The sequence below is a fragment of the Spermophilus citellus genome (genome assembly GCF_964194105.1).
Source record: "Spermophilus citellus genome assembly, chromosome: 3".
In the NCBI taxonomy this organism is placed as follows: domain Eukaryota; kingdom Metazoa; phylum Chordata; class Mammalia; order Rodentia; family Sciuridae; genus Spermophilus; species Spermophilus citellus.
The window spans coordinates 185,086,684-185,230,862 of record NC_138184.1 but is presented as its reverse complement, the minus strand read 5'-3'; positions in this window follow the sequence as shown (position 1 = coordinate 185,230,862).

Sequence of the window (144,179 nt, the reverse complement as noted above, 5' to 3'; positions counted from 1 at the left end):
TATTTTGTTGGACTTTTTTGCCTGTATGTATTCATGTGTGTGACATAAACTGTATATTTAGTCCCCTAATATCTCTAGCTATCTTCTATAATAATATATCCTTCACTATTTACCATAATCCATACTCACCCAGAATAAAAGTTACAGTTACAGGTCTTCCTTTTAGACACATGAGAACATTGACTAATTTGTGGGCAATATAATGTGTGAGAATGTGACCTCAAAGTTCTAGGAAAGACAGTGAAGGAGAAGTGTCCCTTATCTCTGTCCTGTTCCATCCATCTTCTTAGCATGTGGAAGTAGGGCTGAGATCTAGCCATTGTGGATAATAAGGACAAGCCCTTTAATCTAGGAATCATAAAGGGAAAGACAAGAATGACTTGATTCTGGACAATGAAAAGCAACACACCATCCGTTCAATGCCTAGAATTGGACTTTTACAGAAGGAAAATGATTTTACCCCCTACTAATTTGTGCTTAGTTTTATACATACTCAAATCTAATTCTTATAACATTGTATAAATTAGTTGTGTATTTCCCATGGAAGTATCATTGATTCATGAAACACTGTTGAACTAAATGATCATTATATTAATATAGCATAATGATTTAAAGTTTTGACACCTTGATTCAGTCAGTATGAGTTTAAGTCCTGATTCCAGCACCTACTAATTTTATGACCTTACACAAGTTAACTAAGACCCTCAATTCCTCATTTTTTTCACTTATAAATTTCTGTTAACACAGTAGCTGCCCCACAATTTAGTTAAGTCCATTGAATATATCAAATACTGAACACTAAGCATAACACAAGTTAAAAACTAATAATGTTATCTATTCTTAAACTCTTCTTATATAACTTATGTAACAGTAAACCATACAAAAACAAATTATGGCACACTTTTGTGACAGACAAAATATTAGAAAAGTAAATCTATATATGGAAATGTATAATCATAAGGTTATTTGATGCCAGAACTTTTACATCACATGGGAATAGATCATTCATATGCCTAAAATGATACAGCATACCATCCATGATAGTTTTCTGATTCTGTTCTCTATAGCATATCTTATATATATATATATATGTATCCATATATATGATCATATATATGAGATGCATATATATGATACATATATATCATTATATAAATATTATATAGTTTATTTTTCTTTATTCACAGAGTTACTGTATTTTCTACAGTACTCATAGAAATGGAGCCCTTACTATGAGCAAGAAAAAGATCAGATGACTCCTCAGGAGAAAAATCCTCTAAAATTTCCTGGTACATCTTCTTATTTATTTTAACATCCATGAATATATCTAATCAGGATTCAGCTCTTTGTGTTGCTTAAGTGTGACTAAACCTTAAGTAATCAGTTTTGTTCTTTGAATGCTTACTTCTTTCTGTCATTCTCAATGGAAAAAAATCTTCAGATTCTGGGTTGTTAAAATAGAGATGTCCCCTTTTCTATTAGGTATATTAATCTTTCCTGCTCTGTATCATTCTGCTCCAAAGTGGGTAATTTTTTACTTAATATACAATTATTAGATAAAATTTATAGAAATGTTTAATTATTTTAAGATTTCAGATCATCATAGACATACCTTTCTCTTAGTATATAATCAAAAGTGATTTCAGATCGTTCCCTATAATTTGTTGTAGCATAATTAGCAATGCTTGTTGAATTAAGATCCTAACTATTACACTCTCTGTGAGTCTGACAGTTACTCCAGATTTCCAAATGTCAGGTTTCTAATCAGTAAAATGACAGAAAGATCTTTAATAAAGGAGATTCAGATTTATTATTCAATTTGTTATAAGATCTAGAAAACATAGATGACCTACATTCTTTTTTAAGTAACTAGAAATATAAATTATAACATGTTAGCTAATAAAAAATGAATTTTTATAAGTATTAAAATACATGTTCAATAGTTAACAGCAGGATGCAATAGTAAGATTTTATCAATTTGAAAGAAGAAATTTAAATGCAGTAATTCTACACACTCTTTAATTTTTGTGCATGTGTGCATGCAACAAGAAGGGTGATTAAATTGTTCAGGCAACATTATTAGCCTGTGATGCATGTTTGATTTCAGTTTTGCTTAAGTTTAATTCCAGCACTTTCATTAACAGAAATCATGTACATAGAATCATGCAGCATATTTCAAAGTTTGACCACACTATAGGAAATATCTGCAATTCATAGATCCATCACCAAAATAATATGGATATTTTTAGTAAATATAATACATTTCTAGATTAATCAATTCCTCCTGAAAATGAATCATCACAGGGAAACTGTAATATATGCAAAAATATCCACTTCATGGGCAACCATAGGAATTTCAAAGATGATTCATGCATATAAAAGATATAAATTTTTTCTTAAAATAAGATTATATTTTCTTTGAATAGTTCAGCAGTTTTTCAAAACCTTTGATTACCGTACACCAAAGTAGTTTAGCTTAGAATAAATGAGTTCATTCTCTCATTACCTCATACTGTGATTGTGTCTTGTTTGAGGATTAAGATTTGCTTGTTATCGAATATCTAAGCTATTTTCCTGCTTTTCTGCTAAAGCACCAATTTTCTAATAGTCTGACATCAGTCCCTATTTTTTCTATATAATTTTTATGTTGGTGTAGGCCCATGGAATTGGATCTCTAAATTCCTACATTCCAAAGATATTCTTAGATGGGATTGCGATGAATATCTATAGAATTTTGCAAAACCAAAGCTACATGACATTATATGAAATCTGGTTCAATATTATACCTGTATTACTCTAATGTGAGTCCCATAATAACAGAAGGAAAGAAGATGTCCATAATTATTAATTACTTGGTCTACAAATCATGTCATTGATTTGATTTGCAAAATTAATAGGAAAACGCATTACAAATATAAGACAATATCAGTTAGGCAAATCAATTTTCTTACTTCATTAGATTAAACTATTGAGACTTTCTTCATCTGTTTCTTATGTTATAGATAAAATACAGAAAATAAGTAGGAGTCATGCTGTTTGTTTACTTGATTTTCCTTGCCTAGTCTAAATTTATGTGTTTCTAACTGACATGTTATTGGAACTTCTTAGATCATTCATGCTAACAAGAAAACTAAAATTCGTGCTCACTCATGTATTGGTATTGAGACTCAAAGTCATCTTATTATTAGAAATGCCTCAATGTAATTTAAATATATAATGCTTTCCAAAACATTTTAAGAGTAAATATTTTAAATTTCCACAAAAACACATAATTTTGCTTTGTTTTATAATGAATATGTAAGTTAAAAATGGACAAATAGCGTATTATCACTGCAGAAAGTTTTAATCCATAAGTAAATACCTGTTTATTTAGGGGCTTTATTTTAATCAATATTTAGAAATTTTCTAGTGTTTCAGAATTTCAAGATTTCAATTTTCAGAATTTCCATGGCTTTGTTATGTTTATTTCTAAAATTTTGATAGTTATAACTGAGCTATTCACTTATTTTCTTAATTGTTTCCCAGTATATAAATATAGCACACTTATTGGTATACTGGCTATGAATACAGCAACCTAAATATACTTACTTATTCATTATACAGATACTATATAATGTATAAGGAAATAATAAAATCATTATCATATAAAGATAATTCTACTTGTTGCTTCCCAATTAATCTTTTAATTTAATTTTGATATTAAATAGAAGTGTTAAATGAGGAAAGATATTACTGTCTTACTTTTTATCTTATGGTACATCATTTCAATATTTCAAGAGAAATGTTGAATAAAATATTAGCAAGAAGAATGTTTGGTCTTGCCTTGGAACCAATCTATGGAGGAATGGGTTCCATATTTCATTGTATTACATACACTATACAGAACATCATATAAGAATCTAAGATTTTTGGAAATACCCTTTATTAGATGGATTACATTACTATTAGTAGATAGTTGGGAGATTTTAAAAAATGCATGTGTCAGAATTTTTCAAATATTGTTTTTGATTTATTAAAATAAACTTATGATTTTATTATTTAATTATTATAGCATTATTCTGTTAATGTAGTGAAATATGGGAGGAGGTAAAGAAAAGAGAAAATACTGGGGAATGAGATTGACCAAACCATGTTATATGCATGTATGAATATGACACAACTAATTCCACTATTATGTGTGATTATAATGTACCAGGAAAAAAAAAAACAAAGAAATTAAAAAAAAAAAAAGAACAAGGAATCTTATATTCCTGAAATAACCCACTTGATCATGACATATTATCCTTTCTATATACTCCTGTGTTAAATTTGCTAATACTGGTTAAGAAATTTGAGTTATGTTTTAAATATTAAAACAGCCTGATATTTTATAATATATGCAAAACATAAGCTTATTTCAACAATGTATTAAATCCCTGAATCTATCCTGTTATTATATGACATATTTTATTTCCATGTACTTTATGAATCTAGGTGCAAAGTCAGATTTTTAAAGAACTTTTGGAAAAAGAAAGGTAGCCTTCTATGTGATATTCATAAATGTACTCTTTCTTTTCCCAATATCTGAGTGTTCCCATGGTATCATTTACCTTCAACAGAAATCGTCTCTAGGATTTCTTTTAGTAAGTTTACGGCAGATAAATTTTGAAGCTTTTGATTATCTGAAACTGTCTTCATTTTACTCAAATTTCTTGAAAGATTTTTTTTCAACTGGATATAGGTATGCAATTGGAAGATTATTTTTTTCCTTTCAGCAAAATAAGATGTTCATTTGCCCTCTGTGTCCTTTTGTTGCTGATAAAAAGAGAGCCATTATTTGTATTGCTTTTCGCCACCTCAACCTCCTCTCTATACTATTGCTTCTTTTCTTTCACTGCTGGAGACGTTTTCATTATGTTTCTTTGTATTTAGATGACTCATTCATTTATCCTGCTTAAATTTCACAGAAATTCCCTAAACTGTATGTTGGAAATTTATCATTCTCTGAAATCTAGACTGTGGGATAATATCCCACAAGTTGCTGACCCTCTTTTCATTTGTATATTTTATCCCTTGATGTCTATTTTTTTTTTTAGACTAGATAATTCTATTGACCTGATTCTATCTCTCACTGTTGCTTACTTCTGCTGGTTTCAACCTGTTGCAAACTTTATTCCACATTCACTGATCTATTTCAGATATTGTTTTAGAATTTCCATTTGGCTATGTTATAAAATATCCATTCATTGCTCTGATTTCCCATTTGATTACACATTATGTTCATCTTTTAAAAAAAAAACATGAATGCATTTAATGAGTGCCTTAAAGTCCTTTTATGTTATATGAAATATAAGGTTTTCTCAGGATATGTTTCCATTTATTGTTCATAGGTCAACTTTACTTGTTTTTTCACATATACTTTAGGCTGTGTAAAGAGAATCACACAACAGAATAGGGAAATGGGTGTGTAAACAAAAAATAAGTTAAAGATGAGAACCATGATATTGTCACAGAGATCTTCATGGAAGTCAATAGATTAGAAGCCTACTACAGTTTTACTATCTTTATTGGGTTACTATAAATTTGAAATTTGAATACATTTCCGAACAAAACACTTCTAAATAGATAAATAGACTTATGCCTGTTTGAATTTAAAATCAATTTTGGGCACAAATCTGAGCAAGCAATAAATGTGATATAGAAACTAATCAGGAGCTGGGTACATTGGCAATACAACTGTAATCTCAGCTACTTTGAAGCCAAAATAATTTTCTAACAAAATCTACTTTTGTTCGAAATGCCAATCCCTCCCATTATTATATTCAGTTCCTGTTATGGGGTTCATATCTATTTTATGTTATATAACTTCATAGGCAAAGTCATTGTTATTTCTAAGTCCTTCAACAAAAATGTTTCTAAAAATATTTTTATAAGTGCATTATACTCATACATAATAATGAGGTTCATTTTGACATAATCATACATGAATGAAACATAATTTACTGATTTTGAGACTAGTTTCTGCTAATGCCTTATTTTTATGTGACTCCTCCAGACTGGTCCCTCCAAGGATTATTTCAACTGTTGTATTTGCAAACACAAACATTTGAAACTTTATGTTTCACCTGACAGGAACTCTGTTGTCTGTTGCCATAGGTAACTTCATAGCTCACTTTCTAAATGCATGCATATGTGTATTGAAATGTTTCCATCCTACGAGAGAGAGAGAGAGAGAGAGAGAGAGAGAGAGAAAGAGAGAGCCAGAATAAAAGAGAAAAATAATAATTGCTTGACTATTTGCTTATGCTTTTATGGGAAATTTCAATTTCATTAACAACACACACACACATACACACACACAATTTATCATGTAAGGCTCCTGGCTTAATGTGATGATTAATTTTATGAATCAACTTGATACAGATATTTGGTCAAACTTTTGGGTGTTTCTATAGACAGTGATTTGGGAAATTAATGTTTGAATTGGTAGAAAACATGAAGCAGATTTCCCTTCCTAATGCGAATGAGTTTCATGCAACCAGTTGAAAGCCTGAACAGATCAAGAAGGTGACCCTCCTCATAGCTCTGAGTAAAGAATTCATTCTTCCTGAATGCCTTTATATGGAACATTGGCCTTGGCCTCCAAACTGAAGCACTGTATTTTCCTGGTAGAGCTTGCCAGTCTTTGGACAGGAACTTTCCTGTCCACATCAGCTCTCTGTCATCTCCATGTTGCCAGCTCATTTTGCAGATCTGAGGATTTGTCAGCATCCATAATTGTGTGAGTCAATATACATATACATATATTGATTCATATAACATCTGTTTCTCTGGAAATGTTAATTAATATAGTATTTACAATAGGTACTCAATACATATTTATAAAAGTACTTCATTTTCCTAACACATTAGGATATAAATGTAGTTTCTAGATCCTACCTTAATAGTAAATATATTTATAAATAACTTGATAATTATATAATAATTTCAAAATTGAGTCAGAGGAGTTTAAGAGAAAAACAAGAGTTTTAACATTCAATGTACTGCTATTCTCTAAGGCAAGAAAAGATGTTATTTGTTATTTCATGGTGTTAATATAATCCAAACATGGTGGTATATGCCTATAATTCAACTGACTCTGGAGACTATGGCAGGAAGATCACGAGTTCAAGTCCAACCTCAGCAACTTAATAAGACCCTGTTCTCAAGGGGGAAAAAAATCTGAGGATATAACTCATTGTTAGAAAACACCTGTTTTTCATACCCAGTACCAGAGCAGAAAGGAAAAAGAAAGTATTTTTTAAAGACTTCAATAAATGTAGGAAAATAATGAGAGAGATTTGGAGAGAGGCCTTTCTAAGTTTTTAGCAAAGGAAGAAAAGTCAACTGAATTAATTGATGTATTTCACTATATAAAATTTAACTTATACATGGCAAAGGATAAGAAAAAAATTTAACAAATATTGCAATCAAATTAGTATTGATGATAAATAAGGTATTATTACGATTAAATAAAAACATAGATATTAGAAACAGAAATGGCATATTGTAAAAAATTAAAAGTAAATGAAATAGGCAAAATATGGAAATATTTCAAAGTTAACTAATAATCAAGTCAAGTCCAAGCAACAGTAAAATATAAATTCTAAGCCTAAGAATCATAAAACAATCATTATTTCATAATATATATGTAAAGTTGCTGGAATCCCTCTAGAAGGCAAAGTGAAAGAAAAAGTTATAATATCTGTGCAAAGATTTTCACATGTATAAGTAACTGTTAAAATAGTACAGAATATTTGTAATAACACACGTGATAACATAGCTAGTGGCTAAATGAACTAAAATAGATACATTTTAGGGAATGCTGTGCAACTCTTAAAATTATTAAAATAAATAATCTCTTTAAGAGAAACAGCTGTTCATGGCATATGACACATATCCTATTTATGGATAAAATATCGGCATATGACCACATGGCTTCTCTGGGGAGAAAAGTTAGATTGAGTCAGGAAAGGAGTCAGGGATTTACATTTTTAAAATTAATTTATATATATTAACTAATGCTGAGGGCCATTGCCAAGTAGGAATGACGCATCGAAATTTCCTTGCCTACCCCATGTTAAATGGACTTGCCTTGGAATTTCGCTGTTGACATTGCATGTGTGTTTGAGAAAGGTGACCCTGCTCAAGAACGAGGGTGGATCCAGGATTAGGGTGTATCCTGCAGTTTGAGGAAGTATCCCTGCTCCTTGGGTTTAGGGTGTTCCCGGTTTAAGACAAGTTTAAGGCGTTCCCAGTTTAAGTCAATATGAGTTTTAGGGAAGTTCGAGGTTGAGGATTATTGCTGCTGGCATTAGGGTGTTCCTGCTGCCTGAGCTCCCGTTGAGTTCTCGTGAGATTCAAAAAGGAGACTGGAAAAAAGCCTCGTGGAGTAGGTGAATTGGGCGGAGGAGAACTGGGATTGCCCCAGAGCGTGTGTGGAGGCCGGTGTGAGTTCGGGAATAAAGATTGCTGTTTGAATCTACAAAACTGGTGGCTCGTGATTCTGTGCCAAGCCGAGACATTGGCAAACTAATACATAAAACATAATAATTGTACATAGTAATGGGATACAATATGGCTATTTGATATGTGCATACATTGTATAATTTTAAATCAGATTTAACATATGTATGTGTGTGTGTGTATATATATATATATATATATATATATATATATATATATATATATGAAAACACACTGTCATGTTATTCTAAGAATTAAAATTTTAAAGATGATCACTAAGTTAAAACTTACATAAATGAAATGTTAGGTTTGCGCCAGGCTCAGTGGTACATACATATAATCCTAGCTACTTACGAGGCTGAGAAAGGAGGATCATAAGTTCAAGACCAGCCTCAGTAACTTAGAACTTCAGCAACTTAATATGACCCTGTGTCAAAGTTTAAAAAAAAATGGGCAGAGTTGTGGGGGTTATAACTCAGTAGTAAATTACCTCTGGATATTTTACTATCAGTTTTGCTATTAGCAAAAATGAATAATAAAAAAATCAGGCTTATAAATATCTTTCTTATAAATTTTGGTTCTATGTAAATGTATACAAAAATTGGTTATAACCTTATAGTTACAAATATTTCATAAAGTAAACAAACAAAAACAAGTACTAAGTAATAAATGAATAAATTATATTTCCCTGAATAGTTTTAAAATCTTAGTGTACAGTGATGGTCTAGAGGATCATAGTATTTTTGAAATTAATCTTTACAGGAAATAAAATCAATTAATGATTGTCTACACACCAATAATTATCACATGTAGAATGAAAATGAAAATTATTTAGTTGACATGGTTGATAGTTATATGAAAATGTATTCATATGATGAAATATAGCTTCATTAAAAATGGCACTTCAAGAATTTTATTCAAAATGTCCTCAAAAATATAATAATTATAATATATAATAATAATATAATATATAATTATATGATTGTATATAATATATTAAATATACATAAACTATATCTTATATATTTTATACATATTTTATATTTAGTATATATAAATTATATATAAATGTAATAAATATAATAATAATATATAATTTTATTCAAACAGCCTCAAAAATAATATTAAAACATTTGATATTTTCAATTACTATGTTTAAGACTACCATCAAATGTTACCAGATAAAAGAAGTGACATGAAGAGGATAAAAACAGCAATCATTCTCTCTGAACTCTTCTTAAAATAATCTTTTATGTATTAAAAAATTTAAGCTCCTAAAGTAAAGGAAAACTGAGTTCACATTATTCTCCACCTAGAGTACCTTATAAAAAATACATCAATATTGTTCTACGTAGGTCATTGTGACCATAGATTTCATCTGCAACTTGTTTTCTGTATATCGGCTAATTCCAACCTGCTTCAGAACATGAGACAAGACCTAAATGCATGTGATATTTATAAAAGACCTGACTGGAGCCACTGCACTTGAATTTTGACATCAACCTCATCCTTTGTTAATTTTAAGCCAACAGAAAGTTTTTGTTTTTCTTTGTGTAAAAGTAACTGCTACATCCATCAAATAAATTTCCCATGAGTAGTAACTGTTTTCAAAACTCAAAGAAGGTAACACAAAGAATGTGACAATAGTCTGAGTGTAAGTTATGTGTATGCATTATAATTCCCAGAGCACAGTTAGCATGGTAGAAAGCTACTTATAGGTAGAAGAAAAAGAGAATGCTGTGTAGCGACATATTCAATATATTATAGCACCTTTCTTTCAGAGTTAAAAATATTTTTCTTTTCATATTAATGTTGTGAATTCCCTGGTGAATCAAAGAGAAGAGTTGGATACTAAGTCAGCAATTATTATCTGAATCTTTAAATTCTTCATGGTTGAAAAGACACAGGTGTTTTTCAACTTTTATTGAATAGTTAAGGAAATTGAAACAGAAAACATAATATTGTTTCTTGTTTCTTAAAGGATGAAAAACTAGTCAGCAATAGCAAACATTATAATGTCTGCTGCTACTGCCTATTATATCAGAGGCATTTTGCATAGATTATATACTTCAATACACATTCTAAATCCTTGAATACTAATCTGATATTTTTTAATGCAAATCATGAAACTGAGGCTAAGAGATAAAATAACTTGCTTCAATTCACATTACTAGTATGTGGTAAAGCTGAGATTTTAACAAAAATATGCATGTCCCCCAAACTTTCTACTTCCTTTTTCTCAAAAAAAATGGTCATATTAATATTGAGTACTAACTGTGCTGTGAACTATAATGGAGGCAGTAGAAAGATTTACTAATGGGAAGAATCTAACTAGTGAATTGGCTATTTAATATTTTTAAGGGAAATGCAATTTTATCAGTTCTAAGTTATATAGTAATCAAAATAAGAAAGTGCTTTTAATTATGACCCTGGTAATTTAATTTAGTTAATAAAAGATTTCATCTTTTGTCTTCTAAATGTTCCAAAGTATACTCAGGTCAGGAAATATTTTTAAATGGGCTAAGGCATGAATGTCATTCTATTTAAAAGCCTTAGTTGTTTTTTTTTTTTTTTTAACTTTAATGCAATGACAAAACTAAACACTTAATACCTACCCTAGAATCATATCATCATAGAGTTCCCACTATTGAAAACAAATTAGTGCAATCCCCGTTTTTTATGTGTGCCCTAAACTACAATTTTATTTTCTAACATGCCACAGTTATTTGAATGGGCAGGACTTGTTCTGCAATATCAAACCAGGCCCAGAACCTGCTATTTCAGTATCTTATAGAATATGGATAACAGCATCCTCTTGAGGGAGAAAGAATGACGTTTAAAATGTTTATTAACCATTGAATATTTGCATAATAATAATAATAATAATAAGTTTGCATTTATATTAAACTTTTTATCCAGAGCACTCTTTAGAGATTGTGTCCAATAAATGCAAGAGTTGACATTTTTTTCTGTAATACTCCAATGTCAGCTCTAAGTATATATTTAAGTACCTACCTGAATATACAAAAAGATCCAGAAGCTCACACTTGTTCAAATAAACCTGAGCAGCTGAGGGATTCGTTTTTGTACCTATCTAAGGGAATATAATGGTAGTATTGCAGAAAGGAAATACTATGGCATTGGAATTCATAAGCTTAAAGCATGAATTCTACCAGCTGTGAGCCTGATACAAAGCACTTAACCTCTTTTCTCAGTTCTAATAGGATAATAATTATTGTCCAATTTGCCCTTATGGTCAATATAAAATCAAATATATTACATGTTACAACACATTTGAAATGACGTGGAGTCATACAAATACAAGATACTCTAAGTACTTTGTTAAATTTTTGGTAAACTTGTTCTCTTAGTCAAGCAAATATAATAGTGACATATGACACTATGAAAGTATTCTCCATTCTTTGTGCCATTTCATCAGAATTGCAGGAGTTGGACATATTCCTAATTAACCTTTATACAAGCCAATCAGTAAATAACAGCTTGAGCTCATGTCACAAAGATTCATTCAAAAGAAGCAAAAAAGGATTGTGGTAATGCACTCAGGCTTTGTTGGGTATGACAAACCTTTGTTGAGGACCAAAAATCCCTGGAATCAGTTTTTATGTAGTTGATTGATTAAAATACCTTTTACGCTTAAGAATTGTTGTCACAATCTTTTAAGGTTGATTGTGTGAAATTGTGGACTGAATGATGCATTCTATAATTGGATTGCAATACAGAGTAGAAAACTGAAGTGCATTTTTCTATTAAAATTATGTCTAAAAATTCTTCACACAATGGAGAATTTTGATTACATAATTTATGTGTATGAGCAAAGCAAGAATTATGATAATGTACTGTGTTCCAGCACCTTCCTTTGGACCCACATTGCAGTGAGTAGTGAATTCTTCCAATATGTTTCTTCAGTGATATCCTCCATGTCAGGTATTACCAGTTGGCTCCATTTAATTTCATTTTCTCTTTCTGCTCCTAGGTTTGGGATAGTTTTAAGAAGGAATCAAAGGAGCAGATTTGTGGTGCTTAGAGTAAACATGAAATTTCCCAGGATCCTGAAAAATATTTCCTATTTTACTGTGACTCCCCATGTGCTGTGACTGCCCATGTGCTGTGGTATAGAATTATTAACAGTAGTAATTATAAATGTGATTATTATTGTCTAATATTACATATTTATTTTCATCAACATTGACATAAATAAGTCATAGTCTTGAAAATAATAATTTACTAAGTTAGCAAATATGTATAAAAGACAAATTAAAATTTTATATTAGCCAAAATGTAAAAACTGTTGTATCCACCATAGATAATCATAATGGCATGAAAAGTATGAAATGAGAATTTCAAAAATTGGTAACAGGAATTATGAGACCATTGTCCTGAAGGAAGAGAAAATTAATGAGGTGACCCCACAATCAATTTCATGACTGGAGACAATTTCCGGATTGTGACACAGAGAAACGAATTCCAAGCAGATTACAAATGTCCCGCTGAGCTTAGTGGAGAAAAATCATACATCCCCAATCTTGTCTAAACAAAGCCTAAAACTAAGCTCTACCAAATTCACAAGGGAGTTGAGTTTAGCAAAAGTAGAGGAGCTTAGGAAACAGAACATAAGAAAAAAAAACTACACAAACTCAAATGGACAATCTGATATTTGAACTGCCTACTATACCCATTTAGGAGAAAACACTAAAACTCAGATCTCTACAATATATTATCCAAAATGTTCGTTGTTATATCAAAAATTATTAGACTTAAGAACTTTGAAATCATGATTCATAATCAAGAAAATTAAGAAATGGCAATAGACACTGAACTTGAATTGAACCAGAAGATGATGGACTTAGCAGAAAAGACATGAAGGTATATATTATAAGCATGTTCTAATAATTACATAAAATATGTTAAGATAAGGAGAAATATATTCTTAATGAGTAAAGAAAGAAAAATCTTTGCATATTAATAAAAAATATTGATTTATATTATGATTGGTACACTAGAGTTACACATAAAAAATTGAATTGTTGTATGATCAATTTGAAATTTTTAAAAAAGAATAAATAAGACATCTTGAGAGATACAATACTAATAATAAAAATTTCAATAAATGAGCTTACCAATATATTAAAAACAGCATAAAAAACAAATAATTAGTAGACATATTATCAAAAAGAAGAAAGAAAAAAATGAAAAAAATTAATAGTGCATCAGTGACTTGTGGGACAACATTAAATTGTCTGTCCTACATGTAACTGGAGAGCTAGAATGAGAGAAGAAAATAGAAAATTGTTTCAATACGTAGTGGTCCATTATTTCCAAAATTTGGTGAATATCATTGATTTACATATCCGGGCAGTAGAAACATATAAAATAAATAAAGCTAATGCACGTTGTAATCATATAGCTTGTCACCAAACTGGAAGAAAAAATTAAAGAAGTTAGAGAAAAAAGAAATGTTGTGTACCAAGAAACAACGGTATAAGTGACCACTGACTTCCTATAGAAACGCAATGAAGTAAATGTTTATTAGGTGAAATATACAAGAAAACCACGACCTCAACTTTATAGATCAAGGTAAAACATTTTCCAAAAGTAAGAATATAAACAAATATTCAAATAAAACAAGCTGTAATTACTCACTGCAAGCTCAAATAATGCATTAAAATAAATCCTGAAGGGTATTCTTCAGGATGAAGGTAAATAACACCAGATGGAAACATCTCATTATGGAAATAAATGAAAAACACCAGAAATTAATAATAGGGTGGGGGCTGGGGATGTGGCTCAAGCGATAGCGGGCTCGCCTGGCATGTGTGGGGCCCGGGTTCAATCCTCAGCACCACATGCAAACAAAGATGTTGTGTCTGCCGAAAACTAAAAAATAAATATTTTTTAAAAAATTCTCTCTCTCTCTCTCTCTCTCTCTCTCTCTCTCTCTCTCTCTCACACACACACACACACACTCTCTCTCTCTCTCTCTCTCTCTCTCTCTCTCTCTCTCTCTCTTTAAAAACAATAATAGGGTAGAAGTTACAAGACTTTATGTCTTTAGACATAACTTTTAAAAATTAAAACCAACTTTTTTAGCAAAAATGATAGTCCAATAAAAACGGTACTGTATTTAAAATACATGTGGAAGTTAAAAAAAAATATATAACAATCACACAAAGTATATGGGTCATGAAAATGGAATTATAAAATTGAAAAGGTTACTATGCTTGTGGAGTAGGAGATGAGAAGCAGAAAATGGAAACTGAACTTGGAAAATAGTGTAATTTGAAAAGGGTGAAATGTCAGATGTGAAATGTAACATTTGAAGAACTGATCAAAAAGAAACTTTGAAAAGATAAGGAGGAATATTGTTAGTTTTTCAGCAACTAAAAATAATGTAAAAACCAGATGTAGCTAAGGAGACTATAGAAGAAATAAAATGAAACTTAAAAACGTTCAATTAACTGTAGAAAGGGGCAGGAAAAGAACAGATTTAAAAAAAAAAAAAAACAGAATGGAATATTGAAAAAGTATGAGTTAGCTTTTTGTCTATGTGACCCAAAGATGTTATAAGCACAACTTAGAGGAGAAAAAGTTAATTCTGGCTTACAGGTTTAGTCCATGATCAGCCTACTCCTTGGCTCTGATGAGTCAGAACTTTATGGCAGAAGAGCATCTTGGAAGAAAGCAGCTCAAAACATGGCAACCAGAAACAGAGAGCTCCACTCAGTAGAGACAATATAAAACCCAAAGGCATACCCACATTGACTTATTTCCTGCAGCCATACCCTACCATACAATAGAGTTGTAATTTTAGTTTATTAATCCATCAAATTAATCAATCTACTGATAAGGCTATAGCTCACATAATTTAATCATCTCACCTCTGAACATTCTTGCATTGTCTTGCACATGAGATTTTGGAGGACACCTCATATTCAAACCATAACAAACTATTATTGTGATGATAGAGTTAAATCTAACAAAATAAAAAATTAGCCAGAAATGGACTTAACATCTATATTTTATAATCTTTCAACTGAGTTCTTTAAATAACTAAATTTTAATTACAAAATATTAATCTTAGATAAAGCATACACAGACATGTTGAAAATAATCGAATGACAAAAGAAACTTCTCAGAACCAAAAATCATAAAAGAACTGGCATGACTCTTTAAATATCATACATAGCTGACTTCAAAGCAAATTATAATGTAGAGATTAAAAAGAGTATTTTATGATAATAGAAGGATCAGTTAACTGGGAAAATGTAACATCTATTAAAACAACATCAGCATTTATAAGGCAGAACTTCACATAACTAAAGAAAGAGGTAAATTTACAATAATTTTGGAGATATTAACAGTTCTTTCTCAATAACTAATGACCAAGAAAAAAATCAATACTACACAGAAAATGTTTTAAAAATGTTATCACTTCCTTGAGGTAATTGACATTTACAGAGTACTACACTTAATGTACTGTTGAATACATGTTATTATTTTCACAGTGCACTTGGAATGTTCACTAAAAGTGACTATCTCCTGGGATAGAAACGAAAATCAGAATAGTTTTGATTTCAAAAATACTTTTATTTTTAAAATACTTTTAATTTTTAAATGATACATAACAATTGTACATATTTATATAGTACAGTATGATACTTCTATATATGTGTGTATATCTATATCTATCTATATAGAGATCATAGCAATTATATTTTTACCTCCAACGTTTATCATCTCTTTGTCGAGAAGATTCAAAATCCTGTCTATTAGTTATTTTCAAAAATACAGTATATTGCTGCAACATTTGTTACTTCACTGTGCTGTAGAACATTAAAAGTTTTTCCTCTTATTCAATTTCATCCCTGTACAATGAGCCAGTCTCTCTCTAGCCACCATTCCAATGATCTGGTAATTGATATGAGAATGTGGTTTTTCTTTCTGTGACTAACTTATTTCATTCTTCATAATAGCATTCAGTACCATAATGTTGCTGCAAATGACACAATTTCATTCCTTATTATGGTTGAATAATATCTCAATGTGTGTATGTGTGTACATGTGCATATAACTCTTTTAATTTATCCATCAGTATGTCACCTCCATATATGCCTATTGTGAATGGAACTGCAATAAATATGTTGGTACTGATGTCCCTGGCACACTGATTTTTTTTTCGTTTGCATATATACCCAGTGGTGGCTTTGCTGTTTATATGGTAGCTCAATTTCTAGTGTTTTGAAGAATCTGCATACTGTTTTCATAATATGTCCACTAATTTACATTCCTACCAACAATGTACAAGAATTCCCCTTTGTCTATCTCCTCACAAATATTAGGGTTTTTTTTTTTTCCAGTCATTTTGAATATAGCCATCTGTCTGGAATAAAATGCTGTTTTCTTGTGGTTTTGATTTGCATTCCCCTAGTGATTAGTAATGTTGAGAGTTTTTTCAAATACTTGTTGGGTATTTGTATATCTTTTTTTTGAGAAATATCCCTTGGGCCATTTGCCCATTTGTTAATGGAATTGTTTGCTTTCTGCTTTCTAATTGTTGTTTACATAATCTGGATTTTAATCACTTGTTGGGTAAATAGTTTGCAAGTATTTTCTCCCCCCATCCTCTATGTTTTCTCTTAACTCTGTTATTTTCTTTACTGTGCAGATGTGTTTTAGTTTGAATTAATCCTTTTTGTTTGTTTTTAAATTTCTGGTTGCCTCTGATTTGGGGATTATACCCATAAAACCTTTGTCGAGACCAATGTTTCCCTTTTCTTCTCCTCTAGGAGTTTCATAGTTTTCTGTTTTACATTTAAGTCTTTGTTCTATTTGTGAGTTGATTTTTTTATTTTTATAACTATGGTGATTTTTATCTAGGTTGCCTATTTAGTTCCAAGTCTATGAATCTGTTTTTATGCCAGCAACATGCACTTATTTTACTATAGGTTTATAGAAGTCACACATCGGGAGGCCTCCAATTTTATTCTTTTTGCTCAATGCTTTGGCTGTTAGAGGACTTTTGTGGTTCCATACAAAATTTTGAGAATTTTTTTTTCTCTTTGGGAAATTATTTTTCTCAGTTTTTAGGCTTTTCTATTCAGAAAAATCAAGTTGTCTGCACACACACACACACACACACACACACACAAATTATTTAACAAGTATATTCACTGACACCATTAAAATTAAATGAGGAATTGCTAACAATAAGTCAAGTGAAAATTTCCTACACATGTGGGAATACTCATACATGTAGGTTATAACAGCTATCTAAATAAACTTGAATCAGTAGAATGTCATTGCTATTTTGATAGGAATTGCATTTAATCTACAGAACACTTTGGGAAGTACGGACTGTTTAACAAAACTAATTCCTCCAATTCATAAACATGAAATCACTCTATTTCTCTGTGTCCTTTTCATTTTTTTCACCATTGTTTTATAATTTTCATTGTAGAGATCATTTATTTCCCAAGTTAAGTTCATTGTAGGTGCTTATTTTTTGGTAGCTACTGTTAATGGGATTTCTTTTTTTTATTTCCCTCTCAGTAATTTTGTTAATATCATAAAATGATGATTTCTGGATGTTAATTGTGTATCCAAAAATTTTACTAAATTCATTTATCATATCTAACAGTTTTTAGGCTTTTCTATTCAGAAAATCAGGTAGGTCATCTGCACAAACACACACACACAATATTTATTTCACAAGTATATTCACTGACACCATTAGAATTAAATGAGGAATTGATGACAATAAGTGAAGTGAAATTTTCCTACACATGTGGGAATACTCATACATGTAGGTAATAACAGCTGTCTAAAGAAAATTGCATCAAAAGAGGATTCACAAGAGAAATAATAAAAACGTTTAAACAAATATTTGTAAAACCCTCAAATTTGTGAGTATGACTAAAGCAATGAATAGGAAAGCTTATATAGTATTAAAAGTCAATATTGCAAAGGATGAAGACTTAAAATTGTTATTTCAAGTGTCTAAGAAGAGAAAAGAAAGAGAAAATAACTTGAAACAAGGCGAAGGAAAGAAAAAAAAAAACTAAGTGTGAGAACAGAATACAAAATGATAGAAAAGTAACAAGAGAGAAAAGGCCAAGTTAAAATTTGTTATCCAAAACAGATTAATAAAGTTGATAAAACTCCAGCAGTAGTACTCAAATAAAAGAAAGAAAGAAACAAACAAACAAACAAGCAAAAAAGAAGAAACTATTATTTTGTTCAGACTGCCATGACAAAATACCATAGAATGGACAGCTTAAATAACAGACACTTACTTCTCACATGTCTGGAGCTTGGAGAGCTGAGATCTGGGTTCCAATATGGTGGTTTCTGGTGAGGTTCCTCATCCTTGTTTGCAAAGATCTTCCTTATCACTATATCCTCTCAAAAAGGTGAGAAAGACATCTCTTCTTCTTATAAGGGCACTGATCTAATCATCAGAACTCTGCCCTCACAACCATATCTAAACCTATCTTCTACACACCCCACCTCCTAATGCTATCACATTGAGAGCTATGGTTTCAACATATGAAATTAAGGAGCAGGGCATAAACATGTAGCTCACAGCAGGAACAAGATATAAATCAGCAAAGTCAGTAAATAAAACAAGACTTATCATTACAAATATAAGAATGGTCAATAGGAAATTTTATGTCAATAAATTCACCAAATAGATGAAATGGGAAATGTGCTTAAAATATTCAGCTTTCTACCCTCACTAGACTCTAAATCTGCTGGTGCTTTAGACTATATAGACACCAGAACTGTGACAAATAAATTTTTCTTGTTTATTAGATATCCAGTATCAGAGATTTTGTAACAACAGTACAAATGGTTTAGGAAAGGTAATTTTAAATGACTTTGCCACAAAAGGGAAGAAGAGATTGTTTTATGGTGGGGGATCCTAGAAGTTATTACTTTCATCAGGTGAAAGTCAGTTACTGAAGCCATGCATGACCTGGGAGGAGGCGTTAGGAAGAACACAGCATAATTACTACAGTGTTATAACCTGAGTCTAATCATAAGGAAAATCAGGCAACCTTAAACTGAGGAAAAGTCTATGAAATAACTAGACTCATTCTCAAAGGCATCAAAATTATAAAAGTTGAGGACAAAGTGAAGAATATTCCAGACTGAAGGAGACTAAAGAGGCATAACAAGGGGAGGTAGAGAGGGAAGATGGGAGGGGAGGGGAGGGGAGGGGGGATAGTAGGGGATAGGAAAGGTAGAAGAATACAACAGTCACTAATATGGCATTATGTAAAAATGTGAATATGTAACAGATGTGATTCTGCAATCTGTATTTGGGGTGAAAATGGGAGTTCAAAACACAATTTGAGTCAAATGTATGAAAGATGATATATCATGAGCTATGTAATGCTTTAAATAATCAATAAAAAAAATAAAGAGGCATAAAAAAAAATAAATAAAAATAAAAAAAAAATTCAGCTTTCTGAAATGAACAAAGAAAGAAAAAGAAAAAAATCTATATGAAATTTTATATGTTAAAAATTAGATTTTTAAAAAGTCTTCTACAAAAAATTCTAGAGTTGTTGCAGTTTAGTAGCTAATTCTAATAATAATTAGAAGCGAAATTAATACCAATCCTATGCAATTTTTTTAAAAAACAAGGTAAATATATGCCAACTTAAATTTTAATTCTGTAAGACTTGCGTAATGTGATATTAAAACTTGATGAATATATTACAAAAAATAATTTTCAGAACTGTAGATGCTAAAAGTTTCAAAAAAATTAATCAAAATCCAAAATATATAAAAATTTTAAAAATCTTGTACAGATGAGGTTTCTCTTTGTATGAAAACCTTGTTCAACATCAATTAATTATCAGTGTTGTTCAACACATACATAATAATAAGAAAAAATATGATAGGTACAGTAAATGGATACTTTAACAGTCTTTGATGAAATTCAACACATCCATTCAAGTGAAGAACCCTCAGGAAATCGAATTTATTTTTATTTATTTATTTATTTTTTTAAAGAGAGAGTGATAGAGGGAGAGAGAGAGAGAGAGAATTTTTAATATTTATTTATTTATTTTTTTAGTTCTCGGCGGACACAACATCTTTGTTGGTACGTGGTGCTGAGGATGGAACCCGGGCTGCACGCACGCTTGAGCCACATCCCCAGCCCAGGAAATCGAATTTAAAATGTAGGATAGTCCTGTCATATGTGATCCTCAATGACTCCTGTGTTCTGCCTTTGTGAAAAAACTTCCTTTTGAGTATGTCAGGATGGATGACCTTCTTCTAGGTAAAGGAAATGAAAGACCACTCCCATGATTACTTAATGTCTGTATTTTGTTAGCTGACTCATTGAAGACTCTCAATGTTCATTTGTTAAATGTTGTTTGTTAACAAACGAACATTGAGAGTCTTCAATGAGTCAGCTAACAAAAAGAAATAAGAAACCATACTGGAAAAGTTTACAAGACAAAGAAATGAGCATGGCCTGGTAGATAAATCCAGCAAGAAGCCATAGCCCTAGATCTTTAGACCACAGTGAAATGAATTCTGCCAATGAATTGAGTGGACTTGGAAGCATAGTCTTACTCAGTTAACTTCCAGATGAGTACACAATTCAAATGACATTTGGACTGTGGCCCTGTGAGACAACAAGCAGAGCATTCAGCTAGGCTGGATGTGGACCTCTGACACTCAGAATCAATGAAATATTGTGTCTTGTTTCAAACTACTATACTTGTGATAATTTGTTAAGTAGCAAAAGAATATAAATGCAAATTTTTATACCAAGAAGTTGGGGTACTATTTTAAATAAATACTTAAAGTATGTGAGAGTGTTTGGAACCATACAGAGCACACAGCATCCCTTCTGGCAGAATGTTGGAAAACGTGAGAAGCCTTAATTGCCTTGACCAGATCTTTAGTAGAAATCAGAACTTGGAGGATACTGCTGGTCAGAGTTCAAAAGGAAGTAATAAAATTGTTATTGAAAGGAAAAAGAGAGGAAACAATTCTGATAGATTTTGTTGGTATAAAGCAATCTCATATGGTTATTCACTTACAGCGTCATGATATATTAAATATAGTATGATTTTGCAGAGCTACAAAATCAGTATTTCATGAGAAAAATATTCATTTGTCATTATTCTTTGTTAAGACATTTTGGTTGAATTTTATTTTCCAATTTAGGCCTCTAATAGTAATATTAATTATATTAATAGTTATTTGTAAAAGTTTGAGTAGAAATATGATTACTTGTTCCTTTAAAGCTAATTTTTGAAGGCAGTGATTATGTCTTTTTCATCTTTGATTCTCAGTTTTGGGCACAGGACTTAACAGAACTAGGTAGTTAATAAATAGCTAGTAAATGACTTGACTTAAAACACTCAATTATTAAAGAAACTTCTTAGCATGGAGATGTACTGATCTTCATCTGGACTTATAGTTAAATGATGCATAAGACTAGGAATACAAATAGCTATATGACATATATGTAGTTTTAGAAAAGAGAGTAGTATTCAAATATAAACATTTATATGAAATAAAATAAGAAATTCTGGGCCTGGTGATACATGTCCTTAACCCCAGAAACTCAGGGAAGGTAGGAGGCTTGCAAATTCAAGCCATTCTATGAAATTTAGCAAAATCCTACCTCAAAATAATAAATAAAAGGACTGGGGATGCAGCTCAGTGGTAGAGTGCCCCTGGGTTCAATCTTCAGTACTGCCCCCAAAAAGAAAAGAAAGACTAAAAATAAGTGTGTGTGTGTGTGTGTGTGTGTGTGTGTCAGAATTTTTGTAAAATATGGTACACATAAAAATGTTTTATGAAAAAAATAGAAATTAACAATAGGTGAACAGAGAAGCAAAATATCTGTGGTAACTATGGGTTAATATAAAGATAAAGAACTTGGCTTAATAAAAAATGGGTTTAAGCCTTAACTATATTTATTAAAAGCCATGTGATTTTCAGTAAGGGTTATTCTCTGAATCTCTAATATTCTTTACCTGAAAATGGCACAATTATTTACATCACAAGGATTGAATTAGGTTGTATATTTTAAGCACCTGTGAACTATAAAGCAATATATAAATATAGAGTGTTTTTAGAGGTGATTAGGTGTAAACTGAAATGTGGTAGGTGAAAAAAAGACTTTGATGAGAATAGTATATGACATCTTAAAATCACTGAAAACTACATTTTTTTGTATATAAAGAAGGAGTTAGCTGGATAATCATTGAAGCTAAATTTTCAAATACACCACTTACAAATGAAAAAGAGGAAAATAATTAAATGAATTGCTAAAACTATGGAAAATATTTTTCTATTGAACTTTTCATATGCACTTATTTAATTCTAGAGTGCAGACAATATATGGTTTGATGGACAAGTAGCATCTAATCCCAAGAAGACTATTAAAGGAGTTCAACAATGGAAATCAGGAAGAGGTTTATCTAAATGGCAGGCTTAAGCTAAATTAAATATAGAGAAAATAGAATGAGCCCCCAAATATGTTTCCTGGAACCTATCAATGTTAGGTTGAATGGCAAAAGAATATTTGCAGATATAATTAAGTTGCAGAACGTATTATAGGGAGACTATCCTGAGTAACCCAAGTATTCAATAGAATAATATAAGCCCTTAATAGCACAGCATTTTCTCCAGGTGGAAGCTGGAGATGTATTAACAGAAGTCAGATAGTTCGAAACCCAAGAAAGAGTTGATACATCACTGCTTCTCTGAGATTTGAGATCCCAGATTCAATGACCAAAGACAGGTCTCAAAGATTTCCAAGTGTAGCATATGAAAACCATCCAGGGAATGTAAATATGGTACTACAACTCAAAAGAATTAGATACTACCAACAATCTGAATGAGTTGGAAAACTATTTCCAGAGACCAAACTGTACAACACTATGATTTTTACTTTTGTGAAACCAAGACTAGAGAAATCAAGTCATTCAAACTACCAAATTGTGAGACTACTAAATTTATGAAATGCATTGTGACAGCAAAAGAAGCAAATACAAACAAGAAAAGAATATGAACAAAATTAACTGCAATGGATTGGTTGATTAAAATGGGTCTTAGTGTCTTATCCTTGGTTTAAGAATTTAAAGAATACACAACATTAATTTTTATCATGAAAAGATTTGTGTCACTAATGTTTTCAAACATTAAGAAATCATGTCATTCTGTTGTTTATGTTTCAGGACCTTCACATAAAATTAAGAAATAATACATTTATTTTGACTTTTATAAACATTTTGGAAAGATCATAGACTGTTATCAAATTAAAATTTAAAAGGCTGTACTTCTCAATTTTTGCATTATCATACTAAATGTCTGAATATGAAACTTTTAAAATTCTGTATACATATGTAAACTCTTATTTAAAAAAAAAGAAGCAAAGAACATCATATATAACCTACAAGAATACCATGAAATCAAATTTAAAATTATGCTGTACTGTAAGATAAATGTCCAAACCATAAGATGAGCTACAACTCAGTAACTAAACTGGAGGGGAGTATGTGTAACACAAGAGTGGGTAATTGGGGTCAAGTGATGACAGATAAAAATTACTTTTGTGGAAGAAAGTTCAATTCTGAATGGGAAATTACTTAGCAAAATTTTGAATACCTGTGAATGAATGAAACTATTGGTTTATGGGAATGCATATTTTTTAAAGTGGAGTCTAAAGAAGAAAATGCCTCCCTGGGAGACAGAGACTTCTACTAAGAAGGAGACAACGTTCAGTATCTTGGCAATGATGAGAAAAACAAAGCAAAAAGAAGGTCTATTTAAGTTCATAGAAGCAAAGGAGTATCTCAAAATTAGAAAATGCAATATTCTCCATGATAAAAATGTTACCTCTGATGGTTAATCAGATGGTTAACTCAATTGGATTAAGAGACACCTAAACCTGGCATGGTGACACATACCTGTAATCCCAGTGGCTTGGGAGACTGAGGCAGGAGGGTGTCAAGTTCAAAGCAAGACTCAGCAAATTAGTGATTTAAAATAAAAAAGAAAAAATGTTCTGAGAGATGTTATAATTTGGACATAAGATGTACCCCAAAGCTCATGTGTGAGATACTACAAGAAAGTTTAAAGGTGAAATGATTTTGTTTTGAGAGTCTTAATCCATGCATTAAAAACCTAATAGGGATTAACTGGGTGGTAACAGTAGACAGGTTGGGTGTGACTGGAGTAGGTAGGTAACTGGGGACCAACTTTTGGGGTATATATATTTGTCCCTGGTTGAGAGAACGTTTTCTCTCTGCTTCCGGTTCCATTTCCTGAGCTGCTTTCCTCTTCTACACTTTTCCACCAGGATGTTCTACCTCATTTTGGGCCCAAAGAAACAGAGCCACTGTCTACAGACCAACACCTCTGAAACCATGAGCCCCCAAATAAACAACTTCTCATCAGAAATTCTTTTTGTCAGGTCTTTTGGTCACAGCAGTGAAAAAGATGACTAAAACAAGACAGGTAACAGTACAAACAGAATAAGTATCTGCATGGTAGACGTAAACTCTATTGACAATTTCACCACATTTAAATGGCTGATACACTTCAAATAAGGGGGGAGGGAGGAACTGTTAAGTTGAATAAAAAAGGAACACTGAATTTTATGTAATTTAAAAGAATCACACTTCAACATAAAGATTCAGTAGGTAAAAAGTGAAAGAATGGAAAAAAGAATATATGAACCAAAGAAGCTTGAACAGGCTACATGTGTGTCACATATATCAGATTTCAGAAGAAAGCATATCAGCAGAGGGTTAAAGAAATATTTCACAATGAAAACAAAGAAACCTGTTGGAAATTAGCACAATTATCCAGCCATAAATTTCAGAAAGTTGTGGTGGTGCTGAAAAGTGATTAGATACCGGATATATTTTTAAGATGGGATGAGTATTTCCTAATATGTTGGACCTAAGATCTGAGAGAACAAAAAGACTTAAAGATGGTTTTAAGATTTTTGACTGAAAAAAAATACAGGGATATTTTTGTTATTAAGTGAGTTCAAGAAAACTACAGGGGATGGGGGGAAAGAGGACAAGGAAGTCTAGTTTTAGACTGATTAGTTAGACACCCAACCAGAGATATCCATTGGTCCACCAAATACTAGGCATAGACTCTAATACTTGGAAGAATTTCAAGAAAGAAAAAGTTCAATGGGAAAGAGACATGAAAAGCATTAATATCAAGGAGTATAGAATTAGAGTCTCCATACACATTTAATATAATGTCCAGAAGGAATGAAAAAGGATGGAATATGATAAATGTCATCTACAAAGTAGAGATAATGATGAGGAATTTTCCAGAAACATTGGTTCATGGAGAATGACACTAGAAATTAAGTAGTAAAGTGTGTACTAAACCAAATAAAAATGCATACACTCCTCTTCTTCTTCATCCTAAACACCATTATCATGGTATATGTTATTGTCCTAAGTCATCAATAAATGCCAAAATGCTCTGGAATATTATCTTCAGAGTCCTGGCAATGTATAAAGTTAAAATGTAAAATTAGTATGATAAAGATATCTTCAATTTACCAACTAGAAGTTATTACATAGAAGTTTCTCTGAAATTCATGGTGAAGGAATAAGAAGCTTAAATAAAAGCAAGCAACAATTAATGGTTCCAAAAGATATCAGTAAAACATGATAACAAATTATAACTATATAACTATAAATAACTATATATAATGGATTTTTTGAAAATACAATAATTTAAGATTACACTTCATTAGTCATTAAAAAAAAAAGCAGTGTTGCGTTAAATCCAAAGTGGGATACCACCATACATTCATCAGAGAAGTGGCAATGAAAAAGTAAAGCAATTGTAAGTTTTGCAAGGAAGTGGAGCAACTTAAACTCTCATAGTGCAGTGACACAAATGTAAATTGGTACAACTTCAGAAAATTTTTAGGTAGTATTTACTAAGATGGGAAGTTTCACTCCTAAATATATACCAAACAGAAGTGCACACAAATATTTATAAAACAGTTGATTTTAATAGCTCAAATTGGAAAAAAAAAAGTACCCAGCAATAGCTGAATCATTAAAATTTGTGATAATTCACGCAGTGGAACACTAAACAGGAGCAAAAGAAGGCAGACATTACAACCTGCTGCATGACCAAACTCAGATAAAAATTAGTAAAAGGCAAAATTTACATAGCATGTTCCAAATCAGGATAGTTTTTACTTTAACAGCAGAAATAGTTACTGCAAGAAGGCATGTGAGGGTTTTCCAAGCACTAGTAATGTTCTGCTCTTGATTGGATTGTTCGTCTATTCCCTTAGCTGAGATTCATTTAGATATTGACATCAACCTGATATAGTTCTCTGTATGTGTGCCATACTTTGATAAGATGCATATGGAGCAAAACACAAATACAATGGCAACAAGGGTGATGGGAAAGAATAATTTAAGAAAAAAAAGTCAAATTTGCCTGAAGTCTTGCTTTATTTGAAGAAGAGAAAAAAAAATGAAATAAATTTGAATATATTAAAAACATAATTTAAAATGGATTGTGTTAAAATATAATGTCACAGTATTTCGCTACTGGGCTGGTAGAGTAGATATGCTTTTCCCTATTCCTCCTCCAATATGCAAGTAAAACCAGGAAAATATATATAAAACAAATAGGCAGAAAGGTGGGAGGGAAAAGGCCAAACTGATAGAAGGATCAGAATCTGGTCTGATCTGAGCTCATTTTCATGAACTACCTGTTTTCTCTTTGCCTCATGTATACAAGACCCCCCCTCCTGGAGCAAACTCAAGATGGACCCCATCCACCTCCACCCATCTCCATCCACCCTACAAATGCCTACTATCTAGTCAAGAAGGGGAACAATATAATAAAGATACAAAAGTTTTAGAAAATAACCACTCTACTGCAGCCAAACACCACCAGAAAATCTGTAGCCCACCACTACCCATGAGGTAAACCAAGCACCTTTCTAAGCTGAGTGAAGAGTAGGGACTTTTACCCCTTTAGATCATAAGGGGGCCCACCTTATGGTGTCAGCAGAGATCCCATGAGGAGATTGTGCCTCTACATGCACCCAGCAGCAGTGAGGCACCTCCACTCCTCTACCCTGAGTTGAGGAGCCTGAGCAAGTCTGGAAGAGAATAGGACTTTCCTTACTGCCCAGATAATTAAGGGGCTGGAACTTCCATCCCATTCAGGGAGTGATCAGACATCCTCCCATCTCAAATGTCAATGGAGGTTCATTGAAAAATCTGAATTTCTACCCAACCAGCATTGAAAGACTGCAATATTTCCTTTTTCCCTATCTGTGAGGTGCCAAAACAAACTATGTAAAACAGAGTATTTCAATAAGGTCAAGCCTCTCATAGCTTACTACCTAAAAATGTTCATATATTTCACTTGATTAGCAGTCATCATACCAAGAACCAACTAGCAATGAGATTTCAAAATGCTTACCTTAGCTAATAAACATGGAAATATATACTGAAACAAGAATGAGATTTTATTTCACACCAGTCAGACAGAAGCTCTATATTAATGTCAATACTGCATCTCACCCACCTGCCATTAATTAAAATCAGGTCAATGTGCTAAAAATAAACTGTTCAATAACAAAACCAGAAGGACCTGTCAGTCTAAATTTTTCACTTAACACTAATTCATTATATGGAAAATTTAGCTTTTCCCCAATTCGCCACATAATAAATTTACCAAATTGACATTAAAATCTTGCTTCCCTTAATTTTTAAAAGTCATTTTATGAGTTTGTCAAAAAAATGCACCTTTTATTTCCAAGAATTATAGTTTTGTGCATTTAAATTGCCTTTGCCAAACATGCCACAATTGTTTTTAAAAAATGGTTTGGGGGTTTATATTTTCCAACACATTTTCAATCCATTTTACAGTCTACTACTTTCTTGGATGGGAGAACAACATTGGGCAGGGAGAAATCATCAGTAATGCACAGGATTTAGATAGCAATTTGCAGAAAGAATCTTGATAATTCACAACTCAGAAGAAAATAAAAATGTGTTTTCACATTTCTGATTTCCTCTAGAAGTTGGGACACATCTTAACACCTTCCCAAATACCTAACATCATCTAGAGCTTATGTGCTTTCTTTGGGTCAAAATATCTTCACTGGCATGTAGGCCACATCTATTTTACACTTCTCCACATTCATTTTTTTTCTCTCCTATCTAACAGGTGGTTTATATTCCTTTAAGATCAAAAATTAACTTTTTTTCCCCCAGTACTAGGGATAAAACCCAGGGCATCACACATGCTAGGCAAGTGCTCTACCACTGAGCCACATCCCTAGACAAAGAAACTAGATCTTTTATCATTACATCACTACTCTTTGTTGATTTTTATTTTTAAAAGATGTCAATTCTGCTTTAATGAGTCTTAGCATCTAACATTTAGAATGGAAATTTAGAAATCACACTTTTTAAATTTATCTCAATACTGGAAAAAAGGACTTGTAATTCCAACAGTGATCTCAAAGTTTATTGTTTTGTTCTTTCAAAATGCTGTAGGTACTCAATCTCAAGTGTTTTTACTCTTCCTCTCAAAGTATAAAAATCTACCAGTTCTGTATAAGTGGGTGGAGGAAGACACACAGGATATAAACGGCTTGTAGAAAATAAGTTCAGTTAGTATGTCAAAATATTCCTCCTTTCTGGAGTTATTTGAAAAAAATCATAAAGGCTTACTTGGGCATGAATAGTTAGTTGTCTCATGTCTCTATTTCTTCTATGAGACCAAAATTTTAAAAAATTCAGCATCAATGAAATTTTGATGTCACCAAAACCCTTTCACATCTAAACAAAATTCATTAAGTGCAATGCAAAATAGAGAAGATTAAAACTTAGAAGTGCAGTTACTGTCCAAGAGTTTATAAGCTAATGAAAGAGATGGACATGTGCCTAAACTATAGGCATATTGTGAGTGCTTTGATAGAAGTAGAAATGCAAGGCCGTTTTAGATTTTTCCCTGGTAGGGAAATTTGGAAAGAATTCTGAAAATTGAGTAATGCTTAATTGAGTTCCAAGAGAAAAATAGCACACTTTCCTCAGACTGTACCAACACAGAGTATGTAAGTTTTAAAGGTTAAATTTAGGAAATAAAATGGAGAAGAATTTTACACAGGCTTAAGAAATGTACAGGAATACAAAGTGATGAAATTGTTAACATTCCACTACAAGTAACCTGGCTATTTACATAGCTGATAGCAGGATTTCAGTGGGAATGGGTCACCTGGACACAAAATAGACATTTCTTACAAATAACACAACATATAGAAGAAAGAATGTAAAGCACTTTGTGAAATACAAACTTTGTATTCAAGTTGAGTGATTTATACTGGCCTAATGCATTTTACGACTCATCCCTTTATCACAAGAGCTTCTTTTCCCCTTCCCCTCTTCCTTCATATCCCTCTTTCAATCACTCTCTGTCTCTATGTCTCTCTCAACATAACAGCTATTGGAGAAAATAATTCACAACATATCTGACTCACCATCCATGTTTACTAACATTAACATTTAGTTCTATATGCCAGAATTTTAAGTAACGCATCACAAATATAAGTGAAGGGGCTGGGGTAGTGGCTCAGTGGTGGAATACTTGCCTAGCACATGTGAAACACTGGGTTCAATCCTCAGCACCACAAAAATTAATTAAATAAATAAATCTACAAATTAAAAAACTTACTTAAAAAATATAAGAACCATTTACCCTTTCTCATCCCCTTATCAAAAGTAGTTTTCATTAATTTGAGTTTTATTATTACAAAGAATTATTATTCCATCTGATATACATATAAAAACATAAAATAATCAAATTTTACAGTAATATTTTCATCATTCTGCAACTTGATGAAAAGAAATTTGACTTTTTATTTGGTTTATCCATACTGATATGTTATATAGATCAAGTTCATTCATATTTATTTCTATACATTATTCCATTATGAAAACTACACAAAACATTTATCTTTATTCATACAGATAAGAAATTTAGTTTATTTCCAAGTTACTGCTCTCTTAATCAAATTTGTGATGAATATCCCCATGTCTTCATTTTTAAATGTGTGAAATTCATGGAAGAGGAATTTTAGGGTAATAAGTGATTTTTGTATTTGTTAAGATCACTCTTAGTCTGTTTACTTCCTGGCGTCGAAGTCCTGAGCTCCTTTCTCCAGCATATTCTTTATATATATATATATATATATATATATATATATATATATATATATATATATATACACATATACATACATACATACACTCACACATACACACACACATACACACACACACATACAGTGGAATGCATTACAATTCTTATTACACATATAGAGCACATTTTTTCATATCTCTGGTTGTATACACAGTATATTCACACCAATTCATGTCTTCATGCCTGTAACTTTGGATAATAAAGATCATCACATTCCATCATCATTAATTAAGCCATGCCCCTCCCTTCCCCTCCAACCCCTCCACCCTATCTAGAGTTCCTCTATTCCTCCCATGCTCCAGCTCCCTATCCCACTATGAATCAGCTTTCTCATATCAAAGAAAACATTCGACATTTGGTGTTCCTATTCTTTCACCATGGTGTTCTTCCATACTTGGACTCAGAAAAAATGGAGCCCTCTGTGTATGGACTGGTCTCTAAACTGTGAGCCTCAAACAAACTTTTCCTCCTCTATATCCATTCTTGTTAGGTCTTTTGGTCACAGCAGGGAAAAAGCAAAGAAAACATAAATTTGTACTGAGAGGTAGAGTTGTTGGCTGTGTTTAACCTGTCCATGTGGTTCAGAAATCTTCGAAGCTGCTTTGTGGGGTGATAATTTTTGAAAAGTTTTGATATGCAAGCTTTGTAAGTGGAACTCAGTGGGAAATTCTGATGGGAGTTCAGAAGACCAGAATGCCAATGAGACTGCAAACAGTAAAGATGGGGCTCATGAGGTTTTAGAGAAGAAAGACTCTACTGGAAATTGGACTAAAGACTATTCATGTTAACATTCTGGCTAAGAAGTTGTCTACATTTTGCAAATACCCTGAGATTTTCTGAGGATGAATTTAAAGGTGATGGTCAATTAATTTGGGGAGGCAATTTCGAAGCCGCACAACATTCAGATGCTGGCATGGTTATTGGCTGGCAGCTTTTAGTCAAGTTTACCATGAAAATCAGGAGCAGAAAGCAGAACAGAAATGTTTGAAAGACTTGTAATTTAGCAAGAAAAGTGGAAGTAAGAATGGGACTTAGAAAATTGTGGATTACAGGCACTAAAAAAAAAGCTAAGTACTTTCACCCCAGAAACAGTAGGAAAAGATGGCTGGAGGGCATCTCAGAAATTAGCCAGACCACACCCATCTCAGGCTCAAGGGTATAAAAATAAAAACCCCTTTGGGGGCACTCTGCTTACACAGGGTTCCTTGGAAGTTGTTGCACCATGTTCAGCGACTCAGGCACCAATAGGCTGCTGCAGCCAGGGTTCTAGGGGGCTTGGCTACTGCTTGAGATGCAGCAGACCTGGACACCAACCAAGTGGTTTTGGTTCTGCAGGATTGCAAAATGTGGGTACTATGGGTTAATGAAGGCTTCCACTGAGATTTCAAAAGAAGGCCTAGATTAGGCCAAGAGGAGCAGGGGTGGAGTCCCTGAGGGCTGGCCCTTAGGGGGTGATGCATGACTATGAGAGAAGGAAAGCAAAGCTGCAGTGAAGTGAGATTAAGAGATTCCAGTATTGTGGAACATCTGCCAAAGGAAGCTGTAGGAACTAAGCAGAAACAAGCCTAGAGAGACTCCATGTGGGCTGCAATCAGCAATTCCATAGGGACTATGCAAGTCCTTTGGAGAGAGTATCACAATTCCACACAATTATTTCACAATGTTTTCTCTCTCTTTTAAGACACTACATATAATGCTCTTAAAATGTTAAAGTTCTGTTTTTTAAATATAGCCTTATATGCTATATGTTTTCTCTGGACAGTGTGAAGTCAGAATATAGTTTATTTTTTTATGAAATACAACTGATTAAAAACTATTTATTTAGTAGTCCATATTTTCTCCACTGGTCTCTATTATCTAAATTTTCTTAAGGGTTTTTTTCTGGCCTATTTTATTTATTAATAGCCCTGTTTTCTTATTTAGTAACCACTATTGAAATGACTTAATTATTGTGGCTTTTTCTTTTCTTTTTTTTATTGGAATAGAATGTGTCTACTTAGTTTTTTTTTTCAAAATAGATTTGGCAATTGCTTTAGTTTTTTGCCATATAGATGAACCTGTCAAGTTGCAGTAAAAAAAAAAAAAAAAAAAAAAAAAAAAAAAAAAAAAAAAACTGTTTGAAATTTTTGATTAGAAACCATGAATTTAAATTGAAAAAAAATAATTATTTTAATATTGGGTATTCTTATTTCTGAATATTAGAGATATCCCATTTATTCTCATCTTTCTTTTCTTATAGCATACAATACTTTTATCTTTCACTCTCTGTATCTCTCCCTCATCAATTTTTAATAATGTGAGTGCAAATACATGTGGTTCTGGGTTTTGTAATTGTATCTTATTCTAATTGCATATCAGAACTGTGTAGTTTCCTATATGCTAATCTTATAACTAGAATCCTTTACTATTCCTCACATAATTTTTAATTAAGTTTTTTCCAAAAGCTCGGTCCTTGTCCCCAGTGCCAGTCTAATAATGAGGACAAGGTTTATTGCTTTGCTAGTATAGGGGAAAAACAGGGGGCTCCTGTCCCAAAGGCTGTGATTCTGCCCATCAGCAGGAACAGGGAGCTTTTAAATAGGTCATTCAAAGGCTACATTCCACCTGTTCTCAATAGAGAGGTATAATTCACTTGCTAATTTTGGGAGACAGTTATTTTTGAAATCTTCTGGTATCATCCCCCAAATCTGGATTATCTTCATTCCTATTGTGAGTGTGTACTCAGCAACATAAAACTCTGCCTGGGATGGGAAGGAAATGTAATTCTGTTTCCCCTGAGTCTGGGGTGGGGGGATAGGGGGTGGAATTAGAAAGGAGCAGGAGAGAGGAAGAGAAGAAACATGTCCATTTTAAAAATGTGGCAGAGCAGCAAGCATAAAGTGGACCACAGTTACAGAGTCACTGAAATGTTCTGTGGTGCCAATTGTATATTAAGAAATTAAGGCAGTTTGTTCTTTTCAATTATTAGTGTATTTATTTCTCTGTTATAGTGGCAAGGCCTTCCAGTAAAATTTCAATATATTTTCTAATGTTAATAGTAAAATTATGTTTCCATATTAAACATGGTGTTTACTAAAAAGTAGATAGTCTTTATCAGATTCATTGAATGTACTTCTTTCTATTCCTGTAATGCTAAAAAGTTGTATTAAAGTATATGAAAATGTCTACATATATAAAATGCATTTCTTGAGATAATCTCTGATTATATTTGAATTTTATTATTCTAATATTGTTCTATTCTGGTACTCCAATTATGATACTATTTGATTATAATTTATAAATGTTAAACATTGCTGTGTTTCATTTGTTAATCATATAGTTACTCTGTATATGAGTAATATATACATGTATATATAATGTGTGTGTGTATATATATATATATATATATATATGGGCAAGACTACCTTGTGGTCTTTAATTGATCTCATTTTTATCAAAATAGTATCCTTGAATATTGAAATGCTTAGATTTTAATACTTATATCTCAATGCATTTCAAACAAGTGCAAATAAATACATAATCAACACTACAAACAAGATAGGGAAGCTTCCTATTACCTCAGAAAGTTACCTTCTTTCACTTTCTAGTCCATACATGCTCCCATAGGCAACAAGAGTTCTGATTTATTTCATAAGAGACTGATCATATAATTTAGAATTTCATATGGGGTAAATCAGTCAGTGAAACATTACTGAAATTCATCCATGTTATCTCTTATAACAGTTCATTCATTTTTATTGCTGAATAGTGTTCCATCTTACTCTATTCTTTCATTTTTCTCCTCCTGGTATTCTGGATGTTACATCTGTTAAATTATCTCACAGATTTTGAATATACTGTCCTGTAACATTTATTCATTTTTCTCTTTCCATTTTAGTTTGTAAAATCTCCACAGTATATCTTCTCTCTCATTGTTCTATTAGCCATGTCTAATTATTTGTTAATATTAGTTTTCTTTTTATTTCTAACATTTCCTTTTGATTCATACTTAAAGATTACTATATTATACTGCTTTCTATCCCTCTCTTCAGAACAATTACTATTTTCTTTATTTTTAGGTGCCCCTATTTGGAATTCAAATATATTTATAATTCTATCTTCTTGAGGAATTGATCATTATATGATTATGTAATTCATTTTGGTCATTTATATTTTTTTTTACTTAAAGTTTATATTATCTGATTTAATTACAGCTATCTCTACATCTTTTGGTTGTGATTCACATAGAATAACTTTTTCTATCCTATTTCTTTTAACCCATATGTGTCCTTGATGATGGAGTCAGTTTCCAGTATACAGCACATTGGTGGGTCTTAGTTTTTTCTTATTTATTCAACATTTTTTCATTTTTCTGGTTAAAGAAGTTATTTTATATTCAGTTTAATTGTTAACATGTAAGGACTTTAACTCCTGTTTTATTGTTTTGTTTTTTTTTTTTCTGGTGGTGTTTAAAAAATCTTCTTCTCTGACTTATTTTGTGATTAAATGACATTTTTAAATTGTTTCTCTAGATTCCTTATGTTTACTTTTATTTCATTGCATGTCTTCTATTTTATCATTACCATTAAATTTACGCAAAACATTACTATGAAAGGCTATTTTATGTTAATAATTTAAATTTGATCACATAAATATTATACACTTTTATTCTACTTGCCCAACATTTTTTTGTTTTGATATTACAAATTACATCTTCTTATAATGTATATGCCTCTGTCAATTATTATACCTATTATTCATTTTTAGAGTGTCTCTTAATCTTCATAGTAAAGATGAAATTAATTTATACACCATCATTTCAGTGTTAGGGTATTCTGAATTTGTGTACTCACTTTTTCCACCTAGTTTTGTACTTTCATGTGTTGTTCTGTTACTAATCAATACCCTTTTTTTTAACCTTGAAAAAATCCTTTTTATCATTTCTTATAAACAGGTGTCTGGTGATGATGAACTGTCTAAGCTTTTGTCTGGGGAAATATGTTTTTCTGGTTTGTTTCTGGGGGACAACTATGTCCAGTACAGTATTCTTGGTTGACAAGTTTCTTGGTTTTGTTTTACTTATTTTGTTGTTGTTGTTGTTGTTCCTTTAGCACACTGAATTTACTATCCAATTTTCTTCCATTTCCGTTGAGAAATCCACTAGTGACTTTATCACAAATTCTTATATATGATGTGCTTCTTTTCTTTTGCTGTTTGTCTTTGTCTTTGATTTTTGACAATTTGGTTATAATATATTTTAACATGTTCTTATTTGGGTTGAATCTAATTGAAGACTTTTGACTTTCCTATACCTAATTATTTGTAATTTTCCTCAGATTCGGAAATTATTCGGCTATTACTTATTTAAATAAATTTTAGGTCTCTTTGTCTCCCTACTCTCCTTTTTGAAGTCCTATAATTTAAATTTTTCTCTTTTGATGCTATCACATAAATCCCATGAACTTTATTATTTTCACTCTATTATCTTTTCATCTTCTCATACTATTTATTTTTTGCTAACTTCTCTTTAAGTTCACTGATTCTCCCATTTTATCTATTCTTGACACTACCCATTGTATTTTTCATTTCACACATTATACTTTCTCTGCCAGAATTTGTGTGTGTGTTTCAATCTCTCTGCTAAATTCCTCTTTTAGCCATATATTACTTTCCTCATATCATTGAAATGTTTCTCTGTATTTTCTTGAAGTTACTAAGCTTCTTAAAACAATCAGTTTGAATTATTTTATTTTTTATGTTATTTATTTATAGATCTACGTTTCTTTTGTATCAGCTAATGGGAAATTATCTTTTGATGGTGATATTTCTCCTCAATTTTTCATGTTTATTGTCATCTTATATTCACGTTTATCCCAGGGGCATTGGATGGAGAGGGAACAGAGGACTTATTTGGGGAAATGTAACAATTCTTGTACCAGTAAGGTCATATCTATGTAGTCTTTTGCAACCCTGTCAACAGAGACCAGCATTGATAAAAATTGGAAAGTTTAACAGTAGTCAACACTGTGGTGGTGATAGCTGTTTGAATATTATGGTCACAGAACTGTTAAAACCCTTGCTATCTCTTTATCTTCCATCAGAAAATGTGTGTCCTAGGAAATCCTCTTGGAACTGAATCTGGCTTGTGGGACTGTTCACAGCAAGGTCACCGTTTATTTTTTTAGTTTTTTTTCTTGGGATGGATTCTCACCTTATGGCTGATACAAATAGTCTTTTTCTTCTATACCTAGCCATCTTCTGGCATCTGTTATGCCAATTTTACCAGGATTAAGCTCATCATTTCAAATAGCAACTATAATTCTTTATACATGAATATTCTCCATTTTTTGCTCCACTATATTTCAAAAGAATATTTAATAAGTCTTTTGGGTCAGGAATGGCTGTGTAATTTTGGCTCTTGTGGGGTGATGGAAGCTAGTAATGTCTATCCTGCTATTTTGACATCATTCTATCTCTGAGTATTATTTTAATGCTTGTTTTGTCTTTATAGATTTTTGTCTTTTTTGTTTTGTTTTGTTTTTGCCTTTGTTGTGTCCTATATCTTTTTTATAGAAAGCCAGTATATTGTTTCATATGTAGTGATTGAAATAAATAAGCCAGGAGTATGAAGATTCATGTTAATCTGTATAAAATTTGGGCATTGTATAATGTTGGCAGTAGTTATAGATTCCAGTCTTTACATAACTCTATTGTTCTTGTCTCATCAACTGTTCAGGTTTTGGACTAAATAATCCTAGGAAACAGTCTATCTTGCAAGCAGCTCTTTTACCTACAACTCTATTATAGAGGAATTCTTTTGATGTGATAGTATTGTGTGAGAAGAAAGCATTCTAATTAAATCTCAGTCTTTTGTTATTTATTGTCTCTTTCCTATGATATTCATATGTGTTAATTATTATATAGCTTCTTTCTTTCTTAAGTAGGACAAGAAGTTTAGAGCAGGCAAAACTGAGAAGAATATCCCTCTCCCACTGCTTTGTGGCATGGCTTGAATAAAGTCCTCTGGAAAGAAGTCCTTTGTTAAGAAGGCTCTAGGATGATTTCATAGTGATTGCTTTTATCCTGCCCTGCCTGAGCCACTAACTGGTCTTTCTTGGCTTTTTACAATGAAAACCCTGTAGTATCATGGTGTTACAGAGAAAGGGCCTTCCTGGAAACTGAGGCAGAATGATGAACCCCCTATTTCAAACCCCAATCCTTTGTTGTTGTTGTTGTTATTCTTTTTTAGTTTTACATGACAGTAGAGTGTATTTTGACATATTTATACAAGCACGAAGCAAACCAGAGTTTCTGTAAACAATTCAGAAAGATTTCAGACACGTTGCTCAGAGTAACAGGTATGAATTTATTAAAGGGAAAGGGAAAAGGGACACTCTCAAAAGAATTTTCTCAGAGAGGAGAAGGACAGCGTGCCTTTCCTACTCTCCAGTTTCATTGAGGATCCCAGAGAAGTTTCCAAAGAGTTCTGTCCATATCCATCATCTCTTGACTTTTGACTGACAGCAGAGTGACATCAGTATTTCAAGTCTTCCATGACCACTATAAGTCACTTTGAAAGAAACTGACATGTTCAAATTGGAACCCATACGGATGTATGGGTGAGAAGAATTATCCTATCTCCCTACATTTGGGGATTTGTTCTGTGAAAAGGATTACAAGTCTTCCCCTTCAGGATAACTTGGCTGCCTCTTCTTGACATTATTTCTGGCCTGCATTTCTCCTGCCTGTAGATAAAAGGTACTGTGCTGACTAATGTCATTACCCTGTCCACTTAAGACAGGCAGAGCTGACGGTAAATTGCTTCTTGAAAAATAAGGCACGTGAGAGTCACCACAGTGAGCCCATTTTATGGAATTATCCCCTTAACCTCATGTTTCCACAACTTGCATCTGTCTATCCCCTGTCAATGGGAGGAGGGTCCAATGAAGTCCCAGAGAGGGAAAACTTAGTTTAGAATTATGGAGTCCTTGAATTATGTGACAGAAAACGTTTTCAGTATGAATCAAATATTTAGGGACAAGGAGATAATTAATTAGGAATGCAAAGATTACATGGTGCAGGGGAGTGCAGGCTATCTCAAGAAGAAACTGAAATAGAAAAAGAACAGGCAGTCTAGAGTAGGAAAGGAACAGTAAAAATCCACAAGAGGTCAAGGGCAAAAACAGCCGTTTTAACATGCACCTACCTCGTATAAAACAGTTCCTATTTCTCAGAAAGGGCATAATTTCTCATCTCACGGAAAGATACTGCTGTAATCAGGCCCATGCCCATGAAAAGGACAAATGAAATACCAAGAACCAAGCAAGAAATCTCACATCCTAGAAACAGTGATAAGCAATCAGAAGGAGCTTGTCAACTTCTCCTATGTGCCTTTAAAAGAAGGAACACTGTAAGACTTCAACAGCACTCTGGCTTTACCCCTTGTTCTGAGTCATTTTCTTTCACCTTCCTTTTTAATTAAATTCCTGCCACTGCCCTACCTTGGTGCCATGTTCATAGTGTTTGTTCTTGGATTTTGTATAACATAAACCCAATATAGACACCTACCTATAACAAGGTCATTTCTTGGTCTGGGGTTTAACATTTTCAAGGGACTATAGATGGGAACATATTAGACATAGCAGAGACGGAATCAGGTTTGGGTTAAACAACTCCTCGGTGCTACTTTTCCTTGTTCTTATGCACTGCCTTCCTACCATGGTGCTTCCTGTGGGCAGGCCCAGGCCACAAGGATTCAGGTTGGGTTCCATATGACTTTCTTATTTTGTATTTCATTGGTTCATCGTATTTACTTCATTCCAGTGATTCATGCTCCTCTTCTAAGACTCATATCTTTTTTTTTTCTCTTTATTTCCAAATTCCTATCTCAGTTGGAACCCAGGAAGTAAATTCCAGGATATTTTGTGGGCTTCCTAAATGTACACACCCTTCCAGGAGCGAAATTACTCTCTGGCTAGCACTCAACTTCAGCAATTAATCAAAATTGCCATTTAAGCATATTTATAATTTTATGGCTCCCATGTGTTTTGCTTTAGGTAAACAGGTCTCAGTTTGACTTTCTCTGTTTGCCTATGTAAATTCCTTCTCAGACAGACATAAGAAGTCATTGATTTTCAGGTCATTCAGCTTTTTCTTGTACTATGTAGCAACTTCCAAGCCCTTTTCATGTTAGAGCTGAAAATGGAAAACACCAAATCTGTTATCATTTGTTGATAGTGAAACTTTCAGAGGAAAAAGACATTTAAAAAAAAGAAAAAAGAAAGTTACTTAGGTCTAATTCCCATGTTAGGACCAGTTTAATTTTAAGTCTTAACATCTGTGAGCCAACTGTATGATTGGCTATATTTTCATGTTGGTTTAATAAACCATAAAAATAGAGAAATATTAGATTTAAATGACTTTGTAATTAAAATTCTGTAATTAATAATTCATGTTTTCCTTGTGTAGCTCTAGCCAAGAACTAAATCCTGGATTAATCTTGCTGCCAGTTCCATCTCAAAAAACATTTGGAAGAAAATATGGCTAACGCTTAAAATAAAATGAAGAAATCTCTTTTATTCTCTCATTAGTAATACTCTACTTCACTCATTTATTTATTCTGCATTTTCACATTTACAATCCAATGTGAGCAGTGTTGTATGTTGGCCTATTCTGTGTCTGAGCTTAACTCAAAGACAATAAATGGCAACTGGTGACTAAGATTTTCTCAATTCTCTTTTGAACCCTAGAAGAAGAATTGCCTCCAGAAATATCATACTATGTTTTTAAGGAAAATATTAGGCCAGCGGCAGAATTTGTCCTCATTCTCTGCCTCCCCCACACCGCCTTTGGCATGCTAGACTGTGTTTTCTTAGTCTGTGATCCCTATCAGTAAATGTTTGGAACTAATTCAGAGCAAGTTCCACCCACTGCACAGATGCAGAAACCCATGGTGGAAAATGAGGATAGAAATAAATACCTGTGATTTAAAAGAAAATTCAGCTATCTCAAAGACAAAGCATCAAAGCATAGTGAAGGTAAAATGCATTACAACTGAGTTGAATTAGAACACCAAAATGATTTAATTGGCCATACATCACAAACAAAAAATCCTGTTTTCTTTGAAAAGAAAAACAATGATTAATGATGAAGTATTCACTTTAAAAATAATTTCTAATGCTTAAATAGTCTTATTTGAAAACTAATTTTCTGCTAATCAAAGTCCATATTTTAAAAGAGAGAACTATAGCTGGATTTTGAATATTTTCTAAAGGAAAGAGTCCTATATAATTTGAATGTGTTACTTTCCTGCTTTTTTTTTTTTTTTTGTACCTAGACAGCTATGAATTATGATTGTGAAAAGCTTTGGAGATCTGGAATGGAAAATGACTTCACTGCTTTTAGGAGTGTGAATTTTCCATAGGTTTAAATATGTGTTTGTGTGCACATGTGACATTTTGTTTAGCTTTTGACATCACTTAAAGTTTGTGCTGTTAATCCTTAATGTTAAAGTTCAGAAAAGATTCACTAGAACAATTTCAGTAACTTTTCTTTAACGTAAGAGTAAACATCTCTGTGTGGAAATTCTCAGCAGCACAATTTTGCTCTTTATTTGTTCTGTTGCTATTCTCAGAAACAAATTATTATTTTTAAAAATTGTCCCTCAGAGCAAAAATTGTGCCAGTCTCAACTGAAGCATTTTGGCATTTTTGTACTGACCTCTCCAAGCAGTGCTTGTCCCCTTAGTAATTCTGTGAAGGTGGAACAGCATTAGTGCCTCAGGACAATGAGGGCATTTTGATGATGGCAAAGTATGTTTCCAATGTGGCCATCTAGTTGCTGGACAAGGAGATAGATTTCCACGAAAAAGAAAAATGAAGTTTGAAAATAAGTAGCTCTAGGAGGCATTTTTGGCACTCTAAGTTTAAACCCTTCAATTATTCTTCAACATACTATTTAGGTGTATAGCTAGGTAATTTCTCAGGTACAGTTGAAGTTAAAGACAAAAATAAAGATCTGATTTGAGCTATCACCAGAGCTGTTCAATCTCCTCTCCCTCTTGCCCATCAGACAAATGTGTAAACAGAAGTAACTAACTGCATAAATGATTACATAGTTTATATAACTTGCTTGATTTCTATAGCTTGATTATATAATAAATATGACCCAATTATTTGCTTCTAAAAGCTCACAAGAGAGTGAACATTGATCATATCTCTTGTTCTAGAATAAATGAGAATCTAGGACAGTTTCACTTTTTAGATAACTCATGGAATTTAAACACATATAATGACTCAATTAATGATCAAAGTGATTCATATAATTCACATGTAGGAAATCAAGGTCACAGCAAATATTGCACAGGGACTCAATTTGGGAAGGTAAGATATGACTTATCGTGCTGATCTCTTTAGAAATTCTAAAAGAAAAGTAAATACCCTTTGTCAGTGGTCAGTAATCTGTGTTACTAAGAGTGATAGAATTGATGAAAATTAATGGAAGCTCCGGTGACTTTATTATGGCATCAAAAGGAGAAAGCTCTTCATTTTCTCAAATGGCATATACCCTTGTATTGTAATTCAAATCTTTCTCAGAAATCTCTTTTTAGAATTCTTATTGGTTATTAAACCTTATTCGTTAATAATATAATTATCTGAGTAACTCGTGTTCGTGGCTCTTAAAAAGTTCAATAGGCACACTTTCTTTTTTTCTGTCTAAATCCATCCTCTATTTAAATATGAGCACTTAGAATTTAATACATATTTTCAGTAGCTAAATTTTTTTTTTACTTTATAGTATTTTGGGACTTCTTTCTTTGTCAACATGTGTAGATTTATCTTATTCTAGGTAATTGCATCCTTAGAGTCCTTTGGGAAAGTGTACCAAAATTTGTTCCCTCAAAGAAGGTTACTTTTTTTCCTAATAGATTTCAGGTGATAATACACTCATATAGAAATAATTTTCAGTGTTCCAGCAGAGTGTAACATTCAAAATAAGCCTTTATATTTTTTACTCACAAAGTAAACTGGTTTGCTTTTAATTATTTTGTTGATTACTGTTACATCTGTCTTTAAAATTTTTGAGATTATTTATTAATTTATTAATATTTTAAAATATTTTAATTAGAACACTGACCATTCATGATCATTCTTAATCATTTGCTCATTATTCTACCCATCTATATCATTATTTTTAGGGATATTTCAACATGATTATTTTGTGTTATTTCTGGACTTAACTATTATAATGAAAATGTTACTTCTTGGTTGTTAAACTGTAGGGAGGTCCTGTTGACATGTAAAATATCGCTACAGGAATTCTCCACATTTTTTCTCCATTCCTAATATTTTCACTTTTTTAAAATCATTTTCATGAATACACAGTACTACTGTTCTTGTTTCTCAAAATGAAAAAAAAAAATGCACCGTTCTTGGCCCACTTTTCATTTTTCTCTATCACTCTATCTCCTATGTTTGGCAGCAAAACATCTTTGAAGAAGTTGATTTCACTTATTCTTTTCGATGCCTATATTCTCACTCAATTTTTAAAAGATATTTAAACTATCTCTAATAAAAGTATTTTTAAAATCCAAAATGCATCTCTGAATATAAAGGAACATATGGATTCATGTGCTTTATGATTTCTGATTTTGCAGGGGGGGTAGGGTACCAGGGATTAAACTCAGGGGCACTAGACCTCTGAGCCACATCCCAGCCCTATTTTGTTTTTTATTTAGAGACAGGGTCTCACTGAGTTGCTTAGTGCCTCACTTTTGCTGAGGCTCGCTTTGAACTCATCATCCTCCTGCCTCAGCCTCCTGAGCCACTGGTATTACAGGTGTGTCTCACTACACCAGGCTGGAATTATATTTCTTCTTAAACAAAAAGAAGTCTCCACTTTTTAAGGGAGCATTCATTCGTATATGTTGTCTCTGGTGCATGTGCACTTATTTACATGTACCATTCTGTTTTGTAGCTCACATTCTTCTTCGGTGCTTTCTTCACTTTTCTTTCTGGACTGCTCTCACATAGATTGAGTATCTTTGATCTTAATTTTCTTTACTGGACTATATGGCATATATATATATATATATATATATATATATATATACATATATATATATATATATATATATACTTTTAAGAGTTTTTTTTTACTTAAATTTTAACAAAATTACATATATGTCCATATGTTCAGTAAATCAAAACCTTGCTTGTTCTTTTCAATGATCTCTTTGCTAATTTCTATATTATCAATATATAAAATTTTTATTTGAAGCTGCTTTTAAAAATACCAAATTGGATTATTCTGATTATGGTTGTATTTAAAAAAAAAATCAAACTTGTATACTTATACTGATTATCGGCATGCTTTGTTAATCTGCTTACTTTCCTGTTATGTGCTCACTGCTTTCTTCCAAAGTGCTTTTGAATTTTCTTTAACATGTCCTTGGACATCCTTTATGTACTCTCAGATATATCAGTATGGGTTTATTTTTTTTCAAATCAGTGGTAATTCATTCCTTAAAGATTAGCCATATTTTGTTTTTCTCTCAGTTTTTGAGCATCGTTTTTGGTCGTTTTTCCTATTGTATTCCATAAAGGTTTTCCTTTCTTGTGTTCAAGATTCACTGTGATTTTACTGCAACATTTAATTGTAAATATTTTAAATTTTTCAGGAATTTTCTTAGCATTTTCACTCACATGAAATATTAAGAATATTTCAATAAAGCATTTTGACAATTATAGTTTAGAAAAATATGCAGAGATGGCAAAATTTTACATTTTTTTCAATCTTACATCATTAAACACATTAAGATACTGAATCAGTTTCCTACCTAATGCACAGTAAACACGCTGAACACATGGAATACATTTCCTAAGTAATGTGTAGTTGATTAAACTGTTTCTTTGATGCCAAAAGTGCTAGAAAATTCATTTCTTCTAAAGGAGTTAATAGGCCAAGAAACTGTTTTTTGTTTTTTTGTTGTTTTTTTTTTCCGAATATGTGCACCCTTTTCGAAAGATACCCTGCATCTTCGTCCCCTGAAGAATAAGCTGAGGAAGCTAAGTTAAATCACCATCAATACTATTTCTCAGTTCCCTGTGTCCATCCATGAATCATTATCCCTCTTCTACCTTCTTCAACAAATAGAGGAAATTGACCTTGTTTCAATCACTTGAATCACCAATTCATCTTATGTCCCCTAGAAGTGCCTACAGTTGTGATGAGCCTTTGCTTTAGGATGAACATGTTATTCACTTCTTTAGCCTGCTTTTCTCATTCCACATGCTATGTTCTAGATTCTCCTTAGGCTTATTACCTCCCATGTATCAACATGTATTGATGAGTATACTAGTGTTCCACAGGATCATATGCTTTAGGCACATGGATACATGTAGACAATATTTTATATATATTTTATAGTACATATCCTGAAAGTTCTAACTTTCATCCTAACTTTCTGATTTACTTTTCTTCTCCTTAATTAGAAATGATCACAGCACAACTAAATCACATACGTTCATTATTATCAGTTGTATATTTTCAACTTTAAAATATTTTGATTACTCTGTACTTCCTATCTCAAAACCCCAGGTTTTCCCTTCCTCCTACCTAATTTGGATTTTTAATTTTATCTAAAACATGCTATCCTTCCTTCCTCCAGTTCTTCATACACTTACATGGGAGCACAGTATACTAATTAACATCTCAAGTTCTCTCCAACTCTTTCTATCTATGGCCAATTATTGCAGCTACTCTTCTAATATTTGGAAAAAAAGATGACAACATTGACAATCTAGCACATCCCAGTAATACTAATCTATTTTTCATACACAGTCATGAACTGATTGTTTTACTTTGCAAATAATGTGGCAGTTTCTGAATGTTGGAAAGATACCAAAAGGGTTATTTATTGACATCTTTGTGAGTGAGGGAAAGATTAAGTACTGAAATAAAGAGTCATTGTTTTAATTTACAGAAGAAATTATTTAGGCAAATAGAAGAAATATATTTAGATGCTTGAACTACAGTACTCAGGAAATAATTATTATAGTAACAACTTCATTAAAAATAAAAATGAGCTCATTTAATTGAACTACTTATAATTGCTAATCAATTAGAAACACTTCCAGAAAGGTTTTGGCATCCTTGGATTTCAAATTAAATGACTCTCAGGGGACAGAAAGCTCATTAACAGTTCCATATTTAAAAATAAAATAAATTAAGATCTAGGATTGTAGAGATTTAGATAAGTTTTAGAACATTTTAAAATAAAATATTAAAAGTAATAGAGGATTTTCTCCTTCCCAAAGAATGATTACAGTAATATTCAAGGTTAGAATATAGTTTATATCCAAATAATACACAGCTATGTTTTACAATTCCTGATAAAAATGTTACTTAAATCTTATTGAGTGGGATTTTTTTTTTTTTTGTGAAAATCACATGTGCTTCTGATAAACTAAGGCTGACTTCAGTTTAAACTCTGTACAACAAATTTGAGACCCAGGTAATGTTAACACAGTACTATTGTTTACTAACTGTGTGACCTTGGCAAATGTGTTTATGTGTGTGTGTTCCTGGGGATTAAAGCCAGGCGTACACTGCTACTGAGCAACATCTGTTATCCCCTTTCTATATTTATTTTGAGACAGCGTCTCACCAAGTTGCTGAGGCTAACCTTGAACTTTTGATCCTCCTGCCACAGCCTCCCAAGTAATTGGGATTACAGGTGTGAGCCAACTGCTCCCATCATGGCAAATTAATTGAACATTCTGTGTCTCTCCTTCCTGGACTACAAAATGAGGCTAGTGATAGAAATTCCTTCTTGATTATTTTGATTATTAAATTCTATAATATGTGCAAAGTTTTTAAAACATTGATTGGGATTGGGCAATTGGCAGTAAATTTTGGTGGCTGATGCTGTAGGTGCTACCATAGTAACAATAAACGACTATCCTTACCCCTGTATCACTCACTTTGCTCTCTGTCCTCTTGGATATTTCCTTTTTGGTCCACATATAAAGGACAAATTATCATCTAAAATTCCAAGTACAATCCATAATTTTCCACAAATTCTTTCCTTGTACATCACTGTAATGAGATTACAACCTATTGTGAATTTTCTATCTGATTATCAATAGTCCTGATATGAGGAAAGAGTCTTTAACATAATCATGAGCTACTATAGTTTCTTTTTATTTTCTTGTTTTCCTGTATGCCTCTACTTCCTAGTGCTTAATTTGGGGGACTAAATATTCTACAATATGAAATACCACGCCTGGCACCCTCCCCTAATATTCTCTCTCATTCTCTCTCTCTCTCTCTCTCTCTCTCTCTCTCTCTCTCTCTCTCTCACACACACACACACACACACACACACACACACACCACATTTATCTTGCCCTCTGTAAGTTTTTCTCTCTCCTGAGAATCACTACCTTCTGCCTGCATGTGACAAATGGTAGGTAACTGAAAGGTCAATACTTTGTCTGAAAGAAAAAGAATCAGCAAACAGCCAAAAATAGGTTTGGCTGCTTAGTTTTCATGTCACCAAAGACTGATTCTTGACTCAGTGGATAAGCTGTGAGAAAAATTTAAAGCATCTTCCAACCATTTCCCAGACAACCTCTGTATAATGAGGCTAGAGGAGGACAGACAGAGGAAGGGAAGGGAGACAGAGAGAACAGTAAAGACACAACTTACTGTGTTTTGTAACCAAGAGACTTTCCATAAATTCAAAATGAAATTGCTGTCCGTTTTGTGTGTATGTGTGTGTGACTGCTTAAGATATAAATTCTGTTTATTCATGTATAAGTAAAGCAGAAACAGAATTTTTTTTAAAAAAAATCATGGCTTCTTGGCTAGATCCTTATCAGCAGGCCTAGTCTTGTTGATACATATTTCTGTTTTCTCTATTTCTTTTTGTGTGTGTGCATCATACCTACATCCCAAACTTATGAGGCTTGAATCAAAATTTTTCTATAAATGAAAACAACTTTGCCTTAATCACAAGCAGACTGCATGATTTTATGTTTTGAGAAATACCTAAGGCAAGAAAGAGATCTTTTTACAGAAAACTTATCTTGCTAATTAATCTATATTATACAATCATGACTTGTTTAACGTGAAGTAGCATCACTTTAAGCATCAGTTGTACACAGTTAGAAATATTCTGACATGCAGAGAGATCCCAGCACTTAATAATGTCAATTTTTTTTCATTTTCTTTTTTTTTTTTGTACCAGGAATTGAACCCAGGGGTGCTTAACCACTGAGCCACAGCCTCAGCCCTTTTTATTTTTTATTTTGAAATGATCTCACTAAGTTGCTGAGGCTGATCTAGAACTTGTGATCCTCCGGCCTCAGCTTCCCAAGCTTCTGGGATGACAGGCATATGCCATTGTGCCTACCTCACATATTGTTTAAATAGGTGTTAACAAGTAAACTTAAGGTTGGGCCTAGCTCTGATGCTGATTTAGAGTTTAAGGAGCTAGATTATTTTGAAACAATTTGAAGAGAATATATTAAGCTAGCTACATCCAAACCCTGGTTTCTAAACCTCAAGAAACTAAAGTGTGTGTGTGTGTGTGTGTGTGTGTGTGTGTGTGTAAGAAAGAGAGAGAGAGAGTACAATATAGTACAGGGAAACAAAGAATACAGTACATTACCTTAGGAAATAAAGTTTTATCATAAATAAGTGGATGATTAAATTTAAAAAGGATGGGATGAATGGATGATAATATGAAGTCCAATGAATTCATTATAAGGTAGATTTTTTTTAACTTTAGTCTCTTTGTAATTTTTTATTTTCCTCACTCTATATTTTGAACACCCAAACTTAAACAGAAAACATTTATAAATATTTCAAATTTTTAAAAAAGTACTATACTTATGTTTGCCCATCAGAATTTTTCCCCAAAATGATTTGTCAGTTTGTACTGATTGATAAAACACAGCAAAATAAAATGTATTCAAGTGTTTTATATAATATGACAAAGAAAGAAAATGAATTTTACTGATGTAAAGCAGACTCAGAAGAGCTACACACAATATTATGAAATTATCTACAATTTCTAAGGTGGGATCATTTTAAACACTTTATTTTTACATAAAAGTTAAATTATCTTAGCAAAGAGAAACCTACCCCTAAATCTACCACCCAGCTATACTCATCATTAGTTTTCTTTTATATAGATTTTCGTGTTTAGAGTAGACTTGGATTTGCAGAGGAATTGTGAGTATAGAGCAGAGATTTCCCATATACCACACACACTTTCCCTTATTATTAATATTTTACATTAATATGGTAGTTTTTAATGACACTTAATGAACAAATACTGACACATTGTTATTAACTCTAAACTCTTTTCAGATGTCCTTAGTTGTTGCCTCAGGTTCCCACTAAGAATACCACAGTTCATTTTCTGCTTCCTGGCTTCTTCTTGAGGTGACTGTTCCTCAGACTTCTTTGCTTTTGATGAACTTGACAACTTTGAGAATGACCATTACAATATTTCACAGAATGTCCTTCTGTTGGGATGTGTCTAATGTTTTCCTCATGATAATGAAACCAGCGTTTGGAGATGAAACTGGATTCATGGCTTCTGCTGGCAGGTGTGGTCTGTATGAGCAAAGGACCTCTGCAGCTGAGAAGTAGTGCAGGTCTGAGTGACTGGCCATGCCCCTCAGTGTTGCTGAAAACTCAAACAGCTCACTCTACTAGTCAGGGTTCTGTAGAGGAACAGAATCACCAGGAAGTATAATTATAAAAAGGAGATTTATTATGTTGGCTTACATGACCAGAAGCTGGGTAGTCCACAAAAGCCGTCTGTAGGCTGGAGAGCTGGAGGAAACAGTAGCTGTGCAGTTCAAAAGAAGCTGAAGCCCCACAATAAGAGGGATCAAGGATGCTTCCCTAGTTCTAGCTGGAGCCCAAAGGCTTCTGGAGAAAACTGTCAATGAAAAAGCGAGAGTCAAATATCCTCAGATGATTGCAGCAGTGATCAAGAACCTGTTCAAGAAGAATGGAGCTTGCATCTGCTCCAGCAATTTCTTTGTTCGGTCAATTTTTATTCCTTTCAAGCCACCATCCTATGGGACCCTGCTGCCCATTCTTAGGGAGGGCCTCCATTTCAGTTAGGTATCCCACATGCTAATCATCCCCAGGCACACCCTCATTGACACACCCATAAGCCTCTTAATCATCAGCATCTTTTAATGCAATCAAGTTGACAATTCAAATTAACCATTACAGTTCTTATCTCCTCAATTCAAAGAATGAACTACACAGACCAGGATGAAGGAGTATAACCAGTAAGATTTGTTGAAGAAAGAAACAGAACTCTTGCAATGCAAGAGAGGACCCAACTGCAGGTTTTCACCCTCTGACTGTGCTAGTCTAGGAATTTCTATAGCCCTTGGGCCACTGCTATTGGTCCAAACTTATGCTAATGAGGACCTGGAAAAAGTAACAATGCAATTTGTCAAATTTATGCTGATTAGGGTTTGGAAAAATAACACTATTGGTGAATTCTCAAGTTTCAGTTGTCATTCAGGTCTGCCCTACTTCCATTTTCTCCTGGTAGGTCAGAAAGTGGAAGTTTGAGGTCCTCCATTGCGGCTTCAGTGCTGTATGGAGCAGGCTTCTACAGCAAGTCTCTGTACCATGCCCAGGCTTGGCCTATGAAGGATGACAGATTGAGGGAGCCTTGGCTTGCCGGACTCTGACTCATGCCTAGGCCCGATGCACCTGTGTGGGGGCCTCTACCCAGCCATGCGCTGTGCTTGCCACCCATGCTCCCACCCACTCAGGCTGTCACTCTGAGGCTCTGACACTCAGTTGCCACTTATCAGCAGGGACCAGAAGGCCAACTGCACAGCTTGGCAGTAGGAGAGCCTTGTCAATAAGACTAGGGTTATGTTTTGGAGGAGGAAGATCACAGAAGTAAAGTGGTATTTTCATTGCATGATATTGAAAAGACCCCCAGACCCTCAAATCCCCCGTCCAAAAGAACTAGCGTCACATTGGCTGCAAAAGCAAGAGGCAAGTTTATTAATACACAGGCGCCTGCGGGTGCACAGCAAAACCTCAGCCGAAGCTTTGGTGAACTGGCACACCAGGCTTTGGGGTACAGATCTTTTATAGGGAAAAAGGAGTTGTTTCCCGCCTAGCACAGTAACAGGTGTCTCATTGGTCCCTTTGAATCCAACGTACAGGTCACTTAAAGGGTAAACTTGTTTTTCACTATGATAAACTTGTTTTTCACTATAGGTTCCTGAAAAACTCATCAATCTCACAGGTTTACATTGTGTTTCCTCCCTGTTCCCGCTTATGATCCCAGTTTGCTCAAACATGTCCTGTGATGTGGTCAGGGTGCCCTTTCTAACAGGTCATGTGGTGAGCTCACCTGTTTACTGCATACTTTCTACTTTTTATAATCGGGCCTTAGGTTATGGGGCTGGGGTCTTTCAATATCAACCTCACAATTATCACAGCTTAGGTTGAGTTTGTCAGGTTTCTCCACTAATAAACAACTCTCTTCCCTTTTCATATTACAGTCTTTGGAAGAAAGTTACCAGAGAATCCCACATTTAAAGAAAGAAAAGTTATACCCCAGTTCTTTGAAGACATAATATGGACATAAATTATCTGAAATTCTTCTGAAAAGAACATTTTTTCTCTTCTTCACCACTTATATTCAATCATTTATTTGCTATAGTATGTTCTCAAGGTATTTATTTTGATCTGATTGCTCTGTATAAATTGATACAATACTATTTTTTTAACTTGTTCATATGGTAGATTACATACTTGATTTTCAACTGGTGAATGTGAGTTGCATATGGTTATGGTTTGGACCTAGAATATCCCTAGCAAAGTTCACGTGTTAGGCAATGTTCATTGTATAAACAATTTGATTGTGAGGACTATAATCCACTCACTGGATTAATAAATTTGATAGATTAATAATCTGAATGGACTACTGGGTAGTAACTGTAAACATGTGAATGTGGCTGAAGGAAGTAGGTCACTGGGATGGACATTGGGGACTGTATGTGCTCCTGGCCCCTCTCTCTCTTTTTGCTTCCTGGCTTCCATGACCTGAAAAGCTATTCTTTGCCTGCCCTTTTGCCTGGATATTTCTTCCTCACCTCCACTGCTTGGAGCAAGGGAGCTGGCCAACCATAGATCTAAACCTCTGAAATTGGAAGTCCAAAATACATAATTCCTACTCTCAATTTTTCCCATCAGGTAATTTTGTCATAGCAGTGAAAAGCTGAATAACTCAGATATTTTAAATAAACCATACTTATTCATGATGTATACTTCTTTTTAAATGTTGTTGGATTATTTTTCTAATACTTTGTGATTCACTTATAATAACATAATCTGTGATACATTCAGTGCATATGTATATTGATTGAATGATAAATATATTGATCTATATTAAAACAGTTCAAAATTTCTGTGCCATTCTAAAGAAACTCATTAACCTTAAGGTAACATCAGAAAATAAAGTGAAATTTTAAAAAGAGCTCATAGATGTGTTTAATTAAAATTTTTTCACTACAAAACATGATATCAAAAGTTCATTCTAAGGATAAAAAAGTAATTATGGAACAGGTTAAGGCTGGAATCCTTGGGTGATTTTCAACTACGTTTTAATTTTAGAAATCATCATTTGGTTAAGTCATTACGATTCTTGCACATCTCCTAAATTCTCTCTTCACTTTTAAATTCTTGTTAGTAAAATTATCATTATAATACACTACCATCTTCAAACATTTTTAATCCGGTAAGTATATATTCACATGGTTTTTTTTTTTGTTTTGTTTTTTTTTTTTGGTTTAAATTAACTCAGACAGCAGAGTTTTCCCTTTTTCAGCTTTTAGTTAGCTCATTTCTTAGTTGGTTGGATATTTTTCTTCATATTTATTAAAAAGGTCTCATGTGTATTGTCAAACCTGAGTACTTCCGTAGTTGATTCTGCCTGTTATTTTATATTTTATACTTGGAAAACATCTTTGTTCCTGAGTTTAATATTCTTAGGTTATGCTTCGCATCATTCAGAGATTTTTGGTTGTTACTGTTTACAACCATTTGAATGGTGCTAGAGATATTTTCTTTTCACTTTTAAAAATTTAAATTAGAATTATTTTAGCTGATATATACAAACATTAAAAATGTGCATATTTATGAGGTGCCATTTGTTATTTTGGATGGATTTATAGACATTATATGTTCTTTAAATCAGGTTGAAAGAATACATAGAGAAAAGTCTGAGGCTGTGTTGTAAGATTTTTTTTTTCCTCACCAGTTGATGGCCAAAATAATTCTTTCCTCATACTTGAATTTTTATAATGTTTCTCTATGACACAATACAAAGGATCATAAAGAGCCTATATGATTGTATTATTTCTTCCCTCTGCAATCTACTTCTGACTACTTTGAATTAATTTTCATGTTTAATCTAAGATTGTTTTGGTCCTTGATCTGATTATTTAGGTCTGCAAGCTACATTTTCATTCCATCTCTTTTCTTTACATTCTGCCTTATAGATATTTTTGTTAAATTGAATGTATTTTTATAGCATTTCCAGTCTTCAAATCATTTGTGGGAAATTCACTCCTTCATCAGTGTCATTCTAGTTTACATTGTGTAGAACAAGCTCCTTGCGTTTATTTGCATACATTCATTTGCATATCTACCCTTACACTTTTTTTTCCCCTTTTCTGCTTGGGTAGCTTTGTTCTTATGTTCTTATGTTCTTGACCATGTCCTTGCTGCCTATCTATTGCAGGTTTTTCTTGTTTCATTTCTGTTTAATAGCTAATTTTATTTTCTCTGGTAGCCACATTTCTATAGACTGACCTCCTGACAGGTAGAGACAGTTCTGGAGAGACAGCACTCAATCTCTGTTGGAGCAACTGAACTCTGGTTTCTGGGAGGATGTAAAATGCCCACACTCTAGTTCCCTAATACCTGCCAAAGAACCTAGAGCACTGTAAGCTCTCACTAAATGATTACTGAATGTAAGAATAAATAATCCTAGACAAGAGTACCTGTCACGTAATTGGATGCTTATTCCTTTCTGCTACAAATTGTTTCCCCAATTCATTATGCAATTTGAAATTCGCACTTCAATTAGAGAGCATTAGCCAGTGCATGCAAATGCTGCATAAAGCTGCTTAGAATTTGGCACACTGTTGAGTTCATTCATATTTTATCAGCATCAGCAAGTCACATGGCTGAGTCAGATATTGGGGAAGAAGTACATAAGCCACCCATGGGGAAGCACTGCAGACACCCACAGGAAGTGTTCTGTCTTTCAGGAATAAGAATGCAATGAGACTTACACTGCTCTTTCCCCTCCTTGACAGCCCTGCCTACTGCCAGTCATAGTAAGGGGAAGCTAAGCATAAAGCTTAAGATTTATTTCTCATATTTGAGGCAAACATTAAGATTTCTGGCATCCCATTGCCCATCTTACGAACTCTTGGATGTATAGGCTTCAATAATATTGACTGCCAATACTCTTGGCAGTATTTCCAGTTTCTAGGATCCTGTTACTTCCCTTAGCAGCCAGTTTTTAAGGATTTCATATATAATGTTCATTTATTTAAATTCTGGAAGGAAACAGTGATTGAATGCAACTGTATTCTGACACTTACAGTACCCGTTCAGGCACTCATTTTGACCGAGATCTTTAAGTCAATAATAAGCACTCTGATGTTCTTTTATGTTTTCATCCTGAGATATTGTAACTTTCTGTGCAAGATAGTTTTAGCTAATGCATATTTTTACAATTTAACTTATAATACATTCTAGATACTCAGCATAGTCTTATAATTCCTTTAGTACATTCTTATAATTTCTTTATTACCTATTAATATAATTCATATAAAAAGCTCATTTATTTAAAAATCTAATTTATACTTTTGTTTAACTTGCACTTTCACCCTTTCAAATTTACCAACTTGTTAAAATTTAAAATAACCACTTCATCTAGTTAAAGTCTTTTTGTTTTTTGAAAACCATAAAGTTTCTTTTGAAAAATCTATGTGTAGATGTGCACCTCAATTTATTACATATTGAGTAGTATGATGTTGTCCATCTATTTGCCATGTTTGGATCAGCAAAGAATCTGCTAGTTTGTAGGTCGTTATTTGGTTATCAGAGAACAATCTCAGAACTTGTGCAACACAATAACTCTAGAAAAAAATGAAAAAAAAATATGACAATAATAAGAAGCCAATGTATTAAATTATTTTCTATTATATTTGATTCCTAATCCTCATTCATATCATCTGATCTAGTATAATGCTATGCATGTACACATAGGTCTATATTTACTCCATGAAATATTTTAAATAATAAAATAGTGCTTGAATATTGACTTATAACCAGTCACTTGTAAATAAAATACCTTTTATTTGCTTATATAAACTTGAAATGAAACCATATCAAATATAAATTAAAGGGCTGAGGTTGTAGCTCAGTGATGGAGAACTTGCCTAGCACGTGTGAGGCTCTGAGTTCAATCCTCAGCACTACATAAAAATAAATAAATAAAATAAAAGTATTGTGTCCCTCTACAACTAAAAATATTTTCTTAAAAATAAATTTAAAGGTAAATAAATTTAAAATAGTAGAGAAGAAAATACTTTACTTTTAAACACATAAATTATTTATAAAACTAAATTCAGGATAGCCTCATGAAATTTAGGATGTGACTCAGGTAAACATTTTAGGAAGACTTTATTAAGAGTAACTACTGATGCATAACTTTCCTAATCCTTAAAAAGCAGTGCTTCAGTGTTCAAAATTAAAAAACTGACTGAAAATCATTTGATACTATAAGTCAACATTTCCATAAGGTTAAATAATGTACACATTTTTCATACATTTTCACATGATGCAATTTAAAACTCTACAACATTTACATACTAATGTCAATAATTTTTGCATTATCATTGTTATTTAAACACAAAATAAAAGAATGATAGTATAAATAGAAAAAAAATCAAATTAATAATAAAGAAAAAGTTTAGTGATGCCACCTAAATCTCTCCTTTTCTTCCACCATTAAATAACTAATGTTGACATATGGCTTTGTGTCTTTCTCTTAAACAATTTATGCACATATAAAAGCATAATTACACATCCTTGCTGTATTGCCACTAATTATGAGATTTTTTTTTAAGGGAAGAAAAGTGTTTTAGTCAGCTTTTTTCTGCTTTGACCAAATCCTTGACAAGAGCAATTAGAGTAGAACAAGTTTATTTAGGAGTCCATGGTTTCAGAGATCTCAGTCTATAGATGGCCCACTCCACTTCTCGGGGCCTAAGATGAGGCAGAACATCATGGTGCGAGAGTGTGGTGAAGGAAAGTAGTTCAGGACACAATGATTAGTAAACTGACAGAGAGCTCTGCTCAGCAAGGACAAAATATAAACCCCAAAGGAACACTTCCAGGGACCCACCTCCTCTAACCACACCAAAACCGCCTATGGTCATCACTAGGTTAATCCCTATCAGAGGATTAATGCACTAATTGGGTTAAGGCTGTCCTAACTCAATTATTTCACCATTAAACCCTTTGCATTGTCTTACACATGAGCTTTTCAGAGATACCTCTTATCTATACCATAACAGCAAGGTCATAAATCTGATCATTTTAAGCATATATAATTTTGTACTTTACATTTAAATTAACTCTATGACATTAAAAACCCTCTTCTGTTTTGAAAACTACATAGATGGATGGATATATAAAGGAGAAATATAGAGAGAGATAAGGAAGAGATAGCTCTATTAGATAATAGTTAATTATCTATGGACTGGGGCTGTAGCTCAGTGGAAGAGTGCTTGCCTAGCAAGTGTGAGGCACTGGGTTCGATTGTTAGCACCGCATACAAATGCATCAAGTTCCATCAAAAAGTAAAATATATTTTTTAAAAAAATATTTTTAAAAAATAGTTAATTATCTAAAAGAATAATCATTTTAATCGTTATATTTCAAAGACATATTTGTAAAATTGTGGCTTTGCCACTGTTATGGTTTGAATGTAAGGTGTCCCCCAAAAGCTTATATATGAGACAATGCAAGAAGGTTCAGAGAAGAAATGATCAGATTATAAGAGTCTTAACCCAATAAGTGAATTAATCCCATGATAGGATTAATTGAATGGTAATTGAAGTGGTAGGCTTCAGCTGGAGGAGGTGGGAATTGGGGCATGGCTTTGGAGTATATATTTGTATCTGACAAGTGGAGACCTCTCTCTCTCTGCTTTCTTTCTTTCTTTCTTTTTGTTTTTTGAATTTTTTAAAAAAATTATTTAGTTGTAGACGGACACAATGCCTTTATTTTATTTTTTTAAATTTTTTAAAATTAGTTACACATGATAGTACAATGATATTGACATATTATACATTTGAATCAGATGGAATATAATTTTTCATTTTTCTGAGTGTACAGGTTGCAGAATTACATTGGTCGTGCAGTCACTAAATGCAGTATATACGTGACTGCATGACCAATGTAATTGTCTCTCTGCTTCTGATCATCCTGTGAGCTGTTTTCCCCTGCCATACTTTTCTGCTGTGATGTTCAACCTCACCTGGAACCCGCTGGGGAATGGAACTATCTGTTTATGGACTATGAACTCTGAAACTGTGAGCCCTTAAATAAACTTTCCCTCCTCTACAGTTTTTTTGGCAGGTCTTTTAATCATGGAGGCAAAAAAGCTGACTTAAACAGCCACTAAAATCAATGCCTCAAAAAGTATCATTGTACATATATATCATTAATTACTATCCATTTTGCCACAAAATATTCTCAGAAAATAACGCATTGCTGAGCAAAATCATGGCCAAAAGATTTGCAGAGGAGTAGAACCAGCTCATTTTTCTAAAGGTAAGAAGACAGAGTTTCTTTCTGTACAGTCCAGCTCACATTCTTTGTCTCTTTAGTATTCAGCCCCTGGGATGATTAAACAAAGATGCATTTCTCATCAGTACAATGCATTTCTGTTTAATCACAAGTTTTTCGGCTTTTCATGTTTTTGCATCTCAGAACTAGAAAGTATTCTGGAGGTGGATTAAGACCAGCTTGCTTCTAGTAACACTAATATTTCACACTTCCTTATTAAATAAAACTTACTCCCAGAACATGGTCATTCAAAAGCATTAGCAATTTTATGATGTCTTTCTTTTAGGATTAGAGAATCGCCTTCATTATAGGTCTAAAAAGCTAAAATAGATCCTTATCTAAATCAGCAGAGAGTCAGAAACTCTCCTCTTGTGATAAAATTGTCCCCTTTCATGTTTCAAAGTAATTAATTTGCTTAAATTGTAACTATTTTTTTATATTAAATTTTGTTTAATATTAAGAAGTCAGGACACTTAATAAGATTGATTTTCTTTGATCTGGAACACTTTAAAAAATGAAGTTGGAGGTTCTTACTATGCTGACTGGTTTTTGATGAGAACTTATTTTGGGAAAGGCAGGTCAAACTTTGTGGTGGAGAGAAAGTACACTGGGCTTGGAGCTCCAGATGGTAAGCCATGTGTGATGCTTAGAGAATCCTAATAGGAGGTAGTTAATGCTGACATGGTTAAAAATCATGGGCCCCTCTTAGGACTCTTTCTTTCCAAGTTTCAGATTATAGTCTGTGATAAGCTAGAACAAAAAGATGAAAATCTATGGAAAGTACATGATGCAAGAAATAAAATGCTTATGTGTACAACAATAAATGAAAATAATTTACATTAAAATTTTAGTGTTTCTTTAACTTTTGCATTATATTGCATTGAGAAAAAAAGTTACATCTAATTCTTGCCATGCATGTATTATTAAATATCTGTTTATGTAAACAAATTATGGCATGAATATGTATATATGTATATATCAATATGAATAGTTTAAAAAGCAATGTTTCTTATTCATTAATCTATTCACAAAAATACTTAATTTTTGCACTTAACTGTTAAACCCATGCATGGGACATAAGGATCAATTTGTTTCAGTTACTGAATGCTCCCACCTATATAAAAAAAATATATATGTTATAGTCTAATTTCATAATAAATATACTCTATGTGACAAGAAACTATAGGCACTTTACTGTACAGACAAGAAATAGTATAAAGAAAATTATAACAGCATATATAATCACTAATACCAAAAGAGACCAGTTTCCACAAAAGCTGTAATGACTTCAGCTTCACCCTACAGTGAAATAACTGATGTAAAAAATAACTAGAAATTTGGAGAAAACATCAACCAAAAGTTTGGACACACTGAACAAAAGGCAGAAAAGCACTGTGATCCATGGGAGAATGGAGACATGTGAGCAAATCACTTGACCAGGCTTTGACCTTGGAGGGAGTTTCTGAACCACATTGCAAGGAGCAGGAGTTTGAGCAGAACCTAGTGGTCTCATTGAGTTCATGAGACTATGATAGGAGTTGGGAAAGCCGATGCATATATAATTTGTGGAATCAAAATTCTGGGAAAGTATGTATATGTAGAGAAAGAGCTTAATAAGTACAAAAAAAGGTACCTATGTGTCTATGGATGAATGTAGTGTGTGAATAGGGTGAATGAACTCTGAAGTATGAGACAAAGAAGAGTTGGTCAGGATTTAAGCACTGAATGTTTCTCTAAGCTCTCACAGGACAGGAAGACCTTCAAGTTCATACCAGTCCAAGTGGAGAGACCTTACTGAAAATCTGCAGAATTCAGTGCATATCAATAAAAGAATCATATATTTGTAGTATAGTTCCAAAAGCCATAGAATAAAAGCTGCTTTAGAATCATCTAAATAGTCAGAAAAAAATAAACTTCTAAAGCACCAAACTCACCTATAAATAAATTGTCTTGAAAACAAATTTCAATACTTTTTAAAACTTGAAAATTAAATTCAAACATTTATCAACATCATTATACCTGTTATCAAAAACATACATGGTGAAGGGACAAGAACAGAAAGTGGTATTAAATAAAAATGGTCAATACAAATAGACCCAGAAATGGCAGATATTATATAAATAGAAGATAAAAAATCAAAAGAAAGATTATAAATATGCTCAAGGGTATTAAGGTAAAGCATAAGATTCATAGGAAAAGACATAGAAGATATAAAAAGAAATCTAAAAATTTTAAAGGTAAATCCAATATATCTCAAAAACATAACTAGATGACAAAGAATTAGATATTGCAGGAATCTACTCTAAGAAATAAGTGAAATTGAAGGCATAGTAATGTAAAATATCCAAACTGAAGCAAAGAGAGAAAAACATTTTTTAAATGAGCAGAAATTCAGTGATCTATGGGACAACATCAAGTGACAATGTCTACCTGTTATTGGGTTCCTTGGTGGAAAGCATGAGCACAACCATGATTTAAAGAAATAATGGCTATAAATTTTCCAAATTTCTGTTTGGCTTCTGTTTGGGAGACATATAGCAAAGATAACTTTGTACCAAACCTAACAATGGGAAATATACATAAACCTCTCCCAAGAGCTGAGTTCAGAATGCAATTGCAAATTGAATGAGAAAGAAAATGCATGAACTGTTGCAGCTTTTACAGAACACGGAACAAAAAGTTATCACTCTTAAAAGCATATTTGTGTGTGGGTTCACTGTGGATTGAAACATGTGTTTTAGCAAGGTTTTTTTTTTTTTTTTTTTTTTTTTTTTGTCACTGTGACCAAAGAACATGACAAGAACTATTTAAAGGAGAGAAATTTTATTTTGGACTTATGATTTCAGAGGTTTCAGTTCATAGACGGCTGCCTTCATAGCTCTGGGACCAAGATAAGGCAGAACATCATGACATAAGGGTTTGACAAAGGAAAGCAACTCAGGATATGAGTGCAAGAAAGCAGAGAAAGCTCCACTTACCAGGGACAAAATATATACTTCAAGTATACTGTTCCTAGTGCCATACCTTCTCCAGGCACACCCTACCTACTTACAGTTACCACCCATTTAATCAATATCAGTAGATTAATCAATTGACTAGGATACAACTCTCATAATTTAAATCACTTCACCTCTGAATGTTATTAGATAGTCTTACAAATGAGCTTTTGGGGGACACCACATATAAAAAATCATCACATTTTGCCTCTGGCCCCCAATAGCTCATGCACATCTCACAAAGCAAAATATATTTAGTCCATATTCAAAAGCATCTGTTTTAGTCAGCTTTTTCACTGCTGTGACTAAATGATCCAACCAGCACAATTATGGAGGAGAAAAAGTTTATTTGAGGGCACATAGTTTCAGAGGTCTTATTTCATTGAAGAACAGCTCCATTCTTCAGGGCTCAAGGTGAGGCAGAACATCATGGCAGAAGAGTGTGCAGAGGGAAGTAGCTCACACAATGATCAGAAAGCAGAGAGAGAGGTCTTCAGTTGCCAGATATATACCCCAAAGCTATGCCTCAATTTCCATCTCCTTCATGACACCCTAGCATTTCAATTAGCACTCAATTAATCCCTATCAGAGGATTGATTCATTGAGTTAAGACTTATAACTCAATCATTTCTCCTCTGAACCTTATTACATTGTCTCACATGTAAGCTTTTGGGAATATCTCATATCCACACCATAACAGTCCCATAGCCTAAATATTTCTGGCATCACTCAAAAGTCCAAGTCCAAAGTCTCCTCTGAGACTGAAGGCAAATTCTTAGTGTGAGCCCTTCTAAAAATCAAAAACAAGTTTCATATATCCAACATAAAATGACACAGAGTAAACATTTCTAATCCAAAATGGAAAGATAGGGGCATAGAAAAAGGGATGGGACCAAAGCAAGGCTAAAATCTAGCTGGGCAAAAAAGTCCTGTTTTTCCATGTCCAGCATCTGGAGAGCATAGCATTGTGATGTTCTCTCTAAACAATTTGCATTGCTCTGCCTCTATGGAATCGTTGATTGCAGCCCACATGGACTGTCTCTTGGCTTGTTTCTGCTTAATTCCTGCAGTTTTACTTGGCAGATGTTCCATGACACTGTAATCTCTTAATCTCAGGGGTCTTCACTGTAGTGTTGATTTCCTTCTCACATCTTCATGCAGCACCCGCTAAGGGGAAGCCTTCAGGGACTCCAATCCTGCTATGCTACTCCTTGTCTGACCCAGACCTTCCCTTGAAATCTCACTGGAAGCCTTTATTAGCCCCTAATGTCAGAATCCTGCATTCCTGCAGAACCAAAAACACTTGGTTGGTGCCAAGGTCTGCTGCCATCTCAAGCAGTAGCCAAGCCCCCTAGAATTAGGCACTCTTGGTGCCTGAGTGGCTGCAACAACTTCCAAAGAGCCCTGTGTAAGCAGAGTTCCTTGGAAGGATTCCCCAAATGAATTTTTATTTTTATATTCTTGAGCCCGAGATGGATGTGATCTGGTCAATTCCTGAGATACCCTCAAGCCTTCTTTTCCTATTATTTCTGGGTAAAGTATTTAACATTAATTTTAGTGAATGTAATCCACAATTTTCTTAGCCCCAGTCTTACTTCCACTTTTCTTGCTAAATTACAAGTTTTTCATATATTTATGTTCTGCTTTCTGTTCCTGATTTCCAGGGTAAATTTGACTAAAAGCTGCCAGTCATAGCTATGCCAGCACCTGAATGCTGTGCAGCCTTAAAATTGCCTCCACAAGATTTATTAGTCCATCGTATTTAAAGTCAGAGCCACAGAAAGTCTCAGGACTTGGGCCAAGTGTAGGCACCTTCTTAGCCAGAATGTCAAATGAATGGATGGCTTCTAATCCAATTTCCAGTAGAATCTTTCTCCTTTGAAACCTCATGAGCCCTGTCTTTACTGTCCACACTCTTATTGGCATTCTGAACTCCTACCAGAATTGCCCCCTGAACTCCACTAACCAGATTATAAAGCTTTTTTCCACTTGTATCTCAAAATCTTTTAAAACTCTTTTCCTGACAAACTATTTATAACCAATTAATCAGGTTAATCACCCCAAAGACCCAACTTACCAGTACTAATTTTGGTTTTAGTCACCTTTTACACTGCTGTTACCAAAGTACCTGTGAAGAACTATTTAGAGGAGGAAAGTTTATTTGGGGATCACATTTTCTAAGGTTCAGTTCATACTGGCCAATAGCTCTGGGTCCAATTAAAGGTGCACATCATGACATAAGGGTTTGGCAGAGGAAAGCAACTCAAGACATGAGTGCCAGGAAACAAAGAGAGAGCTCCACTCATCAGATACAGAATATAGAATATATACCCAAAAGGCATGCTTCCGTCACTTACCTCCTACAACCATACCCTATCTGCCTACAGTTGCCACTTTTAATCCATATTAGTAGATTAAACCACTGGTTAAGTTCCAACTCTCATAATCTTATCATTTCACCTCTGACTATTCTTATTGTGTCTCACACATTTCTTTTGGGGCATACCACTTATTGAAACCATAACAGTAGGGAAGATGAAATAAATAAAATTCGAAAGAAGTCTCAAAGTGATAGTAGGGCTCAAGAGACAAGTAAGAATCTTATCTCTGTCTACAAAGAAGTCCTAGAAGCATTGATCTCTACTAAGAATAGGGATACACAGTGCCTACACTGTGGTTTCTTAAAAATACTCCTCCATCAAAAGAAAACAGGCTTCTTTGGACAAGTGAATGATAACAGGAATAGAGCAAAGAAATAAACCCTGAGCACAAAAAAAATTACAGGATAGCATAAAGTAAGAAAAAGTTTAAAAAAGAATGAGAGCTTGCTGAAAGAACACAAAAAACTATTGGAAATAACCCCTGATAAAAAGACTTGAAGTATTTTAGCAACAAAATAAATAATAGTATTATTGGGTTATGAGTCAGAAAGATTAATATTCATAAGTCCAAACAAAGAGAAGATAGAACAAAGGAATGAAACAGCAGACAAGGGTGGGGAGAGGAAGGGAAACAAAGCAGAAGGGACAATATTCCTTCAAGTAGCATTCCAATTAGAGATTTAACATATGTACTATCAAAATTCATCAGGCCATTTTGGTGAAATTGAATGACTGATTCTTAAATCTCAATGGATATACAAAGAACCTGGAATAAGTAAACAATATTCAAAAAACTTAGAATAAGCAAGTAATTCTCAAAGAATTTACATTACTTAACTTGACGTGTTATTTTTTATTTCACAATAACCAAGACAGAGTATAATATTAGCATATGACACATAGAATAGTGGATCAGAATATAGAAGCCAGAAAGACAATGACCACATTTATGGTTGATAGAGTACAAAAATATTAAGTTAACTGGGAAGTGATAACCTCATCAATCAGGGGACTTAAAAAATTAGATGTGCATATGTGATCAATTAATTAATCAAGAAAGTAAGCAATATCTCAACATTACATTTACAGAAGAACATACTTTATATACAACCAGAGATATGAAAAATTTTTCTGTATATGCATAATAAGAATTGTAATGGTTTCTGCTGTCATTTATTTTTAAAAAATCAATTTTAAAAATTTAAAAAATGAAACAAAATTAACTGTAAATGCTCATGGATCTAATTTAGAAGAGCAAAAATTGTTCCATTCTAGGAGAAAAAATTTAGGGAAAATTTGTGTGCCTTTGAATTGCATGAAGATTTATTAGACATGTCACAAAATTCTGAAAGCTATAAAATAATAATAAAATAGTGAGTTGAACAACATATTAAAACATTTGTTCTTCAAAATATATTTAACATAAATTGAAATACAATCTTAAATCTGGAATAAGAATATGTGTAAGAAGCATTTGATATAGGTTTTTATTCATAATATAGAATTCTTAAATTCACTGGTAACAATGTAATAAACTCAATGAAAATGAACAAACAGGAATTGGTGATATTTTGAAATAATTTGAAGTCTCTTTCTTTGCCTGTGAAAATTCAATATGTCACAGAACTAATAATATACTTTTATAAATTCAGCATCTGACTACTTTGTCCTACCACTCCTTTGTTTTTACCCACAAGAAATGAAAATGTATGTTAACATAAAGATCTATGAGTAGTTAAAGCAGATGTGTTCAGAATTGCAAAAATCAGAAACAGCCCTTATGTCTACCAACTATTGAAGAGATACACTATGTAATAACCATATTTCAATAATCAATACTATTATGTAATAGAGCAAGAGGATAATGATTAATAAATGCAACAACATGAATAAATAAACATTACATAACATAGAGCAACAATCCCAAAACACTGACTTTCCATCAAAATCTACAGAGATGAAAAGACAAGGGAACACAATCTTCACACTGGTTGATGAAAAAAGTTAACTCAGAACTCTGTATTTAGTGAAAATTTCCTTCAGGAAGCAAGATAGTTCAGATGTATTTGTTCCTATCATATGCTTCACAGAGCATATAATGTCAACATCCTACCTAGTATAGATAATGTTACTTTTTTATTGCAGGAATTCATCAGTACTACAAAAACAAACAAAATATACAAAGAATTTTTACAAATTAATAATAAGACAAACAAAAGAGTTCCTTCACAAATAAGATAAGTAAATGTTCTGAACTTACATACAAAGAGTAATATTCATATACCAGTAATAATAATGGAAAGGCAAATTAACATACATAAAAAACAATGGATACTATTTCAAATCATTAAAATGGCTAAAATTAAAATACCCCAAATTTAAAAGGATAGTCAGGGATGTGGAACAAATATAAAAATATAAAACTCACACAATGTTTATAAAATATTTTTAAAAATAGTCTAGTGATTCTAGAAAATCTGGAAGTTTGTTGTTTTTTTTTAAGTGAACATACACTTATTAAATGACATAGTGACTGAAGTCTAGGTGTTTATCCAAGGGAAAGAATAGCATGACCACCAATAGGCATGCATATTAATGCATAGTAGCCTGATTCAGAGCTGATAAGTAAAAACAACCCAGGTGTCCAATGATAAATGCATGGGAAATCAAATCACAAAATACTCATAAGCACTAATTAGAAAATATTGCTATGAATCAACACGAAGAAATCTCAAAACACTGTTAAGCCAAAATCAGACATATAAATTTGTATCTTCTAGAAGCCCATTCATACACAATTTTAAAACAGGCAACTCTGCAGGGATAGTAAGCAGATTACCGAAACCAGAGAAGGGTGGAGGATGAATTTTAAAAGGCATAAGTAACTTCGTTATTTTACCAAATTGAGTCCTCTATTCTTGTTCATTTCTTGTCTATTTTCTCATTGTTTTCACAACTGGCAGTTCAACACTACAAAAGCCCTGTCCATCAAACTTATAACTAATGGAAATATTTCCAAAATTTTATACTTGGTTGACTGTAAGTCTTCAATTTTGATGGCATATTACATTTCATTATTTTGTTATGCCTATTGCATTAATTTGTGTATGGTTGTGAGAAGCAGCATCAGCAACTACTGGCCAGATGCCATTTTATATTATTGACCTTTTTGCTAATGGAAAAAAAAATGAACAAAGTTTTATATCACTTAGCAACACTCTGTTAATTAGAAGAGCACAGTGCATGTTCTCATTGTGTAGAGCAAAATCAATCACGAAAAAGCAATAAAACTTAAGGATACTCTTCAAACTGCTCAAATATAATTTCAACAATGTACATAGTCATAAAAATGAATAACCTACTGTGTGCTCTTTCCCCACCACCATTGCCTCAACCATGCCATCTCTCATATCAGGTGACATATTCGGATTTTTTTTCTTAATTTTAAACTAATTCTGTTTTTGTGACTTTTTAAAAAAAATCACTCTATTTCTTCAGAGTGTTGAATAACTAGGTGTTGGGGCCTTGTAATTATGTATATACCAATCTACAGCTATGACCTTCTCCTTCCATGGATAAAGTATAGTATTAAGATTAATGGAGGGAGAGAGATGAGTCTGAGCATTATCTAGATAAAATTTGTTTTAAAGAATGAAATGCCGGTTCCTCAATAAAATGAGAAAACATTTCATATGTACTCTGTACATACATATTTTTCTCTGTTTAATATATGGCATATTCTTAATGGTTTTTTTTTTTTGTGTGTGTGTATAATGGAGTCACTAATTTGATCCCACGTTGCAATTGGCAAAATATCTCTTTAAATAAAAATTCAAGTCAACTAGTAGGTGAGTTAGACATGAACATAAAACGACATCAACTTGTGGGTTCAGATAATGTTCAGATCATGACCTTCTTTCTGACAACACCTTCAGCTCACCAACCAGCATTTTACACACATGAGTAATCTCTAAGCCAAAAGCCAAGACTACAAATACTTTGAAATAGATAATATCTGTGATTTTGGAATATGTAGTTAAGCTATTGAGAATGTGACATAGTGAGTGACATCTCAATGAAATAAGGACACAATTTTGTTTGGTGTCTAGTTTTAATATTTGTATTAACTCCCAATAAAACATTCTGCTGATATCGTAGAATGTCCAGAGATTAAGGTACATTTCAATAAACAGTTTTTATTTGAATTAAAATTAAAATAATTGTCTTTGTCAATTTCTCTCTCTTTTGCATTGCAGGATATGAATATATCCACTTAACATTCTTTCTTTCTAGTTTAATGTGTAAGTTTTTTCACTATAAGGCACTTGAATTGTATAATAGTTTAGAAAAACGTGGAGATGTTTAATAGATGAAATGTGTTGGCATTATTAAAGCTAATTACCCAAAGATTTACAAGTGAAGACACGTTTAAAGGCACAATCACTATGATAATTGCTGCAATGAATGCTGTGAACTTTTCAGTATATTGTTAAGCAATGCCCTCGAGAGGTGTCATTTCTAACACATTATTTTTGATATGGCATTCCTCAGACATTTGCCAGTGAATACCAAATTTACTATTAAGCATATATTTATTAAATCATCCATAATCAATGAAAAATTATCATTCTAGCACCAGAGATATAAATTACATCTAGCAAAAAAGTATGGAGAATTGATTTTAACATCTGTAACAACAAAGTTTAAAGAATGTTTCTAGATTAAAAAGCAATTATAAGGGAAAAAATGATAAACTTGAGAGCATAGGATTTTTTAAGGTACAATATCACAGCCACCTGGTTTTTCAAAGCAAATACAAATGACAGAAATTGCACAGTTTTAAAAATGAAAAACCTTCATGTAGGAAAAAATCTACATTTTTTTTTTTTACTTTTAATTCCACCCTGTTAAGGATGAGTTGTAGCAAATACACACACTCAATCCAAAAATAAAATAGTCTACACTTTCCAAATACTGATACTCAGTGTGTGTTTTGGGCTTCTGAAAGTAGTTGATCCTTCCTTAAACAGATTTCACAAGAGTTTGAGTCTCAAGCTGAGGTTACAGGTAACACTGTTTGGAAAATCTGCTTTTACTTTGAGACTTTCTATTTGAATTTATCAAGATGACCTTAAATTTCTCTCTCAGTTTGATTAAACTTGAGACAGTCTCCTTCCTGACACTGACCCCTGACTTTACTTCACTTAAGACAATTTACTTTAGAAAACTTTTAAGTATAAATTCTTTCTCTGCCCTTTTAAGATATGAATCTTTTTAAAAACCTCTTGCCAGTTTTAAAACTCAGAAATGTCTTTCTCAAGGATGGGAACCAACTCTTCCAGCTGTGATCATCAAAGAGATAGCTTTCTGTGAAGAGTAGGAGCTTCCCTCTTACAGGTGCCTTGTTCAAAGTTTTGAAACTGTCTTGTCATAAAAATAGGAGAAGTTGACTTTTCCTTTGAATAAAGCAAAGGCTGCTGATGACTTTAACATCCTTTAGTATATTTTTGCTAGCCTATTCCAGCCCTTAAAAATCATACATAAATTGGGTATAGAAACTAATCACTCTACTGTTTCTTATAAGTTCTTGGTAAATATTAAGACCCTGAAAAATTATAAAATTCCACAATGTAAAAAATCATACTGTATTCACTATCACCAAAAAAAGTAACCTTTTCTGAGAGGAAGGACAAAGTGCAAATAGAATAGGTCAAGAGCAGCACAAGAGCATAATCTGAGCAGAAAACAAAGGAAATTATAGCTGAAAGGGAAGAAAGGCCAAGAGCTTAGCTGATCCTATGCCCACAGTTAAAAAGAACCCCATGAGAAATGCTGAAAGTGACAGGACTACTTTGATTTAAAATGCAGCATGTTTTGGAATATGTCAGGGGAGTTTGAATGATAATTCCATAAACTATGAAACATTTTCTAAAACACATTTTCTAAAATATGTGTTCACTTATCTAATAACACTTACATTGAAATCTGGAAATTAACTGTCAGAAAAGAACAATTTTATAATTGAAAACAGGTCATTATGAACTCTTCTATAAAGAACTCTGCTACTGCTGTAAAACAAAACAAAATAAAACAAAACAAAAATAAACCACTTATGATACAGACGTGGCACTGCTGGCCAAAATCTTTTGTTTCAGTGCAATAAACAGAAGTAGAATAATGTCCACTCAGGGTTAAGTATGAGAATTAATGAGGAATTTAAAGCCTTCTCTTTCATTAGTTGAAAGCAATCAAGCACACACATCTGAAATGCAATAGAAATGCCAGATTTTCTTTTTAAAGCTAAAGATTAGATACATTGCATATGTAGAATTCTTTGTAAACTTATTAAGAACAAATTACTACTAAGTAGGTTAAGATTTATTTTGACCCCAATACTTGAAAATACTGACATATAAATACTTGCTGTTGCATTATTATTAATATCAAAACTGGAAACAACCTAAAACTAATATATGTGTCAAATTAATTATGAAAATCCCATGTAATAAGATGCTGTTTACTAATTAGTAAGAACATAAGAGGTTTTATTTTTGTGCATGTGGACATAAAAATATAAAATGAAAAGAATGTTTTAGATTAATCTGTGTTTATGTGTGTATATATGTACATCTGTAAGTGTATAAAATGTACATATATAAAACATATAAAAGATGTATGTTTGTTTAAATACATGTTTATATTCATTGTTTATGTTCAGAATATTTCTGAGAGTATACAAGAAAATGTAAAAAGTGGTTACACATACAGATCTCTTGTTCTTATTTGCTATTCCAATTTTCTATTTAAAATTTTTTACAAAGGTTCCCTTATTATAAATTTCTATCATGCATACCTATATTTTTCCTCACAAAATCTTAGTTATTTACAAAATTTTGTTCACATCCTTACTTGAGTATTTTGTTTCCTCCCTATTACTCCTCTATTTCTGATGGAGTAAAGTAGGGATGGTTATTTCCTTTTAATTCTATTCAGTGAGGCAAATCAAGTTGTGAAAAAAATGAAAAATAATAGACAATGATAAAGGAAGCAACCAAAATGTTAAACTTCTGGTTTCTTCCTTTCTGATTTTATTTGCTAGAATCTCAAAAGACTGCAGTGGGAAAGAGTGATAATATTATTTAATAAAAAATAATAGAAATGTAAGTGGGAAAAGAGGGTAATTATACTTAGTACTTTAAAAAGAAATGAAAAAAAAAACTTAAAAGAAAAAGGGAAGGCTGGGGTTGTAGCTCAAGTGGTAGCGCGCTCACCTGTCATGCGCAGGGCGCTGGGTTCGATCCTCAGCACCACATAAAAATAAAAATAAAGATGTTGTGTCCACTGAAAACTAAAAAAAAAAATATTAAAAAATTTTCTCTCTCTCTCTCTGTTTCTCTCTCTCTCTCTGTTTCTCTCTCTCTCTCTCTCTCTCTCTCTCTCTAAAAAAAGAAAAAGAAAGAAAAAGGGAAACAATTATATAAAAATGACTATCATTACCTTAGCTGCAGGTCTGGAACAGCCAATACCAATGATAAAAGCCCATTAATGTTGATCTCATCAGGTGTACTAGAAATTCACCATTCGAATTTCTAATTTCCTAACTACTCTATTGAGGCAATGGTTGGAAGAAGTCACTGTCAGACCCATATAAAGTGGTTTCTTTTCTGACTAGGCACCTATGTTTTAGAAAAGCATTGTAAAGGAAATGGTGCCTTATCTTTCCAATAAACCACAAAATCTCACAATCAAAATGTTAAACTTCAAAAACAGGTTGAAAAGCAACATTTATGCCTAATCTAATTTATATGAAACAAATACAAAGCAAACTACATATTTTTATGCATGAATGTGAAGGCAAGAAAGATATACAGGTGAAAGTTGAATGTAAATGCTAATACAGGAAAACACACATAAATCTTATTCAACCAATTCAACACAGTTAAGTTGAGACAGAATGAGTTTGTATATTGGAAATGGAGAAATATTATTTTTTTATTTTAATAAAGTTTTATTATGGTTTTTTATATTATTTTAAAAAATACTTTAGAATGATGATAACTTAGATAAGCAACAGGAAAAGAAAGGATGATATACTAACTTAAAGATATTAGTTTTTTTTTAAATTTAGATTTGTGTTTTGAAGAATTCTGTACTATGAGAAACTTAAAAAAAGTGCTTTTCTTTAATTCAGTGTTGATTTAGATATATTCAGTCTTCATTGAAGCCTGTGAGAAACAGGGACATGGGCAAGTTTGATGACTTGTAAAGTCAAACTTATATACTTATATTCCCTGTGTTATACTGTTCTCTCCATTGTAGGAAAAGAGTTAGCAAGTTAATTATTGTTTTGATAGTAATATGTCCTTCAATCTAGCCTCTAATACTAATAAAGTAAGTATTTTTTTCTCCATCTGTTGACTGTTTTAGCTTACTTTTCAATAGTTTCAAACTCAGGGGAGGAACAGAGGTGCTACTTAGTAAGGCCCCTTCAAAAGTTCATATTTTCATTCAGTATAAGCATGCATGTTGTCTGCATGGAAAATAAGCACAGTTGATCCTATTTCAAATAATTACTATAATCTTATACAATTTCCCAAAATAAGACATCAATAATTTATTAACTCTCCTGACTAAAATGAAATAAATCTAGAAATTAAGAATAAAAGCTGATCTCATAAAACTAAAATAAAAGCATCAAACTAAATCATAACAACCAAAGACAATTTTTTTTCTAAATAGAAAAGAAAAATACACTTGAAAACTAAATACAGGAGATTGTCATGGTTGAACAAAACGAAGAACATTTGTTAGTGAATAAAAATATTTTTTTTAAAAAAACAGCAAGCTTTATAATTTAAAGAATAATCCATGCCTTCTGAGTGTTCTGAATATTCTGAATAATGGTGTTTTTTTTTTTTTAATAACTCACATAACATTTAATGGGAGAAAAGAAAAGGCTACTATTTTTAAGCCATTTCCCAGGGCCTGGAATTAGTAGAGCAATAGAATATCAAAAGGTGATTGAAAATTAAACCACTTAGGATTTGTCCAAGTACCTATCTCACCAAATAGTATTCTTAATCTCTTTGTCACTCTTCTGTACTTCCTTAAACCTAGTGTATATTTGTTGTATTCTTTTTTCTAAGTCAAATATGGACTCCTGGGGAAAGTTACAATTGTGAATGGACCTAAAAAGCTTTGAAAGGCAGAAGGTTTGTCTTTTACTTCTACTTAACAACTCTTAACCTTGAACAATGTCAGTCAAGTCATGAGCATCATCCTTGAATTGAGTCATTAGAGCTGAATTTAATAAATATATTATTGTACAAAGATGCAGGTAGGAAACCAAATAAGCAATCCACATAGAGTAATAGAAGACCCTAGTACTATTAACAGTTCACCAATAGCATATAGAACATTGTGAGCAGAGAGATTGGTAGACTAACCCAGAAAGAGAACATAGACAGGCAGACAGGCAGAGAAGATACACAAAAAAGAGCCAGGACTTACTTCATTTTCTGTGTGTGTGTGTGTGTGTGTGTGTGTGTGTGTGTGTGTAGTAAGGATTGAATCCAGGAGTGCTTTTGACACTGAGGTTTATCTCCAAACCTTTTTTTTTTTTTTAGTTTTATTTAGAGATAGGGTCTCCCTAAGTTGCTTAGAGCTTTGCTAAATTGCTAAGGCTGGCTTTGAACTTGAATCTTTTTGCCTCAGCCTCCCAAGTCACTGGGATTGCAGAATAACTGCCATGCCCAGCACCTCTTCATTGTCTAATCTTGACTGTAATATTTTCCATTGTTGAAATCCACTTAAATCTCTCTCCCAGGCCATAGAACAGATGAAGAAGAATGGAGGGACAACAAACTACACCTACCTTAGACAACATGGAAGAGACATAGGGAATGGTATTTGCATCAATGCTAAGCCTGAGAACTGTCAGACCTATATAATGAATTTTGGTCTGAGTTGGCATACCAATGTCTCAGCGAGAACAGAGGCCGGCAAGGATAGTAACAATTCTAAATAACAAGTATAACCTCAAGGTCTTGCATTGTCTTCATCTCTCTTGCTGAGTCAGGAAGTTTAAGCGTGACTTTCTTTTTACCCAAGAAGAGATCCTCAACAAACACAATGTGAAAATGGAAGTATGATCTCTGACCAAGATTTCACAGCACATATCCCCAGGGAGAGGCACTTGAATGCTCCAGGAGCTTCAGGTAAACTTCCTTCCATAATCCTCTGGGAACCACTATATCAGACACAATGGTTAGAGCCTGCCTCCTTTTCAGAGTGTCAGGTCAACTTCATCAGTTTGGGTTTGAGGGTGATATGGCTTACAATATGCCATAAATTTGAGATAGCTTTGCACAATTTGACTTGAAGGGGTAAGAAAGATATTTAATTGTTAAATATTAATAGATTTTGTCATGCTAAATAAATTAAAGCATTATCCCAATAACTGTAATTTCCTGCTTCTTGGAGTGTATCTTAGAAACCAATAAAGAACAAAGCCCTATTTCTGGATCTAACAAGAATTGTGATCCGGTTGAGAATTATCTAGCTATGCTTGATAGAGTTAAACCGTTCTTATAAATCAGGGCACAGGATGGTGTGGAGTACATTTTGGACAAAAGTAGGAGATTTCGTTGAAGTCATGTAAAGGACTGGAATAGTGTCATTGTGTGTTTGTGTGTGTGTGTGTGTGTGTGAGAGAGAGAGAGAGAGAGAGAGAGAGAGAGAGAGAGAGAGAGAGAGAGATTTGCTTTTGAGATGATGTTTGATACCCAACTGGAAATCTATTACTTCCCACAGCAAAACAGGGAAAAGGATGTAATTTAAAAGAGGTTGACAAGATAGTCAAGTAATACAGTCCAAAATAAGACATTAAAAGCATACATTAATATTAATAGATCATCAGCCACACTGAATTCAAGACAAATCCCAAACCATAAGTATATTCTAATAAAACTATAGGAGATGAAATGTGATCCACCACCACCACCCTTTTTGAAGGACCTGGTATATCTGGAGACACTAAACTCTAATGATAGTAATTTAAACAGTCTGAAAAAACCTGAAACCAATATTATATAATTCAATGATATGTTTATTCAATATGACTTAATAGGGTTTTTATTGAGTGGTAGGCCCTGGGGATAAGTAATAAACAAGATGGCCAAGAATCTGACCTGATGCTGTTTACATTCAATGGCACAAATAGCATAATGAGTAAATAAAGCAAATAGAAGCATAAGTTATGATATCTGTTATGAAGCAAAACAGAGTAGCATAAGGAAATAGCATGGTTACAAGATGATGCTGAAACACAAATTGAAATGAAGTTTAGATCCAATTTTAGGCAAGAAATAAATGGCACAAGTTCTGAGAAAAGACGACGTAAGTGAAGAAAACAACAAAAGCAACACTTTTGAAGTAATGATTGACATGTTTGGTGAAGAACAGGGACTCCTCTGTAGTCTGAGGATGGCACAGAAATCAGGGTTCATAGGGAAGTGGTGAGGAACCAAATAATCAGGGGTCATTAGAGCTAAGGGAGAGGGTCTAAACTTTATTCTAAGTGTGATAGAAGGCATTGAGGAAGTAGAGGTAGAAGAATGAGATCAGCTGAATTTAAAAGATGGTCATTTTGAATTCTCTATGAAAAGCAAACTGTGGAAAGTTGGCCTCACGTGGTGGGTGTGCAAGTGTTCCATCCATTTCAATTTTTAGAAGAAATTGAAAAGAATTGATATTAATTCTTCTTTAAATGTTTCATAGTTTTCACCAGTGAAGTCACTATGTGACTTTTTGGGAGATTTTTGATCATTCATTTAATATCTGTACTTAGTAAAGGTCTATTTAGATTTTGCTACTTGTTCATGCATCATTCAATATTGGAAGTTTTCACTTTTCTAAATATTTATATATTTATTATGTTTTATAATTTGATGGCATATAATTGCTTATAGCAGCCTCTTATGATCTTTTTTATCTGTGGGTCAATTGTAATGTTTCTTCTTTCATTGGTGATTTAATTTATTTGAGCTTTCTCTTTTTTCTTATTTATTCTAGGTTTATAAATAAAGAAACCAAATCAGTTTTATTGATTTTTTTCACATTATTTTTCTATTCTCAATTCCATTTATTTTTGCTCTAATCAAACTGAAACAGCTTCTGGACAGAAAGGAAAATAATTAACAATGAAAAGGCAACATATAGGGCTGGGGATGTGGCTCAAGCAGTAGCGCGCTCACCTGCATGCGTGCGGCCCGGGTTCGATCCTCAGCACCACATACCAACAAAGATGTTGTGTCCGCCGAGAACTAAAAAATAAATATTAAAAATTCTCTCTCTCACTCTCTCTCCTCTCTCACTCTCTCTTTAAAAAAAAAAGAAAAAAATAAGAAAAGGCAACATATAAAGTTGGAGAAAACATTTGGAAACCAATGTCTGATAATGGGTTAATCTTTGAAATTTGCAAGGAACATTGTCTACAACTCAAAAGCAAAAACAACAAATACAATAAAAAAACACAACTAACTTAATTAAAAATGGGCAAAAGACTTGAATAGATATTTTTTCCAAAGAAGACCTACAAACAGATATATAAAGGGATCATCAATATCACCAATCACTAGGCAAATGTAAATCAAAATCACAATTCTATAGCATATCTGTTAGGATGACTATTTTATATATGTGTAAATACATACATATATAAATATATAACTGAAAACTCTATATGTAACTTCAGCCATATGTAGTATAAAGCTATGTGTGTATGTAATATACATGTATATTATTCACATTATTCATATATTAGCTTTATGCTGTTTTCTTAATCAAAATTCTCTCCCTTTCTATATTTCTCGTATAATCATACAGCTTTATCCTTAAAGGAAAGAGGGCTAATTGATATGTAGGCTATGAAAAATGCATATAACCTAAATGCTATTTGATACCTGCAATAAGTCTCTGACGATTTCTCTTATTACTTGCCAAAACATTCCCCAATCACTATTTTGCATTTGCTTCATAAAACTCAGCATCATCTTCTATCATCTCTGGACCAGCTGTTCTGATTGTGAACTTCAAATAGTTTCTCTAATCACCAGCATCCCATGACTGTGTTTTAAGTTCTGAAAACAACCTGGGATAAATTTAGAAATCAAGAACAAAGCACATATGAGACTCTAGATTTAACAGCTTGTGCCTTTTAATGGCATCTGTCATCATATCTTTGAAAAGCTATTTATCACCACAATTCCCTACTGTACTGTTTTGAAATGGTGGCTCTTTTATCTTCTTCACCAAAGCGTTTCATGTAGGCAAGATCATAGGATGAGAACAGAAATACCATATTTGATAAAGGACTGATTTATGACCCTTTTTTTGGAAAAACTTAAAGCATACCTAGCATCAAAAATTCATGTAAGATTAAATATGGGATTGTCTCCCTTATTGTGAAATACTCATTCTTTAAATTACCAGGTTGACATCATATTATATGTTCACTCAGCTTTGCACAAGCCTTGAGGACATGGGACAGAGCAGAACAGGGGCTAGGTAAGAGTTCAGGAAGACTGATATTAATTTTTCATTCTATGACAGTGAGCATACCCATCATCCACGTAGGCTACAATTACCTCATTTGAGAAATTAGAAATTTTATTTAAATATATTTAAGTTTATCCTGGGGCATAAAAATCTACACATTTTTGAGTATTAAGACAAATCTCTCAGTTTTGTTTCCCAAAAAAGTGGCAGCATGAATCACGAAGAAAGGAGACAGAATGGGTCTTTCCCTTTGTTCATGCAATTTACTACCAGGATAGATTTTTACTCTTGAAGTGCTTATTAATTTGTAATACATGATACAAAGTAGCTCCACTTTAACATAGGTCTGAAAAGATTTTCTTTAAGATAAATGTCTAATTTGGGTTGTTTATATTTTCTGTCACCTTCATTAATACATGATAAAGTTTTACTTTTTCCTTCCTTTCAACATCTCCCTGATGCCCTTCACTGAAAAGTGTCAAAGTTTGCTTGGCAGAGCTGATTGTAAAATAAACTAATCTCATCATTATGAGGATATCATTGGACTCAAAATCTCCCCTGTCCAGGGACAGTCACACTTTTCATCAGGATTCTGTGATCTCTTGCTCCACAAATTCACTTCGGCAGTTTCTTTGTCTGAAAAGAGCAAGATAACTCTGTAAAATATAACATGATCGGTTGCCTGATTACTAACAATTTCTTGTTTATTCAGTGTGCAGAAATCCTACAGAGGATGTCAGTTGAAGCTGAATAAACTCCATACCTATTCATGGAAAGATAATTCAAGACATTTTTGTTTTACAGACAATTTCCCATCTACAGAAAATTAATATTTAAATTCATAGGAAAATGTTTAGTATCAGCCAGAGTGTAACTATGCCAGTATGTGTCAATTTGCTATAGTAGTGTTTTCTGTCATTTTCATATTCTCTGTTTTCTGAGTGATAGTAATTTATGCTTTCAAAGAGCAAAGTACAGCTCTGCATTCATGTCCTTGGGCAGATAAGCTGGCACCTTCCTACACTGAGATGACAGCCAGGGTAGACCTCAGCCCTAGTAGAGAACTGAGTCAGTTATACAGTTTTAAAAGTAAAGGGTGAATTCAGCTTTTTTTTTTTCCTCAAGGAAAGATCAAATTATCTGTTAGTCATAGTCATCTACATGTGCAGGTTAACATTTACTTCCTAAAGCCTCACTGAATCACAAATAAAAAAGTAGAAGACCAATATAAAAAGCCCATTAAAGTTATATAGTCAGATGATGATAGATAATAGATGATAGAATTTTTAATTGAGAAGATTTTCATCTACTCTTTATTACACTTGGATATCACATATTCTTATACTAGGACAAGGATAGGAAAATACTCTAGTTAAATTGCCTGAGAAATTGCAGAAGTATATATGAGATAACATGAAGGGGCCATCACCTCTATGGGTTTCCTTTCTTTAGACTTGGCTAGGTTTAAGGTGATGGCTACGTTATTCTCAGATTTCCACTGTGCATTTTACAGCACCTGTTTTCCCTGTATGTGGTATTTCCACATGCTAATTATTTTAAACTGTAGCTCATTAGATTTTAGTAACCCTAATTATAAGTGAAAATAAGTATGGAGAAAGAAAATGAAAATTCATATTACTAACAAGTTTTAATAAAAATATGCATAGATATTTATAAAACCAAATCTGTGCCTAGATGTCTTATTTGAATTTTTAAGAATTATCACACATAAAATGGAATCCTCTGAAATTAGTTTATTAGGTCCTATGGATCTTAGGATGATCTGAAATAACTATAAAATTCATGAACTACATTCCTGTAATTTATTACACTTTAATGCTCATTGTGTTTGTTTTGATTGGTTGTTTGGAATTATTTAATATGCAATTATATTCTGTTGATGCTTGATATGAACACTGTAATTTTAATTTTAATAGTATTTAATCAAAACCATATTTCAAGTATATTAGGTAAATATTTCATGCCTTAAATTGTATATATGTTATTGTTGAATGTATAACACATTTTCCAAATTTCTCTATGACTTATTTTGGTGCAGAATCTTCAATACTAGAGTTGTTTTTAAACATTCATCTTGTTTCTAGGATAAAATGTGTATGGAAAAAAATCTTAATTTGGTTAGGATATTCATTTACTTTGTATAATTATCTGGAATTTCTTCTAGAATCTACAATCTTGTCTACTATTTATTTTTTGTCAGTATTCAGGAAAAACTCAATCCATTTAATTTAACAATATTAATCTCAAATAAGTGAGATTTATACAATAGCTCAAATTCCAGAGTTTTTTCTAAATTGTTTGTTCTTCTAATTTATAAAATATCTTATATTTGTCTTTATTTATCTTAAAATGTCTTATATCTAAATTCATTTTAAAAGTAATAAGAAGTTTCTGCAGAACATGAGACATTAGTTCAAAAATTCATTTTTGACATGTCTATTATCCTAGAAAGATCTTAAATATGCACTTCTGTTTGTATCCCTTAGTACATCTGCTTAGCTTCCCACATTATGGGTTTCATATTTACATCTCCATCAACAGATATCTGTACAGATGCTTTTGTATAAAGGACTCTCATTCCTTAACCATTAACCACAGCCCCCATCTTCATCCATGTATTTGATTTAACCATAATCTCTATACCTATGGCAGAGCTTCCTATGACCATAACTTAAAAATCACACATTAGTGTTCATGTCCCTGTGAATATAAGAATGGTTGCTTTTATAAGTGAAAGTATAGTTAATATTAGAATTATGTTTGGATAGCCAAAAGAGAAACTACTTGAATATCCAATTGTATGCTTATTAGGTTCCATGGTCTGACCTGGGTAATGTTTAGTTTGCAAATGTAGAAATTCAAATTTAATAATGACCTTTCATTGTGTCATTTCATATAGACTCAAAGTGAATTACCCGACATTTAAAAGACTTTTTACAAGATTAGGTTTTTAACATAAAATACATAATAGATTTTTAATGAATCATCAACTTGCTTTATATGTATCTACTTATAACTAGAATCTTTAGAAATACAATAGTGCAAAAAATGATTAGACACCCATCACCATTCATGATCTAGAGATTTATGCTGATCATCATTAGATAGATTAGGTTCCCAATTGCCATAAACTAGAGATAAATTAGAACTCAAGAATCATTTTACTTTAAACATGATTTGATCTCAAAAGAGTAATCTTAATGAGAACAACATAATGATTCTTAAGAAGATTCCAATTAATTTACTGTGTGAGCTGGAGGGGAATAAATTGAAGGACTAACAGGAAGCCAAAAATTTAAATTAATACTGCAAAAATTGTCATAGTGAAAGCCATTATACTTATAAATCTTTTCATCAAAAAAAAATCATGGAAAACAACAAGTGACTTGTTAGTGAGTATTATTATGGGACATATATTTAATAATTAGAAATAGGAGCCAAACTTCTCTTAAAAATTAATTATTCACTTTAAACAAATACATTAGGCAAAACTAGTTTAAAAGTTCACTATTTCTGAAATGTGTATTAAACAAGTGTTTCTTGTCTCTTTATGACTGACCCTGTTCCTCCAAGATAAACGCATTTAATGTTCAACTATTTCACTTGATATTAATCTTTTTAAACATTACCTATCAAGTTCCTGTTATATGATTTTATTATTATTTGGCTAACTCATCCCCTCTATTTTCCTTTCCATATAATTAAGCCTCAATTGTTGCTTAAAAACATTTAGTGTTTCCATGATGACTTTTCAAATATTTTTTTTTAATTTTTTATTGGTTGTTCACAACATTACAAAGCTCTTGACATATCATATTTCATACATTAGATTGAAGTGGGTTATGAACCCCCAATTTTACCCCAAATGCAGATTGCAGAATCACATCGGTTACACATCCACAATTTTACATAATGCCCTATTAGTAATTGTTGTATTCTGCTACCTTTCCTATCCCCTACTATCCCCCCTCCCCTCCCCTCCCAACTTCTCTCTCTACCCCATCTACTGTAGTTCATTTCTCTCCTTGTTTATTTTCCCATTCCCCTCACAACCTCTTATATGTAATTTTGTATAGCAATGAGGGTCTCCCTCCTTTTCCATGCAATTTCCCTTTTCTCTCCCTTTCCCTCCCATCTCATGTCTCTGTTTAAAGTTAATCTTTTCTTCCTGCTCTCCCTCCCTACTCTGTTCATAGTTGCTCTCATTATATCAAAGAAGACATTTGGTATTTGTTTTTTAGGGATTGGCTAGCTTCACTAAGCATAATCTGCTCTAGTGCCATCCATTTCCCTGAAAATTCTATGATTTTGTCATTTTTTATTGCTGCATAGTACTCCATTGTGTATAGATGCCACATTTTTTTTATCCATTCATCTATTGAAGGGCATCTGGGTTGGTTCCACAGTCTAGCTATTGTGAATTGTGCTGCTATGAACATCGATGTGGCAGTATCCCTGTAGCATGCTCTTTTAAGGTCTTCAGGGAATAGTCCGAGAAGGGCAATAGCTGGGTCAAATGGTGGTTCCATTCCCAGCTTTCCCAGGAATCTCCAAACTGCTTTCCAAATTGGCCGCACCAATTTGCAGTCCCACCAGCAATGTACAAGTGTACCCTTTTCTCCACATCCTCGCCAGCACTTGTTGTTGTTTGACTTCATAGTGGTTGCCAATCTTACTGGGGTGAGATGGTATCTTAGTGTGGTTTTGATTTGCATTTCTCTGACTGCTAGAGATGGAGAGCATTTTTTCATGTACTTGTTGATTGATTGTATATCCTCCTCTGAGAAGTGTCTGTTCAGGTCCTTGGCCCATTTGTTGATTGGGTTATTTGTTATCTTATTGTCTAATTTTTTGAGTTCTTTGTATACTCTGGATATTAGGGCTCTATCTGAGGTGTGAGGAGTAGACTTTTCAAATATTGTTCACTGCTGAGCTAAGAATCATCCTCTGATTACATTTCCTTCCTCCACAAATTTTTTTAAACTGGAGTTAAAAATTACTGCCCCCCTACTTTGATTAGGTTTTCTTTGAAATTAAAAATAAATCACTACATACACTCCAGAAGTGCTATAAATGCCTCATTATAAAATTTTCCATGTAGCCAGAGCTTTCCTTTCATTTTCAGGCGTATTTAATTTTTCTGCTCACGTGCCCACTGGAGACGTCTGACCTTCTCTGTGCACCCTAGTCCCATTTCACAACCATCACTCGGGTGCTTCCTCTTTTACCATGATTGTGGGAATTATCTTTGCCTCTCTGTTGTGTCAGGTGTCCTATTCTTTGGATCACAGTTCTTTTTCTATCCTGGTTTTTCCTTGTTTTGTTAGAAATCATTCTCAGTTTCCTTAAAAAGTTTCAGGACAGTAAAATTTTCTGTAATTTAAACATCTAAAATTAATTCTACCCATATGTGTTGGATAATAGTCTGAATGAACAAATGATTTTAGGTTGCAAATAATTTTTTCCTCTGGTTTTTGAAAAATGTTCAATATTCTTGTTTCTGTTGTGGCATTTAAAAATCTGATATGATTTTCTTCTTATTTAGCATCTATATTTGACATATTTGTTCTTTAAAATACTTTGGCATTCTCATTATCACTATTTGCCACTTTAGTGAGGCAGAGTTGGCCAACCTAGGGATGTGGACATATCTGAAATGTGACACCTGGCCATAGACAGATGAGATTGACAGCATTTTGTTAGTCACATTACAGTCCAGGGAAGGAGGACACTGTGGGTCTGGCTTCATGAGAGATGCACTCAGGAACAGAACCAAAAATCAGAAGCTGTAGGAGGCAGACTTTGTAATATCAGGAAGTTGGGCTTTGTCTGTAGACGCAGAATGGCTACAGGAAACCTGCAGACGGGTCACTAGAGGCATACATATGTGTGTATATATGATTGGTGTATATTTGATGTATCACACACACACATATATACACATATATAGACACATATATTATATATTTATATACACACACACACACACACACACACCTGAGGTTGTGTGCTTCATAAAGAAATGAGGTTTATTTAGCTACTACCTCAAGAGGTTCAAGGAGATGATATACACATCAGCTCATCTCTGATGAGGACCTCATGAAAGGTAGCATCACTGTGCTGAAAGCATGTGCACAAGGGAGGGCAGGGAAGCAAGAGGACAGTGTCCAGGCCTGCTCTTTCATAGTGACCCTCTCACTAGAACAGGTTCAGCTTCCTATGAGAAAGACCTTAGCCCCTTCTGAGGGCAAGGCACACTAGACCTAATGAAATCCCTCTAGATCCACCTTTCAAAGGTCCTACCTCTCAAAAATGCCACACTGGGAACCAAGTTTCCAGCACACGAAGCTTTGGCAGACAAACAACATCCCAACAACATCCAAACATAACAGAAACAATCCCTTACTTTGCACGTTCTAAATTTTTATAATATATTTTAATGAGTTTATTTTTTCTTCTCTGAGCCAAGGGTTGTGTGAGTCCTTTAGCTATGGAGATCTAGGCTCTTACTTCTGAGATATTTTTGTTTTAGTGATTGCTTTTAGAATTCCCTTTCCTCTATTTTCACTTTTCTTCTTTCACTGAAGTTCTACTCACCAGATATTGGCTTCTTCAATTAATTTAATCTTCTTGTATATTTCCCTCCAAATGAACATCACCTTTTCTTGTTTTCTTTTCCTTGAGATATGATTTTTTTCCAATTATTTTACTATTTTTATATCTACTACATTTTAAATTTCCAAGACCTCTTTTTTTTTTTCCTCTGAATGATTTTAAGTGCTATTTAGGAGCTACAATGTCTTCTCTAATATCTCTGAAGATATATTACTAATGTTTTTATTCTATCATTATCTTCATTTCCTTTTTGTCTCTTTGCTTATTTATATCATTCATCCTTAAATGTTGGCAGCCCATTTATATTTACAAATGAGGTACTAAAAGTTGATTGGAAGTTCTGTATGTCTTGAATTTACTATAAGGCAGTCAGGTCTCCTGCCTGCATTGTATAAATCTGGCTACTGTTGTTCTGGATGTGTGCAAGCAAAAGGTCTAGAAGCCTCATTTTTTTTAAATGCCAACATGGAATGAACATTTTTGAACAGCAACTCTCCCTTAAACTCTACTGCACCTAAGATCCCTTTTACACAAAATGCACCTCCTTAATGTACACCTACATTGGATAGAGGCAATGAGTTATTGATATAGACTGTCCCCCACCTTTTTTGTGGTATTATTGAACTCATAGGCACTATACCAATGAGGTACATCCCCAACACTCTTATTTATTTATTTATGTATTTATGTATTTATTTATTTATTTATTTAGAGATAGGGTCTCCCTGAGTTGCCCAGGCTGGTTTTGAACTTGAGATTCTCCTCTGGGATCCAAGTGTCTGGAATTAGAAGCACATACCCCATGCCTGTCTTCCCCTCTCATGCCTTCTTAACCCAACTTTCCATGGAGTCTTTCTTTTTTACACCACTACCCACACCTTTATAGTACCAACAGTGTCTGTTGCTGGAGCTTTCCAAAGGTTGTCCAGATATGTCATGATATTCTACTCCTTCAAACTCACCACATCTTGAAAGCAATTAGGTATGACTTCCTCCTCTTTGATAAGTCATTTATATTTATTCTTAGGTCTCACATAATCAATCACTCTGGGACATATTTGCAGATTTATCCTACTTTCATTGAAGTTAGATTTTGTGGTTGTATTTCTTGCCATCTATGTTAATTTGGCAGGATTCCTTTATGCATTTATTTTTTCAGAGATGAAGAGAGAAGTCTTGTATATCCCTTACCATCTTGAAACTAGAAGCCTGGACTCATATTAACCATTATTATTCTTTATAAAATCAACACTTTTTATAAAGTGATCCTTCTCTATTTGTTACTATTTCTTGTCTATTCAATGTGAGGTTAGAATATAAAAGTTCCTGTAAAATACAGGTATGTTTTTAAAAAATCAATACAGGTTACTAATATTTACAGAAATTTTTAAAGAGTGGAGTAATTAGTCTATTTTTAATTATTTTAAAATGTCTTTGAAGGTTAATAAACACTTATATCTCAGAATTACTGCATTCCTTCAAAGCCAGTTCTGGGAAGTTATTTAAAAAAAAACTCAGAACTTTGAAAGTGATTTGAGTTACTTACTAAGTCACCAAAGAGATCTTGACTATTGGTATATGCCTATAAATTAACTTCATATACAGAATCAGAAAAGCTTTGATAAAATCTTTGTTTTAAAATGGAATTTAAATATATACCAAAAAATTGCCAGTGGTGCAGAAAAGTTATTTAAAATTTAAAGTCAATGTCCTTATTACTCTGTTGCCTTTTGCAATCCTCAGGATTCCACAATTAAGAACACAGTAGGATGGTAAATAATAAAGTGGATCTACCCATAAAATGGAAAAATGTGAGGAGCTTTGACTCAGGCTTCAGCAGAGCCCTAACATCTCTCCAACATTTATTATCTTTCACAACAGACTGTCATTTTCATTAGTAAAATGGAGTCTCTTCATTCTTAAGCGTACGGTAAGATATTATTTCCCATTATGTATACTGCAGAAGACCGACCTGGGAGATAAACTGAGAGTAAATGTTTCTGAGGTCAGGGTTTTCATACATTTTCTCCTATTGCCACTTATGAAGATTTAAAGTGTTCATTCACCTATTGCAAGTAATGCCACACCCTGCAGGAACATAACAACATCTTGCCATGTTTCCCTCAAGTTCTTTGGTTCACAGAACTTGTTCATTATTTATTCCTATTACAACATTCTATTATTCATTTGAGCAAAAAGTTTCTCAAATTTAATTTTGTGTTGGTTCTTCCAATAACAGAAAGATATAACCCAGTAAGGCAAAAAAAAATTAGCTAATAACACCATTTGAATCTTAAAACTGTGAGTATGCATTAGAAAATATTGTTCTTTTGTATGTGTACCTTTTATAAGGAAAGCATAAGAAATAAGTGTATGAATTCTTCCTATGCTACATATTTTGAGGGATTTAAAAAGACTCAGATTGAGCAAAGAATAACCTCTCAGTCAAGATAGAAGAGTGTGAAACAGCAACAGGTGCAAGAAGACAGTTTTGTTGCTAAGATACCATGCTGTCTATCACTGGCTTGCTTTTCTCATTCTCATTTATTGTACCTCTTTTGGTTGCAACTTGCTTCAGTGCACCTGACACTTGTAGTTTGTCTCTCTTCAATTAAATGAACAGCATTTACAGTTCCTTCTTCAACACTGGTTTTAGCCAATCATCTATAGGCTCCACTTCCAGGATATTTTACTTTAGCAAGAGTATTCATCCAGCAAAGAAATCATGACTTTGCACATAATATTTTAGTACTGTTTATAGTCTAACAGAGTTTTCTAAAACTTGAAGTGAAAAACAGCACAATGGGAACGCATTTGGTTACTCTATTTTGAAAACATGTTATTTCTGTGTTCATGACTTTGCTTTCTTGTTGCTGACTCTGTTTCCAGCTCCTAATTTACATATATCAAAATCCAGGATGCTTAATCCAATCCCCAGCTCTAAGTGCTTCTTGTGCTTAATGATTTGATTTGGCATTCTTGAGTCTGGACTCTATCTTGTAATAATCCTAATATGGTGACTCAAGAAGGATCTGGATGGACAAAGAAAACTCTGGTGTAGTCAGATAAAATTATTCTTGTGCATGAATTCCCACTGACCAGTGGAGTTAGACACTGTCAGCTTGGTTGCACTGATATTTCACAGAATTTCTTTGCATATATTCCAGACTTATGACACTATGGCAAATCCTGTTGGAGAGCTGAAGGTATCTCTGAGAAATGAGAAGGAGATTAGAATTATAAAATCATTTACTACAGAAGGAAATAATTCTCTCTTTAATCCTCTTCACTTTAAGAGGGTATTTAAATGAGCTCTTGCTCAAATAAGGTCACATCTCCTGTATTTCAGGCATAAAAAATCAAAGTGTATATAATCATAATTTATTGAATCCAATTTATTTAACTACTAGCTAGATATTTATCACCTGCAAAATTGCCGGCAATTGTGGGGTATTCATATCTCCTGAAAGTATAAGAAGAACTGGTGTGTGGGGATTATGGGTGAAGACAGACACATAAACACATACTGCAAAACACATAATGAGTCTAGTATTAGAATTATGTTCAAATGTTGGGTTGGCAAGGACTAAATGTCCATAGAAGCTGGGAGAATCAGAAAGAACTTGACATATAAACCACAAAGTAAAGTAAATGATAGTTTTTAAGTGTATTTATTGAGAACACTGTGAAAATTTGTTATACTTTGATAATTAAAGACCCTACAGATATTATATTATTTAATCTTCCCCCAAAGTCTTGTCGTGAAAAGAGTATATTATATAATAAGATAGAAATGAGAAGGACACAGCCTGCTTGACAAAGCAATGAGTAGTTTTGCGTTTACAAATTCTAGTGTTTTGAATTGAAAAGGCAGTTAGAGCTACATAGTGAAAGAATTTTAGTTGCTCATTTTCATCCTGTTGTTTATTTTTAATCTTGGAAGTACTGCAATATTATTGAATAGTAAGATGTAAAACAGTAACATAATCAGATATAATTTTTGAATAATTCTAAAAATTAGTAGGATATTCTAGCTCACCCAGGAGATGAGATAAAGTAAAAAAAAATTAAAATGACAATATGAAAATTTGGGAAGGATATGAAGTAAAAGTGGCTTCCAAACACTGTTAAGGAATATTATCCATAGTGGCCAATTTGGACAATAATTTGGGGTGGCACCTAGTAAGTAAAAGATGTCTATAACTTATGACCCATTGGTTTTTCTTCTAAGTATACACTCCATAGCATACCATGATAGTCAAATATTAGAAACAATCAAATTATATTCTTCATTGGAAGAACAATAAAAGCTCTCTATAGGTAAATTAAATGTCCATATAAAACACATAACAATGAGTTCAAACTCAAGATGCAAAGCAACTTCATCATCTATATATAAAAGCATATAAAGAGAAATTATAAATATAGAAAACTGAAAATAATTTTTGCACCAGAAAAATAGGCAGAAGAATGGAATTTGGGATGATAATTAAAGAATATATTGATTAAGCTCATAACATTATCTTTCCTAAATAAAAAAATTAAACAAGCATTAAAATATGAAATTATGACAGAAATTTTTTCAATTAATGCATTTTTTAGTTTTGAAATCAAAATAACTGATCCTGAGAGTTGAGAACCTAGGTGTTTATCATAATAATCTTTTAATATTGTATACTGAAGAAAAATTAACCACATGATTATGTTCTAAGGTGAGCAAAATTCCAAATAGTTCAGCTATTTAACTATTGCATTTTTCATTCAGTTGGAGTAAATGTTGGAGTAAAATAAAGTACCAGAAGCAAGAAGATAGTATTAGAAACTGAAATCAAGCATGAAGGATAAAAACAAGGTTGGGAAGAGGGGTTTGGGATTTCATTTTGAGCAATAATGCATTTGATCTGCACCAAATTATCCAAATGAAGATACAATAAAGATATAAAATAATACACTTCAGAGAAAATGGAGTTATATATTTAGTAGTCACGAAGAGAGAGAGAGAACACAGGTAGACTCAAGAAATAATTACAGGGAAGCTACCATTTAAAGAAAGGAAACAAATATTGTGTGTGTACGCATGTGTGTGTGTGTGCGCATATGTGTGTGTGTGTTTGTGTGTGTGTATACTTATAGAATTGATGTATAATTCAATAGTTAAGCAAAGTGGCCCACCTATCAATTACTATAAAAGATCCAATAGGAAGATGAATCAAAAAGATATTGAATGTGATAATTATAAGATTTTTCATGAAAGCCCAGAGTGCATAAAGACCCTAACAGTTCAAAGCAATTTTTATTTTTACCATATTAATGGAATTCAGTGTGATATTCACATACATGCATCCACTTGGTGTGTTTAGTATATCCAACTACCCGAAAATTTAATGAAGTGATTCAGTTTTGAGCTGTATTGGAAAATAATTTTCATAAATATCTCCAACTCTCATCAGAAAAGCATCCTTCTTATTAGTTTTCAATGAAATATTCTATAAGCATACAGGAACATTTTTGTAAAGTATGTATTAAATCATTAAATGTGAACTAAACAAATTAATATATTTGACTATTTTGTCAATAATTTTTATATGTAATTATGATATATCAGTCAAGTTTTGACCAAAAGATATCCCTGAAAAATACAAGGGGTTAGTTGTATAGTATATTTATTTATATGAACTGACAATTTTTAACGATATATTTAGTCTGATTTACATCTTCTAGAAAAAAATTTATATTTATTGTATAGATTTACTCAAATCAAGTTTTCTTCTTTTTAACTATTATCAATTAAATTATGGGAAATACCTGTTTTAGGTAAGTTTCCATGACATTTACAAAGCAAAATCATATTATTTCTAGCTGCTGTTTCAAAATCAAACATTTTAAGAGCTGGTATTGAAACTAAATATTAAAAGAGTATCAAGAACTGAGGGAAAAAGTGAAATTGTATATTTTAAGGAAAGGTATATATTACTGATTCCTGGCTTTAACTAAACTAAAGACATATTCAATGTTCTCTTCTGAAAGAAATTTCCTTATGAACTACTGCTGATGAAATTTCCAACAAAAGCAAACATATTGTCCCTAGTTTTCAAATTCTACAAACTTTCATCATCATATTACACTGCTAATTCCATCTGTCTGTCTGTCTCTCTCTCTCTCTCCTTTTTCTTCTTTTTTCTTTTTGTGCAATTTTTGGTTAACTCTCTTTCCCCTTTATTTCTCTATCTATCTATCTATCTATATCTATTTATCTATCTATCTATCTATCTATCTATCTATCTATCTATCTATATATCTATATATCACCACTACTATTATTTCCTTATAAATTCTTTTCTTATTCTATTTTCATTTACTTTCATCTATCCCTATCTCTATCCCTATCTTTATCTCTATCTCATCTCTATCTCTATCTCTCAGAATAAGAGTTTATTTCTCACAGTTCTGGAGGCTGGAAGTCCAAGATTAGGATATCAAGTTCTGGTGAGGGCCATCTTCTGGCTTGCACTCAAGCATGTCCTCATTGTGTCCTCATGTGGTGGAAAGATGGGAGAGAGATCTCTTGGGTTCCTTTACAAAGTCAGGATTTCAACATATGAAATTAAGAGAGACACAAACATTCAGTCTATTGTCTCCACTGGCCATAGTTTTGAAAGATGACACCTATGAAATACTAGTTTGAGCTTTTCAATGAGCTTTTACTTTGATAAGTACTATTCTAGTGAAGTTAACCCAAAGATCCACAGAGTATAAAAATTGGAAAGTACATTGGAGGTCATCTAACTTCTTTGACCTCCCTCTTCTGGGGAAGCTCTATGGAAAGGCTTAGGTTGTAAGAAACTGACACTCCTGACAATAGAATGAGCTTAGAAATTAAACACCTCATACAATAAATGTTCAGACACAGCAGCCCTTGCTAACAGCTTGACTGCAATCTTATGAAATACTCAACAAAAACGTGTGAGATAAATTGCTCCCATTCTGCAGATCCCCCAGATAATTTATGAGGTAATAATGAACTTTATGCTGCTAGAAGTCTTGTGGTAATTAAGTATAAAGCAACTGGTAACAAAAAAATGCCATTAAATATGATAATATCTGTCAATTATTTAGATTATTTTATTAGATTAAAAAGTTTTAGTCTTCATTTATTGATAGATTTTATTATTAGAAATTGATATTAAATCTTATCAAATAATTTTATGAATCTTTGGAAATGATTTTATGCTTGATTCTCTTTAGTCTGTTAATATGAAAAATATATTGATGAGATTTTTAAATGCTCGAACAACTGAATTTTTGAAATATATTCCACTTAATTGTGTATTATCCTTTTTTTATTTAATTTGCTAATTTTTTGTTATGGGAATGTCGATCAGTAATTATGTTTCACGTGATAATTTAGGATTCTTGTTTGTTTTGCTATTATTTTCAGATTTTTATATCAAAGTAATATTGTCTTGTAGAATTGGTTCATAAGCATCCTTTCTTGTTCAGTTTTCTGGAAGGGTTTATGTAGCAGTGGTGCTATTTCCTCTTTAAATACTGCCTAGAATTCACTAGAGAAGTCAGTCTGTTCTGAAGATGGTGGAAAGTTGTTACATTGTATTTTTTTTCTAGATACAGAACTCTTCAATTTACCTACTTCTTTCACCTTTTTTTTACATTAACCAAACTATAATCTTTGTTTGAATTTCTACTAATTTTTTTTTCTGTTATAGTTTTAGTTTTCATGTCTCCAGAATCCCTTCTAGTTTCTGCCAGTTTCTAAGCCTGTCCTGTTTCATATGACATTAACACTTCTGAAGAGTATTGCTCAAGTGTTTTACAGATTTCCCCAAAGCTTGGATTTACCTAATTTTTTTTTCATGATTAGACTAAGGTTATGGACTTGGCAGAAAGAAATATTACATAGGAAAAAAAGCCTTTCCCATCACATCAAGGACTACAGGACATCAGGCTTTACTGGTGATGTTAACTTTGACAACTTGGTTCAGGTAATATCTACCTGGTTTGTCTACTACAAAGTCCACATTTCTCCCTTTCCATACTGTCTTGGTTAAAAGTAAGTCACTGAGTCAGCTCACATGCTTAAGGGGAAGAGAATTAAACTGCTTCTTGGAAGGAGAATATCAAGGAATTTGTAAATTAAGAAAACCACCAAGATAATTAACATGTAGAGATCCCACCATTTAGGAGGGTCAAGAAATATCCCTGCTCCTCTGTGAGCTCCATGGGTTTGTTCCTTCTAGTCCTTTTGGGAAGTTCTGTCCTAGCCTCATATCATTGTCTTCCCACTCAGGTGTGTGTGTTAGTATTCATGTGAAGATTCAAAACTGATCTGTAGTTCTGTAACCCTAGCACAATAGGAAGCTCTGTCCTTTCTAATTCTCTTCCTGGATCCCAGCTCCTTTGTCACACACAGAACATAGGACTCTTCTTGGGTCTCTTCTGCCTGTATTGGGATGATAAATTATTTCCAAGCAGTAACTGGACAGTCGTAAGTCTTACCTTATTTCGTATCACTTGAGATGCCCTTCATTGCCTGGTGTCTATTACCTTGAAATACATTGTTTCACTTTTTTTTTTTTCTGGCTTCTTATTATTTTCAGTTGAGTGGATAATTCTGGTCCCTCTCACTGTACTTTAGATAAATGTAGGTGACATCTTTGTACTTTCCATTGGCCATCTGAATAGAAGGTCAGAAAGTCAGTATCCTTTGCCTATAGTTGATATCCATTTTGATGGCTTTATCTCCAATTAGATAAATACTTTTGATTCTGTTTCTCTGAAGAACCATAATTAACACACACACACACACACACACACACACACACACACAAAATGAATTATTATGTTTATGTACCTATTCAAACAGTTTCAAAGTTTCTCCATTTCCTATCAAGAGATATTTAATATATTCAGTTTAGCATCCAAGCTCTTTACAATTTTAAGTATTTTTTTAAAATATATTTTTTTTTTAGTTTTAGTTGGAATCAATACCTTTATTTCACTTATTTATTTTTATGTGGTGCTGAGGATCAAACCCAGGGTCTCCCACGTGTGAGGAGAGTGCTCTACCACTTGAGCCACAACCCCAACCCCTCTTTAAATATTTAAGCTATTTTCTAATCATCTTTCTTAATAATTTCCATACACATTCTCCTCTTTCTTTGCAATATTAATTTTTTTCCTCATTATGGGTATCAATTTTAAGTTTTCTCCTGTGACATTTTTGCTTATTGATCTATTACTTTCTCAGGAAGCCTTTTCTTTTATCTCTAATCCTTTCCACTGCATTGTTAAATGTCTTTTCTGTATTTATGAGATTCTACCTATTATTATGTCTATACTGAACTATAAACTACTTCAGAGCTTTCCCTCTTATTTATTTTCCTTCTATTTCCTAACAAACTATGCTGTACTTAACAAGCATTCAATGTTTATTGATTTACACTTGACTTTAATACCAGGTTTACAATATAATCTTTTTCCCCAAAATAAAATTTGCTGAAGATTTTCATTCTCATAAATTTGTGTTTTCCATAATTATACTGAGTTGAATATATAATGTGCTTTGTCATTCCCTAAAGTAAGGGTATTTTAAAATAACAATGAAACTTCCAGTGCAGGTATCATTACTGAGTTTTTTCAGAGATAGAAATTATAATAAGAGGTTTCCCATGTAAATTTCAACTTAAGCTAAGCTTCCAGGAGGCAGCAAGGAACACAAGTTGTCTTCAAAGCCAAGAAAGGGTTCAAATTTCCAACACTTCTTAGAATTTGAATCTTTTTTTAAAATGATCTGTTAAGCAACTAACTACTTTTGTCCTGCTAGCATATCTAAATAATTAATGAAATTCAGTTTATGCATGGTTTTTCAATACCACGAAGTTTATATTGTATTAATATGAAGTTTAATAAGAATTTTTTAAAGAGAGAATGAGAGAGGGGAGAGAGAGAGAGAGAGAGAGAGAGAGAGAGAGAGAGAGAGAGAGAGAGAGAGAATTTTTTTAATATTTATTTTTTAGTTCTCGGCGGACACAACATCTTTGTTGGTATGTGGTGCTGAGGATCGAACCTGGGCCGCACGCATGCCAGGCGAGCGCACTACCGCTTGAGCCACATCCTCAGCCCAAATAATAAGAAATTTTTGTAATGTATACCTGGTATAGTCAGAAGGCATGATTTAAACTACCTTAACATATTAAATGTAAAGCTAATCATAAAACATTTACTTTTGTGTCTGATCCTTTTCAATTTCCTATTTAGCCTCAGTTTAGGAAGATGAAAAATATATTAATTATTAGCTGCTGTTTTTTATTATTATGTTAATTATGTTTTCATTATAAGCATTTATTAAATATATTATTATTTAGTTATTCTTTATGCCTTGATCTGGTTCTAACAGAGATATTATTTTATGTTGTGAATATACATATGTCGATTTTAGCATTTCCTGTGGAAAAACTATCTGAGTGCTTATAGGATGAATTGAGTGAGAAGTCAAGGTCCTATAAAAGAGAGGAGTGAATCCATAGTCATTTCTTGCAGTCGGCACCTCTCCTGAGATAAGATTTATGCCATTTTATTTCCAACTTAGTAGCTATTTTGGTCATGAGAATGGACAAGTATTGTGTCTTTTTCAGTTCCCATTACAATTTCTGTGATGAGAATATGGTACAGAAATGTTAATGTTTTATATATTTCTGACAGTAGTAATGTACAATTCTATTTTGACCTTTCCAATATGATAAAGATCGATTAACTAGGCACTTTATTTCTTTCTTTGTCTACTACCGTAATAGTCTATTAAGAAAAAGGGCAAAATGATCAATCAATCAAATTTTCTAATATGTTGGATAATGGTCCCCCAATTTTGACTAAAGTAGGCAAATGTTCAGTGTTTAAATACATCCATAAGTATGTTCATGTCAGCATAGGCATTCATTATTTTGAACATGTCATTAGACACTTTTCTTCCTAATTATACTTTTATTTAATATCTGATCTCATAATTTTCATTGCCAGCTACAGATTTTGAGAAAAAAAGAAAGAAAATTATGGCTTTTAGTTCCTCGTTTTTAGAAATTTGTCATGCCCTTTGTTTTTATTTATTTATTTATTTATTGAGAAAGTAGAATAATTTCTCTAGGTATTTTAAACCAAGTAGCAAGGTCCCTAGTTGATATTTCAAAATAATGAAAGCCTTAAAGTTTCTTCACATACATACAAGGTGGTTGCCTAGCTATTTAAATGCATAATTTCAAATGATTTATTTATGATAATGCCAACAAGGAGGAAAGAATAATTTGAGTCTCTCTCCTTCCAAAAGTCACCCTACTACTGAATAGTTCAAACTGACTAGTTCTTATGTTTTCTATGCAAAAGTACCTTTGTTTTGAAAAGCAAGCACATTTCACTCTGCAACTCTACTTTCTAAGAGGTATCAAAATCACTGCTTTAAGAATAGCAGAGGGATCTAATAAGTGGTGTCCTAGGATCTCTCGGCTCACAGCTAAGGAAATCAATTAATAGCAATACAGTGATTAACAGCACGGTAGGCTGGGTTCCTGGAGTCAATAATTTCCATTTTCATCACTGCAGGGATATTATAAAAGAAATACAGTTTGTTATCTTGAAGTTAAAATTAGTGTTTTTGCCACCTATTGGCAGCTTCAAAGACACTGAAAATCATTGAGGGTCACAGCTTATATAGTTTAGGTGAACATTGTACTTTGGGTTTCCAGTATGACCATATTATTTGAACATTTGGAACAAAAAATGTCATGTATGCATCTCTCCAAAGTGGAATCAAAAGGTAAAATTAGGCCTTATTATTTTTGAAAGGCTTCACATTGTTTGAAGCACTATAAACAAAAAGAACTGAAATTGTTTCTTTTGTTCCCTGGTTATCTTTGCTGTCCACTCAACTTTTCTGACACAAGGTGCTTTATAGTAACCCATTAGAGAAGGGAGGGAGGAGAAAAGAAAGCAACTATAAGACTAACATCTATTTGTGTTTATATGGAAATAAATGGTACAATTAAATACTACAACCCTGGAATACCTATAACCCTGGAATCTCTCTTCCTGAATTTTCTCACAATGAAATGTGGAAGTTATTTTGATTACCACACTAACTACATCTAATGGATATGCAAGGTTATGCATCCCCTCCTTAACATTTTTGCTAATATTGTCTTGAACATTTAACAAACATTTGTCCAGTTCTTATTTAATGGTAGTACTCTGTCTTGAATTTCATACCTGTAGTCTTCATACCACCGGTGATATTTACCACAGTGCCATTACATCATTTTAGTATCTAAATATCAGGATTTGAAGAGCCCCCCCAGTGACATAATTGGATCCATAAACATTACTCTTATCATATATTTCTCAAAGAAATGTCCACAAGCTCTAACTTCATAGAATCTCTTTTTTTCCTTGCCTAGAAAATACTGTTACATAAAATACTCATAAATAACATACCAATAAATACATGTTATTTACAAAAATCTATCTTTATGCCTGGGCTGTTCTTACCTTCTTAATAACTAGCTAAGTATATACTCAGTCTCTTTGGTCTACAGTCTAATATGTGCTTCCATAACAACTTTACTTTCAGCACTTATCATGCTACATTTCACTTTTATTTTACGTAAACCTTTAATTGAGAACATTATAGATTGATATGCAGTGGTAAGAAGTAATATACAGAGACCCATGTGTCCTTTTATTCAATTTTCCTTATATAAGATATAGAAAAATATAGCACATTATTAAAATAATGATGGTGACATTGATATAATCCACTGATTTTATCCACATCTACCCAGATTTGCTTTTACTCTGTGTGCCTCTGTTTAGTTCTATGCAATCTCAACACATGTAAAGGTTTATGTATCTACCACAGGTAAAACAAAGAACAGTTCCATGACAAGGAGTTTTCATCAATGGCTTTGTAAATAACACCTTCCCCAATCACCATATCTGCTCTTTGACTAACATCTACCAACCTGATCTGTTCACTTCTATATGTTTTTACTTCAAAAATGTTATGTCAGTGAAGTCATTCAGCTTAAACTTTTTGTTTGTTTTGCTTAGTAGTGGGGAAAAAAAGAAGACATTGATGGATGGAAAGATATACCTCATCCAAAAAATTAGAAGATTTAATTTTAAAAAGTGTTTAAGTTCTCCCTAAATTGATATTTAGAATGTGTGAAATTCCAATAAAAATCTCACCAAAATTTTTGTGGACATAAACAATTTTTTAAATTTACATTAAAAGTTTTAGGCCCTATTGTTATATCATGTCCATGTAAAAAATATAACAAAATTTCCCACTATTATATATAGTTATAATACACCAATAAATATATGGGAAAAAGTCATATGTCCTACAATAGTTAAAACTATTTCTGAACAAATGAACATCTGGAAGGAATCACTCTAACTGATACAAAAGCTTACTACATAGCTACAAGAATCAAGACAGAGTGAAGTATCACAGAGGATTAGACACACAGGCCAATGATACAGAATAGATACCAAAATTAAATCTACAAATGTGTTCAACTTATTTTTAGGAAAAAAAATGAAAAGAATTGAGTGAAATAAATTTCTCATGTGCATAAATTAAATTAAAATGGACATGGATTTCCATGTAAAACATAAATCAACAAAACTTAAGACCAAACAATAGCAGAAAATCTGGAGAATACAATGCTAGGAAAAGTTATTAGACTTAACACCCAAATGATTTAAATTATTTTTAATGTTTTTTTTTTCTGCACAAGGATTTTGAGTCCTTGATAATAGGCAATAATAGCAAGAACATATCCATCCTTGTAGATCAGATGCCTACAACAGTGTTTGCTCACATCTAAGCTTCTTGACTGGTTTTGTCTCCAAACTGTAACTAATATTCACTCTTGGCAGTCTGCACTATTATTTTATTTTTGCTATTAACGACATCAATATTCACAGTGATTTACAAACTAAAGAACAAAACATCTTGGGCACAGAATCTCACTAATTTACAAAGTTAGTTTTTTCTCTCCTTTCCAGTGCTTTCACTGGTCCAGGTTGTCCTGGGGTAGGTCAGAAGTATCATCTGATACCCTTTTAACATAGATAACCACACAGTTCAGGGCAAAAGGTACAAATTCTTGTTCATTGGGACAACTGAAAAAGAATGAAGATAAATGAGGTAGAGCTCACTTTTGCTTGAAGGGAATGGACAAGCCCCTGTGCCATGATACTGTGATTTGAATATACTTCCACTCAAGATAACAATGTTTCTCTTTTCCCTCCAATAAGTCTCAAATGTGGACTCCAAGAATTAACACTCACCACTCAGCTGTCATTAGCTGTCATTGAGCAGAGTGAGCTTCAACTCCATAGGGAAGTCTTTTGATGACATATGTTGCTATATGATCTGTAATTGTCAAGTTGAGTGATGAAATATTCTGTCTTGCCTGTCTTAACTCTTATCTCCATGTCTTTGTGCATGCTATTCCTTTTCTCTGGAAATTCCCCAATTTAAACATTTCACATCTCCTATTCATCTACCTATATCTGTCATCTTCCATAATGGATAGTCATGACCACATGCTACAAGAGGCCTTCCCTGTAGTTTCCCAATTTAAATGTGCTACCCTTCTGATATCCTGTAACACTCAATGTCTTGTGCAGCATAGGCTACCTGTATTGTGATTAATCCCCTGTTTTTAGCCTTTCTTAATTGTTTTATAAACTCCTTGAGATTGGAATTATTGATAAATTTAATAACTATTGAATGTTTTCTAACTATTGAATAATTTTCTAATGGGATATGTGTGTGTGTGTGTGTGTGTGTGTGTGTGTGTGTGATCCATATGTTTCTATCTATAGAAATATGTGTATATGGTATATGCCCACACAAATTTATACACATACATATGTAATTACTTAAACTGGTATTTTGTTAAATTGATTTTGATGAAAGTTCCTATCAATAACTTTGATTCAGACATCCAAATATTTGGTTTTGCTTATTATAATCATTGTTGTATAATGTTATAACACAGAATGTTGTTGGGATAGATTTTAAGTGTGTGGGGGGTGGGTGCAGAGAGAGAAAGAGAGATATAACTCTTTAGAAATTTGACCCTAAAAAGCCTCATAGAACTTATAGTACACTGAATATAGTGGTTTTGGTAGCTTGGATAAATCATGAAATGTGTGATTTAGCACTTCAAATGATTACTGTGATTCACACATATTTGAATTCATGCTGATGCTCTGTGCTAAATTCAGTTAGATGCCAAGATTTAGAATTTGGGTGCATCCACAATATTTTTCCCTTTTCTGTTTATCTGCTTGTTGTGATTGGTGATTACCAGCAGCTGCTGTGCACATTTGCTGATAATAAGAGTTGTTTAGTGTTCTGTTTTCCAGTTTCTCTTGCTTCAAACCTTCCATGATAATCAGCTTATCTGCATTTGGCCTTGAAATGATAAGATTATCTTTACCTCTGTGAGTTTAGTACTTCCATCATGGATACAAATCCTTATGATTGGGCACACAGTAGTGTTGGCTACAGAGCAGGCAAGACTAGTCTTAATTCTAGCAGTGCAACAGGAATTGGGCCATGTCCCCAGAAGAAAATATTTACAGAGCTTGATCAATAAACGTGCTTGTCTACATATCCCTTCATTGTTGACTGGTCCCTGCAACAGTGTTTCTGAGGAGGCCCAACCTTCAGCCAAAACTTTGTAAAGAGGTACTCAGAGACACCCGTATTTGGAGGTTAGTATGAGTGTGAGGTACCAGGAATGTCTTTGAGATGTTCAACAGACATTCTTGTTTGCATAGTTTAGTCACAGTATGGAATTCAGGCAGGAATATTTGGAAGCAAAGACTACAAACTCACACTCTCTGTTTCAGTTCATTCCCTGTCATGTATCTTGTGTGCTGGGGCTATATAATACAACAGAGGCTAAGACAGAGTGAGGTAAATTTATTGATTTAGAGTGATGACCTTCATTTAACTTAAAGACTATAGAGTTTATATAATTTATATAATCTGGTTAAGATACATGAAAATTCATTTCACCATATTCACCTTTCTAACAATTTTCATATTAAATTACTTGTGTCAGGGACATTTCTCAGTAATGTGGAATGCATTAAATACCTGTAAAGCAATCTTTTATTTACTATAAGTTAATTTCATTCCATGGGTTTCAATGAAAGGAGGATACTTAGTTTCTTTAATGACAATGATTAAATACTGGTTCCAAAAATTTGCTGCATGTTCATATCATCTAGAAGGCTTTTCTACTCCTGTTACCCAGGTCACATCCACACCAATTAAACCATAATCTTGGGTAATGCAGCCGAGGAATCGATTCCAAAAAGCAGCCAAATTGTGGTATACATACATAATGGAATATTGTTCATCCATAAAGAAGAATGACTTTCTGACACTTGCCAGTAAATGTATAAATCTGGAGATTATTATGCTAAGTTAAATAAGCCAATCCACACAAAAAAAGAAGGTCTAATGTTGTTCTATCTGATATGTGGAAGCTAATCCACAACAAGGGGCAGGGGGAGAATAGAAGTTCAATAGATTAGACAAAGGGGCATAAAGGGAAGGGAGGGGGAAATAGAAAAAAGGAAGTGGAAATAATCTGACATAATTTCCATATGTATATACATGACCACAGGAATCCCATCATCACGTGTATCTACAATCCTAGGATCTTAATTATATCATATTCCATGCTTGTATAAATATATCAAAATAGATTATACTATAATTATAACTAAAAAGAATGGAAAAAAAAGAAAAAGAGTTGTCAAGTTTGAGAACCGATGATTAACCAATCAATCTCAAAATACTTGTATCAAAACAGTCATCTCCTCTGATCTTGGGTAGGCAAATTCTCTGTTCAACTCTGGCACGCATAATTTGTATATGTTTTCTATGGTGTTGTTTGCTCCTACTTGACAGTTGTGTTTGCAGTGTCACTGTACTTTCCCATTGCTGTTAAGGTCAAATTATTTGCAAGATATTCTTCTGTTAAAATATTATTACATATAAAGTATTTTCCCTCAGATCTCCTATTTCTATGTCCTAATGCCATTCATGAAAACTCATGATGGTTGCTGGCTTAGCTTTAAGTGTTGGAGGCATTTTGTTCTGTTTCTCCAATGAAATTGCTGGGCCTAAAAAATGTATCCAAATTGCAATAATATAAAAAGTGAGGTGACTTATAAAATATTAACTAATATGGTAGTGAAAGGAGCTACCCAGAGATTTATAGGATCTGCTCTATAGCATTCAAGTCTCAATATTCAGGTTTTATAGCACTTTTATGAATGTTTCTTCCTGAGATGGCTTATGTTCATTATCTAGCACCCATTCTATGAATACAAGTATCCAGCAGGATGAAATAAAAATTACCATTTGATCTCCCATTTTTCTATTATAATTACAGATTAATAACAATATGCATTCATGTGGTGAAGGCAAGTACATCTTAGTTTGGAGGGTTATCTTTGGACACATAACCCTGAGATGTGACTATTAGTGATCACGTAGGAATATTGGAGAGAGCTTTTATTTTCATATTTTTCTGTTTCACCTTGTACGTAATCGCAATTGTTGCCATTGCTGTTGAATTTAAAAAATACCTAGTAAATGAAAGAGAGAAGTTCAAACTGTAATCAAGTATATTTATCAAGAAGCAGAAGAGTCCCTTCTACTCCTCCAAAGTTTACTCCCTCCTGAGATATACCTCTGATAACAATCTGAACTCAGTGGGAATTGAAAAATATACATAGTCATAAATACACACTCTTATGTGTGAGTGTATGTATATATATATATATATATATATATATATATATATATATATATATATATATTTCTCTAGGTATAAAACTATATATAGAAATATTGAGGGGGAAATGATATTGTTTTCTGCTCTATTGTCACAGTCATTCAATACAGCACAGAACACTCTGATGTGAGATGTGTGGGGTTTTCCTGCATACTCCAAACAAGCAATTCTGCTGCAGACATCAGCTGGGTAGGCTCTAATTCAAAAATTCTGACACTCTCTACCCAAAGATAGTGTTAAATCCCATTTTCTACCTGGAGATAGTGTCAGATTCCATAGATTGAGGGGTCACTCCAAGAAGACTTACCTCACTTGAGATGCCAATTTTAAGTACAAGTTGTGACTTGTGACTCTGACCAACCAATTACACATCAAGATTCCTGCAACTCCCTCCTTGAACTTAATCAATTTGTTAGAGCAGCTCAAAAAACACATTTATCAATTTATTTTAAAGGGTATTACAAAAGAGACCTGTGAACAACTAAATGGAAGAAATGTGTAGGGCAAGGTATGTGGGAAGGGTCATGTCAGTCCAATACCAAGTGCACCAAACTCTAGGAACCTCCACATGTCAGTTGTCCAAAAGTTCTAGATTCAAGTTCTCTTAATGTTATATGAAAGCATCACTATGTAAGTATGACTGATTAAATCATTGCCCATTGGTGACTGACTTAATATTCAGTTCTTCTTCACTCTCTGAAGGTTGAGTGTTTGGGCTGCAAACAAGGAAGTCCCAATACTGCAATCATGACTTGGTCTTCTTGCTGACCCCCATATTGAATCTATCAAGGAGTTCCAGTCAACAGTTATCTCATTAACATACAAGAGACTTTTTTTCACTCCAGAGGCTTCATGGATGTTATAAGCTATGTGTAAGGAAATTGTTTCTAAAATCAAGTAGATTCTGAAACTTACTTCTTTCCAACAGCAATTTCCATGTTACTAATTATTCTTTTGCTACATTCTATTTTTATTGAGGTATAATTACACACAGTAAAAAGTACAGGTTACAGTTTGATGACCTTTGGTAAGTGTAACACACCCATGTAATCCACCCTTCAATCAAGATACAAAATATTTCCTCTGTTCAGATTTACATCTCCATGCAATGACTTTTAATTACAACATGATATTGGTTTGTTTAAATATATTATACTTTTCTTGTTTTGCTATTGTTATACATTTGTGCTGTTCCTACTTTATCCATTATAAAATTAGAATCAATACCAATGTGTACATGTTGAAGGACAACTTCAAGAGAACAAAGGCTCACCCAATGCACTTGAATATATTTTATATTAATAACAATATCAATTTGCCTTAAAATATATTGTTTTAGATAACAGACCAGTGTTTTCCTCAGATTATGGGAATAGGGAGCCAGAGGAAGAGTCCTATAAATATGACCAAATTGAATATAGCTTTACTTGGACTCTGAGCATCGTGGTAGACTTAAGGAAAGCTGACTTCTCCTTTCCTCATATTACCCTTCCATATTTATTGTGACAATCCAAATTCATGTCAAGCTGTGCTTCTCTATTTCTCTCTCTGATCCCAGTACCCAGGAAAGATGTCTTCACTGCTTTGAGTTTAGGTACTTACCTAAAGGTAATCAAAATGATCCAGCCACTCCTGTAGTCACAGGTGGTTGATCTGTTGCTCAAGAAGTTCTCCAATTAAGTAAACAAATGATTTTTACACAGACAAACTCATTTCAATCTGAACTTGGGATTGAGAAAGTACTAAAATAGCTTTTATGATGAAGCATTCCTTCACGTAGGCAACAGTACAACTTTTTGCATATTTGTTTTGTTGTTTACTTTTTCCCCTAAATAGGGTCTCATCCTTTTTTTTTTTAATCTTCTAGAAGGTCTTCATTTTTGTCAGTGTGTGTTACCCTTACTTTTTAAATTTTTGTTCTGCTAATGCAAGGGAATTGAATTCAAAATAGAGGGGAAGAACACAGAATGTACACATCACCTGGAGGTAGAATCTATTCCTCCAACACTTGGAAACAGACCCTATTCTGCTGCCAAGAACACAACTGACTCATGTTGTTTCAATGACAAGTGGTAACCTGTAGTAGGTAAGTTATCGCCTCACATCCATATTCTCTTCCTGAAGTTAATGATCATTATACTAAATTATTCATTTATTGTCTTTAACACACAAAAAGGTAAAAGTTAAAAAATAATTTCAACACTATTTGATTTAAATTATTTGATAATAGTTTCAACTTTGTATCTGAGAAATTTTAGTTACTTGCATGTATATATGCATGAATATGTCCATGAACATATATTTGTGGGAAATCTGGGATCTATTTCCAAGTGAGATAGTACCTGACTTAATTATTGATACAGAGTTGATAATAGATGGTTAATTCCATGAATAGATTATGAGAATCACACTATGTCTATCCTTTCTGAATAAAAATAGCTTTTGGATTCTGAGCAACATCTGTAGGCACCAACACACTTTTGATCCTAAATTTAGTTCAAAATATGAGAAGAAATTTCTAGCATTTAAAACCCATTAAAATAAGTTCAAATGAGTTACAAGTTACACTAAACAACCAACCACTGGATGCAGTCAAATATATTTTATATTAATAATTGGGTGCTGGATAATTTGATTACCTATAGGTAAGTACCTAAACTCAAAATAAACATCATTTATTTCATAGGAAGACATTTTCCTATTTTAAAATTTTATCTCAAGCTAAATAATATGCAAATTCAATTTGCAGGAAAATTGAGCTTCAAATAAGGTCCTTTTTGATATTATATCCCTCTGGATATTTTAGTAATTTTATTGTGACTAACAAAAGTAAAAATGTTTCTGAGCTTTCTTTCTTTTTTTCTTTTCTTTTGAGCTTCTCAATACAAATGGTAAAATGATTTAAAAAAAAAGAATTAAATTTGCCTTAAGTTATACACTTTCACATGCAGAGCTCAAAGCCAAAGACGGCCCAGGACCTCAACCTTGAAAGTCCATGGCATAAAATACACACCTGTTGAGCCAAAGCTCCTCAAGCACATCTTTGAGAAATTTTTGTGACGTTAGAATCATGATTAGTATTAATAATTTTGAAATAAGTACAAAGATATTTTAATAACATACTCTATTATTGCTTGTTAATAGCTGTTTCATTTTTAAAATACTTGAAATTTTATGTGAAAAACTTTGATAATTGTGCTTCACAAGGAAGTAGTGAAGTCCAGAATAGTTACAAAAAAATATGTTGAAGTACAAAAGAGAAAATTTCAGGTCCAAATTAGAATTTTTTTTCCAATTTGGAATTATTATTTTAAGGGTAATAGAAAAGTATTTTAAGAACTAATTTTTATGTTTTAAATAAAAGATTAATAGTGACACGGCACATGGGGAAAAAAGTGGTCCTTTTAAAGAATTCTCTATTAAACTAAATCATTTTCTCCTTAGGTTAAGAGTGATTTTACTAGCATTTATAGGTTTTGCTTTGTACACAGTTAAAATGTTAATAGCTATAAAAGAAAATCAATGTACAATGAATTAATTCCTTATCTAATCAAAACAGTTTAATTAATCAAGAGAATTATATTCAAAGTATATAAAGTTATGCTTATCTGAAATGAGTATGTTTCAAAAGACAGAATGAAAACTTTGAGATTCTGTATCAGTTAGAATAAGTTAAGATGCAGTAGCAAATATATAGATAAAATATTTAACAAAATGTTAAGGACTTAAACAAAGAAAAGAACAATATGTCTCTCTCTTGATTAATAATCCAGGGCAGGTATTAAAGATCAGTGAGGAAAGAAGAGTTCAGATGTGGTGGAAGTAGGTGGGCGTCGGATCAAAGGTCCTAGATCCAGGTAGTCATGTAGAGTTCCACCCAGGTAGGAACTCTTACATCTTCTACACATGGCTTTGGAATCATGCTGACCACTACCATTGAAAGGAATAAGAAGGGAGACAAGCATGGAGAATGCATATGATCATTTTAAAGGCCCACCAAGGAAATAGCACCTATCACTCTTCATATTATTTTAATTATAACTTAGTTTTATGGCCATATTAAACTGAAATAAAAGCTGGGAAAGAAGTCTAGTGTTGGAGCCAGGTGAAAAACTAGGGAAAAAGGAGACTAATTGGCTTTCTCATAAACATGGTCCATTACATATATACATTCTCTCTCTCTCTCTCTCTCTCTCTCTCTCTCTCTCTCTCTCTCTCATTGTGTGTGTGTGTCTGTGTGTCTGTGTTTGTGTGTCAATGTGCATGCATGCATGTATCTATGTGAAAGAGAGGGAGAAAGAGAGAATTCCATTTGTAATAAGCAAAATGAAGAATTTGAAATTAAGTTTTCTGGCCCTGGGAGTACTGGTTTGATTTCCTCTTAAGCAGCCAGTTCTGATATATTATTCCAAGGAAAGACTGAGAAATAAGAGAGAGCTGTGTGAGAGAGAAACTGCAAATTCTTGCAGCAGAAAGAAGTAACCCATTACTTGATCACTTCTGCTATAAGGAGATGAGGTATGGTTCAGGTGACTTTTGCCCCCTTATGAAAAAGATGGTGATGTTTTAAGTGGCATTAGGAACAGCAGAATTCTGATGGGGAATTAGAAGCCCAAGGCAGAGTAGAGTGCACAAGAGGATTTCTATGCTTTTATAACCATGGCCTTCTTCAAGTCTTTCCCCCAAAACTTTCCTGTCCTTTATGAAAGTGGGAATGAAGCACAAAGATTTCTGGCTAGTTTCTTTTAAATCCTTAACAAACTAGTGCTGCATTGTCTTTCAAGAAACCTAACACTTTTTAAATAATTTTCTTTCCATATTGGTCTCTTCTGTAATTCTTGAAAATAATGTGCCATGTGTTTAGTAGATTCCCTTTTTTTCTATCCACCTGTTCCTCGTGCCCCAAATTCTTTTCTGCTATAATTGCAAATCATTCTTCAGATACCAATGCCTATGATTCACTGAATATCAGAGACTGAATTAGCTCTCCCAAGTAGGGATTGTTCTCTAACAATTGATCTCTAATATAAGAGCAGAGTCTCTTTTCAATATATTCTACTCTTACATTTATCTGATAGATACCTCACTTCCCCTATTAAATTGCAAACTCTAGGAGAGAAGGGACTATAGTATCCCCAGTGCATTGTATATCCACAGCGTTTGACAATAGTTGGTGCCAAGATTTTGTTACTGAATGAAAAAAATCTCTTCCAAGATAGATACATTATTCCATCAATACCATATCAGTGACACATCCAAAGGATTTTCTAAACAAAAATCTTATAGTTCCTATCCTAATTTCAGAAAATCTTAAAGCTATGAACTTAATAAATGATGTTTCATTCTAAAACAAAATGCCCCATCTTGCCTATTTCATTTGGCCCAGCACATTTTATGGGGATACTCATGGCCATGGACACTCACAGAAGAGTTAGTGAACAATCTTAGACATTAAAGACTACCTTGTTCTTATACATTTTAACCATAAAAGAGAACAAGCCTATGAAAGGATTAATTCAATTCCATCATCACCATAACAGAAAAAATTAAAACAAATATTTCATCTCTGGATACATAGATGCTGGAGAGAGAGAGAGAGAGAGAGAGAGAGAGAGAGAGAGAGAGAGAGAGAGAGAGAGAGAGAGAGAACTGAATTACAGCAAGTTGTTGGGAAAGCAACATTTTCCAAATTATACAAAGTTGACATAATAATTGAGATCATAGATTCTGGAGCCAGATAATGGGGTTCAAACATTAATTTCATTACCTTTGTGACATTGGGAGAGTTAAGTAGCCTGTCTGTGTTGCTGATTCCTCATCTGTATGAAAGTGAAGCTAAGGTACATATGTCTCACACACGCACACACACACACACACACACACACACACACACATATATATATTACATTTCTTCTTTCTACAACTTCTCTTCCTTCTTTCTGTTTTAATTTTGTTCTCATTATAAATTTTGTAAATCATTGAATAAAAATGTTTTAAGCAACAACAGAATGTGATTCCTGAAATTGTGAAGTGAAATTGCTAGTAAAATAATAGTTCTACTACTCACGTATTAATTGATTCAATATTATTTTGTTATATTACACACTGGGTAGTGCTCATCTATTGAAAGTTTAAGTCAATACTATGACTGTATGTTTTTAAAAGCTGCCCTATCACTGAGCACATAACAATTGAAATTAAATATCAGGACCACGATATTTTATTTACTTGTTTATTTTGCAGTACAGAAAATTGAACCCAGGGGCTCTTTGCCACTGAGCTAAAACCACATATTTACTTATTTATTAATTAATCTATTTTCATTTTGAGAAAGGGTCTCATTAAGAAATTGTAATCCTCCTCAGCCTCCTGAGTTGCTGAGATGACAGGCAGGTGTGAGCATACCTGGCAGAACCAAAAAATTTGATCAAAACTGTGTTCTTAGAAGCTCCCATTTTTAAAACTGCTTAAATCTATTTTCCTTTATTTCAGTCCTAATTAGCCACAGATAAATGTAATAATGTTCTTTGTTCTCAACCACATTAGTTTTAAGCTTAGGTTGACATTATTCACCTAGTCAGCTGGACCTGGAACAATTCTCCCTGGCATTCCACACTGCCTTTGAACTATAATAGCCAGCTCCCATTGCAACCTTCCTGTTTCTTCAGGCATGCTGGGCTGCAGGGAAAAATGTGCTGAACCCTGGATAAGAACATCACCAGTTGTAATGATGTATATGCATTTCTCTTACTTACTTTCTAGATCCTCCACTGATCTTCAAAGGTGCTTGGAATCTTCAGGGACACTACAAGTTCACAAGGTAGAAACTCTGCTATTGAGTAAAACCTAGCCATGAGAGAGTATAACTAGCTCCATAAACAAATTAACCACACTCAAACTCCAGAAATACTTTAATACAAAGAAGAGGGAAGAAACGAACTAATGATCAGGCCCCAAGTAGTTGCTAGGCTAAGAGTAGAGGGCTCAGCTCCATTTCATGATGTCCACTCCTATAGCAAAAACAGAATTAACACAAAAGTTTTGGATAACATGCCTACAAGGGGTTTCAATGAAAATCACTCTAGGACAATTTGACAAAAAAAGGCTGTGCTCACATATAAGAGCAGAAGACAAATGTATCCCAACAAATGCACAAAACCCAACACAGAAATAAAGGAAATAGAAAAATAAGATAACACAACACCTCCTACAGTTCATAATTCACCAGCAACTGACCTCAGAGATATTGAAGTGGATGAAATATCAATTAAGGAATAGAAAAGAATTATTTTAAAAATGATGAATTAATTCCAAGAGAAAAGAAAACAATAGAATGAATTAAAGAAATCAGTACAAAATATGAATGAGAAACTCAATAAAGACCTGGATATATTGAGAAAACAAACCAAACCAAAACAAAACAAAAACACAGAAATCTTGGAAATGAAAGGCACAGTAAATCAAATAAGAGGTTCAGTTGAAAGTCTCTTTAATAAGATAGACTGTACCAAAGACAAAATCTTAGAGCCGGAAGATGAAGTGTCTGGCCTTGAACATTCAAACAGTATTAAAGAAAAGAAAGCAAATAACCATGAACAAAATATGCAAGAACTCTGGGACAACATTAGGTGACAAAATTTAAGAATCACTGGAATTAAAGAGTGTTGTGAGATGCAAGCTAATAGCATGGAAAACCTCTTCAAAGAAATAAAAACAGAAAAAAAAATTATATCTTGAGGAAAAGATGAACATCCAGATAAGAATGCATTCAGAACACCAAATAGACAAGATCACAAAAGAACCTCTCCATGATATATCATAATTAAGATGCCTAACAAAAGGAACAAAAATAGAATTTTAAAGGCCTCAAGAAAAAGAAAATCACTTCTGATTTTCTAGCACTCTAAAATCCAGGGGTACTTAGAATCATGTGTTCAAAGCCCTGAAAAAAAAAAAATAACTGTCAATCAAGATTTCTATATTCAGCAAAGCTATCCAATAGAATTGAAGAGTAAATTAAAACCTTTCAAGATTTTTTTTCCAATAAGAAACTAAAAAAAAAAAAAATATGAACACAAGACCAGAGAATACTTACAGAAAATACTTAAATAAATACTTCACACAGATGAAACTAAAAACAAATCTCAGTGCTTAAAAATATCAATTGAAAAGTAGGTGAGCAAATGAAAAAAAAGGAACAAATTAAGTATTAGAAGTAAATAAAAGTTTCAAGAATTAATAAACATCTATTATATATGTTTAAATTATAAATTAAAGGTAAATTATCTCAACGTTCCAATTAAATGACATAGGCTGATGAAATGGACTTGAAAAATAAGACCTAACTTTATGTTGTTTTCAAGATAATCTCCTTACAGGCAAAGACAGCTACAGCCAAAGTAGAAGGTTGAAAATTGATATACCACACAAATGAAATCCCCAAACAAGAAGGAGTTGCTATTCTCCTATCCTACAAAGCAGACTTCAATCCAAAATTAATTGTAAGAGACAAAGAAGGTCACTTTATACTGGTAATGGGAACAATCCAACAAGAAGATATAATAAAAGTAAATATTTATGCAGCAAGTGTTGTAGAACCTAATTACATAAAAGGGACACTTCAATGTAAGGACACATAAACACCAGCACAATAATACTGAGTGATTTTAACACATCTCTCTCACCATTATATGTGTCATTCAGACATAAACTCAGCTAAGACTCTTCATATCTAAAAAATGTTATAAATAAAATGTATTTAACAGATATTTATAGAGTATTTCATTCAGAAAAATCCAGATACATGAGAAGAAGAATACCATTAAATAGGGATGAGACATGCATGGGAATGGGAGAGAGAAGGGGAATCCCACTGAAGATGGAAGGAGACCCTCATTGTTATGCAAAATTATACATAAGATGGTGTGAGGAAGAAAAAAAAGAGAGAGAGAGAGAAAAGTGTCATAGTAGAGTGGGTAGAGATAGGTGATGGGAGGGGAAGGGAAGGGAGTGGGGAATAGGAAGGGTAGCAAAATACAATAGACACTAATATGGCTATATGTATAAACGTGGCTGTAAAACCAATGTGATACTGCAATCTGTACACCTGGAAAAATAAGAATTCATATCCCACTTGAGTCAAACATATGATACGTCAAGATCATTGTAATGTTTTGAGCAACTAATAAAAAAAATTTAAAAAATAAATAAAATATAAAGAAAATTAAATATAAATTATAAAAAATCCAGATACAATGTCTTCTCAGATGCTCATGAAACCTTCTCCAAATAAACCATATTTCAGGTCACAAAGCCACTCTTAGAAAATACAAAAACTTCAGTATAATTCAAAGCATCCTATCAGATCATAATAGAATAAAATTAGAAATCAACACAAAAAAATCCCTACAGAAACTGTATAAACACAATGATATTGAACAATACACTTTTGAATAATGAATGATTAATAGAAGAAATCAGGAAAGCGATTTAAAATTTTTTCAAATCAAATAAGATTAATAATATAGCATATGAGAACCTCGGGAACAGTATGAAATAATTTCTAAGAGAAAAGTTTATAGTTATGAGTTCAATCATAAAAAAATCAGAAAGATTCCCAAATAAACAACCTAATGATGCATTACAAGACCCTTTGAAAATAAGAAATAAAATAATTCCAAAACTAGTAGAAGGAAGGAAATAATTATAATCAGTGGAAATCAGTAAAAGAGATAAATTTAAAAAATAGAAAGAATCATCACCATGATGTCCACACCTACAATCCAGGCATCTCACAAGACCAAGGAAGGAGAATCACAAATTCAAAGCCAGCCTCAGCAACTTAGCAAGACACTAAACAACTTAGAAAGACCCTGTGTCAAAATGAAAAATAAAAAGAACTGAAGATGTAGCTTAGTAGTTATATATCCCTGGGTTCAATCCCCAGTACCAAAGCAAACAAACAAACAAACAAACAGCGTCAATGAACCAAAAGTTGCTTCTTTGAAAAGATAAACAAGACTGATAAAAACCATAGCCAAACTAACCAAAATAAAGGGAGAAAACTCCAATTAATAAAATTAGAGATAAAAAAGAAGAAATCACCAGGTTTTAGAGTAATCCAGATAGTCATTAGATACAGTGACTATTTTGAAAACTTATACTCCAATAAATTGGAAACAGAAGAAATAGGTACATTTCTAGACACATATGACCTGCCAAAATTTAATCAACCAGACATACAAAACCTAAACAGACCAATCACTAACAATTAGATAGAAGCAGTAATAATAAGCCTCCTAGCAAAGAAAAAACCAGGACCAGATGGATTTACAGCTGAATTCTACTAGATCTTTAAAAAAAAAAAAAAACTAATTTCAAAGTTCCTCAAATTATTCCATGAAATAGAAAGGGAGAGAATATTTCCAAATTCATTCTATGAAACTGATGTCACCCTCATACCAAAATCAGATAAGGACATATAAAGGAAAGAAAACTACAGATAAATATCTCTGATAACTTTAGATGCAAAAAATCTTAATAAAGTATTAGCAAATCATATTCAACAAAATATTAAAAAGATTGTACATCATGACCAAATTGATTTTGTCCCAGAATTGCAAGGATGGTTTAACATGGAAATCACCACATAAATATTGCTTAGGACAAAAATTACATAATCATCTCCATAGATGTAAAAAAAAAATGCCTTCATCAAAATTCAGTACCCATTTGTGAACAAACCATAGATAGAAGGAACATGCTTCAACATCATAAAGGGTATGTATATGACAAACTCAAAGTCAAAATCACAGTAAATGATGAAAAATGGAAAGTATTTCCTTTAAAATATAGAACATGACCGATTGTGTACTCTCAACACTCCTATTCAACACAGTGTTAGTAATTCTATTCAGAGAAATTAGTAGAAAACAGGAAATAAATGAGATGAAAATTGAAAAAAGAAGAAGCCACTGTTTCAGAAACTATGGTCATATACTTAGAAGATCCAAAAAGCTCCACCAGAATTCTGCTAGACCAATAAACGTATTCAGCACAGTAGCAGATCACAAAATCAATGTGCCAAAATTTCCTATGCACCAGTAATGAATCTTTTGGGAAAGAACTGGGGGAAAAATACATTAACACTAACAAAAAAAAAGAAAACTAGGAATAAATGTAACCAAGAAGGTGAAAGACTTCTGTGATGAAAACTAGAGAACATTAAAGAAAGAAATTATAGAAGATGTGCAAGTATATGGAAAGAATTCCCATGTTCATGGATGGGCAGAGTTAATATTGTTAAAATGGCTATACTACCAAAAGCAACATGAAGATGTAATGAAATTCCCATCAAACTACCAATGTCATTCTTCACAGAACTAGAAAAAACACTTCAAAAAGACATTTGCAAGAGAAAAGACCCAAAATAATCAAAGCAATTCTAAATTAAAAAAAAAAAAACAATGCTAAAGGCAACACAATACCTGACTTCAAATTATACTACAGAGCTATAATAACAAAATCTGTATGGTACTGCATTAAAACACACATATAGAACAATGGTAAAGAATAGAAGACAAACAGATAAATCCACATGGACACAGCCATCTCATCATTGACAAATTTGCCAAAGATACACATTGCAGAAAGGACAGCCTTTTTATCAAATGTAAAACTAGTTATCTATATGTATAAGAATGAGTCTAGACCCTGATCTCTCACTCAGCACAAAAGTCAACTCAAATGAAAGGAAGACATAGGAATTTGACCTGAAACTACACAACTCCTGGAAGAAAACATATGGTTAATATTCCAACATTGAAAGACAGGCAATGATTTTCTCAATAGGACCCCTAAAGCTCAGGAAATTATTCCAAGAATTAATAAATAGACTGGCAGGAAATTAAGTCTTCTGCACAGAAAAGGAAACAATTAAAAGTGGATCTATGTAATTAGAGAAATTCAAATTAAAACTAACACTGAGATTTGATCTCACTCCAGTCATAATGGCAATTATCAAGATACAAGTAACAATAATTGTTGGTGGGGATATGAGGAAAAAGGTACACACATGCATTGCTTGCTGGTGAGACTGCAAATTGGTGCAAACACTCTGGAAAGCAGTATGGAGATTCTTCAAAGAACTAGGAATGGAACCACCATTTGATCCAACTATCCCACTACTCAGTTTATATACAAAGGATTTAAAATTAGCATACTCAATGACACAACCACATCAATGTTTATAGCAGCACAATTCACAATAGTTAAGCAATGGAACCAACCTAGGTATACTCTTAAACATATGAATGGATAGAGAAATTGTGGCATATATACACAATGGAGTATTGCTCCACCATAAAGAAGAAGAACTCTGATATTTGCAAGTAAATGGATAGACTGGAGACTGTCATGCTAAGTGAAATAAGCCAATCCCCCCTCAAAAGGTCAAATGTTTTCAGTAATTTGTGGAAGCTCACTCATAACAAGGAGAAAAAAGGGGAAAATACATATTCAGTAGAGTAGGCAAAGGGGGATGAAAGGAAGGGAGGCAGGTAGGAAAGGAAAGACAATGGAATGAATCCAATATATATTTTTATGTACTTGTATGAACACACCATAGTGAGTCCCATCATTATGTACATCCATAAGAATGGGGTCTTAATTAGAATAAGATATATTCCATACCTATATATGCTGGCAAAAATTATACTAGAAAGAGGAGTTTACATTCCATTCCTTTTAAGTTTGCTTCGTACATGACCAAATAAAATCATGCATTCTCAAAAACAATAAAAAAATACAGAATTTATAAAGAACTCAAAAACCCAATTAATAGATGGGAATATGACTGAAACAGACACTTCCCAAATGAAAAAAATATAAATTACAAGTAGCCAACAAATATATTAAAAAATTTCAACATCATAAGCAATTAGGGAAATGCAAGTCACAACCATACTAGATTTCATCTCACTCCAGTTAGAACAGCAGTCATTAAGAATACAATATAGGGGCTGGGGTTGTAGCTCAGTCATAGAATGCTCACGTAGCCTGTGCCAGGCGCTGGGTTCAATCCTCAGCACCACATAAAAATAAGTAAATAAATAAAACAGAGGTATTATTTATTTTTAAATATTTTTAAAAGAATACAAGTATATACTCGAGGACATGGAGAAAAGAGAACACTTCTACACTGCTGGTATAATTGTAAATTAGTATAACTTATGGAAATCACTTTGGAATTTCCTCAAAGACTCAGAATGGAACCACCATAGGATCCAGCTATACCACTCCTCCATATTTATTATAAAGTATTAAAGTCAGCAAACATGCATTCCTGTGTTTACAGCAGCTCAATTTATAGTAGCCAAACTATGATACCAGCCTAGGCATCCATCAATAGCTAAATGGATAAAGAAAATGTGGTGTGAATATACACAATGGAGTTTTATTCCACCATTTAAAAAAATGAAATTACGTCATTTTCAGGAAAATGATGTTACTTGAGAACATTATATTAAGCAAAATAAGCCAAACTCACAAAGTCAAGGGTCATATGTTTTATCTCATATACAGAATCTAGAGAGGGGGAAAAAAGAATGGGGTGTGGGGGTCTCAAGAAAATCCAAGGGGAATCAATAAAGGAAGGGGACCAGAGGATAGGAGGACAAGGAAAGGGAAAATACTGAGGAATGATATTGACCAAATTTATTGTTATGTTGTATGCATTTATAAATAATAACCGATCCCACCACTATGTACAACTGTAATGCACCAATAAAAATATGCTCTTACACTTTCAAATGAGACAATGTTAGTAATTACAATAAAAAATACCTTCAGTATCTCAATCAAATTGAGAAACTTTAATCAAAAAGCAACATTTCTCATTTTTCAATTTATATATTTCCTAACAAATATTGACCCACTTTATTTAACTCACATCTATGTATTCTATTTGCAAAATTTCATATTTTTGAAACAAAAAATCTTTTTTAAAAAAAGCAACTTATGGTATTTACGAGCAAATATTATGGGTGAGATACTATATGCAACTGATAAAAGACTATGTTGCAACTAAAATACTCTGGACACCAATCATAGCAGAGTACCTCCACTCCGATCTATTCCTTCATATTGATAATCAGACAGGTTACATAAGTTGTGGGTTTTGCCACAATATTGCCTCTTATTTATAATTTTATGTTGCTATATTCTGTGGAAACTTTTGAACTATTTTTATTTTCTAGAGTTTTATTCTTTAAAAGTCCTGCATAGAATTTGTCTACTGTAATTAAACCTGAAAATGAGTTGCAATATAACTTAAACAGCACCAATAGCCTAGATGTTATTAGCTCAAGTACACAGAACATCATAATTTTTAGTCAAAACAACCAAGTTTATAGCAATTCCATAGATATGTGATCATGGTGAGCAATTTATCCAGTTCTTTTTATGGGAGATATATGTGATCATTTATGAGACAGAGACAGGGGTGAAGGAAAAACGTTTTCTGCTTCAAATATGGAGAATATTCCTTCCTGAGAACAGTAGAGATACTTGCCTTAATAGTACAGAAACAACATTGGGAAGCATAATTACTGAGAAATATGTCCATATTTTATTCTTTCCAATTATTTCTGCCCTTCTCAAAGACACTACTATTTGTATCTTAAAATCCAGACATAAGATTTTCTTATTAAATTCTGAAAACCAAAGTCATATTTTCACAGCTTCAACTGTCAACTACAGGAAGCTAGAATTAGCCACAGTCCCTAATCCTACTCTCCACATGTCTGAAATACTAATGGATTTTATTTTCTTGGCAAGATATAATCCAGCATTGTATTCAAAGCACAGATTTGCCATTTGTTCTGATTTGGGAAAATACAATTTTACATGTTTACTTTATATTGACAAAATAAGTAAACACATTAATGCTAAATACACAGCAATGCCTACCTCCGAATCCTATGAGGATTAAGTGTACGAATATTTATAAAATATTTATTACATGCCTGATAAAAGTTTAGTGCTTAATTTGTTACAATTAATAGCATTTAAACAAGAAAAATATATTCACTTGTCTTAAGTGGCATCCTTTCCACAATATTCATAAACCTTAGTCTTAACTAATAGTCTCTAAAATAACAGGTCTATGTGTGCAATATTTTAGGCAAATTAAGGATAATGAAGCAGGGCAGGGTGGCACACACCTGTGATTCCAACAACTCAAGAGGCTGTGACTGGAAGATACAAGTTGAAGACCAACCTCAGCATGCCCTAAGCAATTTAGCAAGACCCTGTCTCAAAAAAAATAAATAAATAAAAATAAAAAGAGCTGGGGATGCAGCTTAGTGGTTAAACACTCATGGATTCAATCTCTAGTACTAAAAAAGTAAAGATAATGAAATAAAAATTAATATCAGCATGATAAAATTGTACATAAAAGATTTTTTAAGGAAAGCAATTTGTATATATTTTAAGAACTTTAATTTTAACAAAAAAATCAATTTACTTTTCTGTTTTTTGTTATAACACTTTAAAATATTAACTGTTCTCTTTTTTGAGGATTAGATTGTCATGAAATTGATTGGAATTCCCATAAAACTATTTACATTAATATTTAATAGGATGATCGTAACATTATTACATTATAACTAAGCAAATACGCTAGTCCCAGGATCTCGTATAGTAATAGAGCATGCAGCTGTCAAGTATTTTTGAAAAGGCAATCAAAAGAACTAAGAAACAATTTTTCATGGATGACATAACCCACATGCAAAAATGCATCAGAACTCTCTCTGCATATTCCTCAGCTTAATGACCAATCTCATCTTCATTCAGCCTTTTTCAACTTCTTGTGCTTAAAAGCATTGAAGTAATTCTAAACTATCTTTCATACAAACACAATATATATCTCTCCTAATCCTGAGAGCCATAGGAAATGCAAATATAATATGTTACCTGAACAAAGCATAAGCCCTTTAACCCCAGTGTCTCTGCACAGCTTTACATTTGAAATGCATTGCCAATTTCAAATCAGTAATATGTTTGAAATCTTTTCATGGTGGAAATGCACAGTATTCAGAAGTTAGTATAATTTGATAAAGTTAAACACAACAAGGTTTCCTGATATACAGAAGGACAGATCTTATAAATCCACTTATTGGGTGCAAATAACATTGTTAAAGTACTTTTTCCTTTACCCTTTTGTATACTAAAGAATCAAATGCTGTCATGCAAAACAAAACTTAGGAAAAGTGATTTCTGTGTTCAGTAATTGAGGTCTCATCTAACACAGGAAATTTTTATTAGAATAAAACCCCTCAATTGAATATTTTTTCCTTTATAGGTAAGTGGCCTCCTTCGATATCAATGTTAATTTTGCTCCTCTTTAGACTTAAGATTCATGAGTTACATAATCAAGTATCTCATAATTCACCTGAAGAAATTGAGTATTTTGAGTCATTTTCAGTAGTTATAATGAGTTTTGCTAATTGATTTGTATTGTATCTATGTTTCAACTAGTTACTTCTGTGACTCTATTTTATGGACTAAATTTTTCTTGATTATCATGGTGTTTACAGTCTTCATAAACTGTCAACCAAAAATCATTTTAAACTATTTATTGTAGACTATTTATATACTAAACTGAGCAAAAAGTTACATGCTACATGCTACTCATGTTACATGCTATTCTCAGGATCTGGGTTTTCTTCTCTTCCAAATAGTCCCCACCCATTTCCCAACCCTTTTCCTATTTCTTTGAGTAAGATAATGACATAAAAGTGTCCATGTTGGCAACCTACTGCCCTCTGAATCATTCAAAATATTTCCCCATTATTATTTTTACTCTTCAATAATCTATTCAATTCCAGGATTATGATAATGATATTTTTTAACCTAGCTATTGTGCTACTTAATTAATGTTTGTTACATACTTGGAGACTCTTGGGTGGTACATGATACTCTGGTGCCAAGTGAATTATTATTTTATTACAATTAGTGCCAAGAATAAATGTAACGTGGAAGGTGATGACGTGAAAAGTGATTCCCATTACCAAGTGGAAAGGACAAATTTGTTTGGAAGATTGTGAGGCACAGTATAAGAAGGTGGCCACCAGGAAACCAAAATATAAAGAAGAAATATTTTATTCAGACTCTAAGTTTTGATGAATTATTTATAACATGTATGAATTCTGAGTTTTCTGGCCTGGTGGAGATTTAGACCAAGTACTTGGTATAAGGACAAAAAGAAAACGATAGGGAAAAAAATTAAGCTTCAAATTAGTGTTGCCAAAGCTACATACATTGAAGAAGTGGAATAGTGTGGAAAAAGCATGACCCTGCAGTAAAGTCAGGCAGAATGCAGAATCTCTCAGTGTGGAACTTCCAGGACATAGACAAGGCAATTGTGTTCACTGTTGTATTCCCAGTATATCCAATAGTACTGGGCATACAACGGTGGCCCAATAACTATTCTTATATAAATCAATGAGTATATGATCTTGGGGAAGCTGTGCGATAATGCTAATATCAATGTGATAAATATCATAAATATTAAGAAATATACTGTTATTCTATAGTTTTTGTTCTAACAATTACTTAAGATTAAAAATAAATCTGCTGACCTCTTTGAGGTTACTTTTTGTTTAGTCTCTCTAGTTTTAAATCTCTCCTCTAGTTTTCACTCAAGTCCAGAGCCAGTCATACCATGCATTTTTGAAATAATAAGTAAAATGTAAAACAGTAAAGAGTAGTTTGTAAAATTTTAAGTATAAAATTATAAAACCCACTTATTTATTTTTTAAATGTATAAAATACAGCAAAAGATAAAGAATACATTTTAAGATAAACTCTAATCCTACTGCTTAGAGACAAAAGTCATTGGCATTTTAAATGTATTTTATTATTGTTGTGCAAATATACATACAAAAATTCATACAAACATACATATACACATACATTCTGTATCTCCATTTTGTATTAAGAATCATTAAATGTTCTCCAAAATAATTTTGAGTGTCTGATATGTATTATTCTTTATTTAAAAATTAATAATTAATTGAAGTTAATTCTTCAAAGTTTGAAACAAGTATTTTTAAAATAATAAAATGCATGCATTAAAAGCTTTGCAACCAGATTTTTGTTTTACATATATCATATGTGAAGAGTAATTATTATTTAAAGAGTATTAATAATGATTGAAATCTCTTGAAACAAAGTTCAAAATAGCCCTCAAGATTGTAAAAATTACACTGCCATCAGCAGTCCATTTACAAATACTTATTGCTCATTTATATTTCATCTGTTGTGACACCTGTATCCAAATCTTTTGCCCATTTTTAGTACTGTATTTGATGATTTTCATTTGATTTATAATAAATTATGTGTAAAATATAGTACAAGATTTTTATGCAATGAGAACTTCAATCACTTGTCTGCCAAATACTTTCGCATTTGAAACAAAGTCTCCCAGGCAGGAAAATGTCTGGTGTGTTGGAGAGATAGAAAAGTAAAAACCTACATGGAAAGAAATAAAGCAGAGATAAAATGTTCAGAGGAAATGTCTGAGATCACTGAGCACCGAGTAGAGCACTGAGACCACCACCAGCTTTGCAGGATCACATAGGATCATGAGTCTGAGTTTAGAGTAAAATGAGAAGCCTCTGTCACATTTTGAGGAGAGTGTCTCCTGATCAAACTTGGGTTTTTAAAGAATTACTCTATATTCTGTCTGTTCTCTTGTTGCTATACTGTAAGAGCCATGCTTGGTGGTGCATGCCTGTAATTCCAGCTACTCAGAAGACTGAGGAAGGAAGATCACAAATTTGAGCATAGCTTTGGCAATTGAGAGAGACCTTGTCTCGAAATAAAAAAATTTACAAAGGGCTGATTTACAAAGGATATAGTTCAATGATAGAGCCTTCCAGAGTTCAGCAAGGTATGTCATAGAAATCAGAGAAAGGACAAAGGAAACTTTCAACTAGGAAGACGGCAGGAAAGGTGAAAATTGACAAATTCTGGATAAGTTTAAAAGGTATTGCCAAAGTATAGTTGATCAGACATTCTTAGGACAAGCTAGCAATCATATGTACAATTCTAGATTTCAGGGAAAAGATAAGAGCTGGAGATGTAAAACCTTAGTTTGCTGGAACAGGATTTTACTCAGAGTGCGGAACTGAATGAGATTTCAAAGGGAGAACAGGAGAAGGGAGCATGCTCTGAACTCCAGGCACTTCAAGGGTGAGAGATAAGAAAGACAGGCTGGAAAGGGGTGAAAGGTGAGGTATGTGGGAAATCAGAAAAGGCTGAAGAATACATATGTAGGAGAAGAGCATGAGCAAAGGTGACAAATGCTACTACTTTTAGGTCAAAATGATGGCAATTTGACAACACAAAGGTCATTGGTGTAATGTCTGGGACCAGTCTGATTGGACCTGCTTTAAGAGGGAATGGAAAGAGAGAAGATGAGGATAGAAAAGTCACTCAAGATTTGTTGTTACAACATGAGAGCAAAGTAACTGGGTAATAACAGCAAGTAGGTAAAGTGTATTCAAGAGAAACTGTACATTTTATTTTATTTTGTTTTATACTTAGATTGGGAGAAACAGCCTACTTGTAATCTAATGAAAATGACCCAGTGGATAACAAAAATTTGAACGCGTACGTGAGACAGGAAAGAATTACAAGAGAAAAGTTCTTGAGTAGAAAAAAAATGGGATGAAATTTAATGCACAAACAGAGAGATTGGTTTTACATAAGAGCAAGAAAAATTAATCTTCGAGGCATAAAATCAGGTGCAGATGCTGTAGGTGTGTAGTGATGTGATAGGAGTAGGTGGAAATTGTGTTCTTGCAGTCTCTGCTCCTCATTTCACCTTGTTCATATATTTTTCTTGACTCGATGTTCTAACTTTTGATGTAGTAAACTTCAACAGTATATTCCTAGAGACTTTGTAATTCTTATACTTTTCATTAAAAAGGCTTTCTTTGATAAGATGAAGATGTTTCCTTGATATGATTAAGGCTTGACATGATTAAGATTTTTCCTTATTTTTTATTATAGAAGTTTTGCTTTTATATTCAGTCCTTTATTTGACCCAATTATATTGAGAATAAAAATTTTAAAAATAGGAGAAACAAAGTATTTTAATTCTACTTCAAAATTTAAAGATATACTTGGGAATAATTAACATACTAATACTTTGTATCCTAACAATTAATCATAGTGTGTCTTTCCATTTATTTTGGCTTAATTTTAAAAGTAAATTCCTGCAAATATTTTTTAAAGTTTTTTAAGTATGCAACTTTCTATTAATACTGTAAATGGTATATTTTTACATGTATTTTAAATATATGATTAAATGTACAAAAGATGGAAGAGTACAATTTAAAAAAAAATATTTTTAACCAACTACTTCCTTTAAACCATTTAACCTCCTATCTTTTTCCTCTTGAATGACTCCAAAGACAGAAACCTTCACTTTCAGAGTACTTTAAGTTGAAGAAATAAATTTTATTTCTCAGTAATTACAATTGCTTTTAGGTACTAAATTGATGCATCCATTAGAGTCCAATTTAGAATTTATGTACTATTTATTTCCCCAGCTCACAGATGAAGACCTTGTGTAATACTTAATTTGAATTGTCAACTTGATTGCATTAAGAGATGCCAATGATTAAGTGGCTTATGGGTATGTGAAGGAAGGTGTGTCTAGGAATGATGGGCACCTGGGATAGCAACTGAAATGGAGACCCTCTCTAAGCCTGGGCAGCACCATCCAATAGGATAATGGCTTGGATGGAATAAAAATTGGAAAAACAAGAAAGAAGCAGCAGATGCAAGCTTGATTATTCTTGAATGTGTTCTTGATTGCCACTGCAGCAATCGTCTAAGGATATTGGATTCTCCCTTCTTCACTCTTCCAAAGTGGACTCTTTGACTGCAATTCTCCAGAAACCTTCAGTCTCAGACGAGGGTAGCACCTTGATTGCTCTTGTTCTAGGCTTCAACTTCTTGGACTGCACCGCTACTGGTTCTTCCAGCTCTTGAACCTGCAGACAGCCACCGTGGACTACCCAGCTTCTAGTCATGTAAGCCAAATCCCCTATTTATAATTATATTTCCTACTGATTCTGTTCTTCTAGAGAACCCTAATACACATGGATTAGTAGATTTTTTAATTGTTCCTTCTTTTTTATTATTTTGCCAATCTCTGCAACTTCTGGTTGCCCGTCCTTCTCCAATTTGTGTGTGATATCAAGGCAAAAATTGAACTAGACAAAGCTAAACATTCAAGAAAAACTTTTCCCGTGACAGAGTACAGGCAAGAGACCAAGAACTGAGTCTGAACTCAAACATCACTCAAACAAAGGGCTGGAGATTTTTTAAGAGTTTAGGTGGAAGAATGTTAGTCCACAAGTGGTTGCTAATTGGCTTTGTACAAAGCAAAATCCACTTCCACTTATTTTCCTGATTCATAGTTTTACAATAGGCCCCCATGGTAGTTAAGTCTCCCACAGAAACTGGGAGACTAGGACTCAGTCTTCTCTAATGATTACAATTTAAAAAGATGACCTCTAGGCCCATGAGAGAGACATTTCTAGGATATGGAAACTCAGGTGGCTTTTAGAAAGATTTACATCTCAAAAGAACAAAGAAACAATTTATACTTACAAGTATTCTAAATTAAACATTTTTGGTAAAAGAGATCTGGGGCCTAGAGTTAAGAAAAAGCCTTTCTCAAGTTCACTCAAACTGAGGGCAATGTCAAAGCCCTCTTTGCTATGGGTATATAATCTTTCCTCTGCCTTAACCAAAATTTCAAGTTAACAGGAAAACACTGCTTTTCCTCTAGAAATTTTTCTGAGAGTTTTTCTGCTGTTTAGGAATGCAGTTGACTTTTATTTGAGAAAATCTGTGGAAGTCTTATCATATTTTATTATATATGCTTATATAATACATTTTTATATTTGCATTTATATTTAAAAATGAATTATGTATTTTTAAATTTTCAAATGTCCATTTTAATTTTTGTCTTTATATATACTAATTTTGCATATTTCTACAAATGTGGACTCCATACTATTTCATATTAGGTATTACACACAAGCAAATCACAAGAGTGTTTCTTTCTGACTTTCATCACTTTTTTTTCTCATTTTTATTTCTCTGCTCCCAGGGCCTCCCTTACAATATTTAATACAAGCACCAATGGAAAGCATTATTTTCTGCTGCCTGACTTAAAAGGGAATGCTGCTAATATTTCACCTTTAAGTATGAAATCTAATATAAGCTTTAGGAAGAATTCTGTCAGTAAAAGATTTTATCTGTATATGCTTATTTTAATAAGAGATTTTTATCTAAAAGTGAATTATATAAAAAATTCTCCTTGTAATGGGTTTTTAAATACAATATTTATAAATCGAATGTTAAACCAAATTAGCAATGTTGTTGTGTACTTTCTTCTTTCAGTTTTTTTAAAGCATTTATCATTCAAGATGAGCTAGAAACTCATCGACTCTTCCAGTACTGTCTAAATGTTATTTTTTACAATTAAATATTTAATGCCTATAGAATTTAATGTTCATGAATGCTGTGTCATATGAGTATAGTAATTTTCCTGATTTGCAATGTCATTTGAATTGTCAGTAGCATTTGGTATTATGCTAGCACTTTTTTTCTCTTTATGATATAATGATGATGATCATAGACTCTGGTGCCAGAAAAATCAGGCTCAAAATTCAGTTTCTCTATGCTTGGCTCTGTGTCATTGGTGGATATTTAACTACTTAGTGTCTATTTTACTTAGCTGTAAAATCAAGGTAAAAATAGTACTGTAGCAGGTAACATGGTAAAGAATCCCCATCCCTACCCTAGATTCTTATCCTCCTGACTGTTCAGATGCCAACCTAGGTACTGCTATAAATGGACTTTGCGGATGAAATTAAGGCTCCTTATCCACTGACATTAACATACAGATTGTCCTAATTATCCAGGTGGGCTCTGTGTAATTACATGCACCCTCTAAAGCAGAATGAGAAGGCAGATGAATCAGTTAGAGACATTTTGCTGATGAGGAAGCAGAAGAGAGGTGCCACAGGAGGAAAAATAAGAAAGAATCCATGAGTGCCACAGGAGGAAAAATAAGAAAGAATCCATGAGTAGCCGGGACTCAGCCCATAGTTGCTGCCTTTGACAGTGGAGAAAGGTGAAACACAAAGGATGTGGGCAGCTTCTAGAAGCTGAGAACCATGAATGGCAGGCAGCCAGCAAGAAGAAATGGTGACCTAAATTTTACAACAAGAGGGATATGAACTCAACTAATGACCCAGATGAGCTTGGAGGTGAATTCTTCCCCAGAGCCTTGGGTGAGGAATGTAACCCTCAAATGCCTTGATTTGAGACTGATAGAGTCTATTGGACATATCACTTATGGACACTCTGATAATAAATTTGTGTAGATCTAAGCCACCAAATGTGAGGATATTTGTTATGGCATCAATGTAAAACTAATACAAGGACATACATCAAAGGATTTTTATGTACATTTGATGAGTTTGTTTATGGAAAACATTAAGACTAGTGTTAGCAGGTATTAAGAAATGAATAAACCCTATTATTATTAAGCTACTCACTATATTATTTCGTTCTCTTGAATCTGATCTTATTGGTTGAAATTTTACAGTAGATATTAATATTTGGTAAAAAATGTACTCATATTATTTTTAAATGTTTTTAGATATTTTCATTCAGTGTCCTTCCACATTGGAATTTTTACTAGAAATACTGTATAATGTATACATTTGATTGTACTTTTAAGTTCTATTAATAAAAATCGTAGCTTTTTAACTATATAATTTTATAACTAGATCATTATTATTGCATGTTTTATTATCTGATGGCTTATTAGTCAGCTTTCCATCCTTGTGACAAAATACCTGAGATGATCAACTTTTGCAGAGGACAGATTTGTTTTGCCTCACAGCTTCAGAGGTTTCAATGGTTGCTTATTGACCTTTGTATTTGGGGCTTATGATGAGGAAGAAGAACATATCAAGGAGCAACTGCTTACATTATGGCAGCCACCAGCAAAAGGAGAGCAAAGAAGATCTGGGGTACCAATATCTGCTTTCAAGGCATGCTCAATGATCAACTTTCCTTCCACTATGGAACACTCCTTAAAAGAATCCACTATCATCCAATAACAGGCTGGTCCCTTAGCCTTTAGCATGTAGGCTTTTGAGGAAGATTTAAGATTTAAACCATAGTAGTGTGCACACTTGCAAAATATTTTTGCTACTTCTCTTGTATACATCTTTCTTTGTTATTGTTGTTGTTGTACCAAGGATTAAACCCAGGGGCACTTAACCACTGAGCTGCATCTCCAGTCCTTTTTATATTTTATTTAGAGACAGGATCTTACAAAATTGCTTAGGGCCTGAATACATTGCTGAGGCTGGTCTCCAACTTGCAATTCTTCTGCCTCAGCCTCCTGAGTTGCTGGGATTACAAGTATGTGTCACCACATCCAGCATTGCATATACATATTTATATTAATGCAGATTATTAATTTTACTATATAGTTTTCTTTCATTTTTAAGGATACATATTATCTTTTGTTTTTTATCATTCTGTCCTATGTATCTGTTATATAATATCATCACATTATAAACACCCCATACTTATTATACCAATATTTTTTCATTCTAAATCTGTCATTAATTTCTAGACTATGAGATATTCCTAAATTCTCATCTACATAATGAGCACTTCTTTATATAGTTTTCATTCAAAAATAGATATTAAACATAGGTAATTATTATAGTAGTCATAATATTTTCACACCCTGATGAGTTTCCCCCACGCACACACTCTCTGCTTCATTTTCACCAAATACCTTTTCATTTTAATGTATTGTGTTATCAAGTTATCTTTCATTTTTTTCAGCCAGCATTATTTAAATTTTTTAATAGTGCACAATTACATCTTTTTTACTTATCTTCATTGCTGTTTTACTTTTTGATTATTTTTCATTGGTTTTATTAAAATTTTCTGTTGCTCTTTGTTAATCCTTATAATCCAAAGATATCCAACTTGGCTTAGGTTTTGACATAAAAAGAATGGGGTAAATTATTTCTTTTCACTGTTGTTTAAGGTTCATTTGTCTAACAAGATTCTCCTGAAATTAAAGGGCTTTCTTTTTCCAGTGATGGAATATATGAAGCAGGATGCAGCTCCTTCCTTTTCAGAAAACATCCATGTGCCCCTGCAATGCTTAACATACCACCACCCAGTGTTTTCCATCTTTCTTTCCCTGGTACAGACTTCGCCTCCCCCTGTGTCACAGGTCTAGTTATCCTCATGAGGCCTGGGATGGAAACAAGCAGGAGCTACAGCATCCTATGCAGTCACAATCCTGAAGGGAAAAGAAACTAAAAAAAAAAAAAATGGAAAGCTGAGACTGCAAGGTGCACACATGTGTGTTTTGGATGGGGAAAGGAATACATTTCTCCTTCTAGCCTGAGGAAATATTTGTTTTCTGTGATTGAATGGAAGTTTGCCACCATCTCTTCAATGCTTTTCATTCTGTGGATTCCAGGTTCTATATCTGCTATGATTTGAGAAAGAATTTCCCTTGAAGGGGGAAAAATATCTGACCAGTTCCCAGTTTTCCTTTGTTTCATAAATTTGCATCTCTTTTGCTTTTCCAAGGGCATATGAACCAGAAGTCCGTAACCTTAACTAGCAGTCACTATTTCAAGTTGCAGTAGAGTTTATTTACTTTTGCTAGATATTTCACCAAATCAATAATTATCAGAAAAGGCATATAAGATATTGGTTGATATTTTTTGCCTTTCAATAGGAGGCTGATAGTTTCAGTGCTACTTTGTATTTTCATTATTTTGTGAAAACAGGACAATGCTGTGTTTGGTGATATCATAAATCCTGATTTTCATATTTTCTGTTTTATGATCATCAAAAATTCCAACAAATAATTCCATATATTTTTAAATCACTTGGTCAAATAGAGAATATATGTTTTTAAAAAGTGTAGTCAGATTTGGGAGGTGAGAATTCTTCTATAATGTATATCAGTAATAAACCTAACAGATAACAGCATGAATATCTACAGACTGTGTCTTATTTGGGTAATTTTTCCCAGCATAATGCAATCATATCAATAAAATTCTATATGAATGTAAACTAGAAAAACAAAGGTCATTAATCTCATTTTGAACAATTGATGTAGATCTCAAAATTTTAACAAAAAATAATTTTAAGTGGGTCAGAAAGGTATTTCTCACCTGACTTCAGTCCTTATTATTGTTTTTCCATTTTATTCTTGAAAGTAATTGACTTTCATACTCCTTTCATCTTTTTAAAAGCTTAAGGATGCCTTTAAAAGAAATACATTAGCGAAAAGAAAAAGTTTCAAAAGGAAACTAAAGCATAATTTTAAGCTGTCTCAGGGCTGGGAACTGCTGAAGACAGAAAGGGTGGTTGATGTATGGACAGCAAGTAGAATGGACAGGACTTTTTCAGGGACTGCCTTGGGGAGGTGTGATCAGCACTGCATTCACAAAATGACAGCTTTGAACCTGGTCAAGAAGTGTCTCTCCTTTAGCGTGGAGATGTAGATATTGGGCATCAACTAGTTAGGATTGCACCTTTTTATTCCTATAGTTCACTCCTGTCTTAGTAGTGTTACTTTTTCTAAAATCAAAAGCAGAGGAAGATAAACAGAGACTATATTAGAAAATTTGGTGGGAGAAACCACTTAATGCATTCAGTGGGCTTCTTGTTTTTCTCAGTTCATAGCTAGTCCAGGTCAAAAACCACAATCAAAATTATACATATTGGGCTGGGGATGTGGCTCAAGGGGTAGCGCGCTCCCCTGGCATGCGCGGGGCACTGGGTTCGATCCTCAGCATCACATAAAAATAAAATAAAGATTTGTACCGAAAACTAAAAAAAATAAATATTAAAAAAAATTCTCTCTCTCAAAAAAATGTTATATATAGATATGAAAATACTCTTAGTAATATAAAAAATTGCCTGACAGAAGTAATTAGAAAATAAGGAGATTTTCTTATGCCCATAGGACATGATTTTTTTCATCTTTTGATGATATCAAATACTTAAGACTTTAAACAACGTTCATTTTAAAATGGGTCAATGTTTTTTTAAGGCATATATCTGAGCGAAGATTGGTTGGGTGATTCTTTTGTTCCCTGCAGCATCAACTCCTCAAGTCTAGGACAGCTGTTCTTTGACTTAACGATTGCAATGTCCTGATAAACCCATCATACGTTGACATATTGTAAGTGGAAAATGTGTTTGATATGACCTCACCTATTAGATGTACTCAGAACTTCAGTCTTACAGTTGGGCAAAATCGTCTAATAGAAAGCCTAATTTACAATGAAGTGTCAGATTTATCTTGAGTAACTTGTTGAACACTGTGCTGAACATAAAATAGAGTACTTAAGCAAGTACACTTTCACACCATTATAAAGTCAAAATATCAGGAATTGAATCATCATAAGTCAGGGACCATCTGCATTTTAGTTGGTAGATAGACTGATCTGGATAATTCAAGATGGTTTTGCTTATATGTCGGGCACCTTGAGTGGCTGAGGTCGTTTGGACCCCTCAGCTTCTCCAGTTTTAGGGCTTCCTAAGTGGTCTGTCCAGTGGGGTAGGTGGACATCTTAAAGGGTCACTCAGGGTTTCAAGATGCCAAAACAGAAGTTGTGAGTCTTCTTAGAGCATAAACAGAGTGTCTCTGTTGTTAGCTAGAGCAGCCTTGAGCTAGCCCAGAGTTGAGAAAAGTAAGGTTGAACGCTACTCCCACTGAAAGGAGAATTTTAAAACCTGCAGCACTTTTCACTTAAGTCAGGCTCCCACATATTTTCAATGGTGAAGAACAATGTGTAGACTTATATGCTTCCATTTAGTTTCTGTGTGCACCTTCAACTTAATGTACTTAGTGCAATGCTGCACATGGCAGGCAAAAATCCATACTTTAACATAGTCGCCGCCATTTATTTACTATTCTTCACTTGCATGTGTGTTAGTGTTTGTGCAAGTATGTATACCTATCTGTCTAAATCTCTCATCTATCAATCATCTATCTATCTCATCTGTTAAAGAATGTATTTGAGGCACCTAGCCTGAATTCTCCAAGCATGTAAAGTAGTATTTGGCAAGAGATAAGAAAGACAAGAGTTCAAGAGATGACATTTTTGAAGGAAACATTTCTTAAGAACTACAAATGAAAAACAGTTTACCACAACAGATGAACTGCAGGCTAGCCTAATCTAAACTACCATCTTTTTCCTCAGCAGAAAACATGGCAAAACAAAAGGTCATGACACTGCAAGAGGTAGGTCAAGATGAAGGAAAGAAAATAGCATGAAATTCTTGTTTGTATTTGACTATAATAAATAGAATTATTCAAAGGAAAGAAGGAAGGAGGGAAGGAGACGAGGAGAAAGAAAAAAGGGAAAAAGGAGAAAGAAAAGAAGAAAGAAAACACTTTTCCCAGTTACTTTATCTCAGACATTATTTGTTTCCTGCCAAGCACCATGCAACAGAAAATCAGCTTTACTTTCACTATAATGATCCTGATGTGATTATTTTTAGTCATTATTAACTAACAGAAAGGAAGAACTAGGGGGTGTCTGTTTCACAACTGTTCAGAATCCAAGTAAAATGAAAGCAAAGATGATTCACTCTAAGTATTTGAACAAGGTTGGATCCAAGAAATATCTCACACATTTTGGCCTTATTGTTACATTACATTCTCCATTTTAAATTGCCTTCATTGACATCATCTAAGGATGAAAAACATTGAAATAACTAGATATTTGTGAATGGGCATAAAGATTCTTTTAACTTTCTTGAGAACTAATTGTTGACTCATTGATTTGTCTAAGAAGTAAATACTAATAGGCCCCCAGTGAATATCAAACATATTAAAAATGATTTTTTCCCAAAATACAATATTTGTCGGAATGCTTATGAAACCAACAGAGCTACCAGTACCCTAAAAGTATAGCATGGCCCATGTGTTTCACGATTTGTGCTTCAGAAATCAATTTTAGTAATGTAGAGTGAGAATGACATCATAAGCAAGGCTATTTTCAGAACCTAAAGTCGCTAAGATAAATTTGTACATTGGCCAAAGGAATGATCAACTTGCAATTTGAGCACCACAAAGAAGACCTAAGTGTGAATGTTAAGAAATCAAAAATTATCTCCAATTATACAGTTTGTCTTTTATATTAGATAATGTAAATATGCATAGATATAATTCAGGAATATTCATAGCAAAATTTCATGCAAGTCAAAAATAAAATAAAGTTGACAAAGATTATTTGTAAAAATTTATGACTGCCTAAGGGAAATGATTCCTGGAAAATAGTTATCATGTTCCCATGACCATGATTTTGTGTTTCAGTCTGTTTGTGGAATCAATTGTAATTTGATGTAAATATTTTAAATAACCCTTACTTGTAAGTGTCAAATTAGAATAGCCTATAAAAATTTTATTAGCCACCACAGAGTTTAGAGCCTCCACGTGTGTGTATGTGTGTGTGTGTGTGTGTGTGTGTGTGAGAGAGAGAGAGAGAGAGAGAGAGAGAGAGAGAATTTTTTGAATTTCTCTTTTGATATCTGAAACTTTATTAGTGTTATATCATTACATTCATACTGGTGATTTAAAAGGCTAATCTAAAGCAATCTGTATTTTTTATTGTGAAGAAGAAGAAGAAGAAGAAGAAGAAGAAGAAGAAGAAGAAGAAGAGGAGGAGGAGGAGGAGGAGGAGGAGGAGGAGGAGGAGGAGGAGGAGGAGGAGAAGGAGGAGGAGGAGGAGGAGGAGGAGGAGGAGACAATTACAACCAACAGTAATAGTATAACACAGAGCGCTTGTGTTCTTTTGACCTATTCTGGAGGGCAGGCTCTATTTCACTATTTAGAAGGTTCTAATTTTTCAATACCTTTTTTTATTATTTTTGTTTGGAAAAAAGAGATAGTAACTTCTTTACCTTATTGCACATACATCAGAAACAAAGTATTCTTCCTCTAAATTCTTTGGCACTACTCTACAATAAATAAACTTTCTGTAGGAAATTTTAGAAACCATATATTGGAGTATAGTTACCATGTTTGACCACTAATTTCAGAAGACATTGAATATCTTTATATTCAAAGTTTTACTTAAAGTCAATTGCAGAATATTCTCTATTATATTTCAGATCATTGAAGCTCCTTTTGTTCTCTCTTAAAAGTTCGAAGCTAACTTACTTTCAAAATTTAAATATACAGGGCTGGGATTGTAGCTCAGTGGTAGAGCGCTAGCCTAGCATGCGTGAGGCACTGGGTTCAATCCTCAGCACACCACGTTAAAAAAAAAAATAAAGGTATTGGGGTTGGGATGTGGCTCAAGCGGTAGCGCGCTCGCCTGGCATGCGTGCGGCTCAGGTTTGAACCTCAGCACCACATACAAAAAAAACAAAGATGTTGTGTCCGCGGAAAACTAAAAAATAAGAACCAAGCTAAAGTGTCCGCTGAACACTAAAAAATAAATAAATAAATAAAAATAAAGGTATTGTGTCCACCTATAACTAAAAAGTAAATATTTTAAGAAGTATTAAAAATTTAAATATACATGAGAAAAAGATATGCGGAATTGCTTGACAACAAAGAGACATGGAAACTAAAATTCTTAATTAGTAATTATTTGAAGATATTTAAATTAATGCTTAAATAAGTCTATGCATGTATACTCCATGCATAGAAATAATTAAATGTTTTGAACTATGTATTTCACAAATATTTGTATAGTGCACATTATGCATCAGTACTTATTCCTAGGGGCCAGTATTCAATAAGGAAGATACATGTTCTGTAACTATATGAAATTTCCTGAGAGGAGAAAAGTATATCATAATTTGAATTGAAGTATACTCTTTGATGACATAAATTATGCTATATATCATTCTTTAATTCTACACTAAGAATATCTGCATCTTAAATCAATAATCAAAACAAATTTTAAAAATGCCTCACTACTTCTCTCAAAGTCAGAAAATATTTTAATTGAACACCCCATATAATCTACTAATCAGTCTACATTTGTTCTTCATACTTAGTTCAAGAAACATTTCATTTCAATGCTTGCTAGTGTCTACAGGCTAAAATTCTTATTTATATTGAATCAAAACTTGCTGCTTGTCACTCTCAGGAACTTGGGTTAAGAGAAGGGAGGATCCAAACTATTTTATTCTCTATATTACTGTATTATATAACTATTTGCCATTTTATTTTTAATGACTGTCTCCCCTACTGGACTAAAATTTCTACAAGAGTGAGGGCTTTGCTTTGATTATTGCTATTTTCTAAGGTAAATACTCTAAATGAACTGATATTTATCAATAAAAATTGTTTCATGAATATTGGATGGGTTCCAAAAGAGATACTGTTTAATAGATATATAGTGAAGTATGGTAGATGTTATTTATGAACAAACACATTTGCCTTGGGCCAGGTGAGTTTCACCTGTACCTGTGGTTTCCAACATACCAATTGCTTCTTAACTCAAGGTTCTGCATCTCTCTTCCTTTCCTGCTTAAGAACTTTCTCCAAGCATCAAGGGAACTTATTCCCACTATCAGGGACTACACTGGGAGCAACTCTCAGCCAGGCAGGTAGAATTAAATGCCAGAGCTTACCTACCATCTTAAGATAGTTCAAAGTTTGTCCCTTGATGTTTCTGAGGGTCCCCAAGTCACAGGATAACTCAGGCTTGATTGTCCTCAGGAGCAACTGATTTATTGATACATGATTGGTTTTTCTATGTCTCACTGTCCCTAGGTCCTTACTCTGAAAGTCACCAGTGATATTTCCCTTAGAAAGTGCTTATTACTACGAGTTAAACTTAATTAGCAGTTGTATAATATTTAACTTTGCTTATTCTTTTATCTATCTGAATTAGGAAAAAAATTTAGAGTTGACAAAAGTATTCATTATAATTTTTTATTCAATCAATAATTAAATTAAAAGTTCAAGAAGATTTCATATAAGTTTTGTTCAAAAATATGTATTCAATCCTGTATTTTGCATTCATGCTTATCATTCAACTACCTCCAATTTTTCCTCTGGACTTAAATTCTTAAATTCTCTTTCTGAAGCTTAAATAACTAGTGTAGTTTTAGAAAATCTGCATTTAAAGGAAAATAGTTAAATATTTCAGCTATTTATCTAAGTAAACATTTAACTAAATGGTTTAATCATTTATTTCTAATCTTATGCATTTCTTTGCAATAAGAATTTATGGATGTTATATAGAGGTTCCAAATTTTATGTTGAATATTATTTGGTTTCTAGTGAAATTTCAACTTTATTCCCTTTTAAAGCTCTTCTTGAAAAGATGAACTTCAAAAATGAAGATGAACATTAGAATAACCCCTATAATTAAATAAGGAGTTTTAAAACTGCCATGTGTCTTTATATATAAATAACTTAGCAATGATCTTTTCTGATGTTGGCATATTTATTTTGTGTGACTCTTGCAAAATAATGTAAAATGAAAGCCATTCTTTCCATTACCAAAATCATATTTTTAGCTAATTTATGAGATCAAAAAATGAAAAAAGTGATATTCTACACTTGACAAAAGAACTTTGTCATACAGTCTTTCTATGTATATATTATAAAAAGTGTAGTTTACAAATTACTGTCTTGTTACTAAATCAAAGTATCATAGTGAGTTCACTGATATCAGTGAAGAAGCCTCCACACAGTGGTTGAAAGAAGACAGAAGTTAGTTTCATTTTTATGTAATAGTTATAGGTTAATAGTCAATGATGACAACACAACTTTGTTCCATATGGACATTTGGAGACTACAATTTCTTTTATCATATTGTAGCAAATTCCATAAAGCATTCTCATTGTCTCAGTGGTCAAAGCTGAATGGCCATGGGTCCTAAATGTTGTTTGTGGAAAGAGGATGGCCACCACATTAAAAATAAACATAGAAGTTGATAACACTGACTTCTGCTCACAATACATTGACAATTCCTTAGTCATATAGACATATTTTAATGCAAAAAAAAGTGAGAAATATAATCCTAGCATGTTAACAAAAGAAGAGATGATGTATTTTGGAGGACCCATCAAATGATTAGCTTTTAATATATACAAAAACATTTTTAAATATAATCTTAGAATTATTTAAATTGGTATATATTTCAAAGAGTGCGTGTGTTTGAGTATGAATGTGTTCAGTGCTCATCCCCATTGTGTTTGCTTACCATATGTGGACCAGATGTTTCAAACAAAGGTTTCCATTTTGAATATAGAAATCAAATCTGATTTATGTTATACTTCAATAAAATATTGTTGGAAGGTAATTAGTAACTTATTACCATAGTTTGACTATGTTCCCTCCAAATTCAGGAACAAAATTTAATGGCCAATATGATGATAATAGTGGTAAGTTTAAAAGATGATTAGGATGCCAAAATTCCCTCCTGGTGAAGGTAATCCAGGCCATTGTTTTTGTTGTTGTTGTTGTTGTTTTTTGTGTGTGTGATGCTGGGGATTGAGATTGAACCCAGGGTCTTACACATGCAAGGGAAGCACTCTACCAACCATCCAAGCCCTTATTAAAGAGGCTTCATGTAGCCTTCAGCTCTCTTGCCCTCTGCCTTCTGCCATGTAAAGACAGCACTATATAAATGATTACTGGAGGATGCACCATCAAGGTGCCATCTTGGAAGAAGTAATAAACTCTCACTAGAAGACTGAACCTGCTAGTTAGTGCCTTGCTCTTGAAATTCTCAACCTCCAGAATGTGAGAAAATAAAGTTCTGTTTTTTAATAAATTACCCAGACTTAAAATATTTTATTTTAGCAGCAGTAGCAAACTAAGATATCTGTCATAATCAAAGAAGTTTGGAAGTAAAATATCTCGTATAGGCAGGTCTGACTGCTGAGTATAGATTCATTTCAGAATTATTACAGTTTTCTGATTCATAACGTTGCTGGATGTTTGCAAAAGCTGAAGTATAGTAATTGCAATTATTGCACACATTTTTCCCTAGTGATAAAATTATAGGGAGAGTGGTACTATGCATGTAGGCACAGACAGCTTCATTTTTCAGTGAACTTATGTGTACATTTATAAATAACAAGCAAATAAAAATTCCCCAAACCTTCACTATTGCTACCTGAAGGAAAGCTGAAATATCAGCAATTCTGTCTTTCTGCACAATACAATATATAGTTGGGGATACTAATCAGTATTAGCCAAGTATTATTAAAAACATTTACCTGATTTTGACATTGTGATGTTCTTTATATATTTATCACTCTGATTATAATTGTTATTTAGTAAATGGCTGCCCAAGTCTCTAGTTTCAGAAACGGCAAGCTTCTTTGCATTGCTCTATTGTGTAGAGGTTAAAAATTATATGTTTAAAACTGATGATTTTTTATAAGGCTGTAACATTAATTTCACAAGATAGAAACCGCCAGTTAATTAAATTTATTATTTATTATTTATTCATGATTTTTTGTGTCTTCTCTACTCTTGTCATGGGTTATTGTGTGGGAAAAAATCTATTTTCCCCACCAAATTTTGCCTTGACAAGGTAATTTTGCTTATAAGAACACATTTCTCATAAAATATACTCCTTGGGGCTGGGATTGTGGCTCAGTGGCATTGCCTAGCATGTGTGAGGCACTGGGTTTGATTCTCAGTACTGAGTATCAACAAATAAAATAAAGGTCCATTGAGAACTAAAAAAAAAAAAAAAAAAAAAAAAAAAAAAAGAAAAGAAAAAGAAAAGATAAACTCTTTTATCTTAATGTCCAAATTGGAGAAATTTCTTAAATTTCCTACTGGGGAGACTTGTGTAGAAGTCCTAGACCCAACTTGAATCCAGTTTCCAAATTCAGCCAAGTGCAGAAGAGATAAGCCCCCATGGGCTCTGAGAAGCTAGAGCAAACCTTTAGAAACTGAAACAAGAAATAATTGCAAGGTACTGTAAATCACAGAGTTTTAGGATTGAATGCTATGGAAAATTATAATGAAATTAGACGAACAGAGAAGCAGGTACAAGACGTAGAACAAGCAACACAACCTAAGGTATTGACATTGGAGTTACATTGTAGTCAGCAATAAGGCTATTAAGTGTAGACTGAAATTTTTCAACTTGTGTTTAATAATGGAACAAAGTTTGGAAAAATTATAACTTCAAGTAACCTGAGGTGGTAATGTCCCTAATGAATTTCTGAATGAAGGCACAGAAGTCCCTGAAGCTGAAGTGACAAATGTTAACTCTGAGTAGAAATATTGAAAGGCATTGTTTGTGTCTCTTGACCTCTTTCATATTCTCCCCTCTTTCATAAAGTCCTCGTATCCCTAAGGAGAGGTGAGAATTGTGGGACCGTTTTCACTCTAACCCTCAGCCTGGGGCCAGTTCAGCTGAGGTTAGCAGAGGTAATCTCAGCAAATCACAATACAGCAAGATAGAAAAGTAGTTGTATACATCCATGAGTAATTAAAAAACTATTAGTTTCAAAAATCACTGAGTTTCAGGTTATTAACTATGTAGCCCTATCACAATAAAATTAATAAAATACTGGCTTATTTCTATATTATTAGCTGAGTCCTCCCTTTTATTTTATTTGGGTCACTTTTTAAAAAATAAAATCTCATTATTTCCTGAGAATATTTAGTCTCATATAATTAGAATTGCAAATAATTTTTACAAGAAATGTCTTTTAACAGAGATATTTGTAAATAGAATAAACTCTGTTCTAGAAACGTCCATTTTAGTTTTTACATTTTTTCTATTGAATCTAAAATTTATGTTAAATTCAAACTTAATCTCAAGTGATCTTCAATCTGTGTTGAGTGTTCTTGGATATTCTAATTGTACATTCAAACTTTTAAATAATGTAATGCCTAACTTTAAATACTTAATCTTTTCAGTTATCTTTCCAAATTAAGAAACTTGATTTTGAGACAGTCATCAAAAACGGAAAATAATATAATTCACAAGGAAAGCTAAAAGGCATTATAAGAGACATGTAGAAACATAATAGAGATATATCACAGATTTATAGACATTTGTTCTGAATTAAATTAGATGTGCTAGAATATTATTTAAATTTAGTAAAAGTTATGCAACTGGTAACATTTAAAATAATTTGAAAGGATTTGCATAACAATTTAACTTTTTTTTTAATAAACAATTTTTCCTTTACAGTTTGGGGTTAAACTGGAAATCTTCCAAACTATCATGTTTTACTTCAAGGCAAATAACATATTATATATTGTTTATAAGAGAAGGGATGCACTATAAGGCTTTGTAGAAAATCAAAGCACTACCTCATGCAGACTTGGGCCATAGTAATACAGAAGCAAAATCTAGAAAAACATGGGAGATTTATATCCAACTCAAAACTAACCACTGATATAGAAAATTTCATTACATAAATATGACATGGAAGAAATAACTCAATAGTTATGTTTTCTCTTTTATTCCGAGAGAAAATATTTTATTTTGTCATTAAATCATCTTGAAAACAACAAAAAATTCTCACTTTTTTCTACCATAATATTTTAAAATATTAACAATATAATCATATAGATAATCTTTCTAAATGTTCGTGCCTTTAAAAATGCTATCCTGTTTTTCAGGGATCATTGATCTAGCTAAGAAAATCTTTTCTTAAGTACTATTTCACCTAACAGATGTTGGGAGTCGTCCATGGGATGCATGTGGATCACCGCACATGGAAGCCTTGTGGATAGAGACCTTTGGTGTTTGGGAATGACCGGTGGACATTTCCTCTGGTCAACTGCCCATGGACAATGTGACTCTCTTTCTTATTCTCCCATGGCCCATATAGCACCTGAGATGGATGTGACCTGCCAAGATGTCAATCAACCTGCTGACTGCAAGACATCAGGAAGCAAGACTCTGCTCTTGAAAACTTATCTCTGCCTTTGATATACCCCTTTAAATAAACTACCAAAGACATTTTGTCTTTTGTCTAGTTCCAGAACACATATGTACTAGATCTATCAGGAGCGTCTGTAAATATATTCTGTAAATGTATTTTTGAATATTTGTGCTTTGTTACTTACTAATTATCTGAGATTTTAAGTTTTAGGGTAGTTGGATTACCCTGGGCAGGAAGAAGGACCCCTTAAAGAAATGCTGGCCATCGTCCCCCTGATAAACAGGTATATGCAATGTGTTTTGGAAACCATGTTAGTCTTGAAAGAAAAAATAAGTTGTAGGTTCCAAACAGTGGTTGAGCAAATTTTACAATTAATTTCTTATAAATTTTTCTGGTGTTTGAATTGAATATGCCACAATATTCTCATTAAACTCACACAAGGATAATTTACCTAGACATATGGTTTGGCCAACAAAGTTAATAAAAGTTAGACTAATGAACAAAAATCACTTATAAAATCAGGCATCATATATAAAAGATCCCTTTAGTAATTTTCTAACATTCAGATTTTAGATTGGTAATTGCAGGGTTTAAAATGCTACCACAATCAACCATATGCCTCAGCATCTTTCCTAACAAAATGAAGCAATGATACCAAATCATACATTCTATGATGCTTTAAAAATAAGTTTATTTTAAAAATGAATGTGCTAATAGCTGATATGAAATATTGTGTTAGCTTTTTATTGCTGGAACCTACATACCCAACAAGAACAAATTGGAGGAGTAGTTTTCAGAAGTATTTGTTCATATGTGTTTATATATGTGCATATATATGTGTTTATATCCCCAAATATTCATATTATGGTGGAAGAGATTAAACTATAGGCTTTGCAATTAGTAACACAGTCTCTGTTACAAGTACAAGAAACAAAGAAATAATAATAATGACGAACTTTTTGAAGCCCTAAACATTATTAGGCCTTGAATATTTTTCCCAGGTAGAAACTCCCTTGACGATTGTGCTACCACCACCTCTTGTCCTAAACTCTGGAAAACTCTTTGTTATTCCTTATTCTCCTCTACTATCTCTAAAGTGACTACTGTGGAGCATACCTTTCTTGGGACTGGTACTGCACTTAATGACTGCTGCTCATGGAAATCTAAGGGATTAATGATTTCAAAGGTCAATGATGTGTTTAGCTCAGTGTTATCAGCTTAGTAACAAAATTCCTTCGCAAATTTAGTACTTTCCTTTTCTACATGTTTCCAATCATTGCATTCACAACTAACCACACTCAAATTTCTTTCCTATTGTTTATTTCAGGTTTGCATTATTTTTCTGCAAATTTGTTCCCATGAAATCCCCAACTCAATCTTATACCTCAACCTCCCTCATCTTTCCCCTCCTCTTCTCACTCCTCCCCCTTTCTCCATCTCTTCTTCCTCTTGCTCTCAACTCATCAACTAAGATATTCTATCAAAACTTCAATTTTTCATATACATTGTTGGAGTTAGAAACAAAGGTTTTTCAATCCCCCCAAACCATTTATCACTTTACCTCTGACTGCAGGCATACAAGTCAGTATCCTCTAATAAGGTTTTGTATTTTAAGTCTCATTTTCAAAACTCATACCCTTTTTTCCTCCATTATCGTAGAGTATTATTTAGTCATTTTTTTAAGTTTTAAATCTTCAGTATCAGTTTTGTTACACCCTCCCATCCAACTGCTTCTTCAGTGTTGCTTATTTTTCACTTTTGCTAAGGCAATACCCTACACAGTCACTTGTATTCGTGAGAATATATGTCATGACAAAGTGAAGCCAGAATTAGATAGGCAGTCAGTATAGATAGGTAAATCTAGTCAGGTCAGATCAAGGAGGCCAATTTTGAGTGAGTCCAGCAAGTTGGATACTGTCCTCTGAGGTATTGAAATGGTAATTCCTTCAGAGCCCTTCCTCCACCCTTACAAGAACCTCCCTGTGATCCAACCTTTTGCTAAGGTAACCTGTCCCAGGAATTGTCCCTCCCCACAGGAAGGTTGTTAAGTAATGTCTCCTTGGCTGCACCATCCTGCATTCCTCCTTCAGCCCACCTGTTTCCCACCTTTTGGCCATCCCACTCAGCATTCCTGGACCTAGTCACATGAAGAAGCAAGATAAGGGGAAGAGGGCAGGAGATCCAAGGAAGCCTAGGACATATAAAAAGGGCAGAACAAACACCTCACTTCTGGGGATACCAGGATACCAGCTATGACCCTTCTCCCTCGAAGAAGAAGTCTATGTTACCTCTTTTTAAATAAACCCTGCTTTATATGCTTGCCTGGGCATGCTTCTCTAATGTTCAAAATTCAACATGTGAGGAAGCAGGACATGTCACTGATAATGGGAGGTTACAAAAATATCTAAAATTGAACTTTGATAAGATAAAGACGTTTTCTAAAGTTCACGTCACTGTCAAATGAGGGTCAGGCAGGACTCCTTGGTGACTGTGTTTTAACCATGGACCCACAAATTCAGCTTTCTTACACCTTGTAGTGCTAACATCATAAGCAAGCGTCCTCCAAAGACACCATGAGGAATAGAATATGGATTATTGTGGAGGAAATTTTGTGGCTAGGCAAGAAAAGAATAAAATAACCTGAACCAACTGCCAAAGCAGTTAAAAAAAATAGGCTTTCTATGTACCTAAAAAATAAAAAAATTAAAAAAAAACTAGGCTTGTTGAAAGCATAGGATTATCTCTACCACATTCATATAAGGTTAATGTGAACATTATCATGATTCACATGTTACACATGATGCCATATGAATAATACATTAAAGACTCAATAAATCTATTTTGTTCTAATAATCACAATCATTAAAAATACCTGAAGCATGAATAATATTGGGAAGTTATTTTTATATTAGATCCAAACTATAATTCATCTTTGTAGAAGTCAATATTATTTAAAAATGAACTTATCATATTTTCTTTCTAAGCTCTTTATTTTGATAAATACACTAATCTGTCCTTTATAGACTCAAAAACTCAATAATCTTTACAGATGCTGAACAATTTATTTCCTCTCATAATATTACATTTATTCATTCCTTAATTCCAGTTTTCCTGTTAATTCTTTTATGAAAAGTTCCAATATCATTCCTTCTTCTTTCTACATTTTTACTCTATCCTGAAATCAATTCTACACTTTATTGATAGCTTAATTTTCCTAAGTACAAATCCAATTGTGCTACTACCTTGTTCAAAAACACTGGTATTCAGCTGCCTGTTAATTTTGACTTCATATTCAAATAGTCAAGATCCTTCATAAAATGTTTAAAATCCTACAATATAAGTTTTTCTTTACAACATTCCCAGAAGCAATGTGTTGATAAAATATAGTTCCTCTAACCTCTGTATTCCTCAACTCATCTCAGTTATATTGTCACATACTCAATTCTGACCTACCTCAAATCACTTCCAGAGAACCCAGTGTTTAAACAGGTACTATTTTGTATCGGGAACTTTTTGTGGTGCAGGTCTAGGTGTTTTTGTTGGAGTGGGGGTGAATCAAAATATATTAAGATAAATTAAAGTGATCTTTCAAACAAATAAGATATATTAAGTTGATCCTTCACAATTGCCAGGAGGGCAGAGATAGCAGCAAGCAGAATCTTGGAAAAGGTATTTTAAGATTAATGTATCAAGATTCCAACATGGCGGCAGGCGCAGAGAGATCAAGTCTCTGACCTCTTCAGCTGTGCAGGCATAGGGAGTCGTAAACAACCTAAATCTGTTTGCTCAGGATCACTAGGCAATGCTGAGCTGACGTGGATCTGGGGCGAACAGTCTGGGCCTCTCGGAACACAAACTGAGCCTGGATCGGCTGAATTCAAGCTCCCGTTCGCCAGCTTCCCGCAGACAAACAGCTGTGACTCAGCACTAATCCATCCGGCTGAAAAAACTGGTCAGCCCTTCTGATCCTATGGAGGTAAATGCCTACCGAGCCTTCATAGGTAGTGGCCACAGGTTTGAAACGGGCCTTGGGAGAGACAGTAAGGACCCACCCATTGCATTGGTCTCCCGGCAAAGGGAAACGAACTGTCATCATTTGCAAGAGATACCACCATGGCAGAAAACTGACGTCATCAGACTGCAGCAGAGGAGATAACTTCATTGAAACCTGTGGCTACAGGTGTGTAATTCCCTAGCCTTCCCTCTCCACACATCGGGGAAACCTTAAGGGCCCCTCCCAGCTCTCCCGTAAGGGACCCTCCCAGCTCTCCCGTGATCACGATAGCCAGACCCAGGGAATCAGAGGTGGCGCGGGACCCGCGGCGCCGAACTACCGCTCCCACCAGTGCTGACAGCTGAGGTCTCTTGCACCAGCTACCTGGGCGTGGCTACCGGAGGGCAAGTAAAATTCGCTGAGGATTCTCAGCCCCAAGCTCTACAAACTTAGGGTCTGAGGGAATGGCAAACTGGAAGAGTGTGCCCAGTCGTTCATGAAAACAGGGCTCCCGGGAGCAGCAGACCTGGCGTGTAGTCAGTATTGTGCTGAGCGGCACCCATGAGAGGGGCCTGGCTAGAGGAAAAGTGGGAAGTGACTAGACACAAGAGGAGGCCCTAGGCACTCAGGATTGGAGACTTGCCCAGTCTGGGAGGAGCTGCTGCACAGTGATTGGTTCCCGCGTATTGACAGGAGAAACTTGGCCTAGTGGGCACAGCGCCACCTACTGGAAGAGAAGTTAATCAAACTCTAAGACTGCATTTATTAGTTTTATTTTTCTTTTTTCTTTTCTCTTTTTTTTTTGATTTGGGTTTTTCTTTCATTTTCATTTTTCTTTCTTGTTGTTTTTTTTTTAATTTTTTTTACAATTTTTTTTTAAATTTCTTTTTCTTCTAATTTTAATTTTTTTTATTATTTAAATTTTCTTTTCTTTTTTTATTTCCTATTATTTTTTCTTTAGTCTTTTCATTTCTTTTCAATTATCTTATCCCCCTTCCTTGAATTCTACCTGCTTACTCTCATTCTCTTTAGTGACTTCTTCCCTTCCCTTCTAATACCTTTCCTCCCAAGCATCAAATAAATTTATAGGAGTAAACAGTAACTCAGCAGTCAAGCAGATCAAGAAGTAACATGAGAAGCTTCAAAAAGCAAGGAAGAAAAGGAGTACAAATAATGCAGAACAGCCTAAATATTCAGGAGGACCTAGAGTCATCAGAAAAATGGTCATATAAAGAACTCAAGGAACACCTTAGACAGATGGAATGGAACCTTAAAGAGGATACGGGACAGCAAATTCAAGCAGCGAAAGAACACATTGAGAATGAATTACATAAACAGATAAAAGAAGAAGTTAAGCATCTTTATCAGGAGATAGAGATTATAAAAAATAATCAAACAATAATTCTAGAAATGAAGGAAACGATAAACCAAATTAAAAACTCAATTGAGAGTATCACTAACAGAGTGGAGCAAGTAAAAGCCAAAACGTCAGATAATGAAGACAAAATATATCATCTTGAAAAGAGTCTAGCCAACTCAGAAAGGCTGGTAAAAAATCACGAGAAAAACATCCAAGAGTTATGGGATAACATAAAAAAACCAAACTTATGAGTCATTGGGATAGAAGAAGGTACAGAGATTCAAACCAAGGGAATGAGTAACCTGCTGAATGAAATAATTACAGAAAACTTTCCAGAAATAAAAAAGGAAACAGATATACAAATTGAAGATGAATATAGGACACCGAGCACACAAAATCGCAGTAGACCAACGCCAAGACACATTGTTATAAAGATATCCAATATACAGAACAAAGAGAAAATATTAAAAGCTACAAGAGAAAGGAGACAGATTACATTCAGGGGTAAACCAATAAGGTTAACAATGGATTTTTCATCACAGACACTGAAAGCAAGAAGGTCATGGATCAATGTATTTCAAACACTGAAAGACAATGGATGCCAACCAACAATTCTGTATCCAGCAAAATTAAGCTTCAGGTATGACAACGAAATAAAAATCTTTCATGATAAACAAAAGTTAA